The sequence below is a fragment of the Leptosomus discolor genome, chromosome 2, assembly GCF_034619465.1.
Source record: "Leptosomus discolor isolate bLepDis1 chromosome 2, bLepDis1.hap2, whole genome shotgun sequence".
In the NCBI taxonomy this organism is placed as follows: domain Eukaryota; kingdom Metazoa; phylum Chordata; class Aves; order Leptosomiformes; family Leptosomidae; genus Leptosomus; species Leptosomus discolor.
In genome coordinates, this window is record NC_141392.1 from 65,395,553 (window position 1) to 65,539,731 (window position 144,179).

The following is a 144,179-nucleotide window of genomic DNA, read 5'->3' on the forward strand; positions in this document are numbered from 1 at the left end:
TGGCGTTGAGTATGGTTATGCCCAGAAGCCTCCTGCAAAGGTAGGTAGGATGGATGATGTAATTATGTGGATTTTTTTATTTCAGTTCTTGCATTAAGAAATACTGTGTTTTATGTGCGCACGTCTGGTGTATTTGCATCTGAAGTGTGCATCAGTGAGCTCAGCCAGATGAAAATAAGCTCTAGTCTGTGAATTCTTAAATTTACTGGGAAGAACAGAAATTCCCAACTTCCCAACTGCACTTGAATGTCACTGTTCTGAAACCTGTGATTCGGTTTCTGTGAACAGATCCAAAGCTGTATGTGAGGTCTTTCATACAGCTGAGGAAAAGAAGATTACAAGTTCAATTCCAAGTTCAACAGTGGTATTTGAAATTAAGTTGAAATCGTTTGAACTGATTCAAACTGTTTAAGACGTTTGATGCTTATAGCCTTTAAAACGTCCTTTTTCTTTTTGTGCCATTTTGTACTAATATATTAAAAATGTAACAACACTTTTTTTGCCAATTAATCTATTTGCCTTTTTAATTGATCTTGGTGAACTAATCTGAAAGTGTACAGATGAAAAAGTCACTTAATCTGTATTTTATAAAGGTCTTGTACACTAGGGTGATAGAGAATGCACTGTTTACATGGTGAGCTATGAAACATTATTTGGGAACAATCTAACTGTAAGCCTAAATGGACTTCAGAATTGTAACCGTGCAACCAAAATAAAGGTCTTTTAAAGAGAACATTTTTCTAGTAGCTCCTTTTTTCAGAAACCATCTTTGCAAGCACAGCTGTCGTCTTTGCCCTTGTGGAAATGATCACAGAATCACAGAATGTTAGGGGTTGGAAGGGACCTTGAAAGATCATCTAGTCCAACCCCCCTGCCAGAGCAGGACCACCTGGAGTAGATGATTGAAACTTCTCTGAACAACTCCAAAGAATTTCGGCTCTAGTGGCTAATCAGACCTCTGTTCCTGTGCTGCACTTCACATGGTTAATGAAAATGCTCCTGGATTTTGCGTTCCCACCTTCGTGAGCCCAGCCTCAGGAGGAAAGGCAGCTTCGCTCTGTGTGGCTGCTGACGGTGGCCGAGGGCAGACTGTTACTAGCTCTCCTTCGGCGTGGCATGAAACTTTTGAGGGATGGGAATCTGTGGTGCAGGAAGGAGGCTTGTGCTGCTGTGTTTGGATTCCAAAAGAAAGGAGGAAAAGTAAGTCCCGTGAAACTGTATGATTATGGTCTATGCAACATGGAGAATCCCTCTGAGATTGGAAGGAGAATTTAATTTTCCTCTTAAGTTTCGTATAGACTCTTGTGTGTTGATGCCAGCTACTGTGTTCCTGTGGCTGCCTTTGTGCTGAATGTGAGGCTGGGACTCCATTCACCCTTACTTGTTAAGTAACTACCAGATATGCTTTGGGCCACTACCAGCCATGGTAAGGCTGGCAGTAGTGACGCTAATGCCTTTTTTGTTCCCAGACTACACTAGTCGAAACTAGAAGAGCAGTCAGCATTTTTGCTGAGTACCTTTCTCACCAGTGAATTGTCTAAATCTGTCTTGGGAAGTTTCCTGACCCTAATGTTTAACGAACTCTTTACACTATTGCAAACAGGCGCAGAGGAATGGCCTGATCTTGCCTGCTTTTCTCTGTTGCAATACCTAATACCCGCTTCTGTCAGAGACTGACTGATTCCTCTGACGTGCTGGGGAAGGAAAAGCAGCACTTCAGCAGAAGGTCTTCAGCTCTTCCTCCTAGCGGATCAGAAATTCTGTCTGTCCTTGATACTTGTCACGTTTTGTCTGCATTGCAATTTGTTTGTTTCGTTTTCTACTAGGAGGGTTCTCTACTGAAAGGCTTACCAAGTTGAAGAACATTGCTCATCTTGGGCTGAAATGGTTTGTTTACTGATTGCCTGTTTACCTTATAAAAGGGTGAATACCCTCCTTGCTGAGCTTATTCAGCAGTGACTGCAAAGCAGAGTAGCCATTATATAAAGCTTTGTCCATCAGGAGCTGGTGAGAATCAGACTGGGGCAACATTTTCCAGTGACTTAGAAATTCTGCAAGTTGCACAGCATTGCAAATTCCCTCTGCAACTTGCTGCCTGTTCTTGTTCTGTGTCTGATTTGTCTGCGTGCCTTTATTTCCACAAGCAGTCAGCTCTTTTCTTTTTGGGGTCATGTGCCTGTTCAGCTGCTCTCCAGCAGTAGTGGTTCGGGCACTGTCAGGGAGAAGGGCTCTGCTGAGAACGACGGGGTGTGCATTGCTGGCTTTCAGTCATCACCTGCTACTCAGAAAGACTGCTTATGGGTTGGGGGCGCCTCCCCCACGTACTCTCGGACAAAAGATCTCTTCCTTGCTTGAATCCCAGTGGAGGGGGGACACAGGAGCCCTTTACCTCTGGAAAAGTTGAAGAGCCAGCTGTCAGAAGGCGTGGGGGTGTTTCCACCTAGGCAGCCAGATGGAGCTTGGCTGGTTCCGGCAGGCTGGGCTGCTGCTGAGCCGTCCGTGAGGCAGGGGGTGGCAGGGAAGTCAGCACTGGAGTGTTTACACACAAGTTCCTGTACCTGTTGGAGACACCAGCCTGCAAGGCCCTAATTGCTCATTAAGAATCTTGGGGGTATTAATTTTCAAACTTGATTAGGCAGAAACAGTGTTGGGCTCTTTTGTGTTTAGGGTGTCCATGTTGGGGGGCATAAATACTCCTTTTTAAGCTGCTCTTAATGGAGCTCTTCTCCTTCTGTCACTTCCTTCCCCTGCATACGTGCACGCTTAACTGTATAAAGTGCAATTTCCAAGTATTTAAAGAAAGCTTTGATATCTATTAAGGACCCAGTAAAACATCTGGATGTAACATGTATGAGTCAATGTTTTCCGAACAAAGATTTTGGCTGTTCCAAATTATCCATCAGTATCTGTCAGATTAGCAAGACCAAAAAATGCAATCAAAGCACCCTTCACTTTACTGAAGGAACCTGGTAAGAATAGTTCCTTTGTTGTTAACCTAACCACACACCAGGGGTGCTTTTCTGTTCTTTCTTGCTTTTTGAAAGAGCTGAAAATCACAGGAGCAGACAGCATTTTAAAGGCTTTTTTTTTTTTTTTTTTTTTTTTTTTTCCCCTGCGCCTCCCCCCTTGGAAATTGTTCTTGATAATCAGCAGGGTATGCAATATCCCCGAACTAACTTCATACCTAAGAACCTTCTTAAGTCACTCACCCACACGCACACTGTGTGCATACAGGCGGCAAATACGTTTGATGTCAGAGGTATGGGCTAGATTTTGGGCATCAAAAGTAGTTAGAAACCATGAAAAGAATTTTAATCTTGGGAAGTAAGGGGTCAAAAGGTGGGGGGAGGGAGATAATGACATAATCTGTTAGTAAAGTTTGAAAGATCAAATACCCTTGTAGTTGATCACTGGTTTGGGATGTTTTAAGGACTGTGTTGCTAGGTGTCATGTTTGGAAGAGACGACTTGCTTTGCTTTTGTTTAGTTCTGGTTGAACTTATTTGATGCTTTCAGGAGGAGAAGGTTAGTGAGAGAGGAAAGAGCTGAGATCTCCTTGCTGCTGTTTATCAACATTTGATGACTTTCTGTTTCTTACGATACCTACAGTGCAAAGTGGTGCTTAAGTGCATAGCATGCAGCTTTCCTTTTCAGTTTGCAATTAAGTCCAAATCTCTCACCCAGAGCTGTTGTGGAGTGAGAAGTAATTATTCTCTGATGAGGTGCCCACCTGCAGAGCCATTCTAGATGCTGCTGTGACATAGAGTTGCAAGAATAAATATCTGAAAGTGATCAGCTTTCAGAACTTTTTGTCCATGTACATGTCTCGGATGGTGCCCCTGAAGCTGCAGAAGTTTCTGTAGCTTAAGTATGCAGCTAACAAGGCATTTGTTTAGTTCTTTGTGTGTCCTGAACATACTCAATGATAAAGAAAGTCAAGTGTTTGCACAACAGTAAGGAACTCCACATACCCAGAAATAACCAGGAAAAGTAACAAAATGTTAGTTTTCAAAAGGCATGCTCTATTCCCTCAAGTAGAACTTCATGAGAGCACCAAACGATGTCGTAATTTGCTACTTATGCAACCGATTCTCTGCTTTTCCCGTTGGCTATTTTGAATGTCTAGGCTTGAACACAGCTGCAGTGATGCTTTTTGCTCCTATTCCAAATATCAGAAACATACTCAGGGTAAGGGAATACATCACACTCATTGGTATTTGCAAGAATATTCTGAAGAAGAAATACTTGCTATAAATGTCTGCTCCTTAATAGTCATGCCTCAGTCCACAACACAGTACTTTTCTGCTACTGCTGATGAAATAGATTTTGCTGATTGAAGAAAAAAAGATACCCTAGTTTACAAGACTTCTTAGCACAAGAAAATAAATCAGATCGCAGCCTTGTTTTTATTAATGTCATGTATTTTAAAATATGTCTTGCAAAAAGGCGGGAGGGGGGGGGGAATAAAGAAATTGGAGGTCGCTAGCAGCGTTGTTCACACCCACCCACCCATGTTCTTCAAGATTTATCATGGACTGAGTTATGATCATGTTTTTCCTTTAGTTAATGATTATGCAGAAAATTTTTGGTCTTTGGCAGTGCAGATTGACGTCTGAAGAGGTAATAAGCACAGGGAGGAGAAGGCAAACTGCATAGTGCAGACAGTATAAATGATAATATACTTTCTTGCCTTTACTGAAAAGAGGAAAAGCTGCTGGAGCTATTGCTGTAACTGCCAAGCTTGCAGGTTAGGAGGGAGGACTCAACTACGCTCAAGACCCACAGCAAGTTCCTCAGCAACAGCTTCAGCTGCTCCTGAGCCGTGCCCACTGGATGGACCTTTATCTGAGGAGGTAAGCAGGGACAAGGAGGGGATCTTTTCTGCTCTAAAGTAGAACATCAGCCAGCAACTTGCAGAGAGGGTAGATAAATATATTCCCTGCCATCTGCGCTGTGCTTGCTCCTTCCCACCCACCCTCGGCCCCCTTGCGTATGCCTGGATGTTTTCCCTGCAGAGTGAAATGAAAACCCAAAACTGGGTTCCCAGCACAAGGGAAGAATTAGAGCTTCTTATCTCGTGCTCTTCAAGAACTTCTCTGCCACAGAGTGTCATTGAAATAGCAAGAAGCCTCATTGTCTGTTGTGGTGTTCCCTGACAGCTGCTCTTCAACCAGATAAAGAATAAATATAATCTTGGAGACTAGCCACTGTGTTGTCAGGGAGAATTAGGCTGAAGAAGCTTGAAGGATTAGAAATGCTTATTAAAAAGTAGATTTAAACTGTCTTTGTAAGATGACAAAAACAAGTTGAGGCTTTCTTATCCTGTGTCAGCCTTGGTTTTGATGTCTTCAGCAAATCATGATTTAAAATAATAAAAAGAGAACTTTAAATGGAAAAGAAAACCAGAATATTTGTCCCTGATCTGCATTGTTTCTGTTAGTTTATAAACAAGTTTGTAAACTCCCAAGGAGGGAATGGCAGGCCTTGAAGCTCTAGAGGGAGAGGGGCTGTCTCTGCAACAATGAGCCACTGTCCTTCTGCTGCAGACCCAAAGTGGTGTCCCTGGAAAGGGCAGCCTGGCACCTGAGTGGCCAGACAAAAGCACAAGGCATCATTAATTTTCAAGTCTTAAGGCAAAAGCAGGTTTTTCATTTAAAGGCTTAAATACTCTTAAATACCATCTGCTGCAAGGAGAATAGATGTGTGCCTCTCTGATGCCTGACTTTTGGAGTCAGGGAAAGGACTCTTCTGCAGCCTGGTCAGCCATCACATGCTGGGGTGGGATGTGGTATTTATTTAAGCTCATCTGGTTGCAAATAGGAATAGAATCTGGTCTTTGAACACCTGAAGAATCTGCAATTACAGTGAGAAAACGCAGCTGGATTATTGGAGAGATCCATTTGTGTATCTCTTAATACTTGCTTTGCAGGTGAGTGTTGAACTGGCTCCTTAAAGTCTGTGGTGCCTTGAGATGAGTGAAGAATTTCTTTCTGTGCCTTTTGTGGAAGTTTCTTTCACAGTTTTTGGTATCTGGATGTTTCAATAAGGGATAGAAATTGTCTTTTCCTATTCTGTTTTAAGGATGTTGTTAAAAATATTTGGAATATAAAATATATTTTGAAATACACAGATTTGCTTTCAGTGCTATATAAACTGAGGGTAGTGGATTAATTAAATGCTATGTGGGCTTTATTCAGGAAAAATATCAGTATGATTCTGTAAGAGGTGTAAGATATTTTCTTGGTTGCTCATAAGGTTGAACTGAACAAGCAGCTACCTGGAAAGATGGGCTCTTTCAACAGGATTTCCATAACCTTTGTTCAGGGCAGATTGTGACTGTCCATAAAGACTGAGACCACTTCAGTTGCTGCTGGGTCGTTCTGCTTAACCATGTAATGTGTCCATCACTTTGAAAATGTCTCTGTGAAGCACCACTTACAGTTTGTCCTTGCAGAAACTTAACAGGAGAAGCAAACACTGGGGTTTTTTTGCAAGGGCGTTGTATCTGATTCACATGAGTGGGAGGTCATTTAGGTTGGCTACATGATTGCTACTCACGTCAGTAATTCTAGGCTGGGAACAAGCATTTTATTCACTCGGTGTCAAAGGCATTCAGTGATGGAGTAATTTGACATCATCAATGCAGAACTTCTGAACCTGTTGTAGCCTTGCTCTCGGTGTAGCTCTTTCCAAGTATAGAGGGAAATTCATTTTGTTTCTTCCGGCAGATGCTGGAGTGAGCTTTTTTTTTAATCCCTACAGTTCTAATTTTATGATGGAACTGCACCTGAAAACAGGCAAATGCTCAGTGAGCCAAGATTCCCTTGCAAGTCAACCCTCCTGTCACCTCCTCTGCCCCACCCTGATTTACTTCTGAGCATTGCCAGGACAGTGGAAGTTTGATCTCCAAGATTCTCTTTTCCTCCAGACATAAGATATCCATAAACTCTCTAGCTAAACTGCAACTCCTCTGGATATTCAGTAGAAATGATTTCTAAAAAAAAAAAAAAAGTATGAGGTTTGTGATTCATCCATTTGCAAACACAGCTCTGCATAAAAAAGGCTAAAGGAATATTTTGTAAACCATGCACATAGACTAGAAGAGCCCTGAAACCCCAGAAATATTACATAAAGACCACAAGACTAAATGAAAGTAAAAAAATATTTGAGGGAAGAGGATGAAGTGGGGGAGACAGAAAGGATCTTTCTATAGCTTGTGCTATAGAGAAGGGCAGAAACAAATATAACAACTGTAGGTCTGAGAAACTGGACATGACTGCTGGGTTGTACTGAGTAACAGTATACAACATTGTTCTGGGCAATAAATGGTGGCTGACTGTCACCCAGTGCTGATGACTCAAATTTTGGAAATTGCTTTGCTATGAATAGCCTGATGCTGGCCTTCTCTACAGCCATAAAAACCATCTTTGCTGTTGTTGCTTTACAGCTTTGGGAGGGGAAAAAACCAGGAGCTTTTCTGCATGTTGTGTTTAATTTGTATCCTGAGGATTCAGTAGTCTGGTGGTGTCATTTTTGTTACAAATCTAGGAGTGTGCTCGGATCCCTGAACTTCTTAGTTATGCTCTTGTTTTCTGAGAGTGGTGTGTTTGGACTGAAAATGTAAGGAGGACTGGAGCAGAGACAGAATGTGTTAGGAAGGCTTGTAAAAGGATTAAGACCAAAGTAATGGCATCATAGTAATATCAAGAAATTTAGATATACAGGCATAGTTCCGTTTGGTTGTGCATGAGTTATTGTGAGATCAAATATATACCAGTCTCAAAAGACTCTTAGATGCTTAGCAAGTCAGATATTAAATCACATTCAAAATTTCAAGAAAGCATAAATATGTTCAGTTTGACAGTATCATTAACGTTGCAAAGGGTCCAAGAGTGTTGCTGTTTCGATTACTTCTGAGTCTTAATTACTTTTGTGTTTCATCTTTGCTCTTCTATCAGGGAGGTCCTGGTGAAGAAAATGGGCTGCTCTCCATGCATGTTTGTTCATTTGTGTTTTTCACCACGATTCCCCTACACCATCATATCTGCAATATTCCTCCGTTATTCTGTTGGGATGTTTCTAGCAAGAACCCCGCCCCAAGCTGTGTTCTCTGCTGGGATTCAGCAACTCCAATCCCCAAAGGAATGCAAGGGCAAGACTGATTTTTTTGAAAGGTGTATTCAAAATACCACTGCAGGTACAGAAGATGTAGTAAAATCTTATGCTTATCTGACATGCTGCTCTTTGATGCCAAGGACACCTTGAGTACTTTCATCTGGCAACTAAACCTTTTTTTTTTTTTTTTGAAGTCACAAATTTGGTCTGGCCTTCAGTAGATGTTCATAAAGGGAGAAGGGAGGAGTTTGCTCATCTTCATCCTCAGTCTTTCCTGGTTAGGCTTTGCCATGTAGATTTATTATTGAGATCCTTAACAAATTCAGCCCAGAAGTGTTTAAGTCAGGCAAAAAGTGCAACGTTATCAAATGCTTTATCAGGAAACCATTTGTTTGATTAAAAATTCCTGAGCACTTAAAAAACCCCAACCATATGGGGTTTGTAAATCAAAATGAGAAAGGAGAATGCAAATTTAACAAGGTCTAACCCAGCCTCTAACAGGAGCCCTTTTAGGATCTGTTTGTTGGTTTTGGTTTGTTTTTTTTTTCTACTTATCCGGGGTTGTAAAATTTTCCATGGATATGCATTACAGAATACTACCAACTGTGCTGAGTAGTGCTTAATGACTGTTAGTCATTACGATGCTAATAGTACTGATTTGCTCTTAATGGGTGCCAAAGTATCTTGAATGTTTACTTGTTAAAGATGCTGTGGGCAAGGGGATGAAGTAAACTTAACAGGGTGGCACATGACTGGGGCTGGTGCGTGGGTGTCATCTCAGAAGAGAAGTAGGTGACAACTGCGCCTCAGAACCATGCTGCTTCTGAGATAGTGATGGGAAAATCGTTTATTAAAAACAAACAAACAACAAAATCAAAACCAAAAAAAACCCCAACAACAACAAAAAAACCTCACCCAAGCCAAACCAACAAACCCTAACTGTCCACTTGAAGCTCAGCGAACAGCCTAGTAGTAGAGTCTGAGGCCTGAGATGCTGTGGCATGCCTACCTAGGCTGCCCTTTCCCTCAAAGTGGGTCAGAGCAACCTGGACAACCTGCACACCAGCCACCCTATGGATGACTCCACCATCTGTAAGAGCACAGTTTGCTGATACGCAAGGGGGAAAAATGTCCGAGGTCTGTAGCCCAAGATCTGCAGATGCTGTCTGGAAAACCCTTGAGAGTGTTTTCAGATCATTAGTCCAAATGAAGATTTGCTGGAAGAATAAACAGGTGACCGTGGATGTCTTTTGAACTAGCAGTGATGTACTTCACAGAGAAATCTCTGACAAGGGGCTGCGAGCATGTAAACTAGCAATTTTGCAGGGAAGTTTGGTTTTGGACTGTAACCTCTTATCCTACTGGGGTTTACAAGAGTCTGGTGTTAAAATAATAGAGAAGCTCCTGAAAAATGCTGAGGAGTCAGACTCTGATCTATACTTAGTACTGAGAAATTACAGTACAGCACCAACAAACCAAAGTTCGTTACTTGTAGATCGTCTATTTAGTGGAAAACTGAGAGTTTGGCTGTTGCAATGTCAGGCTTGTAGGAATACAGAGGGATGAATGAAGCTAAACAAAAAGACATTATGGTTTAAAGTTCATGAAATGCCATTACTTACTGAAAATGACACATTATGCAACTAGGCTGGAAAGATGCGGTCAACAACAGCGTTGGTATCACATGAGTCTTCTGAGGTTGTGACCACAGATGGATGCGTACTGTGACGGTCTTCCCCAGCTTCCACAGAGGGTTTGGAGGAAAGCACTGAATTCACTGCTTCCTCGAGGAGCTGTGCTTCAAAAGCAGAACTATTATGGGCCCAGAAACGTGAGCTCCAGAGCATTATGCTGTCAGAAAAAATCATTGTCTGCAGGCAATAGTGGTATTGGTTTTTTAAAGCAGAACTGTAAAACGCTAACAGGGCAAGGGGCCATCAGGAAGCAAATGCTGTCAGTAAGTTTTGCCAGTAAGTGCTAGTATTGTGTAGGCTGAGAAGGGAAGATGTGGTGTTGGGAACTGACGTCTTTTAAAGGGCTTAGCTTCAGAGATGGGAAGACTGCAAAGCGGTGGTGGAAGTGCAAGTTCCCCAGGCAGAGGAGAGCTGCTCTGTGCCCAGAGCAATTCCCTGACACTGCTGTCTCAGTGCCCTGCCTTACTTTATTGTGTATCCCTTCCTAAAGCAGAAATTGAGATCCTCACTAATGGAATTGCCTCTCCCAGCAGGGATTATAATTCCCTGTAGTTTTTCCCTGCTGAGCAATTTCTGTATCCAGCTGATCTCAGTAGAGTGATTTTTCTTTTATCGGAGGAAGGAAAAGAGGGGAAGATTCTTTTTCTGCTTTGAAATAGAGTACTCCTGTTGATTTATAGCTTGTAGACTGGCCAGCTCCAACCCCCCAAGCCTGCAGGAATGGGGATGAGAGCTGTTTTCCTATCTTTATGCCTTTTTCTCATAGAAATCTTTTCTCTTTGGGAGTGGAGGAAGGACAGCCCCTGCTTTGGTGCTTCTGTGGGAGAGTAAAAGCAATCAGAGGCGGCTGTTGTCTTGTGCAACCTCTTCCCTGCTTTCCTCCACTACAACCATGAGGAAGTGACCTGAAGTAAATTTAGGATTCAAGTAATCAAGTCTTGATCTTCGTATTTAAAAGTAAATGTTTCCTAAAAATAATTTTTTTTTTTATTTTTTATTAAAACTCGTCAGCTTTTCATATTGAAGAAGCTGCAGCTCCTGGAAGTTAAAGCAAGCTCGGTTATAGGAAGAGGTAGTTTCTTTTTCCCACGGCCCAGTGGTGTTTTGTCAAAATAGCATTATCTATGTATTTTATTAATAGCAGGACTTGTGACTAATAGAAAAGGAATTAAAGCTTTGGTTAAAACAAAAGCGAGCAAATAGGCAGTCTCTTCTGCATTATCTTTGATCTCCCTCCCCTCACACCCATGCAGCTTAGCACACCTGGAGTCGTCTGATGGCTTATAAAAGCAAACAAGGACCCAATTTTCTATCACCAACAGAAAGTGTTAAACACAGCTCCGCCCAGAAGTTCCTGCAAATAGTCCATGGCTATGGAGCTCAACTGGTACAGTCACATGTAGCAAGGTTGCTTATATAAATATGGGTTTCAGGCTTCAGTCTCATGGGTATATTAACAAACCTGTCATCACCAAAAATTGAAATAACATGTATTTATGCTTTGGATTGGTATTGTGTGCTCCAAGCAATGATTTGTTTAGTTTTGTTTGGAAGAACCCAGCTTTGGTGAAGGGAGTCCTAATTTGAAAATGTTTATGCTTACAAACACTAGACAGCTGCAAATCTGTACAGTAGTGCTCATAAGGGAACATCTGACAGCTGCTTTTCTCCTGATGTTTACAAGAAACATGTGTGCTGTGCTGTAATCTTGACTTAAACTTTCTCAAAAAGTCTAGAAATGTCTCCATCATATGGATTGTTTCTCCTGCAACACTTGCATAGCGTCTTTGAAAAAATGTCATTGATTCACAAAATTATATGTACCGATGACACTGTATCCCCAATATAGTTGTGTTATAAAAAATACAAATGCAAAAGTGTAAATAATTCTATTAGATCAACATTTAAATGACCAAACTGAGCATGGGAGAGTATTTTACCAGACATGGCGTTCTCGTATGGTTATAAACCATCTGTGCAGACCTCTTTCTACACAGCCATCTACTGAGAAGGTGAATGGTGGTGGTACAAATCTTCCTCATACAAATACTAGGCAGAGCTGTATAAAAATCTGGTGGGGGAAGGTGATCTCTGTGTCAAAACTATAATAAGCTAGGCCGGTTTAAAACCTTTAAAAGCATAAATTTGGGTCCACTCATTTGGAAAGTACTGGGTTAGGGAGTGGTTAGGGCAGTAAACTGAGGAGCAAAAGCAGTGTAGGGAAAGAAGGGAGAAATGGGGGGAAAATGGTGACGGTGAATATTTGGGATTTGGCTGGGAGAGCAATCATTTTCCCCAGCTCAGATGCAGTAAGAACAGAACATGTGTGGCAGCCCAAATGCGCTTCAGATTGTATTACATCAGTTAAAATCTCCTACAATGATAACTTGTCATTAAACTTCGGAATTCAGCTTTCCCATTAAGATTTTTCATTTAAAATCTCCGTCCTGGTATCTCCTGCTGATACAAAGGCCGGAACAGTTACTGTGACTCTGATGTCTGACCACCATGAAACACTGTCCAGAAATTTCTGCACTAAATTCACAGCTCTGGGTTGAGCTGGCATGAACCTGCATATAGCACCATGGGTCCTGCCTTGAAGCTTGCAGGGCCTGAGTACCCACCACATCTTTTGGGAGGCTGGTCAAGCATTTATGGTTGCCATCTAACTTTTCCATATAGTTGTCCTACTTGTTTTGAATTTGAATGGCTTTTGCTTTCAGTGATGCAGTTGGGTAATACCTTTATTTACAGATTATAATTTTAACTGTAATTTTATCTGTAAGTATTTACAGGCCATGATCAGCTCATCTCTTACCTTTGACACAGAACTAAGAAATGGAAGAAGATTTTTGAGGCCTTCTGTGTGTCTTTCTGTTATTTTCTGTATATATGCAGTTTCTTAACTGTCTTCTCAGTGTGTGGACCCTGACACAGGGGACAGAGCACAACAATGCTTGCCTCCTTCCCTGGTGGCACAGACAGTTCTCCTCTTTCTCATTGTTTCACACTGGGGGTTCCTGCTCAGTAGATTATTCAGCAAGACGCCTCCGTCTCTTTCAGTATCTCTGCTTCCAGGGCAATTTTTCTATCACATACCTGTGCCTTTATTTTTTTTTTTTTTTCTACACTAAATTTTTATATTCCTTCTTCAGGTATACTTTCTGTCCCTTGAAGTTAGTGACCCGTTGCTGACTTCATTAATGTCAAGAGGTGATGTTATTTGTTAATTTTAAAGGATGTTAATTTCATTGCTTTTTGTCATATTCCTTTCACTTTCATAGTAACAGTGCTTGTGGTTCTAGGTTTGAAACTTGACAAAAGCATCTATGACCATGACGAGCAGCTCAACAAATCCAGGACAAAAATCCAGACACTTTAATGATGACCATGTTGAACACCATCTTCTGGAAATCTTACAGTAAACTAACCTTCAAATCAGTAGGCAAGAATCTTGTTTCTCAACCTGTGTGCACTTTAAATGCATACACTTTATTTATAATCTCCACATTTCAACAAAACTTTCTTTTTTGCTTAAATACAAGCCGTCTTGTGAGTGCATAAGTGTTTGGGGTGTGTGTTATATATACAGGAGTAAAATGTATTGCATCAGTTCTAGAGTAAAAAACCTCAGCTCAGCAGAGTGCTTGAAAGTTTGAGAGATGGGTATTTTTTTTCCACCAAGGAATGTTTTCTTTCTCAAAAGCAAGGTTACTTCTTCTGTTTGCATTGCGAATTTACCACTGACTCCAGTGGAAACAGGATTGGGTTCAATAGTTTGCTGTGTTGAAAAATTCTGGAAACTTTTATGTGAGGAAGTAACTGCAAGCTAATCTTCATAATTCGAAAACAGATGCTACTATTGTTGTCCAAAGGATGCAGTACATCTGGCACCCTCTTTCTGCTACATTTCTGTTCCTTGTGTGTATTTATATCTTTGAGTGGCTATGCAGGCTGTTTGCACAGAGGGTAGGGCACGGGGATGCTCTCCACTTCTGCAGAACAACACATTCCCCCAAAGGCACCAAGTCCCACCTCCTGCTCTCCTTCTGTTTCGTGTTTGTTCTGCTAATTTTGACATTATAAATAAGAGATGGAAATTAAACCCAGGGGTAAGTTAAGCTCTCTGAATCCATCTGTCCAATTAGGAAAACAGTAGACACTTTTTATTTGGATTTAGAAAACTGGATGCCTATCGAGCTGCACAAGAGGGTCGTTCTTCAGCTTCTTACAAAAGTCATACAGGTTGAAAACCTCTATCTACTGGTTGGTTTCTGAACCATACCAGGGCAGAGAACAAAGCAGCACGGGGTAGGAATCAGGAAGCACCTTCCTCCCCTCCTAGAGCAGCTGTGTTGGCTTCCGCACAGTCAGGTAAATACGTAAGGTGCAGGACAGCAGGGCTTAAATTGCTGCTTCCAAGATTAGCCACGTGACAGAGGTTTCTAATGGGAAGAGTAGTGATGGATCGGAGTTGATTCTATCCGAAGAGAGAAGAGAAATCCGCACTGATGGACACTGTAAAGACGGGGCTCGACAGACATCTCTCAGGTCTGGCACAGGTAAAAGGTGATCCTGCCCTGGAGTCAGAGTTTGGCTTAGGCGGTCTCAGAAAGTTAATTCTCGCCTGGGAAGTGCATTACTCTGAGAAAGACTTTCACTTTGGTTTTGCTGGTCTATCTTAAAGAAAAGGAAAAATCAACAGGTCTATTTTCAGTCTGACAATTATTTGACAACCTGCATTTTATTTTTTTTTTTTTCGTAAAAGACATGTTAATATTAAAATATTATTAACCCATTAGCATATACTCTTGTCTCTCAGAAGTTTAGTATTATGTGGAGATAGCAACAAACAATATTTAATTAACCAATAAAATCTATGCTAGTCTCTCTACAATCTTGTTATAACCAGTAAAACAATGAGTCGAATAACCTTGGTTTTCCAGATTTCTACTGATGTTTGAAATTACAAAGACACGGCAGAGAAGAAGCAGTTTGACTCCATTTTTTTCACTGGTGTCATTGTGGTGAAAGTCCACCTGGCATCAGTTGTTCTTCCTGGGGCCAGCTGGCTTCCTGCACTCTGCCTCTACTCCAAACAAATGACCTGGCAATATGAGAGGAAGAGTATAGGAGGTACTTTTTAGATTAAGAACTCTTAGAAAAGAGGAATTATTTTATGGTGTTGAATCCAGCCATATGTTTTGTGCAATCACCAAAATCTTTGGGATGGAATCTTTAATGGGACTATGAGAAACTGATTTAAGGTGTACCATAAACCACCCAAAAGCAGAAGCCTCAGATTCCCTGTTTGTTTTAAAAAAATTAATGTATGCAACTGTATTTTTTTTTTTTTTAATTTTTCAGCTATGGTTTGTGTGCATTTAAAGTTAGATTGATTTATCTCCAAAATACATGCTGTTTTCATATTCATCATATATAATGATTGCCTCACTAATTCAGGCCTACATGTTACAACCGTAACACCTGTATGTAAACTAAATGTGGCAGGTTGTAGTACTGTGTGGAACACCCAGGTTTAGGAGATGGTATCGAGTTCTCGGAAATAAGAGATGCACTTTGCCTCCTGGTGCTACCCTATGGAGGATGCTCCTAGGTGTTGATAGGAGCTGGGGAGAGAAGGGCAAAAAGATGATGCCTCTCTATTGTTCTTTAATGAGTCAATTAATTATGAAGATTTATGCTGATCGGGGTAGTGACCTAACGCCTAATTTACCCGTGGTGTGTGGTGGCATTTAAGCGTTCTTACTAGAGAGCAACCCAGAAAGAGATGTCTGTTCCGTCTATTTGCAGGCAACAGGACGTCCCAGAGACACAAAAAGGTTTGGTTTCAGCCTGTTCCTCATGTATCCTGTGCTCTGTGGCATACTTTGGGTTAGACGCCTGCTGGTTGTTCTCTTATGCAATTTAGCTTACATGCAGAAAATTAATGAATATTGAACATTGATTATACAGTACTAATCAATGCAAAGTCTTTTATAAATGTTTTATAAACTACTTGGCCAATAGCAACACCATCTTGCTAACAAAGGGCAAAAAGAAGTCTGTTCTCACCTGTGAAAATGAAATGAAGCACCTTTTACTTACCCTTTTAATCTGATGATTTCTATCCCCCATTGGAATGACATACATAAATCTAGATTTTGACACCAACGTGATGCAAGAGGGTTAGAGAAGCAGCTTGCAGATCCAGCTGGAAGCTTGTTACAGTGGGAGAATACCTACGCAGAGTAAACCCAGCTCCACTGACAATCCTGTTTGTGTTTGATGTAGATGGGGGACGCAGAGCAGGAAGGTTTGTGCGTTGAACTCGATGTTGTCTCTGAAATGCTGAGCCAGCAGGATGGGCTCCAAGGGGACATTACTACCAGCACAATTAAAAGGAGCTAGAAAACTCTTCTGTCTTGATCCAAGGCCCAGATTGCTTCAAGAAGAGGAAGGTGGAAATGTTCCACCTGTGCCTCTGCCAGTGCCAAACATTTCCTCGGGCACACATGATAATCTGGCTGCTCTTAAACATTTGTTTAAAGTATTTAACTTCAAGAAAAAAAACTTCCAAGTTGGGAACAACTGTTTTGTCTTAACTCACTCGATTAAGATGTGAGAACAGAGCAGCGTGCTTTTTTTATTGATGTTTATTGAAGCTGCACTTAGGAGAACAGCAATGTGGCCATGTAAATACACCAGAAGGTGTGCATTTACTGTTCTTGTGCACTCCCGTTTTTTTCTGAAAAGGTATCAAAGGCATTGGTTAGCTCTGAGAGGGAAAGTATATGGCTCCATTGTGTCTTCTGAAAATGGAAGCCTTCTGAAAGGTATCAGTCAAAGTGGGGATACAAGCTTGCCAGCCTTCAGTATACATTTTTTTTTCCTGGAATTTGCTCTATTACTTCATCATTTGGTCTTTAAAGTTTTATTTTTCCCCTTGTCCTTTTCCCACCTCATTTCCTAAGTACTTGAAAATTATTTTTACATTGTAAAGTGGAAAATGCCTACAATTTAATTGATCACTGTAAACAGAGTAGAAAGTAAAACACAGTAAAAAGCCTACATGAAGGCTTTTATAAGTCTTTTTAATTCTCTTTCTATGCATTTTATGTACTTGTTTTGCATTTTTCTTTTCTTTTGCTGGGGATAGTAGAGAAGAAGACACAGTTGGTTTTGCTTTCAGGTTGGCATTCTGAGGAGATACAAATTCTCCTCATGAATCTTATTAATCACTGGAGCTGGAAGCAATGTTTGGGACTCGTGAGTACAGAAGTGGACCATTTCTACCTTTCCGTTCTTGAAGGAGGCTGACCTTGGCTCCAGTTAGCATAGTTTTGGAGCTCTCCTGTCCTACCTACAACCTATGTTTGAAATGTGCTGTTAATCTCAAACTAGTCTAAATAAAGACTAGTATGCTTTCAGCTATTCTTATGATGAGTTTGGACTCACGTCAGTTGATGTTTTAAATTACTTGCCTGGGGACAGAAAAATAAAATCAAGATTAGAAAAAAAATATTTTCCTGATCCTGTGCTCAGGGCACTAGCAAAATGATTTTGCTTTCTTTTCCGCACTGGCAGGCTGGTTTCTGCAGGCATTGCCAAATTTCCAAATACCTTGACTCAAGTTCATAAAAACTTCTTACTTCTCTTGGGAGAGAAAATTGGAGGGCAAGAGTTTTATTAGACCAGTCGGAAAAGCCGAAAGGCTTTGCAGCAAAGTGTCTCTCGCTTCTCTTGGTTGTGGTTGTTGTCTTTTCCCTTCTTTTACGAGTACCTCTGCAAAAGGAGGCACTTAGCTGCAGTCACTCATGTAGTGTAACGCTGGGAGCTGATTCACAGCAAGTGCCACAAGGGGATACCTCAGCAATGGCATTTCTACACGGTCATATCTCCTCAGGTGTGGGGAAGAATTCATTCCCTTTCATTTTAATTTAACCCAATCTTAATTTTTTGACTTTCCTGAGTGTATCTGTTCTGGCACTGATGTTGCCTGAAGAGGAATACCTTTTAACATATGTACCTTTAAGTATAAGTACCATTTTAAAATGGTTACTTATGCTTCATATATATCTTTACAAAGTTAATACATATGTAATTACAATTCTACCTGTCTGTCCATCTATCTGTTGCACAGGGCATACACAGTTTAAACCCTTTCTTGCATAGGTTTCACAGCAGACTTTTTTTACAGTGGTTGCTATGTACTGTTCTTCACAGCATTACTCAGAGGTACTGCAATTCTTGCAGGACCTGAGAAGGTCCTTACGCAGATGGTTTCAAATATTTCTATACTAATCAGACAAGGGGTGTCTGGTGCAGGACTGTTTTTTAGGTAAGCGGTGTGTCCAAGGGAGACAATCATGTTAGTGCTCTGGATGCAACCCAGTGTCACTGTTGGCTCCAAGTGATTTGTTTCTTAATTAGCTCACTGGCTGAGGGCCAGCTTTCTTCTGGATAGTTACAGGTTGTTTCAGCTGTGCCATGTTCTTTCTGTCCTTACAGTTTTGTGAATTGGTGGGTGGAGTGTTTCCTACAACAAAGTGCACTGGTTTTGTCAAAAGATGTCTATGTTTTTACTAAGTTCTTAATGCTTTATAAACCTTGTGCCTTTTCTCTCAAATATTTGTGATCTGAGCAAGAAGGTGCCATTTTTTAGTCAGTACTTTAGTATATGAACCATGATGTGCAATAATGTGAGGGAGTGATTGGCAAGATCATATTCAGTAACAGTAGTAAGAGATTTTGAAAAGAAAAACAGTTGCTGAATCTTTTTGTGCTTGGTCAGGTGACTGCCTTCCTCGAGAAGAGAAGCAGTGGGATTGAGTTCAGCCAGGAGAAGGTGGTAATCTGATGTCACCCTGTGCTCCTGCCAGCAGCATTACTTTTAGGCCAAGGCTCAGATTTAGACTTTGTTTCCATCATATGTTTGGTCTCCTAACGATGCAAAAAAATTTTGGTGAAGTCACTAAAGTATCTTAATGTGAGTTTTGGGAATTGTACTACTGTGCCCACAAAGTGCCTCTTTAACTCCACTAGGAAAGTTTTATTACATGAGTATTGTTCTTGGGATTATAAATAGCAGCAAGTTGAAAAAGGTTTGTTTTGTCACAGTATTTGTAGATCGAGTGTTCAGCTCTGCAAAACCATTTGGATGGTTTGCTTTAATGGAAAAATATCTGCTGGAGGCTGGAAAGCAATAGGGCTGCTATTCCTGCGCATCTACTAGTCTAAATGTGGCCAGCATGATGGGATAAGCAGTGCTGCTGAGTGTGGTTGCATTACTGGAAGACAGGTAACCAGCATCTCCTGGTTTTGGTAAAGAGTCACAAGGGCTTTGGGACTAGGGGCTTCAGAGCTGCTGAGGAGCAGCAGACTGACCCTGGAGCTGTGCAAAGAGATCATTCAGTCCCACAAGAGATTTCAAGAACTCAAGTATTGTTTCCATTCCAGCTCTCAGCATCCAAAATGTCATTTTTCTCCACAAAAGAAAATAAAGCCTGGGAGTAATCTGGGGTTAGCTCCAGGGCTGGGGAATAGGGATGCCCTGCCCATAGGCTCTGCCAGAACACAACACTTCCATGCCGGCCTGTGTGGGGGCTGTCCACCCTTCAAGGCCCTGCAGCTCGCCAGAAACACCAGGCTGTTTCCCATGAGTTTTCTTACTTTTGCCAGACCCACCATAACAAACCTCTGGCCTTTCTGAGATACCGAAGTTTGTTCAAGTGACTAGATGATCCTGCTGTCTTGGCTTTTGGCTGAGTTACTGGAATGATCTTACATGACCCCAAGTCTGAGTTCATTAGAGCCTGTTCTTCAGTTTTCTGTCTGTGCCTGTTTGCTGTCAGAGGTGGAGCAGGGAGCTGGACAGAAGTGCAGGGGGCAGAAGGGGGGTTTTCATATGGGGAGATGCGCAGCTCTTAGGGTGCACAGCCTCTATGGTGCACACTTACCTGCAGCTCTGCTTCCCTCATGGCACCCACATCCAGTCTGACTGGGGAACCGTACTTCTGCTTGCTGTGCTGTACAGCATAGTGTGGTATACGGGATATTCCATCATCCTTCTCTGTGTAACAATATCCCACGTTGTGATAGGCTTCTAAAATGTCCTCAGTACCATCCTTGCCAAACTGAGACATGATGGAATACTTTTAAGTGAGTATTTTCCATTATTTTGTACAAATGCTTATGCAATGCATGCTATAGGAAGCACTAGTTAGACTTCAGTGACGACTGTTACAGTTGAAAGGCAGCAGTTCTCCTACCAGATGCGTAATTCAATCGTTCTTTCTAAGAATGAAGTTGTTGTATGAGCTTGTCATGTCCACATGATTGAAACTTTGTCTTAGGGTTTCTGGTAGGTAAGAACATTGTATACAGTCTTATAAGAAAATTAAGAAAAAAGCTTATTTTAAAAAACATCCTTCATTCGTTCTTCGTCCCTGCCACTAGAAAACATAAACATACTTTTTTGTTACTGTCCTAAGGAGCCCTTCTTTAACACGCAGTTTTACAAAAGGGTGCATCCCCCCAGCTGAGTGCTGAGGTCACACCTTTGAGAGGTATTGCGCGATTTCTCCTTAAATTAATTCACATCAGCTTGTAGGTGTTGGCAATTTTTAAGAAGAGTGTCTAAACACTCCACATCTCACTGTTTTCTGTGTTGTCAGTCATCTGAGTTTGTACCTTTGAAGTTACTGCTATAATTGGAAGGTCACACTAATCTATTCCCTTTAAAAAGTATTTTCATTTCACCAGTATCTAATTATTGTTTTTCTCTCATTTCTGATGATGTCTTAGGTGAAAGTAATTTTTAGTGCTTATCCTTTTTTAAGCATTTTCTTTTCTAGAAGTTGTTTTGTAGTTTGATGTGTTCCTCACATCACAGTAGGCAGTGATATTCCGGAAGCCCCAGCGATATTTGTGAAATATTTTCATGCAAAAGCCTGAAAAAGAAGCATTTCTAACTTCCCTTGTGTACTAGTTTTATTGGTTTTCATAGAACTAATGTTTCATTTCAGTTGAGTGCCAGGCTCTTCCTCTTTCGTTTAAACATGAACAAAACACAATTCAAACAGCATTAACTTCATTTTAAAACTGATTTTTTTTCTGCTTGGAGCTACAAAGGGCCGAGACGACTACTTGTGGACCATGGCTTTCCCCATGTGGGTGCTATGCTTTTCTGTCTTTCCATCCAGATGTGCAGGGGAACATTCCTCCAAAAACATATTTCCGAGCTTTGCTTTGCTATGGCCAGGGCAGCGGAGCGGGGAGCGGAGGAGGGGGCAGCAGCCGCTGTCGCTGGTGGACTTCGGACCGCACGGCCCGGCTGGCCGGGAGATGGTGGCACTGGGGACGGGCGCGGGGCTGTCAAGGGACGCGGGTGCGGGGGATTGAGCTGTGCTTTTAGAGCCGCGTCAGCGCAAACGACGCTGAGGGTCCTCGTTTTGCACTTAGGGGGCAGAACCAGCTCTCCCGACGGGGGATCGCTTAACCGTTCGCGGCACCGCGCTCTCACGCTAAGGGAAGAAGCTGCTGAGAGCCGGAGAGCGCTCGTTTGCCTCCGGGCTTCCCCTCGCGGACTTCTTCCACCGGAGTTAAAGCTCCCGAGGGGGTCCCCAGCGAGCAGAGGGGGAGCCCCATCCGCCGCCTCCCCTCCCCTTCCTCCGTGAGGAGGAGGATTTTCCCTCGTTAACGCCAACTCCCAGCGCCTCCCCGGGAACCCCCCACGGCAGCCCGGCAGCCTCGGCAGGTGCTGCCGGCGCGGCGGGGGCCCGGCCCGGCCCCGGCGGGCGGTGCGGGAGGGGAACCGGGGCGGGGGGGGGGGGGGGGGGGGGGGAGGCGGCCGCCAGCGCCGGGGCGGGGAGCGAACAAAGCGGCTGCCGAGGGCGCGCTGCCCCGGCGGGGCCGGCCGGCACGGTGCCGCCCGCAGCGGGGGCGGGGTGACCGGGGCACCCGGCCCCCCTTCTCGGCGCAACACACACGGGCAGAGGCAGAGGCGCGGGCGGCCGCCGGTGAGCGGCGGGAGGATGCGGCGGCTGCGCCCCTGGGCGCTGGTGCTGGGCGGGCTGCTGTGGGCCGCCGCCGCTGCCGCCGCCGTCGGGCCGCCGTCGCCGCCGCGGAGCTACCCGCACAGCGCGGTGCTGGACGGGGCGGCCGCCTACCGCCTGCGCTGGGGCCGCCGCGGCAGCGCCCTCGCCTTCCTCCTGGAGGTGCGCACCCGCGGCTACGTGGGCTTCGGGCTCTCGGCCAGCGGCGGCATGGCCTCGGCCGACATCGTGGTGGGGGGCGTGGAGAGGGGCCAGCCCTACCTGCAGGTAAGGCCCGGCTCCTTCCCCTCGCCCGCTCCCGGCACCCTGGGTCCTCTTTGTCCGCCCGTCTTCCCCCTGCTGCTCCTTTCTCGGGGAGCCCCTCTTTCCCTGCCCCTCTTTCTGGTGCAGCTTCCTGGCCCCTCGTCTCCGTACCTCTTTGCCTCTTCCTTCCAGCTTTTTGCTTATTCCCATTGTTCTGCCTTCCTCTCCCCCCGGAGGAGCTACTCCTTTTCGGTCCGCTCCCTGCCAGCCTTCCCTCTAAACTTCTGCAGGGGTTTCGTCAAAGGTGTCAGGTTTCCTTCCTCCTTATCCAGAAAATGCAGCAGCCCTTTTTCTCTCTCCTTGGTCACTCTCGCCCTGAGCCCAGACCCGAGGAGGAGAGGGGAGGGATGGCAGAGTCTCTCCCAGCGACGTGCGGCACCTTTCCCCTCACCCTGCCAACAAGTGACGGAGCTCTCACGTCCTGGTGCCGCCTGAGCTGCCTCTTTGTAATCCCGCTGGCAGGAGGGCACGGTCCCACCAGCTTCCCAGCCTGCTGGTGTCCTCCTCTGCTGGGGCACAGCCGGTGCGGGTCCCGTCCTTGGTGTCTCCTCACCTGGAGGTGTTTTGACCCAGGTATCGAAAAAGACTTATACAGTAACCACTGGGGCTCCTGGTACTTGTCCTTGGTCTGGTAAAGCAACCTCAGAGGAGCCCAGCTGTATTGGCATATTTCCCTAGGTATCTTTCTCCAGCTGTTTAGATGTTGGCAGGGCTATGGCTGAGAACAGGAGCATGGGACACAGGCTCCGCTGGTGCTTCCAGCAAAGCATCTCCTCCAAGAAGCACCTATGACTGGTGGGGTAGGAGCTGGGAGAGGGGAAGGGACCCACATCTTCCAGCCCCTCTCAGCGACCTGAGATCCAGCCTGGAGGAGTTGCTCTGGGGCTGGGGGAGGCAGGGACAGCTTGTCCCACAGGTGAGTGAAAGGGGAATCAGGCCCGGCAGGACATCTTGTCACCCCCAGTTGCCTGAATAATAATAACTTTTAGAGAGGCAATTTAAGAGCAGACTAACCCAATTTTTAGAGCATAGTCTAGGAGAAGTCTGTCTTTTCTTCATTGTGTTAGAGCTGGTTGATCTTTGAAGCTGCTACTTAAATTGTGAGAGCTTTTGCTTTAAGAATATGGATTTTTGTTAACATTTCACCATAAGATAACTACATGCTTAATATGATTTTATAAAATCAAAACTTTTCCAGAAAAAAGGAGCTTTTAGAATAAATATTTCCTTTTTTCCTATTCATTTTATATATGACATTTAGGCAAATATTTACCTTGTCTAAATTCAGGCTGGTGATTTTCAGAATTTTTTTTTCTGCATATTTCAAAAGTAAGATAATTTTTCTGAAAACATCAGTCTGAATAAAACATTACTAATAAAATCCCTGTGTTGTTCTGCTCATTGAGCAAAGAGCTCTTAGCTCACCAAATGTAAGGCTTTCTGGAGCCTTACACTTCAGAAGACATACCAATTAACCATTAAAAGGAACCCAAACTTTGTGCTTGGCTAGTTCATAGGTCCTGTTAGGGTAAAGCAAGCCTTTCAGAAAGGCAGCCAAACCTAGTGTAAAGACATCCAGTGATGGAGGATCCATCACTTCCCTTAATAGTTTGTGGTGATGGTGGGTCTATGCTATTCCTAATTTCCAGTGTTAGTTTGTCTGCGTTCAGGTTCCAGCCAGGTATTTTCTCTACTATATTAAAAACTCTACTCCCCCCTGCATCACACCTCCATGAAGTTATTTATGTGCTGTAATCAAGTCAATCTTCAATTTTATTTTGCACAAAATAAATAGATCGAGCTCTTTAAGCATCCTACTGCAGGACATTTTCCCCAGTGCTCAAAGCACTTTCGTGGCTGTTTTCATCAACTCTCGCAGGTTTTCAGCATCCTTTAAAAATGACCCCATAAAAATTCCATTCTTCTTCCAAAGATTTTATTCAGTGGCATCCCCTGGCAAATACAAGTGAGATAGAAGAGGGAAGGACTATAGCAAGTGCCTCGTGTTACGGAACACCAAACACTGATTTTAGCACATAAACATGTGCTGTGCTAAGTGCAATGAGTTGTTTTGTTGCACTTTTAAGTAGGTAAGGCACAGAAGAAACACTTCTGTTAAGCTTGCTTGCAACGTGGGGTTTTCTCCATCCCCATTCCTTCTTCAGTTCTAGGCAGCAAGGTTTGTTTTTAAACTGGATTGAGGTCTTCTAGAAAGTTGCTCAGTTAAAATATTTCCGGACTTGCATCAACAAGGAAAGGCCAGAAACAAAGCTGATGAAGAAACAAAATTTGTCCAAAGGCTTTTTCTGGCCAGTCAACAGGGATTTCTATAAAGTGAGTAACATTTTCTAGAATGCTGTTTCAATAACATCTAATTCTTTCCTTTACTGGACACACAAATACAGTTAATATTTTAAAAACACTTTCTGTGTTAGGTGTATATCATCATCACTTACATTATTTACTACTGAAAAAGCATTTTTCATAGATAGTACCCTTGAAAGTATGTGGTTTTATGCCTAGCTGCACTCTATAAAATATGTACACCCTATAATGAAAGAACTTACTTTTCTTTTTGGTTTTAGAAACATGTTTATATTCCATGATCATCAGTCGGAAAATGTGTGTCGTGGTCTAAACTCTTAGAAGGGTCATTTTTTGGTTTCTTTGAAAGTTTTGAGGTGCTTGGTAGTGGCCTGATTTTCAGAAGATGTTCTGAAACACCTTTATAACCTTTCAAGTGGGCATTGAACTTGCTAGTCTCTTGGGAGAGTTTCGCCTTTTCCCCCGCCCCTTAAATTCTCTCTCTTCCTTTAAAAATAGAAAGTTTTCTCAGAGGGAAGGGTCCTCTTCCGGGAGCAAACATGTAACTGTAGTTAGACTACAGCTGTCAGTAAAGGTAAAAGCAGCTACTCTCTAGTCTGTGGAAGGTAGAGGAAAACTTCCAGGTACTTTTCAGAGAATAGGGAAGACGTTTCCTCTGCCATTTATTCTTCGTCCTCTCAGAGCGAGTAGGTGCTCTTTCCACCATCAGCAGGCAGTGTTTGCCTTGAAAAAATCTGGTGACTTGAAATTCAGGGTCACAGAGCACTGGAACAGGCTGCCCAGGGAGGCTGTGGAGTCTCCTTCCCTGGAGATATTCAGAACCCGCCTGGGTGCAGTCCCTTGTGACCTGCTGTGGGTGAACCTTCTTGAGCACGGGGCTTGGACTAAATGGTCTCCAGAGGTCCCTTCCAACCCCAACAATTCTGTGACTCTGTGATATATCTGAGATATCTGAGATTTCTCAGTTTTCATGTATAACCTGAACTGAGTTATAATGAGTTATTTGTTTGGGTTTGCTTTTCCATGTTTGAGCTGTATTTAAGCTAAAAGGGTGTCTGACATAAGTGAAGGCTGAAATGATTTGAAAATCTGAGGTTTAGTTCTCTCTAAATATATCAAGGTGAAAAGTATTACGATGTTGTGAGAGAAGAGCAAACCATGGTATATCAGAGTAGTTTTTTGGAAAGCATTTGAATGATTGGAGACTTACACATTTACTATCCTAAAGTTTCAGAAGTTTGGTATTTGGAGTGGGAACCTAAACCTATTTTGGGAGAATGTAGAGGACATAGCGCAAATACTTATATACATGCATGCATAGCTTTGTATTGTCGTGAGGGAGGCACCTCTACCAAGCAGCAGGAGAAAAAGAGGGACATCAGTGAATTATTCTCACACGATACTGAGAGCCCTGTGGTGACAGAGTGGCAGACTATATGGGGTTTGGGTGAGCATGTTTGAGAATAAATAGAAGATACCAATGGGAGCTGGTGTTGGAAAGCTGGAAGCTACCTTTGTCTCTACAGGGAGGGGGTGGACTTGGAAGGACAGCTCATTCTTAGCAAAATGTTATGTTGAAAGATTGCCGTGATCACTTGCAGCATGTGTTACCCTTCATTAATTTCTTGGGGCAGCCTTAGCTTTTGCATCTAGCTTTCTTCTCCCCCCTTTTTTTTTCTTCTTTCTTTCTTTTTTTTTTTTTTTTTTTTTTTTTAAATACATGTCTTTTGTGCTTATGAATTGACACAGCATGCATTTTCATGCTAGACCCATGCCTTTTCCTTGGTCTCCACCCCTGTCTGGAATTGTGCATCCCCACCCACAGCACGTAGCTGCTGAGAGCCCCATTTTGGGGAGAGTAATCCTCCTTGATGAATGCCTATTTTGTGCAAGTTGTACAAGAGGGTTGCATTGTTAGAATCTTCTGTTGAACTTGCACAAAAATAGTCCCTACTCAGGGTGAATAGGGACTGTGTGTCACTAAAAAGTACTTTATTATTCATTACAGCCTTGCTTGTTAACTGTCACCCAAACTAAAGAATATCTGTTATCAAATGTATCCCATAGAGTTAGCTTAATTGCTCATAGGGAAGTGCTTGGAAGAGATTTTAAAGGACAGAAAACAGTGAGCATTCTCTGTACTTAACGATATGCTGCTTTTAAGTGCACTCATGCCAACAGCAACAAAAGAAGTGTTTAGAAAACAACTTGAAAGGCACCAAGAGAGAGATGCAAAGTGAGTGCCACACTGACATATCTCAGTTGGTGCTTTGTTGGAGGTATTTCATGCCTTTGGGCATTGGGGCAGAATCTCCAGATGACTAATGAGTCCCTCTTGGCTTCGATGTGGGGTGTAAAGAGACACTCCAGTGTGCATCTCCGCTGGTTGGGTGCTTTGTAGTTCCCTTTCAGAAGTACAATAGTTAGGACAAGGAAGCAACAGTTGGTGAACAAAAGATGAGAAGAATTCTGTAGCTCTTGTATTTTGCAGGATTTTGGGAGGGGGGCTGTTTTGCAGGGTTTTTTTTTTGTTCTTTATGGTATTTTTTCTTGTCCGTTGGATTTTGGAAACACCAAGATAATGGAAGTTTCTTACAGCTCCCCAAAAATATGGAAATGTAGCCACCGTGGGTGATACAAAGGCTTAAAAAATGGGGGAATTAGTTCTCAGTATAAACAAGTATCTTAAAAGTAGGAGAGGGAAGAGGGGAGATTTTCTAAGGCGCATACAGAAATTTTGGGAACACATATCGCTAATAGTTGTGTTTAAAATCCCTTAAGTGTTTCTAAAACTTCCTCATAATTGAAGCAATTAAAGTAATTAAAACAAGAAAACTTGTACTGGTTAAATGTGGCTCCTGTGTAAGGAATGTTACTTGTGATAAAGTACAGTTGTGAGATTGGATCACACAGTGTCTCCTACTTACGGGTTTTCTTTCCCTTAAAACACATTGCTACATGTTTTGTCTAGTCTGTTTCTGTTAGGACAGCCTTTAATCTAGATTTATAGCTTCTGATATAACTGGAATATAATCTCTTAAATCACATTTATTCTTGATGCAAAGACTTGGATAGGTCCTTGGGACTCTGCTGCAAAGTCAAATTATTCACGCCGATAAGCGATGTTGTATTTCAACTTCCAACCACTTGTGCTTCTTACACCTTTGTGTGGTAGGTGAGAGACCTCTCCACATTCCAGTCTTTTTCATTTGTGTGTGGAGAAAGTGATATTTTTATATCTCCCAAGAATGCCGCAGAAACCAAGGGCTGTCAATGCTGGCTATAGGCTACCGGGAAGCTGCCCTGGGCAGCATTTAACTAGATATAAGAAATACACTGAAGTGTATTCAGATGACACAGTTTGAATGAGGAAAGATATGTCTCTAAGTAAATAATCATGATTCATGTGTAAGAAATACACACCCTCTTTTTGCAAAGAAAATATATGTACATGTACACACACATACATGCATTATCTGTTTCTGTAAACACACACGTGGAAAATGTGTGTCTTTGTGTATGTGTGTATGCCTGCATTTAAAATGCAGACACACCCACAATTATTTGTTACAGATAAAACTTTTCTGTCCTTGTCAAAGTTAGTAGTACACCCGAAGGAAATAATCCACATTTACTCCAGTGTAATTCAGCCAGTTTAGTTGGAACTGAACCAGGAATTGTGCGCAGCTTCTTGGAACTGCCTGCGTGAGTGAGATCCAGGCTTCCGAGCAAGGATTGAATCACTTCATGCTAATCTGCTGTGTAGGTGAAAAAAAAAACCAAATCAGTAAATTAATTACAAATGGACTGCTTATAGGGCAGCAGCTGAACTTAATGGTCCCAGTTGCTTTAGGAACTTCTTGCAACTACTTGATATCAGTTGCTGTACTCTTTCTTGGGGTATTTTTTCATTTGAGGCCAATCCCAAGATTGGATCGGTCAACTGGAATGCACTCAAGGTGTTCTTATACAGAGTGGTGATGCTTTCAAACTCCTGCTTTGTGTTAGTTTTCTGCGGGTGGGCTCTGCTTTTCCCTAACATAAGAGCATAGTAAAATCCCTGCCTGAAACTGAAGCTGAAATTTATTTGAGGTTGCAAAAAAGTTTGGTTTGCTTATTTGTAAACTCATAGTTTGTTTGCTTCTTGCCAAATACAATGTAAAACCCGCTTCTTTTTCGTGGTAACATCCAGAGTGTGCTGGATCCTTGAGCAGCAGGATTCTGTCTAAATTGAACACAACAATAAAAAAGAGAAATGTTAACCACAGTTATTTTTTTGGAAACCCAGCAAGGCATAGCTTGGTGCTTATTTCAAACAAATGTTTTGGTCAGTTCTTTTGCGTACTGTAGCAATTTGTCCATCCTATTTATACTCAGATAGATCATCTCCTGTGCCAAGTTTCATCTTGGTTACAGCTTCCCGATTCCTTTGCCAAACTTGTCTTCAGCCTCGGTCTTAGCTGTCAGTTTGGGTATGTTCAAAACTCCATGGGCTGGCTACAGACCACAGTTGAAGACTAGTTGCAACACAGCCTATTTTTCCCTCGTTTTCCATTCCTGGCTTGTCCCTTTACTCACTTGTAAGTGTTACATCACTGCTTAAGTGGCAGCGATCTCCTGGTTAGAGAAGGGCAGTGGTTAGAAAAGGGCAGTGTGTGTAAATCCTGGTGGCCGAGCTGCTTGCAAGCTGAGCCTGCAAGGTGATTGCTGGATAGGGCCACAGTCTGAGAGTTATTTTATGCTGCTTGAGGTTGAAAGGTGCTGTATATAATTTAGGATGGGAAATGGATATCATAAACAAAACAATCTTGTCATTGTAAAGATCTGGGGAGGGAGTCCCATAAACACCTGCTCAGGTCTGCGATGACAGCTGGTGGTGCTTTCGGGGTCAGGCTTACCTCTGCAGCTGTGCTTGCATTCTCAAAGGAGAAACCAGCCTCTTTTCACATCCTTAAGAAATTATTCTGGCTGTTTGTAGAGCAGCAATCAGAAACCGTATATGCTGCAAAATATTTTTTTTAAGAAAGAGGTTAATGTGGTCTGAAAAACAGTGTAACGTGATCGGCTTCACATCTGGGAAAGAACATAAAATAACTTGCACTGTCAGGAAGATTTTTTGTTTTCCATATGTTGTTTCAACTTCTAGGTAAATGTGAAGAAAGAGATACCTAGTTATTTGACTGATTGCACGACGTCCAGAGTTTGAAACGCCATTTTACACAATATTATCAAAGGGAGTACGAAGACTTTAAACATTTCACGTGTAAACAGTGTGCATAAGCAAATTCTGAAATAAAAATAACATCTTTGTTATTACGTAGCATGACCTATAATGCTTCTGAAACATTGTTTTAAACACTATTTAAATAAACAAAATAAGATATTCATACTAGAAAAACATAGTTGTTTCACCCCTCTCTTTCTGTAATGCTTACACTTCTGTAAAGTTGATGTGAAACTTGAAAACTTTATGCTCATTTAACATGTGATAGATACTTTTGAGTGTATAAGAAACTGAAGAATCTGGATGCAAGTGCTGAATCAGTACGTAAGTCCATGTTGTCAGGTTTGTGCTGTGAGTGCTTCAGAAATTCAATTTTAAGGACTTGATAGTTATTGTAGGTCTTTACTGGGACTCCGTGAAATTCAGGGGAACTTGTCTCAGTATAATCTATCCTGGTTTTCTAGCTAACTGTATGGGGTGGCAAAACCAAATCTGTGTGAAAGAGGTTGTCGCATTAGAACATTTTCCTGCCTGGTAGGAAGAGTAAGCTGTTCCAGTACAAGGCACATTTCAGACCATCTGTGATAGGTATCAAAACACTGTAATTCTGTTGATGAAAGTGTCACGCTCCTTTTTCTACAGAATTAAATGAGTGAAACTTGTGGATTTAGATGAGTTCTGTGTTATAGTAGTGTGGCCCTGAGAGAGTTTTGAACTGTATTTAGACATCCTCAGTTCAGCTGAAGCCCAGATGTGTAATGTCCCCTCTCTGGCCTCTAATGGATCCTTCCTCTGTGCTGTCACTTTTCAAAGGCCTTCAGAGGTACCCAGCTTTCTCCTTTGACCAGACACACAGACTTAAATGGAGTGCAGGCTGTCCAAATGTAGTGGTTTTGATGGCATTTGCACCATAGGAGCACAGCTTTCGTTTATTCTTACTTTTCTACTCTGAAAGGAAGTATAGGAGATGTATAAAGATATAGACATATATCTGTATAGATACATCTACAACTAATGTTTTCTCACTTTTCCAAGATGCTGCTGAAAAGGATGTGGCATCAGTTTGTCAGGGCGTCTTCATTTTTGATAACCTGCTTTCGTTCATTAAGCTTTGAACACAAATGCATCTCTTAAGGGCTTTTAAGCTCTGATGAGTAAATTGAGCAAAGTCTGTGTAGTTCGACTTAAAATCTTTGTAAACAGAAAGAGATCAGCATGTTTGGTTGGCAGTGTGGCCTTATTTTGTTTCAAAACTGGTGAACAAACTGTTTTCATGTAAGAGGTTGAGCAACCAAATTCTGAGCTGTTCAGAAATTCTTTTGTTACATTATTTGATTTTATTTTTGTGTTGAACATCTGGATAATTTTCAACAAAGGAAATAACAGAGGCAATTCCTTAACTCCTCAATAGTTCCTGGCAAGCGTACTCACACTTGATTTCTTTAGAGCAGTCCCACTGCACTCAGTGGAGTTGTAGGATTTGCGGAATAAATGGACATATCTGTCTTCATGGGCACTACATAAATTTGCTTCTCAGCTATTCTCGGCACCCTGACATTCAAGGGCTATTTCAGGGTGGTGTGTAACAGGCAGAGAAGTAAGTAGAGATGAGGAATTCATTACTTCACAGAAATTTTCACATGGGAAAGATTAAAGTTAGTTGGTCAGATTAGCATCTACCCACAAAAAAATTTAAGGTGAGTCACGGAGAGAGGTGCCGTGCAGCGTCAACAGCAGGGGTAGGCAGTGAGCACCTGGGCAGGCAGCGCTGCGATTGCCCGATGCAGCTCTCCCAACGCAGCTCTCCTCCCCTGGGGAGCAGCATGGTCCTCTCCTGGGCCCTGGACTTTGGGACCACCTTCCCCAAAGCATTTGCTGGCAGCCAGTTGGCCTCTCACAGTGAGCCAGAGCTGTGACCTGTCTTTGACTGTCATCCAGGCAAGTGAAATAATTACGCTGACAATCACGTTATCAAGGCACATCTGAGCTAATACCTTAATTACACAACTTCTTCGAGTTCTTTTTGCATTCTCCTGGCAGGCTGAGGGAAGTCAGGGCTGTATCACAAGAGGTTTTTTTGAGTACAGCTGTGTTCTCTAGGCTTCTTAAGAAATGGTGAAGTTCAGCAGCAAAATATTTGAGTGTGCACACCTAACTTTGCTTCACATTTCCAAGCTTTCCTTTGCAGTGGTTTCAGGCAAAGACTTTCAACCTGTTCACATGAGGAAAAGCTGTTTTTGAATATGTATTCCTCAATAATTCACTGTGTGGGTGCTTATTCTAATGCAAGGGTGCCTTTGTCCATTTTAATGTAACATTTCAGTAAAGATATGACACTTTAATAAAAGCTGATGTTCACAAGGTTCTATTTCTCGTCCAGACAAGCCCTTACTAATTTTAAGATGGAAGTGGAGATTCCATAGAGGATTGTTTTCAGAGCAGGGATTGTATTGTGTATAGACGTACACTGCCTCTTTCCAAGCTCTGATGCAGGACTGAAGTGCAGGGAGCGTTTTGATCCTGTAAAGTACCCATCTTCAAGTACCACCCCAGAACAGGCCCATGATTTCCCTCTGGAAAAGCAAATCCAAAATTATTTCTCTAAACAAACATAACTCATCAGTTCCCTTTCTTTCAGCATACAACTTCAGGTCCCAGACCCTTCTTTTGCTCTTTTTGGTGATTACTTTTCCATGTGTGTATTTTTTCACATATGTACTCATTCATTTATACTCGTGAGAAGTGCTGACAGGAAAACAAGGACTATTTTTGGTACTTTTCAACGTTTTTGAAATTTAGATTTTTTCCAGAACTGAAAAAATCCAAACTGTTTTGGTAGTTTTGGCAAGACAGAATTAAAGCTGATTATTTTCAATCTGATAAAAAATTGGACACCTTTCTACCCTTTTCTTCCTTGAACCTGCATCATGACTGAGTTACTTTTATCCAAATTAATATACCTTAATGAAATGTTTGGGCATGCAGTTATTTGTACATCTGTAAAAGGCAGACCAGCTTGTGAACTATGAGCGGTGTACATGTGGTCTCTTGCACACACACAGATTTCTAGGATAGGGTTAAACTTAAGTTTACAGCCCTAAATGATCCTTTAGTGAATTAATAAGGTATCAGCTACTTTTACTGGTATCAAAATACTTGGACATAATATTTTACAATTTTTCAGCTTGGTTACCTCCACTTTAACAAAAGGGGAAAGCTAGAAATCTCTCTTAAAAGTGAATGGAGGTCCAAATAGCTACAGAAGAAAATGCCTCGCAGGAACAGCTGGTGCTGCATTATTTTGCAAAGGACGCCACACAATTAATGGTGTCTGCCTGTAGCCTGTTCGGCATGAAAAGTAGGTCTGTTAGTTAAAAGCCCCCCTCCCCATCCCAAACAAGGCCTAAAACTCAAAGGAGGGAGACCAGAGGAGGTGCATCTGAGGTGGTGGCCAGCCCGTTCCAGGTGACCGGGATGGGAGGAGAAGGAGGGCTGGGTCCCAGCTGCACAGGGCTGCAGGAATTTGGGGTGAGGAGGTCAATGACCCAGCATTGCTGCAGTTGCTCCTCCATTGTACCGTGCCTCTGCTGAACCCCAGATGGGGAGCGTCGTTCTTACAAACAGCTGCCCCCGCCCCCCATAGAACCCCAACCTAACCCCAACCCAGCACCTTTTGTATGAACTGAGCACTTTTTGTGCTAGTTAAGCTGTAGGGTTTCTGGTTCCAGCCGATGTTCATTCAAGAAGTTTGCTTTTTGTGGGGAAGAAAAAACAAAGAAAAAGTTGGGAATAGAGGGAACGACAATACTGTTGATGTGAACGTTAAGTGAAATTCATTCTCTCTGTAATTTCTTCCGAAGATCACGACATCCCAGCTACAATGAAATAGACTTCTTGGTTGTTGGGTACAGCCTTTATTTCTGCAGTTGCGTACAGGCGGTGTGTTGTTAAAGTTGCTCAAGATTTTCTTTAAGCTGCTTATCAAGGAGACTTGCATTCTTGGAGATTTTTAATAAAAAAAAGTTTAGTGGTGCCTTAAGTTTATAATTTGATACAAAACTCTTGATACTTCAGCATTTTACAAAAAGACGTGTTTTAAGGGGCTTCAGTATTGGACATAAAGTTTAATTTATAATTTAGTATTATATTTTAATAATGGGCCATTGTTTCTTTTCAACAGGATTATTTTACAGATGAAAACAGAGTACTAAAAAAGGACCCTCAACAAGATTACCATCTGGAATATGCCATGGAAAACAATACACATACAATATTGGCTTTTAGCAGAGAACTGCACACTTGTGACACGAATGACAAGACCATAACGGTAAGAGGATCTGTCTATATGTAGGGACATGAAGTAATTAATACAGGCTAAATGTATACATGGTTATGAAACTGGTTATTAAGATCTCATCTTACTAGAAGGACAGAATTAGAGAAATTCACTTTCCAAAACATCTGTTTGGTCAAATTAACCTGGTAAAATACTTATGCTAGTTTTAATAAGCTTTTATATTTTAATTTCAGCTTTCTTTGTCCTTCTGCTTTAATGCATTATATTCTCTAACTTCTAACACACCAGGTGAACACAGGATTGAAACAAGTACCTCTGGGCCATCAAGTCCCATATCCCACAGTTATAATCATTCAAGAGATGCCAACTCGGGAAACACTTTTTAGCTCTTACACTACCTTGTAATTTGATCTTAAAGATAGACTTTTAAAAAAGTTTGGAGCAGATATATTTAAAGTACTTATTCATTTTATTTCTTTATTCAAAATTAAGAAGTTGAAGTTTTATGATAAAACTCTTTTCGTGGTAAAATACTTTTTATGGTAAATTCCTCCGTTGCCCTAGGGACAGCCGTACTGTTCCCTAAGCATAATTTTAAATTATATGAAGTTGATGACTTGTGTATTGGAAATGACATATAGGTTGGAGAGTTCTGCAAGGCTTTCTATCCTTTGGCTTGTTTACTACTCATTTTGGAAGCATTGCTAAAGTAATTCAACGCTATTTTCATTATCTGTGTTTTCACAATATATGCAATAATAAAAACATGAGGAGCTGAAAGATGCAGGAAGCAAACCACAGCTGTATAAACCACCAGATTCCCAGGCAGTCAATGGATCTATGGTTTTCACACCTGCTCCAAATTCTCAGTATAATTTAACATTCTATGACACTTCAGGATTTATTAGAGTACTTTGTCTCAAGGGTGGTTATTGCAATCTGAGAATGGTTTACAGAGAATTGATCTGTGCTGTAGCTGTAGATTGATTTTTAAGATGTAAATCTGTTCTGGAGTTGAATATCTATCTTCCCTAGCATGTAAGGACAGCAGTTCACAGAAGGTATTTACATCTTTACAGAGCTGAGCCTAGAAAATGTTTTGACAGAAGCCTTCTGATTGCTGGCCAAGTAACAGACAACTCTAGAAAAAAATTTCCGTGCATTCAGTAGGTTACTTCTTGATGAGTCTGTTCTGCTATTTGCAGATATGATTTAAATTCATTAATGAATTACATCAATGAAGGAATCTATCAGAGAGAGATTCAACTTCTGCATATCTCCGATGAACCCTATGAGTGTAAAACATTGTTAATTTTAAAGGCAAAATTGTTTCAGTAGATGACTGCTCCTCTGGTGTACATTGTCATTGTTCAAATACATCAATACCTACATCACACCTTTCATAGGAATTACATGAATTACGTAAGGAAGAGATTGGTCTTATTCCTTATGGACTTTTTGGTTTAAGGTTGTTTGCTTTTTTTTTTTCAGGAGAGCACAGTGCGGGTAATATGGGCCTACCACCACAAAGACATGGGAGAAGCAGGTCAAAATTACCATGGGTCTAATCGTGGCACAAAGAGTCTACGTTTACTGAATCCTGAGAAAGAAGAAGTCTTATCTGCCTCCTTGCCATACTTTGACTTGACAAACAAAGACGTAAGTTACTCTGGGTTTTGGGTTTGTGTGGAGAGGGGGATAAGGTGGTAGCCAAAGCTTTGGGCTTACGCAATAGTGTAATATGACTCTTATAATATTGTGTTCTTGCCCTTTTTATTAAGACAGGTGCCTGTACCAGACAAGGATACAACATATTGGTGCCAAATGTTTAAGATTCCTGTACAAAATGAAAAGCATCATGTGACAAAGGTGAGTGATTCAGACTGAGCAAATTTAGAGGAGCTCAGGTAACTATTGCACTTCAAATCCATTCTTGCACTTTCAAAATTTGTTTCATTAATTACTGGAGTGAGAACAAGACCTCTTGTCTGTCTTCACAAACATGGGTCAAGTGTATGTGCATCTGTGCCCAGGACCTGATTCTGGTGTGCCCTGACAACTGGCACGCACAGTGACAGAGCCCCTTTCTTTCTTTTCCTATGTCCTCTCTCCCTTAAGAAAATGAGGGTGAAAATTATTTCTGTCTGTAAACATTTCTGGCAAAGACTAAGTAAAATTGTGTAAAAGCACATTCCATCAAGTTTCTACTTTTGTAAAGGAATTGAATTAATTTCTTTTAACAGAGAGTAATTTTAGATTAAAAAATAATTAAATGGTGAAGTTCATTCAAATAAAGGTCCAGGTTCTTACTTGATTCCAATCAGCTCTCTTGCGATGACCACAGTGGAGTTATGCTACATTACATCATGTAAGCACAGACTCCATTATCTTTGTCTGTGTAAAAGCCAAATACTATGAAAAAAGAGGTGGATGTTGTAGTTTATTTTAAAATTAATGAAAATGTGTAAATGTCCATACAAAGTTCAGCAGGATCCAAGGTGTTTTCAAAATCCACATGCATAACAGATTTTCTAACTTTTCTTTCAGTTTGGACCTGAAAACTTAAGAGTGCTGGGGGAAAGATGGTTCTCACATTCCTTCCCACGAACAATATATTGAAGATCTAAAAGAACAACTTATCATTGTTCTAAACTGCTTAAGATAGCATAGTGGGATAGCTCTGGCCCACATCTTTCTTTGAACTCGTGAATGCTTTTAAGTATACAATTCTATTCCATTTTTTGGATTATTGTCAGTCATATTTCTCCAATGCATTCAGTAAGACTGAAATTTTAAATTAACTCAGAGAACTTAACGTGATCTCCAGTGTATGTCTGAGAAATATCTATAGTTATTCTGAAATACTGTGGTTTTCCACACTTTATCAGAAAGAAGAATTGCAAGGTGCAAATTTCTGCCTTCAGATATTTGATCTTTAATCGCATTTGAAATCTGTGACAGCTACTTTCACAGATCTGTATGAAAAGAAGAATTTGCTTGTAATACAGTATATATGTGAGGATTCCTAGCTTTCCGCTTTCAAGTGAGAGAGCTTCAATGGTAGTATGAGAATCAAGCTTTGCATGTGAAGTTTGGTGGAAGTTGTAGTTACATGCTGTTCTGCTAAAAAGTTCTCTGGAACTATTTATTATTTATATATTCTGAATTTATTTTTTAAATGTTTGCCTGACTGCACATAGAGTTGCTTATTTTAAAAATGTTGTGGTCGGTTGAAGCTAAAACGTGATTTTAGCTCAGAAATACACTGTCTAATTTTTCAGAATAGTTTTATATTCTTTATTTTTATGATGATGTATTAGAATATTCTAATTTTATAAATCATATTTTAAAATCAGTGATTTAGTTTTTTTCGCAGTGTTAAAAATTAGAATAGAAACCTCTGCGATTTTCCACCTTCAGAAAAGCAAACAAATTTCATCTTGCTCCTTAAAAATTGTTTAGAGAGAGAAAAATTATTATGGAAAGAGAGAGGAATTATGTAGGAACACTTCCTCAACATATCTTTTCAGATGACACATAAAGGATTGTTGTGGAATTGTATCTATGCACTCTTGCAAACTGATTAAACATTTCCTAAAGCCTACTGATGCACAAAGGATGGGGCTTATGGCTACTCAGGAAGATATTAGCTATGCAAACAAAGATTGAATTTCACAAAGGGGAGGACAGATGAATTGGCCTGACCAAACTGTGTATGTTAGTTAAATACTTACATAGATGTTGATTCTGGATTCCTTCTGTAGCACCATTTTCATACAAACCTACACATCTCATTTTTAGAGGCAGAAAAAAATAAGTTTAGAAAATGGTACAAATTCGCTTCTGGTATAATTCAGTCTACTTAAGTACTGTACACGTGAGCTGGCTTTGGCCGTGTTTGTCCTTCTGTATGATTTTCTGGAGCACTGAAGTGCAGTTCAGCTCTTGTTGGACAATGTGTGCCAACAACACCATGGAAGTGTGTGCTGATCTGTGCGTATGTGTAAATCTGCTGGTGGTCTGGAGTCTCAAGTAGGTGCAAGAGTCACAAAGAATTTTTAAGAATTTTCAAGAATTTCAAGAATTTTTTTCATACTGTTCAGCTGTTCTCTGACATTCCTTCTAGAAAATTGCTCTGGGCATTTTGTAATAATATATTTTTTAAAATATCAGTTTCATCAGGAAAGCATAATATTTTAATGAAGGAAACTGTCTGCAAAAAATTTAGACCTGTCATCAAAGGTAGAGACCAAGATTTTTAATCATCTCTGGTCAATGAATGCCAGATTCTTGATCCAGACTCTGAATTAAAAAGGGATTTTTAACTTCCATCAACCGTGCATTATTTTAAAAAAGAATAACTATATGCTGTCAGGCAGAACATATTCAAAGTATTTAGAAATTTTGTAAATACAGTCTAGTGGTCCAACAGCTGGGTAAGTGATAATACTTGGTCTTAGGGTGCACCTACAGTAGTGTTTTAGTTTGGATGAGAAGCACGCTTCTGATGTGAATCTTCAAGATATTCTTGCTTACTTCGGTGTGGTTATTGCCATGGAGCAGTCGTGGAGCTCATGAACTGAATCTCTTTGGGTGAAACTCAACAGAAGGATGTGTGCCAGGAGCACAACAGAAGTCCCCCAGGTGGAAATGGGCCGTCAGTCCATGGGACTGGTGTAGCGCTTGTGCAAATAAAACATTTCTGATGCTGGACAGTGAGGATATCCAGAACACTTTTCCTTTTCTGTGCTTTTTCTTCTCATAGAAAAACAAGTCCCCTAAACTGAATGGCTCTCTGGGCAATGGGAAACTTTTTTTTTGCAGATGTCCCAATATGCTGCCTTTGCCTTCTGGGTAGCTCAGGCACAGTCCTCCACATGATGGCTTGCATGAGCAAGCTTTTGATGTGAAGTGAATCAATGGGCTTCTTTGGGTAGCGATTGCAAGGCCTGTGTTCTTTTAGCAAAAGATAAAGAAATAACTAGCATAAGAGATCTCAAAATCAGTCAAAGGTAAATTATGTAAAACCTTATGTCTTTTCTTTCTTTTTACATAATATTCATGCTACTTTCCAAGAACCGCAGGTAATGAGAAACAGTATATTTTCATTGACTGTGCTTGATCAAGCTGCACTAAATGACATGTAAATTGTGCAAGAGATAAGATTGTAATCTTGTGTTCATCTCATAGGTAGAATAAGGACATGGATAAGTAGTTTCTTCATATGCTGCATTTACCAATAGAGAACAGAGCTTCACTGCGATAATGGGGCATCCAGCCAGGGTTAGGACTTCTCTGTTTAATATTCCTTTGTTTCATATCTCTTGCAACTTCTTCCCTAGGGAAGAGGTTGTGACTTTCTACATGCCCCTACAATGCCTTCTGTTACGAGCTCTTTCATTAACTTTAGGAACTTCTGGAGAAATAACTCATAATAGCATTAAACCTTCTAAGAAATAAAACAAAATAAGAGAATTTCTCAATAGCTGGGCATAATAGTAATAAGAGTTACCCAGATTACAACCATAGCTGGCTGAATGATGTCTGCTTGAAAATTTACTAAAATTCTACAGGTTTTCCCTCCTCTGTATTTTTTGTTAGCAGAACCAATTATCAGGGTAATAGGTTTTGAATAATTTTGAAAATAACGATATGCAGAACAACAGATGAAAGTGATTGCATGGAGGTGATGGCAGGCAACCATCTTTCTTCAAACCAGCTGTTTGTAGGATGGCTCCGTGGTGGTCCTGGCGTGGTGGACCCTGGCTGCTCTTTGTGTGGGAGAGCACACGTCTCTGCCTGGCTGCAGACTCCTCCTGCAGCTACGTGTGCATTGGCCTGTTCTGCTGCTTTGAGCTTCAGGCTGTGGTATATGCCTCGGGCTTACTACCCTAGGGATTTTTACTTTTCTCACATGCAGGAATTAGCCGGGAGCTTTCTCACCAGTAGCTTTCTTAGAGAAAAGGCATTCCATTTATTAGCCCAGATGTTCTGTAGATGGATTTAAGGTTATTTCTTGCTAGGATTTTTGCAATTCTCTGTAAATATCATTATTCTGACTGGTCCTGAATGTGCCTTTCAATCTCATCCCTAAAGAAAGTTGTCTGGTTTCACCGACTGCAGCTGGGGAGGGACCTCTTCTCCGTCAGGACCTCTCAGAGGGAGGGACCCACTGCTAGAGCAGATACACAGGCATGTCCATGCACTGACCTCTGCATGAAAAGGTTTCTGTCTCCCTGCTGCAGGCACACTGAGCGCAGCTCCTTGGGTGTGGAGAGCCCTTGCAGGCAGAGTCATGGCTGGGAGCTGGGGCTTGCAGAGCGAGAGATGCTCACCCAGAGAAGCACCCACCGAGAAGAGGTGTCTCTGTCTCCCTCTTGTAAATTACCTGTTTTAAAAGTCTCTTTCTTATTGCTCTTTCAGTTTTTTAAAAAAGCTATTAAGTGGCAGCACACTGGAGCTTCTGAAATCCTTTAATTTTTGTATTGTTGAGATGTCTGATTTTCATGATTTTCAATGTGCATGGATATGTGTGTGCTGACATGTGTCTCTGCTTCAACAGTTTGTAGGACTATTTGTTGATAATTGTTTTTTTTCAGCCTATTTTCTGAATTTATTTTTTGCTTACTGTGAGCTGGCATCAGGCGAATGTTTACCGGCGGCATGAAAGTGAAAATTTGTTTCACATTCATGAGAAATACTTCCTAGTATTTCAGTAAATACAGCTTTTGCTTTATGGTCAAAGCCTGTTTTTACTGCTCTTTCTACTTGTGGTTCTACAGATACAGCTTTTTTTTGTTACTGTCTTTAGCTTAGGTTTCAAAACTCCAAGTCTTCTGTTAGTTTAATTTAATTCTATTGCTTATTAATATAATTCTATTGCTTATTAATATACTGCATCTGCTAAAGGTTCATTGCTTTGGCTTTACATTAACCCCAGGTCTTCCATGTGCTCCACTGTCTTTTCTGCTCAATTAAAAATCCCTAAGATCACAGAATCACAGAATGGCAGGGGTTGGAAGGGACCTCTGGAGATCATCTAGTCCAGCCCCCTGCTCAAGCAGATTCACCCACAGCAGGTCGCACAGGGCTGCATCTAGACGGGTTTTGAATGTCTCCAGGGAAGGAGACTGCACAACCTCCCTGGGCAGCCTGTTCCAGTGCTCTCTCACCCTTAATGTAAAGAAGTTTTTCTTCTACTGGAGGATTTTCTAGATTTTCTGTGAATCCTGTATACCTGTGGTCTCCCACTACACCTGACAAATTGTTTAATGCTGTGTGTAAACTTCTGAAAACTTAGTGTATACTGGTGAAGGAACGGTATGTGTATTCTACATGCCAGACACGCCATAATCGATTTGTGTGAAGCTTTTCAGCTTCAGTGTATGGCATGTCTGTGCTAGTTCCAACACTGTAAATTTTCCCTCTATATTTTCTTAATTTCTTTGAAATATATTGTATTTTCCTCAGGGAAAATATTCACTGGGCTTCAGTAGTAATAATCCCATAGGGAAAAACATGTCAGACATTGAATTTCACTATTAAGAGTATGAAAAACAGTTTATGTAAAATAACAAATACAGTTGGGTAGTAGGGTCGTTTAGCTGTATCTGCATGTCTTTTCTCTAAGAATCACTCATTTTCCTATAGTTCCAAACTCACTGAGTTTTTTTGAAACTAGTATGGTTAGAGAAATACTGGCAGAAAGTCTGTGATGCAGCTGTGCTCAAGAGCATAAAATACTTCAGATTCTGTAAGGGAACTTTTTTAATATGTGATGCCCAGTTTTAGAAGGCATTTAGCATTGGAAAGGAGGACAGTAGGTTGCATTTAGTAAGCTCTTAAATGTTTGGATTCCTGTATAAGCACTCCTTTCATGTGCATTAGTTGAACCTCCTTATGAGAATGTAGTGAGCAGGTTTAGTGCTGCTGAAATGGGGAAGAAGCCCCATGCTGGGGATTAGGCTATGTGGTCAAAATTCAGTATCTCTTAAGTACACCTCGTGAATACTAAATTAAACTCAGGCAACATATTAAAGATGGTAAATTTCTGACCACGAGGATGGGCTTCCCCTCATCTAACTTGACTTATCTACAGGTCTAAGCCAGCTGCTTAAATGACCTTACAGTGGCAAAAATAGCTATTTTTGTCGTTCTAGGGGAGGTGTCTGGAATACATGAGCTCAGCCCCTGTGTGGTTCAGTCTCTCTCTCTCTGTTGATGGATGATAGAACCCGGATAGCAAGCCTGTATTAGATATGTAGCTCTCAGATGGATGAATCAGGGGAGATGTCCCACGAAAATGGTCAGGGGAGAGAAGCGGTTGTGATAGGAGCAAAAAATTTCAAAATAATACTTTTTTTTTAACATGCCTTCATGAAAAGTGGATTTTTCTCAACCACAACGCTGTGTAAATTTTTGGCACTGAACGTAGGATGTGACTAGTGAAAACAGGCCAAATGTATCACCAGAAAAAAACCTCAATTGTTTAGCATTAGCTGAGAAGTGTTACATTTGGCATATTTTTATATAAGCACCAAAGTTTTCTATTGTTGATCTCCTTAGCAAAGGGAGCCTCTTTTCAGTTAAAGAAGGGTCTGTATTAAAGCACACCAGCAGCTGCCAGTTAATCTTGTGTTCAGTTTCAGGGCAATCTCTGATAAGGAAGTAAAAACTCCAAAAAAACTTGTTGCCAAGGGTAACTCTGCTTTTTGACAGTGGAATGCTTTAGTAATACCAAAGACCCCAGTGTGAAAATACAAAGAGACTCCAGTTTAAGAGACTGATTGATTGAAAGCCAGAAGGGCAGCTTGTAGCCTTCAGTACCTAAATGAGGGCACTGATTTTTAACTTGAGTGATACCAGACAGTAACTGCTTGTTGTTCTCTGGCTTGAACTTTCACGTTTTGCTAAATGTGATAACTCTAGCAAATTGCATCATGCAGCCTGACATAAATAACGTTCTGTATTTTCCTGTGTGTTCCCCTGCAAAGCAATTTCAGCCTTGGTAAATTAGATTGGCAACCAAACGATCATCTTACGCTGCAGAGCTTGTAAGCTATCTGCCCTTTGATCTGGAGGGCTGTCTCTTCAGTGCAAGCCTGAATTGGCCCATTAGGCTTTGCAGTGTTAAAGACTCATATAACTGAACTGGCTGGAAATTAAGTTTCCCAAGCCAGTGTTTCAGGAAATAACAGAAATACTGTCTTCTCTCATATTTGGCTGAATTATTTCATATGTAAAATTATTTCATTATTTCATTCTGTGATCAAAGATGAAACTACCTATGACCACAGATTTTACTGTCACGTCAAACTTTATATTTTTTAGTGGAACTTATTTTGCGGTAGTCTTCTTCGTTTCACTTGTGAATCTTTACAGTAAGAATACTTAAACTATGCAGCTATTGCTGCACTATTTATTCCATACTTTGTATGCAAAAAATAATGTATTTAATTTCTGTCATCAGTAAACTTGAACATCTAGTTAATTTAATCCAGTTTCTTTCTTTTTTTTTTTTTTTTTTTTTAAATTAAAACAACTTCCATCTACTATGTCAATGTATTGAGTATGCCAGCACATGGTTGGAAAAAGTGTACTTTATGTGATTTTTCTAGTTAAATGAAAGTCAGAAGTTATGTAATTTCTAGTTACATACAGGTGTTGGATGTCAGGAGCCTTAACTTAAAATATATAACCAATGGTGAGCATTGGAGAAGGGAAGGTTACAATTTTTGTGAAGCTGAGTTTCATCTCCCAATTCTGGGATGATTTGTGGAGTGAACTTCAGGAGAGAATTGCTATTGATTAACTCCATGTTGTCTTGTACCGTGTCTTTGTTTCTTCTTCCTCATCCTTAGCTTTGTGTATGGTTTTAGCCTGTGATTAAGTAGTGCGCTGAAAAGATAAGAAAATTGTGTCTAGGAATTGTCTGCAGCCAACCAATCAACACTTCTTATGACAGCAGGCAATAAAATATTTTAGAGTGGAATTGGGCCTTACATGAGCAATTATAAAGCATCTTCCTTGCAAATACCAGAACGGCAGGTTCATAACTAGTAAAATCTGACTTGATGGGGCTTGCATGCTGTGAGGTGTCTGGACGGATCACAGAACAAATCTGCCTTGGTCCTACGAGCATCTTGGCATTGCTTCTTAAGATCAACTTTCTAATTCAGACAAGTCACACAGTAGCAGCATCTTAAGCACATTTTCTGTAGGGCCTTATTTAATTGCTCCAATGTCATTTAAATGGAGAAGAAATTTCATTTCTGATCTAACTGTTTCTCTTCAGTGTCGACCTCTCACTCTGCAACCTCAGCATCAGCTATTTGGTTTATTTCTCAGAGAACGATGTTGTGACACCCTCTCCATCTCTGCTTCCATTTGCAATGCACTGTAGTCGCAGCTATGTCCAGAGCATAGATTCATTGGCTCCCAAGGTAAAATAGAAAGAAAGAACATTAATAGCAGTGGAAAACCAGGTAGACAATAGTCAGACAGTACCACACCACCACATCCATACATAGTATACGTGACATCAAAATCTACACAGATGACAACTGAACCACGGGTAGATGGTGAATAGTTTCTCTTTGCACCAACACTGAAGTGAAGTTTTACCTGGTATGAAAATAATTTACTAAAATACCCAAAAAAAACCCCAAACCCAAAACACGCTAACCTGAGAAAATATAAGTATCTAAGAAAATTATTATAAGCTGCAAACTAAGTCTCCTTTCTCCATCCCCTTATTTCAGTGACCTACCTGTTAAGTTGCTTGGACAGGAACTGTGTCTTTCTGTTTCATGAAGTGCCAGTTACAGTTTTAGTTTCTAGAGAATTAACATAGTGTAATTTTAATACAGTATTCTCAAGTGACTTCAAAAGAACCATGCCATCTGAAAATGGCCCTTGTTGTGTGATTTCGTGAGGGGTGTTGGAGCCCTACACAAGGCTATGTGTAGGGCTAACTCTGTTAGATCTCAGAATCTAACTCTGGGTGAGAAAATGTGGAAAACATAGTATTAATGTAGGCATTACGTGACTGCACTTGTTTTGTAAGCTGTCTCATGTTTGTATGATAAACCTGCAGATATAAATTTTTAGAAGATTATGAGCAATAGTTGCTGAGATTTGTTCTGCTGACTCAGGAGGCTGTGTCATGTCAAAATCATGAGCCATGTGGTTATTTTATTCCATGCTTTCCCTTCAGCAAACCTTAGATGCCAGAGCATCCAGGTTGGTGACTCCTGTAGAAGCTCAGTGTCCAAATGCCTAAGGTCTCTCTCGTGTGTGTTCCCTTTTGGTAGTCCTTCACAGAATTCAGCATTTTCTTGTCAGAAAACCTGTTTCCTAACAGTATACCCCAGTAGCTGTAAAACAAGAAATGGACATGCTGTAAATTATCACGTGCTCTGTCTTCAGGTAAAGCTGCACATTCACTACCAAGTAGGAAGAGAAAAAGTATGGTGTTGTTAAGATATACCATCACAGGGAACGTCTTGCAGTCATACAATAGAATCAAAACCTCTTCCATTGCCATCTTCAAGAAATAGATAGACATCGCTGTGCATGAATGGTGATTTAATGAACAAAAGGGAGTACCTTCATTGACTTTATTATTTATACTATTCAAATCATATGTTCCTCTTGAATAAATATAAACTCTTTATGTATATCCATTTTGGCTTTAGATCTGAAACATATTTGCTTACATATTACTTTATTATGATATTGTTTTCACAAGAAAGTAACGATGTTGCTGATTAATTGCTGATTAATTCTGCCTGGAGTGTGTCAACTGTGCTGAGAGACTACGGCTGTACTGAATACCGCAACCACTCTGCTGGTGTTTCTGCTGCTTAAGAGTGCAGTAAGTGTATTGCCAGGAAGTGTAACTAAATGAAACATGTTTTTTCTTGTCCTGAGTCTTTTATCAGATTGCTCCTCAGGGTTATACTTTTCAACTGTTACTAAATGCCTTATCTTAAATCTTCAGACATACCTCAGTCAGAAGCAACGTTTTATGAAAGTTTCTTTGAGGTATACTTCTGGATTTAGTCTAAATTACTGCGTGCCTTTAAAGTCTAAAACTGTTTATGAGTGGTGGAGTTCCAGGCGATTAATTAGAAATAAGAATTTAGGAATGGATTTGATGGCAGAGAGAACAAGAAGCCCTAAACCCATCTCTAGTTCTCAGTTTTAAATATTTGGGTTTATTTGTTGATATGGTGTTTGATTCCTCTTTCCTAATTAAAATATTTACATTATTCTACACACTGACCTATAGAAATCTGGGACAGTGTAATCAGTAGCAGTAATATGTGTGGACAGAAGGGTTTGTGTGAATTTACGTATATTGCCTCCTCTCCAAGCGAACAGCACAGCAACAGTAACTTTTACCTGAAAGTATGTATTCTTTCCCAGTAAAAATTCTTCAGCTTAAAACAGAGATATGGTAATTACATCTTAATGCGGTATACTGATAACACTTAAATAAGAACCTTCATTGAACAACACAGTCACTGAGTAAACAAATCCTTTCTTCTTTACACTAAGAACAGGAAATATCTGTGCTTTGAATAAGGTTTTCCATTGATGTGGTAAGGACTTTTTCTCCACAGTGATGTTAGAATTTTTGTTATGTGTTTTAAAATACACCCCAAACCAGTTAAACCCAAATGCCAACAATATAGCTTAAATAAATAAATAAGTCAGCACTGTTATTTCAACTTGGGATTGTGTCTTGTATTTGAATCTCTCTTTGGGAAAAAAAAAACCCTCCACGCATATTAAGGATGAATCATGCAAATTTCAATGCCTTAAGTTGCACAGAACCTCTATTTTTGGTCTGTAAAATTTCCATCCTCCAAGGAAACATTACCTAATCACATTATGAGGTTGGGGGTGGGGATGATTGCTGTTGCCTGGGCCTTTTTTTCATCTCCATCTCTTTTTTTTTTTTTTTAATTAAAATATAAGAATTAAGATATGTCACTAACTACACAGGTTATATTTTCCTCTAGCTGGAAGATGTGAAAAACGTGTATGAAAATAATTGAAGGACAATTCAGGTTAAACAGAAATGCTCGCTGTTGTACATAGATGACCATTGGTGAACTAGAAACGGTGGCTTTGCTCTGCCTTCCGCAATTCTCTCACCAAAATATACCACTTTCTAAGTAAGCAGCACAGTATAAACTCAGAAGTGCTTGGGACAGACAGCGATCTAAAGGGCTTTGTTAGTAATGATGACTGAATTTAGGGTCTGGATTGTGCAGCCGAAAACAGAAATGAGCACTTAGCTGTGTACATGCAAATGATCCCGCTGATCTCAGGAAAGATTATGGCAGCTACTCCGTGCTAGACTGCAGATGGTTGCTCATTGGAGGTATCTCTTTCAGCTCTAACTATTCTGTGGCATTAATTTAATGCTTTCTGACAGACGGGGTGGGGTGGGGGCGCTTGGAGGGTGGTCCCTGCCTGACCTCTGGATTCTTGAACTCCCGGCTGAAAGTCTGCAGCAGATTAGTGTCCCAGATGTGATGCTGGCCTAGGCAGGCTTTTCTACTGACATGAGATATCTGTTAGGTTGTTAGGGTTAAAATCCCGGTCTGCCCCGGAGCCATGGGTTTAAATCTACCCCAGCTCATAGGCATATTTCCAGCTCTTGAGTTTTTGCTCAGCACACCTCTGGGTTGTGTGCAAGAAGCAATGTTAGGTGGCAAATGACTGACATTTTTCTTTCAGAACAGTTATATGAAAATAAAACCATATTATTATTATTAAGTTTTTTCTGGAATACATGGAGCTTTTTTGCTGAAAAAGACACAACTTTATTAAGCCAAGTATTCTAAGCAGCTTTTCTGAAGAAAAATCTGAAACCTTAATAGAGATGTTTTAGACAAATATTTGTTCATTCCACAACTACACTCTTGGAAAGAAAAAAAAAAAAAACACACAGAAAAAATCTTGATGATTCCTAATAAGAAAACATCATGTCTACCTTTGAAGAACTTTTCTGTCAGACAAATGTTTGAATGTGTGTACATGGTACACATTTGTGAAAGAAGTACAAAGACCAGAGTAATCAGTAAGAAGGTAACAGTTCTTCCTGAGGGTGAATATAGAAAGCAGAGACCCTATAACTTGGTCTTCTGCTACAAAAACTCTCTCAGATAAACTCAGCCAGTACTCAGTTTCACAACTATCACTTTTTGGTCTGAGTTAATCAGAGACTTGTCAAGCTTATATAAATAAAATAAACAACCACGGGCTAGAAACTCTCTTAGATGCAGCAGTGCTAGAACAAAAATCTTGTGTCAAATTTTTGCTCTCAATTTTAAGACTGTAAAATAATGTTTTTTCCCTGTGTCACCACCGGCTACATACATGAGGTGTTGTGTAAGGCTGTGGCCTTATTCAGAGTCATTTATATGGCAATATACTACCCCATTGTGTCTTTAAAATGTAAAATTAATTTGACACTACCTTTTAAGCCGGAAAAAATAAAATCATATTTTTCATTGACATTCCAGTGTAGAAGCATCACTGCAACAAGATCAAAAACCTGTTGCCATTTTCATATATAAAAATAAAGTCGGCTTTTTGTTTTCTGACATTCAGTGGGCTATATTTTCTAGCAGGGACACTATGGGGAGACTATGGGTATAGTTTACTAACTTTCATCATTTGCACAAACAGATGTGAAGAACAAACCACAGCTGCTAACATCAAAGAAAGCAAAGCAAATAAAAAGGGAAAAAACCAGGAATAAGCAAGAAAGAGATATTTTTTCCTTGTAGGGAATCTTAACTTCTTGGACCATTTGAGCTGTTTGCATTTTCTTCCTGTTTAATACATTGTACATTAGTATCTTGATCCTGCTTATCAGCAGCTTGAGATGTAAGGCTCTATTATGTTACAATGCTGGCTTGTTTTTTTTTAAGAAATGACATGTGGTATGTTCAATTTGTGCAGCAGGTAAAGGAATAATAGGAAATAGAGAAGAGAGGAAGGAAAATTAAAGCTGAGTAACCCATCACTGGCAGATATAAGCATTTTGTTTGTTCATGTGATGTCAGCTTGTTGACTGGAATAGGGCTTCTGTTAATTTAAGAGGTGGAAAGCACACATCTTATCTGTTTCATCTTGATAATAAATTGAAAATTTGTTATTTTATATTCTTTAAAAGTCAGTATTTTCAGAAGTGCTAAGGTATTCAGTATGATGAAAGGAGCTCTGTAAAGCCTCTCAACCTGCCCAACAAGTATAGGTCATGCTATCCAAACACCATAACCGTAACCCATACTTTTGGTTGCAGAAGGCAGTGTCTTAATTTCGCATTTGAATGTGGTTTATTTAAAATGCTTCTTTCTTTGGAAACCTGATTGATGTGGTAGGGGATTATAGTACATCTGTTATTTTTTACCTCTGCTAGTGGGAGTCAGATAGGTTCATGTATGTCAGTGTACTTGTTTAGAAAGGTCTTTCACCCAGGCTTTCAAGGAAGGTAGAGAGGATGCAGAAAGCAAATCATCATGAATAATAAACCAGGAGCTTCTTTCTGAAGGTTTCATGAAAAGCAGGAAAGATTGTGTCTTGCTGCATGCACTTACTTTTTGCAGGCCCAAACGCTTTGGGCATTTTGATGTAGGGTGAATATAGGGCTTTTGTTCTCTGAGCCTCTGGCAGTTAGGAAATGTCAAGCAGAAAATGCACTTTGCCTGCAGGGGAAGAAGTCACCGAGGTGCGCCGGTGGTGCAGTATCTCTGCAGGCTTATTCACAACATGGCAAAGAGATGAATCCTGACAGCTGGGTCTTCCTTGCATGTCAGCAATAGTGAAAGCACCACAGATGAGCCTCAAAAAATGAGGTAAAATAGGGAAAACAGGTAGTTATGTTCATGTTCCCTTTCAGCCTCTTTTTTGACTCCATTGGCTAACAAGAGGTAGGTAGGAATTAGCATGGAAAGGGGAAGGAACTATGTTTCAAAATCACAGATTTCCTCACAAATATTGAAAGTGAAAGGCGGATTCCCATTTTCGCTGCAACCCATCTAAATTACTCAGTTATTGGTGGCTGAAAGTGTCATTTGAGGGTCCCCTTACACTATGAGAACACAGTAAACAAGGCTGTGTGTAAATAAGAATCCAAATAAAAATGAATTGTTCACTTAAATCTGCAGTTTATTGACTAATACGTATTGTGCCTATTTTCATCACTTTTTTTTTCTGTATTTCACTCCTTTGCACCAATTTACTGCAGTAAATTATTATCTTTTCGTAAGTATTCTAAGAGTTGCACTGTTTCCTGATACAAATTAACAAGACAGTCATGGTGACTTTTTAGGGTTGGTCCACTGTTATTGTGACTGGAATCCTGCAAAAGTAGACCTTAGCTTAGCTTGGCTTTCCGTTGTGTAATTTGGGGATTAAAGACTATTGAAGAACCAAAAACTTTATGCTTAAAAAATTAAAAAACTTGGAAACTTTGAATGTGTGCATTAAATTGTCCATGTTTTAAAAATGAATGCCTATAGTTAGGGATCAAGACTGATAAAGATCTGTTAAAATAGGAATAACCTTGTAGGAGATGGGCCCTGCAAATTGTATTATCGTTCATTGAGGCTGCAAGTACTCTGGAAACCACCCTGATCTAGATATTTAATTGTAGATACCTGCTCTAGCAACTTATTTTACACCTGGGACTACTTATGCATTAAGTGATTTGCTGAATTTGGCCCCATATTAGAGAAACTCAGTCATTGTTCATCATTGTGTATAAGGCTGGCCAGAAAACAAGAATTTTGTTTATTTGAAAAAAAAAAAACCAAGGTTTTGGAATTTCTTTTCAGCTTGGAGCAAACTAAGCTGTACAGATGCTCTTTGTGGAAAGTGAAAGAGGAAGAGAGAGGAAGCCTAAACTGACTTACTCTGTAAGCTAAAATAGTAAATGGCTGAATAAATAGAGCAGCATTCACCTGGGATGAGAATCCCTGCAAATAATCACTACAATAGAGAATGAGATTGTATTTTTTAATTTTCTTTTTGCTGAAGTTATTGTAGTAAGTAAATACAGTTAGCTATTCATTGGATCAGAGAAAGGAAACACAACACGTCTAGGGGGTCTGCTCCTCTTCCTTCTCTCATTACAATCAGAAATAATGCTGTGAGCCTTAGGGAGCTGGCCATTAAAATATTTCCATACATTTCTGGGAAATGAACAATTTGTGATTAATGAGATTTTGCAAGTTTTTTTTGTTGATAGTTTTTTGACCACTCCTAATAGTTTCTTTTTTTCTCTATTTGTTTAAAAGGGGAGAGAGAAAGGTGGCACCTCTTTAACCAAGTTGTAATAAAAATGTGTAAAATGTGTAACTTTGCTGCTGCTTTTCATTATTTATTTGTGCAACTGAAGAATGTGAGTTTTCCTACAAGATGCATCAGAAAGATGCTTAAGGATTTATTCTACTTTTTTTTCTTCACTAAAGAAAGCTGAACAAAACTACTTTTTGAAGTGCTGTTGTTGTTTAGGTAACTGACACTAAAACCCGATGACAGGATGTGAGTTTCTAATTTTGGTGATGTCCCATTGTTTTGAGGGGAAGTTGGTTTTGAAGTAGTGATTGTAAGCACAGCAGGTGCTGGGATCTTGTAGCAGCAGGCAGAACTATCACATGTTGGGACAAAGATACTCTTTTTTCTTGATAGATACAGGGATAATATTCCTATAACCATTTCCCTGACTAACCTACACGTTATGTGCAGCTCTATACTGCTATTTAATGTATAGACTGCCATGATATGAATGTGGTTTTGGTTCTGCAGTATTTGGATAATATGCAAGTATATGACGGAGCAGAGGGAAGAAGCAACATCGGGCTGAAATGGATTTCTGAATCCTTGTCAGTCAGTCTGATATATTTGGGAATAAATTCTTATCTGATGAGAAAACTCTATCTATCTCCTTCAAAAATAACGCTTTATTTCTATAGTACAGTAACTCATGATAATGGTAACGCTAACTGAAATAAGGATTATCCGAGAACAGTACAGAGGATCTCTAATGAAGTATTTCAGTCTTGCCTTCAGAACAAAACTTTGGTGCATCCATGCAAATTGGCATCCTTCCATTGACTTCTAAGTGCAGTGAAGTGGGTGGTTTAGGGTTGTGCACTTCTTGGACAGACATGCAGGTACTCGGCAGCAGCTGGACTCCCCAAGAGCCCAACTTCAATGGTATTTTGCAAATTCATATCAACAAGGGTGGTCTTGATATGCACAGGCTCTTGTTGCTTCTTCCTGCCCTTCCTCTTTTGTAATTGGTTTAGTGGTTTGAACGAAGTGCAGAGAGATAAATTCCTGGTAACAATATTGTGCTGACTATATTTTAGTAATCTAATAAACTCTTCTTGCTTACCCTGTTCTGGTCCTCTGGTATCTGGGGTTCATGTGCTTGCAAAACAAATGGATGCAAAGTTAGGATGTATATACATTTTTTGGCTGTTTAAAATAACTTCTCTTTCCTAATATTAAAAGGCAATGCTGCATGGCACCCTCCATCTTAAGAGTCATATTGCCAAAGCTTTACTTTTCTTGTGAAAACATTGATGTTTGTCTTATTCAACTTGAAGGTAGATATGATAGAACGGGATGCAGTCTTTGAAAGCAAAAGCAAGGGGAAAACTCCTTTCATTTTAGTTTTAATACTGTTTTCCATATGGTGATATTTTGTAGAACATGATCTTTCTGAAAAGCAAAATAATTTTTTTCAGAGGTACTGATGTTTGCCTCAGGGATGTCATCTCTGACAGAGATGATTTAACACCATCCATCCAAATAGAAAGTGAACACTGGTATATGGGAATGAAATCGTTTCAGCCTACCCTGAAGACTGGTGGTCAAATTATACTGGGGGCACCCGAGCACCCCTGAGAGCCCTCCAGCTGATCACTACCATAAACGGGCTGGAGCGCCCGACCTCTCAGGAATGACTTCATGTTAATAAAGTCTTTACAACTGAACAGATTGTAAAATAATTCTAGTTTCTTGTAGATGTCAAGAAAATGTGAAAGTCTATCTTGAGTTGGTGAGGAATGTGGGGTATACCTCCAGGCTCACCCTAGATGTACAGAAACTATGGGCAACTCTAGTTTGAACTAGTTACAGAAAAGGCAGAAACAGGGATGAAAAGTTCTGAGCAGTTCAGATACCAGCTGGTTTATATCATCTTCATGCTGGAATGTGGATAAACAAGATTGAACAGGGAGAAAGACAAGTGACAGTGCAAGACTGGGGTGGGAGAAGAGAGAACAAGACAGATGGCAACAGAGGTTTCAGTAAGACACAGAATTTTCTTCCTATCCCCCGTAGATGCACCTGGGCAATGAAGTTTTCAATGCTTGGGGTGGCAGAGTGCTGAAGTAACATCTCAACCTAACTACAATCTAATGTCAAGTCTCCTCTACTAAAATAAATGCACCATGTAATTTTTAGTTCTGTCTGCATACCTGCATTGAAATAGTCACATTTGAGATGTCTTTTCTTTCTTTTTCATTTTAACATTGACAGGTTGAACCATTGATCCAGAAAGGCCATGAGAATCTGGTGCACCATATTCTGCTCTACCAGTGCAGCAGCAATTTGAACGACAGTGTGCTGGACTATGGCCACGAGTGTTACCACCCCAACATGCCAGACTCCTTTCTCACATGTGAGACGGTCATTTTTGCTTGGGCCATTGGAGGAGAGGTAGGATGAATGACTGTCTAGCATGGTTCATCAATGGGGGTTTAGGAGAGTCTGTATCATAATGAAGCTTCTTCCTGATAGATTAAGAATAATCTAATAATAAATTAATAATCCTAATGATTACTTATCTGTCTGTTTTTGAGGGTACACAGTCACAATCCCTAAATACCTCACCAGTAAGTTCTCAACTTCTCATTGGCCTTTTAAGTACGAAATGCAATGATCAACCTGAGGGACAAGCTAAAAGTAATGAAAATAGTATAGAGAGAGTTGATGCCTTAAGGGAAGAAAGATGGCTTGGGAGCATGGAAGTCTGTCGCTGTATCAACTTGTCCCATCTGATATGGAAATATACTGCCTCCAGCAATGACCAGTGTCTGCTACTTGTGGAGAATGACAGAAAAGCAGTCTCTCTAGGTGACTACATAAAAGACATGTAGGCAAGACTTTCCAAATGAAGTTAGAGATTTAATTCATTTTGTACCTCACCCGGACCTAGTTACAGCATTGCCCCATTCAGGCATGTCATTCATGTTTCCTACCCAGCCCAAAGGGGCTTCATTTCAGTGTAGGAGTGATCCTGTGTGAGTGTAGAGCCAGCACAAGGACCACTTTGCTCATGGCAATGGGGCGTATCTACAGAAAACACAGTCTCTGATGCCATGTTGACCCCAGGCTGTGTTTTTGGCTTATTTCATATGTTAATTTAGGCTGTGGTTAATTCTTTCAGCTGACATAAGGCAGCTTTACTGTCAAAAGAATCCCACCCCTTCTTTACCCCTTAATTCACTGTGGGCCCACACAAACGATGGTGTGGGCACAGAGAGGGAGTAGGGTGATGATAGTTTCTGGAGCCTTCGTTTGCCAGCCTGCAGTCCAAAATTGTCTTGGAGTGCTGCAGTGTGAGGAAGCCAGAGCTGCTACATGGAGCCATCAAAAGAAGTTTAATCCACTATAAACATTATCCCTGATGTGTGTTTTGTGCATTTTTGCCATCAGCTATGCTCTGACCTAGTATTTGTACTTTCAACTGTCTTAATCTAAGTGAAATAAAAAACTCATATAAATAAGTTATCATTTGACAAGAACTATGGAGGCTTTTGCAAGGATGATCCTGTTGTTAAAGATCTGTAGAGAGGAATCTGACAGATCTGGGTTACATTCAGGTTTACTGGAGTACTCACTTCACTCTTTACTCTTATGTAGAATGGAGGTGATAATATTTATTACTATATACCACAGTTAATTCATTAATGTCCATCAAGTGTCAGAAATTTGGTGTCTCAAATTGCAAATTTCAGAAAGTCAGAATCTCAACATATTAAAATATTAGCTATATACTATAAAATGTTGCAGATTAATTCCCATAAATGTGAATTTGGTAAATGAGTTCACTTAGAAGATACTGGCATTTCAGTTTGAATCAGGAGTGAGCTTTTGAAGTAAATCTCCCAGTTACTTACCAAACTCTGTTTATTATTACAAGTGGCTTGAGAACTTGCACAGCCTCTTTTGGGATGAAGTTAAACTGAATGTGCAGGGGTGAACCCAGCACCTACCAACAATAAATGGAGTTCAGTGCATGGGGTCTGACCAGAGCTTGTCCAAAGGAGCAACATTTGGGGGCGGTGGGTCCAGCATAAGCCATTGCACTGTACAGAGCTATTTCTTTTGCACTGCGTGGCTTGCCAATGTAACTGTAGCCATGAAGATCACCTTTGTTGTTCAAATAATTTTACTTAGAATGCAGTGATTTGTACAGGAAAAACAATCTAATTACATACAACCTCAGTATTCCCTGGAAATTACTGCTTTTAGAAGTTGGGGACATTTAAAATGTAGATTCACTTTTTTCTAAGGGTTTTATTACTAGACTAACTGCTTGATGTTGCAATGTTTATACATTTGAAATAGTATTTTTCTTTTCCGTTTAAGCACTAAATACGGGAGAAATAATCATAAGATCATAAGATAATGCAGGCTGGAAGGGACCTCGGGAATTCTCTAGTCCAGCCTCCCACTCAAAGCAGGGTCAGTGGTGAGGTCAGACCAGTTTGCTCAGGGCTTTATCCTCTAGCATGCATAGGATCTAGTATTGTATATTGATATAGTTATTTAGAGCATTGAATATATAATAAATGTATTGTACCAAAACACCATGTTCAGAAGTTAATGTTGTAAATTTTAGCATTAATTTGATTGTATCATTGCAAAAAAAAAGTTCGTGTATTTATAAAAAGAAATTAACTCTTAACCACGACAAAAATACCTTAACTCTGTATGTATGTGTTGATTTCCAGGGCTTCACTTACCCTCCTCACGTTGGCTTATCCATTGGCACAGCAGCTGACCCACAGTTCGTTCTTATGGAGGTGCATTATGACAATCCATCATACACAGAAGGTTTGTACCCTCACACTCTTTAAAACATGCAAGGTTAGAAAATGCACTAGACACAAGTGCTTGTTATTGCATTGCACAGCAAATATAGCAAATACAAAGCTGAGGTTTATTTTTGCCTCCTCAATAGTTCCAGGTTCACAGTGTTTTTCTTGCTGCACTCAAAAGTTTAACCTAAAGTCAGCAGGAGATTTAGATATACAAAGAACTGTGGACCAGGTGAATACATCTCTTTTTATCACTACATACTTCGTATTAGCTCTCTCTCCTTTCCTTTCTCTGTGAAATTCAATCAGACTGAGAGAGAGCAGCACAGCACCCAGACTGTGAGACAGAAACACAGGGAATGAGCCATTTATTTTTTTTTTTTTAGTTTTTATTTTTTTTTAAGACATCTACCTGAACCTTGGGCAGTTTCTGAAGGTGAAGTATAGACTCAAGTTGCTAGATCATTCACTGGGTGAAAGCAGTTTATCTCAAAAGATAAGGTTTTCATTTATAATGGTGGTGTTTTAATCTTCTTTCTAAAATTCACTTACATTTAGAAGAAGCAAAAGAAAGAAACCAGGGAGCCCCAGAAAATCTAGGGAACTTTGAAGCTGGCTTTTGGAAAGATACTTTTTTGTTCTGAAACAATAGTTTATTGGACTAGTGTATCTGAGAATATTCTAGTGATTGCTGTATATGAACTGAGTAAAATCCAGTACAGCACAGTGTTCCAGCCTTTCTTTACACCCCTATGTGTTAAAATAAAATCCTTTGTGTGGGTTACAATGTTCTGCCTTACTGTTATTCCCCCTCTTTCTGTTGTACTAGATGAACTATCTCAAAATAATTTTATTTAATGACAGACTCTCTCCCTTTAACATGCATATTTGCATGGCATACAGTAAACTTCATTTGCATTCTTGATGTTGCGTGTTTTTACATCAAATGTTACCTGAAAGCCTGAGAAGTTGCATGCAGAAAAGCTCTTTCCGAATTGGTTCTGTCCCCAGATTCACTATTTTATTTTAATCGACTGTGCTGTATGATACCGTTGTTTTAGTTCAAGTGGCACATGCAAAATACTTTGTTTCCTTTTTAAGCAATGGGGACAATTTTGCCTCGCTGGGTCAGTCCGAGGTGAACACAGGGTCTCACGAAAGACCTGGGAAAATTCAGGCAGTGTAGGCAGAGCAAGGTGTCTGTAATCCAGGTCATGTTTCTTTCCTCCTTGACAAAATACATGGTATAAGATCGTGCCAGAAGTGTGAGGGGGTAGACCTGAGTGCTCCCACTGCTTTGGGTGGGGGCACCCAACCTGCCACTGGATCACATTTGTTTTCCCATTTGGGGATCTGCATTTTCCCAGCTTGGGTCTTGCAGTTAAAGGCCGCATTGTTAGCCCCACGTTGTGATCTGGGGTAATGTTTTCCTAACATTAGTGACTCAGATTGGTAGTCAGAGTTGGCTCCCAGTTAGACTCAAAAATGCTTGAGTGACTCAGATTGGTAGTCAGAGTTGGCTCCCAGTTAGACTCAAAAATGCTTGAGCTCTCCTAGCTTGGCTGGTTTTGAATGTTTCTGTTTCTGAAATCCTTAACATTCACTTTTAATTAGAAAGGTGACCTTTTTTGAGGTTGTTTATCAAAATCTCTTACATATTATAAAAATTTCTGGCATTTAGGTGTTAGCAACAAGCTTGAAGGGGAAATACCACAAAGGAAAAATTCAAGTTGATGAAATTGTACAAAGAGTTTCAGAAAAGGAATGAGTATGGATTCCCAAACACTTTAAAGTTGGGATGTTTTGGGACAGTATATATCACCTGAAACATCATGATTTGTATATTGCAGAATGTCTCATAGTTGATCACCACTCTTAATTGGCTATGCATAGTTCATATCCTTTGTTCCCTAATAATTATATACTACTCCATCTTAGGTATTTTAGAGACTGGGTAACTTAGTCCCTTCTCTGTCCCCCTGTTATTTGCTTATCTTAAAATAGCCTGCTGATTTCATATTGATGTAAAATTTGGGTTCAGGCGCTGTCTGTTATGTTTTTTACAAGACTAACATAGGTCACTAGGAAGCCTCTTACCTTCTATGAGATACTTGGTATGTTTTCTGCATTTTTAATTTTCAAAATTGAAATTCAAAAAGGGACCGTAAAGAAGGTAACAGACAAACTAACAGAATGTAGGGCATGTGCAACACAAATTAATCTTTTTTTTTTTTTTGCTTATATCTTGCCTAATAAAAATAGCTAATAGAAGAGGAATAATTATAAGCATTTAGATGATGGAGGCAACATAAATTATGAATAGATACACAAACAAGTACATATGGCTAAACACGTATGTGAACAAAATAAATTCGTATAATTTTGACTCTTAAAAGCTCAACCTTTTCACAACAGGCTTTTGTTCTTTTAACTGCTTTTTGAACTCAAAAGAAGTCCTTGAGTGAGCGCAGCATTAAAATCCTCTACAGTTCTCTTGTCTACTTTACTAAACGTGATGGTATTTTCATCAAGTTTGGGATTTAGGAAGCCAATTTTCATGTTTAGTTCATGCTCTCTTAATTGAGGAGATCGTAAAAGGGATGTATTTGGTCGTCTGAGGCATGCTGCAATGTGACAGGGAATCCAAAACAAAGGATTAATATAGTTAATGGTAGGGCTCAAGGTGAAGGAATAGATAAATTCACAAGTAGAAGGCAACACATGGCTTGAAAATTTTAAAGAAAAAGGAACAAAACAACTTTAAGCTGTACTTTAAATATTTCATTTGAAAATCATACATGGAACCTTTTGAGGTCTTATTATTTCCTTGTACTCTTTGCTCTGCATGTAATCTAACTACTTTTCTCTGAGGTCCATATTGGATAACTTAGCGGAAGGGACACGAGGGCTACGGACAGCACATATTTTTCATTCCCATCTGAACACCACAGATATCAAGATACCATGTTTAACAACCCTCCTGTGGGCTGCCCCTATTTATTACTTCCTGCATATGGTTTGACTCATTTCCAGGTTATTGAGGTTGATTCCTCAATTTTCATGTAGAAAACTTAGGAAAAGCCTTGAAAAACATGAAATAATTGGATTTTTTTTTTTCTTTAAAATACTGATTTACAGCCACAGCTGTCTGTGTTCTTTTGTTGCAGGCTTGATAGATAACTCTGGTCTGAGGCTAATTTATACTCCGGTTTTAAGGAAATACGATGCTGGGGTTATTGAAGCCGGTCTTTGGGTCAGCCTCTTTCACAATATCCCACCGGGCATGCCTGAATTTGTGTCAGAGGGTCACTGCACGCTGGAATGTCTGGAAGAGGTATGTCTCCTGCCTGAATCCATTGGTTTTCATTCTTAGAAATATTTTTGGACAGCCACTTTAATTTCTTGGGAAGATTGATAGTTGGCAGTTAAAGACATGCGAGCAAAGGCATCTGCTACATGTTGCCCTCCAGAACGTTGAGTCTTTTTGATCTAGATATTTGGGGTGCTCAGTATTCAGGCTGCTTTACTGGCATGAGTAATACTGGTTGACACGGTGCTTGTGATGTTTTAATTGTGTGTTCAATGTATAAGCATACATTGCTTTCCATGGCAAAGCTATTAATAGCCTGGAACAGCTAGCTCAGAAAAAATGTTGAGAGAGACTAATTAAGATCTGTGCATGTGCAGAAGGCTTCTAATGGTGAAGTAAAAGCCTGAAAGGTATTCTTAGACCAACCACAGAAACTAAAGACCTGAAAGTTTTGTTGTATGGTCCAAAGTACAAAATTATGCGTTCATTAAACACTTGGTTTCATTAGGATGATTTAAATATCTCTACAGATAATTGAAGCATTGTCTAAAACCTGTGATTAATGTATCATGGGAGATACCCATATACTTTTTCATTTATAGAGAAAGGTTGAATCAATGTTTATTATGATGTGGTTTAGAGTGAAGGGAAAATCAGATATGGACTTTAGATTTATTCTTGGAGTTGTTAAATGTTGCATATTGTCATAGCATTTTGCAGCCCAAAACTACTTGAGTAATCTATTATCATAAGGTTTCTGACCTTAAGGCTGCACTTGAAACATATTGCGATAACAGATTATTTCTAGTTTGCGCTCTAAGAAAGACTTGAAGTTTAGCATATCGGAAGTTTGGATCTGTAGATCTCAGCTAGAATGGGAGTGATGTCAGATATGTATCAATTTGGAAAAGGTAATTTTAAAATGTTTTCGGCTTGGAGAAAAGTTTCTTATGTAAATTTACAGTATTTCACTACCAGTTGACTTGAAGATGGAAAGTAAAGCATAGTATAACCACAGCCTCTTAATTTAAGTGCTTCTTTTAGCATGATATTGATGATAACATCATTCATAACTGCATAGACATCCTTTTTCACAATAAACATCCACATTCATCAGTACTGACCGTTAGCACTAAAATAATGTCCAGATTTTACTATCATTCCCTTGGAAGTCTTAATCTATTGAGAATTTGGCAGTCTGGTTTATTTTCATAAAAACTGTCTGCATTAGGAGTAAACCCACATTTTTATTTAAAAAAAAGTCACAGAAAAAAACTAGCCTTTTTTGTATATAAAGCTTTAATTTCACAGACAGATTTGGTTTTGCTCCAGACTGCATTTTGCTGTAAACTGAGGGAATGTAAAATGCATTTTAAAATGTATTTTCACTCTGTTTGTACATTGCATTTCATTTAATTACGTTGTATCTGGGCACACTGATGGTGTTGGTTTTCCCTGGCCAGGCTCTAGGTGCTGAGAGACCTACTGGGATTCATGTGTTTGCGGTACTTCTTCATGCTCATCTTGCTGGCAGAGCTATCAGGATGCGCCACTTCCACAATGGCGAGGAGCAGAAGCTGCTTGCTTATGACGATGAGTTTGACTTCAACTTCCAGGAGTTTCAGTATCTGAAAGAAGAAAGAACCATCTTACCAGTACGACACTCTTCATTCTTTCTCTGAGAATGTTTAAGAGATTTTGTGCCTAACATTTACTCACGTTTAGGATTAATTTTGCTACAGAATTTCTTATCATAGAATCAGAATTCTTCAATGTTTTGTTAATTTTTCCACTTATCACAGGGTGACCAATGCATTAAAGTTGCAGTGTCTCAGGAGTGTCCACCCAATTCACTACAGAACTGGCTTGGGTAGTTTTGCATAAGAAGAAAACAATAAAAGGCATGAAGACATACTACCCAATTCAAGCTAATCTTTGGGTGTGTTTGGTGTCCACAATCACTTGATTCGAACTTTACTATCACGAATGTTTGAACAAAGCAGGTTATAAAATCACACATGTGCCTGGTTGTGCCATTTTTGTGCATCCAGCCAGCTGGAGAATGGAAATGCCACTACGTGGCTTTACAGAGCCATTGGAACCAAGTAGCACATCCTGAGTATTTGCACACGGCAAGTATCCAGCCTTGCAAACATGTCTACAAAAAAGCTAAGTCTTCTGTTTCACGTTTTTATTTGTTGTTGGAAGTATAACTCCATGCTCATGTTCCACCTGAAGTTTCACTAGTAAACAAACCCCACTGGAAGAAGAAATAATGCAATTATATCTGCTGTTCTTGTGAGAATAATGTGATATAACTTCCATAAAAATCCCAACTACTATTAAATTATAAAGCAGCAGCTATCCATAGGTATTGCATGAGAAGAGTATATTTTTTTGGATGAGTCACTCATTTAAAAATTATTCACTCATCTTTTGTTCGTTACAGCTGGCATCCATTGTTGAAGCTTTGGGCTGAGGACAGAAAGTTTAGCACTGCAAAGGCTGGATGCTCCAGATCTGGCCAGCAGAGCAGCTGGAGATGGGCCTCTCCTGGTGTATGTGAACTGGCCTGTTAGTTGACGGAATTGGTCATCAGAGGCAAAATATCAAACAACTGGATCTTGTTTATGATTGGAGGCAGTAAGAGAAAGGGAGGTGAAGAGACCATTGCAATGACTGAGCTTCAAGTATGGTCAGGAGCCTCATGGTTTGAACTTCCAGGCTTCTCTTCAAGTCCCATTCTCTCTTATGTCTCTTCTCCCACACTGGCAGACTTTGATATTTGTCCTTTAAAGGCAAGAAGCTAAAATGCTAACTTTCTAATTTAATTTCTGCAGCAAAACCTGGATGTTCAGGTGCAGCATTTACTCTTTGAAGTCCAACTGCTTGTACTCCACAGGGACTTCAAAGATAAACTGGTGTTACCTCCTCCAGGAAAGAAGAGTTGAAGGGTTTAGGAAGAGGGCTGGCAGAAGATGACAGGTTTGCAGAGAAAGCCTGTAATATTTTTAGGAAAGTCCGTGCAGATTATAGAGAAAGGCCTCTTAAAATTCAAGAACAAAAGCAAGTAGACAGCCGAAAGACTAAAAGGGGTATTTGATAGTATCAGCAACTTAAAAAAGACAGCTTGAGTAGAAGCTGGAATTCCTTCTCTGAAGCAAGCCTTTTTCATGCCTTTTATTGTTTTCTTCTTACGTAAAACTACCCATACAGCTTTACATACATCATCTGGTGTAATTTGGACCAGTCTAATCAATTTACAAATAACATTAAAGATTCTCATCTCAGTTCTTGTTATTCTCTCCTTCTGCAAGCTCTTCCAAGGGTGTATCCTTCTTTCAGCTTGCGGAGTCCAGGTTGTTTCCTTTGCGTACTAGCACTTTCTTCTAAATTTGGAAGCAAAGGATCTAATCTCACAGAATGAACACTTTTAGTGAATGTTATCCAGTCTGTAAGCCAGAAGAGCCAGTGAGAACCAGCATATGCCCGCTGGGAGCAGTGAAGCTGTGCCAGTTTGCACTGCTTCAGAAACCTCTGTCTCCATTTGGCCGACACGAGGCTGACGCACCTTCTTCCAGCAGCCCTGAGTGCAGTTGGTGCTAGCATTCATCTGGCAACGAGACAGCTGTAGGGAAGGAGAAATTCTCAACCTTTGAAGGCTGATCTGATTTTTTCAGGGAAGATTAATACAATGGGTGATAAGGAAAGATGATGATACAAAAAAACGAACCAAAGCAAATAAACCTCTGGCATCCTTGTGATATGAAGTTGACCAAAAATATCAGATTTTTGACATCTAGCTGTGTTCTTCAATATTTTAATTTCCACTTGATTATCATGGTGATTTTGAGATTTGTATTTGATTAGTACAACGTACTACCAAACTGTAGATCAGTTTGTCAAGACAGCAAAAATTTAATTGTATCCACCTGAGAAGGTAAATGTTCAAGCTTTCCCATACATATCTGTCAATGTAGTTAAGTCTTTGCTTGCCACTCCTCTACTCCCAGGCTTGGCAGATAAATAATTGTTATTGTGATGTGGAAAACCTTCTTTTCCTCATTTGGCAAGTATTTCTATTGAAGTTGGCAAGATAAATTAGCCTGGGGAAAGCTATCCAAAGTAGCACTGGATGAATTCTGGAGCAAGAATAGCATGTGTATGTCATCTACATATATAATTTTCCTGAAAATAGGATTATAACTGGGCATCTCCATTGCTATTTAAAAAAAAAAAAAACAAACAGACAAGACTTTTAATAAGACTCTGTTTAAATCTATGGGGGATCCCTGAGGATCTGAATGCTAAGTGCCAAGGCCTTAGCATACACCAATTACCTAATCCTTTGCTTTTTCAAAAAGTTGTATCCACTGCTCTGATCTTTGTTTCTTAAGTGTTTGCTGTCATCTGTGGTTACCCAAAGCTGGTGTTGATAAACTTCAGAACTGTGACCTTCCTAAATCTTGTGTTTCAGGGGGATAATTTAATCACAGAATGTCACTATAGTACTGTGGACCGAATTCGCATGACGTGGGTAAGAAAAGTTTTAATGGATCAAAATAAGTACACAGATAATATTGGTGACTAAAATATCTTTCATAAAATGCTATTAAAAGGTGTGAACTTACTTGCTAATGCCTCTGTGGGCTTAATTATGTATTACCTTTCCTTTCATAGGTTCTTAGGTTTTAAAGCCATTGGGACTATTATGATCCTACTCTGATCTCTTGCATAAGGCATTCATATGACTAGTTTATAAATTAATCAAGCCAGCTCATAAAAGATCTTTAAAAATCAGACTTTTCTATTATAAGGAGCTCTTTCTTCATAACTTGTAAATTCTGCATATTCTAATGAATTATTTTAATGAACTTGTTACGCACTTTTCCCCGAAGTTGTAATTGCCAGTTCTCATCTATTGATTTTTATTTATGCCATGACCGAGATGGGACCACTTGCTTTTGTGCCTAACGTAGAATCCAGGCAGAATGCAGGTCCTTCAGGCTGGGAGGAGAAGGGTGGACGCAGTGAGCCGAGGCAAGGACCCTCCTGGACAGCTGCTGCCCCTGAGGTGGTGCAGGAGGAGCCCACACTGAACCTCTGCACCCTTGCAGCGAAGGAACCACTGCAACCTTGCAGCCAAGGGACAAGGAGCAACTGTGCTGCAGCCCCGGGTGTATTTCTGTGGCAGTAAACAAGGCAGGGCCGTGGCCAGGGAGTGAGCATCCCCTTCGGGTTCGAGGAGGTCTGGCTCAGGTTTGGCAAATGGCAGCTTATGGTCCCCCAGATGCACCTTTTTAGGTTGTCAGAGGCCAGGTGCTGGCCGTTGCAATGTGGCCACTTGGTTTTGGAGGTGAAGAAAATTTGGTTGTGGGGACACGAGCTGGACGGTGCCAGCTGACTACAAAACCAGAGAGTGATGCCAGACCAACTATGTTTAGGAGAGGGATGTAGCTGCTGGCAATCATCCTTCACCAGGGGCTGATCCCCCTTCCTTGGGAGGGGCTGGGTTCAGATCTCCGGCAGGTGAGACCTGAGTGGTTTCTGTTTGGCAAGAAAGACCTGGTCCTGGCATCCAGAGAGCACAGGGATACCTCTCCCTGAGTTATGTCTTGCATGTAGGTCCATGCAATAAGTATATAAACAAAAGCAAAATCATGAGAACGAAGGCTTTTGTGGTTTTGTCCTGTTTTCCTGCATAGCGACCACACTAGCCCTTGGCCCTTGGTTTGTGTGTTTTGTCTTCTCCATTCCTATTCCTGTGGTTCTGTGAGATTTGTGGAATTATTCCCACACGGGATTTAGGAATGTGCAGCTCATAATCTTGTCCATATTTACCAAGATTAATTTTAAATTAGTTGTTTGCCCCATGTCTCTCAAATGGAAGACTGTTTAAGAATCTGTTTCTTCTGCTAGTTAAAAATCTTACTCTAATTAATTATTTTCTAGTTCATGCCCCTTTGTTCTTGAGTCAACATTATCTATTAACTTAAATAACTCTTTTCTTTCTTAGTCTTTAGCTGCGTATGTACTTACAAGGAGAGTCTGTATAGATACATATTTCGTCCTGGCCTTCATTTTACTAGGCAAAGCTCATTTAATTTTACTGAACAGGCTAATTACCCTACCAGATTTTTTTTTACATCTGCTCCACTTTGAAGCCCTTTTTCTGAAACATGGTAGATACAAGTATCTTGCAGACAGCTGAAAATAAACCTGGACTTCTCGATAGTACTCTTCAACATAATGGAAGTCTAATTTTATTGATAGTTGTTCTTTCTGACATCTTTTAAGCTTGGGAGCTATTGCTTGAGCTTGCAGACTATTTTGTACTTAATGATGTAATAAATTCTTGCTGCTTGATAACCTAATGTGCAAGATAAGCCTGTTGACTTGGGCCTCCTGATTCACGTTTCATTAGCATATAAATGCTAATCAGAGTTTTTATCTGTGGGATTCCAATGCTATCTTGATTAAAAGAAAAATCCCTTTTTCAGGGTGGTCTGAGCACCAGGAATGAAATGTGCCTGTCATATCTGCTCTATTACCCGAGAATCAACCTCACCCGATGTGCAAGTATTCCAGATATAATGGAACAGCTCCAGTTCATTGGTGTTAAGGAAATCTATAGACCAGTCAGGCAAGTAAAAAATTTATGGATATGTGTGGCGCATCTATTTCTGTCTGTGGGTTTAAAGGGTCATTTTTATATGACCTTTATTTCTTTCTGGCAGTGCAACATATTGCAGGATCACTCATGCCACTTCTTTTTTGGTGACCACACTGTGCTGCTGCTTATTTCTCCTGCCAAATTATTTTGCATCTTTTTTTTTTTTTTTTTTTTTTTTTTAATGAAAATTAGTTTCTTCTGTTAAATAATAGTTCTCACAGCAGGTTTTGGTGTTTTTTTTCACCACAACCATCTGTAAAACAACTATGTATCCATGTCATAGCAATGTTTCAAATCTATCAATTTATTAAAACATATCCGCATTTCACGTATACAGAGATGATTTTTAAAAAGGAGTTTGGGAGCATGGGTGTCGAATTACCCCAGGTAGATTTGTTGTTACTAATTCTGCTGAAGTCAATTGGTGTAACTAGATCCTAGAACTGTTGCTCACATATAGAGATTAACACTGTCTAGGTGACACTGACAAAAATGCACAAAAGCAGAGGAACTTGTAAGTTAGAAAGGAAATGGAGGTTCTGAGAGAATATTAAAGTGTTCATAGCAAAAGGTAAATGGTAAATAAGCACAATGATGGAGGGGACTGAGAGACTGGAGGCTTTGGAAGAATAACAAGACAGGATGATATGCAAGGTAAGTAGAGAGAAAAACATGGAACCAGTGGTAGGAATCTAGCCAAGAGGAAGAAAAGAGCTTTTTAGGCGAACTGTTGGCTGCAGGGGCTTGCAATTCTGTGCAAAGACACTGTCTCCTGAGTCTTGTATTCCTGCTGTTCAGGGAAGAAGGACACTGCACATTTTTGAGATGTAAATCCATGTAAGAAGGAAAAACCCGTAGCTTATTCATCAATTTTTCTTCCTAATAAAAATAACCCTCAGAATCTGAATATTGTCAGGCTGCTTATCTCAAAAGGAGTAATATAATTTTGTTGTAAGATCTGTCTATTTCAGTGCTCCACAAATATTAAATATCCCCTCTGTGAATGGGGGTGGGGGCTATTACCATTTAGGCAACTCAGGATGTATAATCTATAACCACCATGAAGGTCCATGTAATTCAGCTGGCATCTGACTGCTCAACTAGACCACATGCTGGTGAATTTTAAACAAGGTGTTACAGTTTCTCTGGTAAGTCAGCAGAAGTCTTGCTGTCCTTCATCATGAGAGGCCTCAGCAAGAACAAAATACTTCCTAGTGTGTTGTTGCATCTGGCTTTTCTGCCCTTTAATGTCAGTGGGATGACCTGCATTACAACATCACTCACTAAGAGCAAGAGTGATTTCTAGAATCTAACATAAAATTTACATTTTGGTAGGAGGTGGGAATAAGGCCATTACTGACAGGATATTGACACACTATTGACAGTGTGTGAATATATAAAAATCAATAAATAGTGTATTTCAGTTATTAAGTGATTCTTATAGTGCTTAAAATTAAAGCATCTCAATAGCAGATCAGCAATGATTGTAAACACAGTAAGAATAGTCTAAAGAGTTTCCAAATAATCAAACAATAGAAAGTAGAATGCACTATTAGTGGTGAAAGGTGAATTACATTTGTATTTTTAGTTGAAATAGTAATAAAGTAATAGAAAGATTTTAAAATGAAATTGATAGAATGATAATACGTACATTTAAATTTTAAAAGTTGGCTTTCTTGTACAGTTTATCGTAACAAAACCATATAAAACTACCATTGCAAAGTAATTTGGTGTACAGGCTTGCTGGTTCTAGTTCTGAAATTTATATCCAAGACAGAAGAGTTTGAAGAATGTCACAATGCAATCAATGTCTGCTTCATTTTCCACACTATTTCTATTTACATTCTCTTTAAAGACAGAGAGAATACAGTTTCTAAATTAGTCCTAGCTAAAAAAGTCTTTCTGAGCTTAGAAAGAATATATTCTAACAAATATATGCTCTCTTTAGTGTTCATTCATGATAACTGTACTTAAGGAAAAAATGCACATTTGGCCTGGGGAAATAAAGATGTTTTGAATAGACTAAGTATGCAGACTGTCTGCCATAAATGGAATAGTAATTAGAAGAAGAGATTATTAATGCCACTAGTATTTATGACCTAATCCACAATTCTTGTTTCATTAAGCTCTGTCAGCCTAAGGATATGTGACCTGATACTCATCTCTCTTGTGTCAGTCTTACACTGGAGTTGCTTCACTGACTCCTCTAAAGTCGCTCTTGACTTACACATGAAGGCAAACTGGAAGCAGGATCAAGGCACTCTGCTCAATTTAAAACTCCTTTTTTCCTCAGCCTGGTGGCACAGACAGTGCTATAAATCATGAGGAGCTGAGATGAAAGCAATTGGGCAACAATAGTGTGAAATACGCACTTGATTAAAATTATGTCCTCTGTGCCTAGACGTTGAGTAGGGCAGAACTTCGGCATAGGCAGCACTTTACCCAAAGCAAGTGGGAGACAGCCTACTCAAGGTAACACAGTTCTGTCTAAAGTGGTTTGAAAACATAATTCATGCTCCAACCAAAGTATTAATTATGTTGCTTAATAAAGTTTCAGCTACTTTCATGCTTCCACTAGCTGTATTGGACTTTCTGTTTTAAAAACTTGACCTGTCTGCCACGTTGTTTCCATTTATCCCAGCAGAGTCAAACAAGGAGAACGCCAGAATAATGAAAAAGGTTTTATTTAGCTGTTTTTTTTCTCATTATTTTTCTTCATTATTATTTTTGAGTTTTCTTTACTAAAATGAAAGACAAGAAATCTCTTTCCCTCCCTTTCCTCATCTTTGGCTGGTGAGGAATGGGATTGTTCATGAGGAGGATTCCCACACATGGGCAAATAGTCAGATCTCTCACAGCAGGGCAGCAGGTTGCTATCCCACCCCTGGCCAAAAGTCCCCACAGCCAGCATGTTAGGGACATGCTAAAAGGCAATGTCTACAACACCAGTTATTCTCACTTGATCTTTCGGCACTGCTGCCAACATGCAACTCCTGTGCTAGGCTGAGTTTTGATATGTTACCTGAGTTATGACCAGACCTTGGCAGAGCCATCCGGAAGCAGCTTTCTAATGGCAAACATTTCTTTGCAACACTGTCTGCCAAGCCTAGTAGAGGGTGTGTTTTTAATGTTTTGGTTTGGTTTTTTTGAGAAGTTAAAACAGAAGTTCCATTTTTCATTGCCTGTGTATTCAGTTTGTAGACAGAGAACGGCAACGTGAGTATTTTTCTTAACTTAAAGTCCTTAATTTCTAAAAACATCTGGCAGCAAGTCCTAAACTGATGACAAAATTTTCGTCAATCTGTTAAAATCAATGAAAATGCATCAGTTTTCAGAAGCGGAAAACTTAGCTGAGAATATGAGTTAGGTATAATATACATATTAATAGTGAGTAGATTCTCCAAAAGGTTTTCCTCATCAGTTCCAACTTGAGGGTTTTTATATATTTTTTAAAATCTATTTATCTATTTTTCTTTAGGACTTGGCCTTTCATTATCAAGAGTCCTAAGCAATACAAAAACCTGTCTTTTATGGATGCAATGAACAAATTCAAATGGTCCAGATCGGAGGGTGTCTCCTATAATGAACTTGTGCTTAAACTACCAGTGAACGTGAGATGTTCAAAAACAGATAATGCAGAATGGTCGGTAAGTCTAAGTGTTGAAAAGGAGCCAACAATGCCATGGAACAAATGAGATTTACTGTGCTTCATTGCATATGAATAAGTACCTGGTTATACGTCTTCAGAATGTTTACATGGCCATGTTACATTTACATACAGTAACAAATGATGAGAATGTTTTATCAATGCTTTCACCTAACTCGAGTTCTAGAAGTGTTTAAAAAGTATAGAAAAGTTGGAGCTTTGATCAGCACTTGGGATCAGTAATAGGAGTATGGAGTCTTTCAGTGTGCCTGGGACTGATCAGAGAGTAACCATATGTGTCCAGATTAGGTGACCAAGTTAGAAAGCTGTTTTCCCTTGGCTGCCTCTGTTGTCGTGGACTTTCATTAGGGTCTTAGAATCATAGAATCATGAAGGTTGGAAAAGACCTCTAAGACCACCAAGTCCAACCATCAGCCCAACACCACCATGCCCACTAAACCATGTCCCGAAGTGCCCTATCTACAAGTTTTTTGAACACCTCCAGGGATGGTGACTCCACCACTTCCCTGGGCAGCCTGTTACAATGTTTGACCACTCTTTCAGTAAAGAATTTTTTCCTAATATCCAATCGAAACCTCCACTAGTGCATCTTGAGACCCTTTCCTCTCATTCTGTCGTCTTGTGATGGATGATTCAAAATCCCTAAATCAGGTTTCTTCTCTGAGTCACTCTGCAGGGTGAAGCTTATTGACTGCATAAGGAAGCTACAAGAATCTATCTTCTTAACTCAGGCATCTAGACTACCTGAAGTTATACGAGTACTCGTGCAAAGTCTCTTGCTTTTTTGTTGGTCTTGTGTCTTAGAGATGTCTATAGTATTAGGCCAAAAAAAGTACATTTGGACTGTCTGTTTCCTTTGTACACCTTTGGAAGATTTTGTCTTCTATAGTTTTCCTTTCTCAACTCTCTTCATGAAAAAAACCGTAAGATAAAAATAATCCCCCAGTAAGTTATTATTTATTCTAAATGTCTACTGGTATTTTAACAGGACTGCTGGGAAAAGCTGTCATGTTTAGTGTTGATGTGTGTTTATGAAGAGCTACTAGTGCATGTAGTATCATTCCTGAAGGACATGCTGAAGAATATGTATTGCTCCTTGAACTCCTTTACAGAGTCCAACTTCAAGACTCCTTTTTTGAGCTTTTCTGCTCAGAAGGGGAGATTGTCTTATTGTACTTACTGGCTTATCTTCTACCATGATTTTAGGCCAGCCTAACAGAGCTGATAAGAAATACTACTGAATAAATACTTCCTAGGAAAAGCCTTTTGCCTCATTCTCCTCACTCTGCAAAACAGCCGACACTGCCTCATAGCAGGTCACAGTTCTTTCAGGTGGTGGAGAAATTGCCCTTCCTGAAGTGGTGTTCTTAGGTCTTTACGACATTGATCAGACTTTTCTGCCCATGGGATGTCAATGAAATAGTGTGCTATAACTAATCAAAGATATTCTGTTATTTATTTGTCCCACTGCAGACCTGCGAAAAGTAGTTATTGACAGTACATGTGACACTATTCACCAGTTTTGGTTAACCTTCTCGACCTTTGCAACTGCTGGCCACTGTCTCACTGATTGTTTGTCAGAGGACAAATTAAGATGATGAAAAGCACACAGAAATTTTATCAAGAGGGGACAGGCTTTTTTTTTTTTTTAAATGCTATGCTTTCTGGAAAATGCTGTTTCCCTTTACCTTACAGGATGAAGGAACAATACTTATGACTTAAAGAACATAGTCTTTAAGAGTGAGCTCACTGGAACTGAGAGTGCTTAGTTCTTCCTATTAATCAGTTTCCTATTTCAAATGAGTAGGGCTTATTCATCAAAGCTAAGATTAAGACTCTTTCCTTTCCCTTCCCTTATTAGTGATGTTACGTTAAATTTGCCATCCTCATCAAAATCAAGAACAGATTTAACCTGAATGGCTGAACAATAACTGAGTTGTTACAAGAAGGAAAAACTTGAAACAGAGGAAGTGAGTGGAAAATACCTTCATCCTTCTGTAGGGATGGTCCTTCGATCAGTTTTAGCTTTGTGTTGTGTTTGCTAAGATTAAGTCAATATTTAGATTTTTTTTTTTCTGCAGTGCAGGGTAATTGCAACATGGAAAAAACCTAAAGCAAGCACATGCTGTGCAGGTGGGCATTCAAACTTTCAAAAATGTTTGGGCCCAAGAGCTTGCTTTTTGCAGACCTTCATTTCTTTAACATGTAGGGAATACATTTAGGAAAAGCATAGCCAAGCAGTGTATGCAAATCTCTCTAGTTTCATGTCAAAACCGTGACAGGCAGGTAGTTATGTCCTACTCCATAAAAATGCACTGAGTTCTAAGGGAAGAGTAAAAAATGCTCAATATGTAGAGATATGATACTGCTGTAGGTGACCTTGCTTGAGCAGGGATTTTGGACCAGAAGACCTCCAGAGATCCTTTCCAATCTCAACCATTCTTAGATTCCATGAAATATGTACACTATTATCTGCCTTGTACATGCAAGTGTAAGCCTTTTATGTACAAATGAATGTGTTCAAACATCATCCAATATCCCTATAGCACTGTAACACTGTAAAATTCTATTTTTATCTGCCAGAAAGATGAAAACAGAAGCCAAACCAACCGAACAATCCCGCAAAGTAAAATAGCGTCAAACAAATCAACCAACAAAAGCCTAACCTTGATTTACTGGAGAGGATGCCAGTGGTACAGCTGGTCCTGAGCTGAGCACAATGGATGTGCACATTGGCTGTTCATTTGGTGTGCAATATATTAATATTTTTACTGAGCTTGATATCTCCATAGTGAGATTCACAACCCCAGTACAAAACTAACAATAGATTTTCATGCAAGCTGCCAACTAGTTAGAGAGCAAGATACAGATTTCTAACCTTATGTGACCAAACCCTGATCATTTTTTATTATTTTAATTGCAGATCCAAGGGATGACAGCTTTACCCCCTGAAATAGAGAGACCATACAAGACAGAACCAGTAATATGCAGCTCATCTTCCTGTTTACGTTGCAGTTTATTTCTCACCCTGTTGTTTGTTGTACATGTCACAGCCAGTACCATAGCAAACATTGGGCCCTTTGGACAATAATTTTTATTCATTTGTGTTCTATATGCCATGCAAGTTCTGATGTATTTGCACTGTTGCTATTGTAGATTTATTTTTTTACATGTTAATAAACTAAATTTGCCAGTTCAAAATAAAATGTGTACTTTCTCTGAAGACTGTGGCTTTTTTGGTTTTCAATGTAAAGTATGTATAAAACACAGTAGGTACACTGGCACGTTGCGTATTGAAATCTTTTCCTGTACCGTTTTGTCACACTTTGTCCTGGCTCTTTCACATGGTGTTTTCGAAATCAACTATGTATATGGGTAAAATTAATAAACTAAAAGCAGCTTAGTTAACCACATTCAACCTGGTGTGTGCTGTATTATTTTGTCTTGGTTCTTGACATCTGCAGGTTACGCAATTGTTGCTGTGTGGACAGGTCTTGCAAGGATGTATTTGGGCACTGACATGTCTCACTGACACATGCTGTAAAGCCAGAGGAAGGATTCATTCAGGGAGGATATTTCTGGGTGCAGCACACTGCAAACTGACTCAACTCCTGAGAGAAGTGGGCAGTATGGGTGTGAAAGGGATGAAACCGCAGGCAGAACCCCAAATCTCCCCATAGTGATTCCTGCACGAGTCCTCCAATTTGGCAGGGATTTATTTTCCCCAGTCCCTGGCAATTCATTGTGTTTCATTTATCTTAAGGTATTTGTGCAGCGAGTAAAGCTTTGGCAAGGAGTAGATTTGATATGGACAGCAGTAGCAATAAAGGTCTGTCTCGCAGCCAGGGACCCAGAGCACAAGGAGCTATTAGCACATGCTGAGCATCAAAATAGATCAAACTGTTGATTTAGATGTTATTTTTGTCTCCTGTGTACAATTTTATATTTATTTGGAAATCTGCAACTTTTCAATTCAGATGGTGTTGGGCAGGGAAGATTCCCAAAAGATGCCTAAGTTATTACTCCCCAATGAAATTAAGTAATGCAGTAGAAAAGGGCTTTGAGCATTCAAAACCCCCCTTTTTTTTCATAGCCACACTGCTGTTACAGTAAGCTATAATTTTGGTTGCACAAACTTTGCTGGGGTACAGCTATAAAAGTAAGTTGTTTTGGATGTTGAGTGCTTCCCTGACCACTGACACCTGTGCTACAACTAATCTCTGTAGACTTAGTTACATACAGACTTTGTTGTACACATTTTATGTCATTGAGCACTCTTGTGCAATGTAGTGAGTCCAGAGCAGATCAAGAACCTGACTGAGCTGAGATAAACTGGGTTTCTGAACATTTTTGTTCATTGATTGTTAATGACTGATACCTGTCCATGCACCTCTTAATGAGGGCAGGCTGCAAAGAAATATCACATTAGAAGGAAAATAAGGAGAGGATTTGGGAATTGTCTTCTCTGTATTTAAGAAGTGAGAAGGAAAGCATCACAAAGGTGGTAAGGCTCAAAATGACAATGTGTGTGACAATCAACACGGAAGAGAGGCACTGAAGCAGCTAATGCCTCAAGTAGAGATGAAAGAATTAATCAAGTATAGATTAATTTTCTAGGAGCTATAACAATCTCATTACAAAATTTATGCATAAAGGGAGTTTAAAATGAGCCGTGAAGACAGAGGTTCACAGGGCCTACTAAATCCTCCTGATGCTGCAGTCTGCACTTGGCATAAAAGCAACTTCCACCAAATCCTGGGAAATTTCTTTGCCATTGTTTGGCAGCTGCTTGCTCTAGATATACCTGGACAGTGGTATGTTCTGCCATTCTTCCCACTGGTGCTGGATAAGGTAAGGAAAAGGTGCATGCCAAATAGTGTGTGGATGTTTTTGGTCAAACCCTGAAGTTTCAATAAAGAATGTAATTATTTATTAGGTGTCTCCTTCCTACCAGCAGAAGAACTATGCTTTTCTGTTTCATGTTCCTGAATAGAACTGGTTGAAAAATTAAAAACAAGTAATGATTACGGTGAATTATAAGCAGAAAAGTCTTCCAAGTGATTATTTGTACAGATCTGTTCTGAATGTGAAAAGCTGGGGCATCCTCCAGATACCAGAGAGTCCAGGTTGCATCTTATTGTAAAAGCAGTCAGAAGGAGCCTTGCCCTTTCTTACACTTAAACCCATCCCTAAAGTGTGCATGTTTGACATTTTTTTGTCAAGGAGCAGCAGGAAAAATAAAAGGGAATTAAATGAAAGAAGAGCGTTTGTGTTGGACAGGGAAGCCCTTTCAGATGCAATGCTGTCTCTCATTTACTAACAGGCATGGGCTACTGGCATCAGTCCTATGTTGACTTGGTTTGCAACAAAGATAAAGCAGATCTAGGGTTATTTTCCATTCACTCGGCTGTTTTCTGATTTGATGCAGTTTCTTATCTACGGGGATTTCCTTTCCATGAGCGCCTGTCCTAAGAACATGGGAACAGACGGATGTTTGTTATTATCATCCAGTATGCCACGAGATGGTCTAAAGCAAAACCAGCTCAGAAAGAATGTCTATGTGAGATAACTGCCAGTATATCAGGAAGACCTGACACGTACACTAAAAGTTCATTTTTGTTTAACCTCTAACTGTTTTATGACTTCTGGAGAAATGGAAAAAAACCTTTTGCTTCACAGGTAAATTAAAAGAGACACTAGTGATACAGTTCTGGGATACTTCCAACTAAAAGGATCCAAAACATTTGTGAGTATGTTACATTATTAAAGAAACATGAATAAGAAACCAAATAAAAGATGGAAGTCTGAAATTGTTGAAAATTCAAAACAAGAGTAAAAGTGAGAAATGCTACTAGCTAACTCTATGCCACAGGCAGGGCTAACAGATACTTCGTCACACCACACATGAAAAAGCTCTCAAGCAAAGATTTCTGTGGTTTCCTTTCAATATTGTGCTATACATTGCATTACAACACAAAGCTTTCATAATAGTTATAGTTAAAAGTATATACAGTAAATACTATTTTCAGGCAAACTGTGGTAGAGGAGATATTGAATATATGCTGGAAAACCAATGAGTTAGGGACAATGAGCGCAAAATGACTAAACGTAATACCTGCTTTTAACAATTTTGCCATTTAAAGTTTTTCTATGTGAAGAAATGTGTTAAGAGTTTCTAGTAAGAAGCTAAATATATAAATATTTTAGTGGAATAAGGAGTTGCATTCTGGAATAGCAGTAGAAAATCCCATTCTCCTTAAATCAGATTCCCCACACAATGGTCCAGCTGCCTGTCACCTGTAACTAGATATATAGATATATTAATAATGCTATTTAATCCCTTTGGGTTTTGTAATTTATTGATTATGAAGCTTCCATTTAATGAACGTATAGCTCTCCTCAAATATTGGCATTGTCTGAATCAGCAACCATTTGGGATTTTGCCTCTGTGTTGTAAAACCAGGACGCAGGAAGACTCAGAAGGGAGCACTGGAGTTTATGTAGCTCTTTGATTTGCCCCTGTAGAAAAGGGTGTCATTCTCTGTTTGCATATCCCATCCACGAGGCCCACCATATGACCCCATGTCAGCCCATCTGTGCCTGCATTGCCGTGACACCTAGGCTGGGTGCAAGTGTGGACCAAAGCAAGGGTGAGAAACAGAGCTGCAGACAGTGGGAGTGCAACCGTGCTGGGCTTAAACCCTTTCACTGAGGAGGTCTGGCTTGGTAACTGGACTAGCTGGTTAAAAAGAGGGACTGTATGGCCATATTATCCCATATGCTGAAGAGGCACAAATTTGATAAAAAAAACCTAGCAGAAACACTGGCCTCATTCTCCTCTTTCCTCCCTTCATACAGAAAGTGACTATTTTTAGATCAATTATTACTTCTGGAATGTTTGGGAATTTCACTTCTTCCGCTTTCTGCCTGTTATTTCTGATTTTTGGTACATCCCTGTCTTTGCATGAGAGAATGAGAGATAGCAAACTTCTCCCAATCCTTTTAGCAGAGGGAAAAGCTGTGAGAAGAAAATGACAGCTGTGACTCTTCTGGGCTGCTACCTCCATTCCCATGGAGGTTTACGTGGGCCATGGGTACCCCCGGGAGCATTGCACCGCCAGAGACCAGTGTCCTGCGGGTGCACTGAGTCTGGCACAAGCTGACTCAAAGGGGTGGGAGCAGCTGGGTGCTTTCCCTTCTTCAGGCCCTAAAAGTGCTTGAGTGCCCACCCCTGGCTACCAAAACCTAAAGCCTGGTACTTAGTGCACCTAGGATAAAGGTGTGAACATAATTGATGTTCGTACATCAAAATTAGCAAAGTAGAATATTTTCCCAGACTGACTTTTTAGTTTTATGGTAACTCAGATTTGCTAGAAAGCGAACACAAGATGATCTAAGATGTCTAAAAACATCACTTGAGAGCTGACCCTTTTAGGATGAGTTATTGCAGCCTGCTCAAAAGAAGACATGCTAAAATTCAGTACAAGTGCTTCCAAACCACTGAGCAAGAATCACACCTATCACCACTTGAACAATCCCACATAATCAGATGTGGCTCTTCCTATTACCCACTTGGTTTGCATTCTATCCACAGACCTCAATGTTGAAAAGCAATTTCAACAGGTACAGTTACATTGCAAATTTTTTACAGGTATAAAGGTGTTTTTCTGCTAAATTTGTGGTTATTTCTCCTACTCATAATTCCCTTCTTCAAGGCAAGATAGTATAAGTATTACCTACATGAGGTAATGCTCATGAAGGACCATTTTCTTCTGCATAGTGAGTGAGTGCCAACATTAAATGGTGCAAAATGTTTTTTAAATGCTGTCATTAACATAATTGCTCTAAAATCTACTTTGCCCTGGTTTATGTAAATGCGGAAGGCAGAGGAGACTAGTAACTCTTGCTTCCAGTACCTATGCTAAATCTGACTACCTTCAAGACAACCTGTAAAAACTTTCAAGACTACATTTACCACAGCTGCACAAATATGCAGAGAACAGGGAGCTTTTCCCAGACAACTGTGGTGAGTGCGCCATTGACTCCAGCAACGTTCGCTTGTTCTGTGCCCTGCCTTTCCAGTCTTTGTAGCCCTGGTGGTGACCTGTCATTTATGACTTCAGGGATGACTTCTGGGCTGGCTGTGCATGGGGAAGTTTGGAGGCTCTGCTGCTCTTTGCCCCTTGGCCACGGTGAGGAGGGCTGGAACTGACTGTGGCCACCGGCTTTTTCATGGCTGCCTTGCAAATTGCCTTGGATCTCAGTGAAACCGATAAGGAGTAGGTGAAAAATTCCTCCTTGTTTTTAAAATACACTTGCCATATTGGGTAAAACTATATTTTAATGTAAGACAGGAACTCTGAACAGAAGAAACTGCATAGCTGATTTGTGTATATACTGCATGGATTATAAATATGCATGGCTGCTGAACGTAAAGCTATAAAGAAAGTGGGACCTTTTAACAGTGCAAAGGAAGATCATTGCGTTGATACACAGGAAAAATGTTCAGTACCCTGTGAATGCCTGCTTTAGAAGCAAAATCTTCATTACAGCTTGTAACCATTGTGCACGATTAGGAAGGTTGATGAATAGTGTAGATGTGGCTGATTAAATACTTGTTAGAGTGTCCTTTTAAAATTACTGAATTTAAAGTGTATTGTTAAGATTTTTAAGAAGGTCTTTTGAAAGAAATATCCACCTTTTTAGTTAAACACAAACAAATCCTAAAATTGTAAATAAAGGACTTCAGAAAGAGGAAGGGTGGTATGCATATAGGTGATAACGTTACAGGGTCAGAAGGCAGCAACTCTCTTACCACCACTTGCTCAGAATAAAATCATTGTGTGATTCTTTCCTTGCTTTCTTGGCTGGAAGAGTAAAGGATGGATAAAGTAGGGCTTGTGTTGCCTTGGACAGGCAACAGCTTTCATCTCCAGACTTACTAGGATTTAACTGTTTCTATTTAATTTTATTTTAGTTAAACTCTTTCTATTATGTTTTTAATTATTAAGATCATGTGCAGATCATAATGCAGGAATCAACTTTTATTATATATTAGCCAGCATATAGATAATTAAATGGATATATACTGCGGCAGTTCTTAGCTTTCAGAGCATGCTTTTTGGGAGAGGGTTCGCTGTCTGTCTTGAAATATCACAACCTTTTAATCATCGAAAAGATGAGGAATATGCAGTGGGACATATTTTTCATTCAACTTAGACCTTTTTCTTGTATTTTAAGCTTCAGATGCGAAAAGCATATGTAGGTTGGACTTTTTTTGTACTTACTGTACAAAAGGCAGACCTTTTCCCCTAGCTGCCATGCATCCCTACATAATGTTGACTTTACCTGGGATATGCCCCAGCTCCTTAAATGACACCGAGTGTTATTCCCTCTACCTAGGTTCAAGCCAGCTGAGGCCTCTAGTTGCCCTTTGGAGTGGAGGAAGTCAGTGAGGAACACAGGTCCTCCTGGAGGGACAGCTACCTTCTGACAGTATTTTGTGTGAAGGAACAGTTTACACAAGACCATACTTTAAGCAAGTATCTTCTTGCACTTGCCACCTACTCTGTATGCAGCAGACTCATGTAACAACGAACCTAGGACACCATATTGCAGTTTCACTACCGATGACAACTCATGCTGTGGTGCTGAGGTGAGCCCTGAGAGACAGAAACCTCTTGTTGTAAAACGCAAACAGATTGTATAAATACTCCTGGAGATTCAGAGTTACTGGCAAAGTAAATTGCCTTTCGTAAGACTGTTCTCTCGTTTCCTATTTATGTCTCCCATGGGTTACATATATATCGCCTTGTAAAGGCTTCCAGCTTCTTCCATCCTGGTGAGCAAGAAACCAGCCGGGAGCTGAATGTGGTTCTTTTACTAATTAATCACGAGCCAGCCTCATTACAAATTGTTTACAACTCCCTTATGAAATAGTGGCAAAGCAAAAAAAATTACTCTGTCTTTTAGTTTCATAGGCCTGAGCAACCATTTCCTCAGCATGTTGTCATCATAATTTAACTTCCCTGTTCGCAGTGATTTTTAAGAATGATAACCTCATTTTTTTCACTGGAATTTTCTAATCTCTTGAAAGGAAAATCCAAGCTGCTGGCTCCTTCCCCTGCTCTAACCTAGGGACTAGAGAATAAAAGATTCTTACAGCTTGAGACAATTCGATGAAGAGCCTTGCTTTATGAAGGACCAAAAAATAATGCGACAATCTCAAATCACTTTCAGGTTTGCTTAAGCATAGACTATCAATCAGTACCATAGAAAATACATTGAAAATACTTACCTCATCAAGGCAAATAACATTTATGTGTGTCTCATGTTGGTTTTACCAAAAATTTCTGCTCTTGGGACTAAAAGAGGATATTGTGTCTTATATTTTTCTTTTTCACTGTTTACAGATGGTATGACTGGCTTGTCATCAGAGAATGTCTTAAGATATTTAAGGGGATAAGGTTTGAAAACTTCTTCATAACTTGTGCAAAAACTTGCAAGGCATTTCTGGGGAATACAGCACACTTCTATAAATATCTATGTCTTTTAGGCATCAAGTTACAAGTCTGCACAATGCTGTGAAACCCATAAAAGTGCTCAAGTGTTGGCCGTTATTTGTGGCATCATGTAATAAATCTGGCAGAAGCTATTCCCAGATTGTATCTCTCTGGGGAGACTGTAATTGAAATGCTGAACCTGGACACATTTTTAGACTTAACATGTTAGATTCACTGCTGATGGAAGGTGACACAAATCCATTATAGGGCTATATGAGTCTACCTCATCCTTCAGAAGTAGAGGATTTGGTCCTTCAAGGCTGGCAAGATTTAGAAAAGCAGGTCACAATGTTGAGAAAGGCACTGCAGGAACCAGACAACAGGAAAAAAAAATTAAAGATAAATATGTCCAGCTGAACACACCCTCAGAGGTTAGTGCTTTTTTACTTAGGGTGGTGAAGAACTGAGCTGTAGAGAGGAGAGATCCCTATACATGAAATCTGTGGAAATTTTTGAAAGGCATGCTGGAAAGAGCAACTGGCTTCATACCTAGTGCACTGAACCAAGCCTAGGAGTCCCAGGTTCAGCAGCCTATCCATGCCATCACCAGAAATATGTGTGCAGTTAAACTAATACACACTGCAAACCACTTCAAACAGGGTGATGGTGGATAAAAATCTGAAAATTGTGCATGTGGGAGCTGGATACCACAGAGATAAGAGGACTGCCAGAACCATACAGGGAATGTATTGGTACAGAAAAGAAGGAATTATTAAAGAGAAATTGGGACTATTACGCAAACTAAAATTGTAGAAGGCTGGAAAAGACTATTAGCCAAGACTTCCTGATTATGAAATCTGTCACATTGCTAGTTCATCTCCTATGTTAAGTCCCGGGGCTTTATTACCTGGGAAAGGTAATCCTAGACTTGACAAAAGCTGTTTACTTTACTGAACATTCCTGTAGTGCCAGTAGATAGTATGCTACCCAGATAAGAACCTTCCCTTGTAAACAGAAAGATAAAATATGCTTTTTTCCAAGAACCTCTTTTTTTTTTTTTTCTGTAGATATATTTTTGGACGCGCTATGTTCATAACCAAAGCTGTGTTAAAGGACTACTATCTGTTTGCTAAAATTGTTACTCAGAAATGGCTGGTTTTGTTTGTGTGGGTTTGTTTTTGGCTTTTTAATATGGGTTCACAGAGTGTGTCTTTATACATTTGTTTTTAAAAAGTGTTTGTATGACATTGGAACAGGTTAGAAATTTTGGAAACTGCAAGTTGGGCAAAAGATTTTATATTGGAAAAATGTATATATTAAATTCACTAGTCAACCTCAACCCAAGCACAAGCAGTAAAATAGATCCCCCTATACAGTATCCTCTTCAAAGTTTAATTTTCATTGAAAACTCTCAGTTCCATTTTGCATTAAAACTTGAAAAAACAAGAACCAGACTGAAAAATTAACTGCTATTGAACAGCACTCTCTGCTGCCTCCTGAGAGATTTGCATGTGATAACTGCTCTAAGCTTGCCAAGGCTAAACCGAACACTTCATGGGATGGGAGAAATGCCCTCTTCTGACAAGGAGCTAGAGGGGATGGTGATAAACAGTGTTTGATGCCTGTTTGCCAGTTGCCAAGCTCTGCCGTTTGCCCTCCTAGGCAAGGGGGTGAGCTCAGTAATGAAGGAAAGGAAGGCTCAGTGTACATGCATGCAATAAAAACCCGTCCTCAGTCCTCACCTGGATAATCTCCTACTGATGTAGCATCCTGTGCAGGTGTAGGAGGGGAGGAGCTGCCATCAGGCAACACCAGCGATGGGCTCTGTCAGTGCACTGGAGAAAATTCCATTACAACAGCAAAAAAACCCCAACTCAAACATCTGCCTTCTTCAAATAAAAATCTTTTTAGTAAGCTCTTGTCCAGGGACAAAAGCTGAGGCATTTTATGTGTAAACTATTACATCTTCTGTAATTTATACCATTATAAAAATATATGCAGTGGCTGGCCTACTCCCAGAAGGAAAAGGAAATAAATAATACCAAAAAGGAGCCAAAAAGGTGCACCTGCACCAAGTTGTACCAGTAAAGCAGTGTTACTTTTCAAAATGTTTAACCCACGCCAGAGCTAAAGCAAAACACTATGTAGACAAAACCTCATCACTAAAAAAGCATCTTTTAAACTCGTTTATGCTTAATAACATTAAATAACAGTAGCTGAGAGTGTCAGACAGCCCCCAAATGAAAGGAAATTGAAAAAAACAAAACAAAACAAAACACCCAAAATAAATAGAATAGAAATATGAAACAGAGATTTCAAATTAAGGCCCTGCCATCTTGTGGTACCACGGGAGAATAACTCCAGCGCTGCAGCAGCCACTGTCAGCCCTGGCAACCAGGGTGATCTTTCAGCTCCGGCTCTTGAGCAGAGCGTCGTTGAGACGCTGGGTACCCACATCACACCTGCCTGGAACAGCCCAGCAGAGAGGGACGCTTTCCTGGGCTGCTTCTCCTGCTACGGCAAGAACCCTGTCAATCCTGACTGCTATGTTTGAACATGTCAACAACCGGTGGTGTTTAAAGAAATGACAGTCCATGGGATAGGCAGGGGTTTAAATACTGTAGCATTTCAGTACTCACCTAATGGGAGCTATTAAAAGACTTTTATCAGCTTTATCTGCCTATTTAATTTGTCCATTTCATCTTCATTTTTCCATTAGCACACAGGGTGCTTACTCTACCTTTAGAGATACTATATCTATGTGGGTTTGCTAAATCCAGCATCCCAACAGAGGTGAGGCTGCTGCCACTACCTGTCCCTGGGTCCAGCCAGTAACAAGGCTGAGTGTGTATCCCCTACAGGCACACAGGGACATATGTGATGTACGTGTACATGCAAATATACATATATACGTGGCTGGCCCCACAAAGAAACCCCAACAGTGACACTTACGCATGCACAGACAGCACAAACAGCCTAATCCTGTTCCCTTCTCTGGCAGTTCATGATGAAGGTCCATAGGTGGGAAATACATCTGTATATATAATGTGAATCCCTCTGGTAGCTAGCCCCTGAACTTATGAGCCCCCAAAGTCCAATGCCTTGCTCCATTTTCTGGTGCTCAGATGCACACACACAGACAGACACCCCCTCACTCAACTCCCAAGCCCTTGCCCCACTCAACAGCCAGTCCAGTGAGATGCTGGCTGATGGTCAGATACTCACACTCATACCCTCATTCACTCCAGGTGCTGGCACCTGGACATGTGGGCCTGTGACCCATGGTCCTGCTCTAGCTGCTGGCACTTAAGCCCATATGTGCATGTACGCAGAGGAAAATTAGAAATTGAGTTGAGTGAGAAGCCAGGACAGGCTTCACTAATGCTGTGCAGGGTGCTGCCAGACAAATGTACCGACCAGCAGCCTGCTTGTGTGTGACCAATCCTTTTATCCCCCTAGCCGTGTGTTTTTCTACCCTTGTTTTTGCCCAACCACCTCGATCGCTCCATCTCTCTGCCTTGGTTCTTCCACTAAGCATCCTATAATAAATCCCAAAATGCTCTTCTGCATCTCATAATGAGTCCCAGACTCCTAGGCACAGCCCCCCTCAGTCTGTGGGGTGCTCTGGAGAGCCTCTCCCCTTGACCTTTGTGGTAGGTGTCACCCCCAGTCACTCCCAATGGGGCTTATCACTCCCCTTGTGATGTGCTGGGAGAGTCCAGGCAGTGTCCCTTTCCTCTGATGGATTATTGGTGTTCCCCCCTGCCCCCAGCACAGTGCCTCTGTGCTCCCCCTGTGTACAGAGATGAGCCACATAACAATGAACTTTTTCCTAGGCTGAATAAGCAGCTGCTGTATTACTTAAATCTTTCCAGCCAGTTCTTAACAATATTCACTATTTCCCACCGTTAACTTTCTACAACTGAAGAGGCAGAAATCTTCAGAGAAACACAGAATCACAGAATGTCATGGACTGGAAGGGACCTCAAAAGATCATCTAGTCCAATCCTCCTGCTGCCAGAGCAGGACCACCTAGAGTAGGTCACACAGGAACTCGTCCAGGTGGGTTTTGAATGTCTCCTGAGAAGGAGACTCCACAACCTCTCTGGGCAGCCTGTTCCAGGGCTCTGTCACCCTCACAGTGAAAAAGTTTTTCCTTATGTTCATGTGGAACCTCCTATGCTCCAGCTTGCACCCGTTGCCCCTTGTCCTGTCATTGGCCATCACTGAGAAGAGCCCGGCTCCATCCTCCTGACACTTGGCCTTTACGTATTTATAAACATTGATGAGGTCACCCCTCAGTCTCCTCTTCTCCAAGCTAAAGAGACAGAGCTCTCTCAGCCTTTCATCATAAGGGAGATGTTCCACCCCCTTAACCATCTTTGTGGCTCTGCATTGGACTCTTTCAAGCAGTTCCTTGTTCTTCTTGAACTGAGGGGCCCAGAACTGAACACAATATTCCAGATGGGGTCTCACCAGGGCAGAGGAGAGGGGGAGGAGAACCTCTCTTGACCTACTGACCACACCCCTTCTAATACACCCCAGGCTGCCATTGGCCTTCTTGGCCACAAGGGCACATTGCTGGCTCGTGGTCATCCTGCTGTCCACCAGGACCCCCAGGTCCCCTTCCCCTATGCTACTCTCTAACAGCTCAGTCCCCAACCTATACTGGTCCATGGGGTTGTTCTTTCCCAGATGCAAGACTCTACACTTGCCCTTGTTGTGTTTCATTAAATTTCTCCCTGCCCAGCTCTCCAGCCTGTCCAGGTCTCACTGAATGGCAGCACAGCCTTCTGGTGTGTCAACCACTCCTCCCAGTTTTGTACACTCTGTTCCCTCATCCAGGTCATTGATGAATACATTGAATAGTACTGGTCCCAGTACTGACCCCTGAGGGACTTCACTAGATACAGGCCTCCAACTAGACTCTGTCCCATTGATCATAACTCTCTGATTTCTTTCCTTCAATCAATTCACAATCCACCTCACTACATGATCATCCAGACCACACTTCCTCAGTTTAGCTGTGAGGATGCTGTGGGAGATGGCGTCAAATGCTTTACTGAAATCAAGATAAACCACATCCACTGCACTACCATCATCTATCCACCTGGTTATGTCTTCACAAAAGGCTATCAGGTTGGTCAGACATGACTTCCCTTTGGTAAAGCCATGTTGACTGCTTCTAATGACCCTCTTATCCTTGATATGCCTAAGAACAGTGCTGAGGATAAGTTGTTCCATCACCTTTCCAGGGATGGAGGTGAGGCTGACCAGTCTGTAGTTACTTGGGTCCACCTTCTTGCTGTTTTTGAAGACTGGAGTGACATTTCTTTTCTCCAGTCCCCAGGTACCTCTCCTGTTCCCCACGACTTACCAAACATGATGGAGAATGGTCTAGCAATGACTTCTGCCAGCTCCCTCAGCACCCATGGGTGCACCCCATCAGGGCCCATGGATTTATGTATGTCCAGATTGCTTCCAGATCTTGTACAAACCACAGCAGATGATGAAAAGGCATACACGGGGGAAAGCCAATCTGTCGGTGCCTGACTTTGCAACCTGGGAGATGTTCTTCAAAAACATTTTTTTCCTGCAATTTCATCTTTAAGAACAACAAGAAAAGAAAATCAGAGATACCACTAGATGTTACCCATGGAAATGCCAACTGCTCTTCCCAGATGTCAACAATTCAGCAGCCAAATGCCTACAATTCAGTTCCTCCTGGACAAGAAGAGAGAAGCATCTGCAATTTTTGGCCATGATGGTTTGCACCAGCTGAGGAGCAGTCCAGACAGACAGCCTGAAGCTCCCTGGTCCGTGCAGACTGCTGCACAGGATTTGCACAGGAGTGGCAGATAGAGAAGTGGGGAAAAAGATGCATGACCTAACAGTAGATTTGACAGACATTTGCTGGCAACAGCCCAGTGAAGAGACACTACTGGACTTGCTGGTTTGCTACCTATACATCAGAGTGTGCTTTAAGCCCACTCATACTACCTGAGCACCCCCCTCCTCTCAGCCTTTGCGCCAAGACAAATTTCTACACCAGGTTTCAAATGAGAGGGATGCTTCAATGCCTCCAGGGAAAAGCGACCAGAACATTTTTACTGTGTGAAAAACAATGTATTTTTAACTAACCTCTTACTTGGAAACCAGTGAATCATTTTGGCTGAATTTTTCCACAAATAAAGCAGCCTAAAGCAGACACTAGACATGGAAAATTTTGTCCAAATGAAGAGTTCAGAAACAATACACAACTGAGAATAGGACCTGCAAATGGGAAATGGTGGAGTAACCTTAATAGTAACTGATTCTGTTAAGCAGTTTTACAATAATCCTACTGGAAAGCTGAATAATTCAACAAAGACATTTTTTATCCTTTTTCACCTTTTTCCTTTAATGATGATGCTGATTTTTACCTCCCTTCTATCTCATCTCCTATGAAGATATGTAGCAGTACCTGAGACAGATTAGTGCACTTTTACATCTCCCTTCAGAAGCTAATATAAAATATTACCACTCACTATGATCATCCTTTTCTTCAGCATTTTTATCACAATTAGCAAGAAGAATTAGCAAGATTTTTCTGAATTGTGATTATTAGAAGTGAGAAGTGCTAAAAACTTGAAATTCAATATTTTTCTTGGTTTCTTAAGGGCTTAGCCAGACAGTACTACACATGTTAATTCTTAATTCTGCTCTGGGTTTTATAGTCAAGAAGTCCCTTGCTGGTTTTGTGTTATGAAAAAGCAGACTCTGAAATATAAATCACCTGGAAAATCTATATCACTAGCAGTTATAGTTTACCTCCCTTTCTTTTCTGCTCTGTTCTCAAGTAATTTTATTGTAGAACAGGGTAAATGCCAATAATAGATTATCAACTTATTTTTTAAGATAGTAGGTGAGGGAAAAGTTACCTGGAAAATATCGCATATTGTTTCTACTGTATCATCACTTCCTTGGAAAGATTCATGCCTGCCCAAATGCCATCAAAGTAGTGGAAAATGAAGACTTTGTGACATGTGCACAATATGTCTAAATCCACCTCCCCACTGCCTGTCCTGGACAGAGCATCTCACAGCTCCCCTGCCAGCACAGGGCAAGGGCAGCTGGCTTCCAGCCTTCTTCCACAAACCAGAGGCTGGAGCACAAAAACAAAGCCAGCTTGTTATTGCCTCTAGAGCTGAGACAGCAGGTCTGAAGGTAAGAGGGACTATTTTATCCAGTTCTGTATCTTTATTGAGCTTGTTCGCACTGGGATTTGGACTGCTTCCCAGTCATCTTCCTTTTCTGTTCTCAGTCCATGCCCCAGTGGGTAGATGACTGCACACATGGGCTCTCTCATCTCCCCATGCCTGTTACCGTGTGGCTGGCAGTCAGGGAAGAAGTGCGAGTGGGCATTGCATCAAGGGCAAAATTGAGCTCATGACATCAGAGGATCATAGGAACAAAATCCCTATTCAGGGTGAAAAACAGGGGCAATGTGTAGCGTTGATTTCCACGCAGAGCCCAGCTGAGAACTATTTTAATCAAATACAATAAAACTGATAAAAATTTATGCTACAGCTGTCAGTAGTGAAAAGACTCTATTCTCCTTCCTCCCACAATGGATCCCTGGTAGTAACTGGAGCTCAGCGACCAGCACCCATCAAACTAATTCTCCTCTTCCAGGGCTTGTTTAGCAGAACTTTAATACTCCCACACAGAGAATTTCAGAAAGCATCTAGCCAGCTGTATTGTTTAAAAGAAGAATGTTAAGCAGAAAATGCAAGGCAGAGTAATTCAGTGCAGCGACAGAAGGTTAAACAGCAGACAGACCAGATGACAGCACGTAATCATTTTGCTCACTGTTTTGACCCTCTGATTCTCAATATTTTCTTTTGGTAAATGTGAGCTTAATGTACCTCTGCCCACCTCGGAGTCGCTGCAGATGAGAAGCATCACAGTGGTAAGGGGCTGCCGGGACGCTCTTTTCCCTGCAGCAGCTCCCCCAAATACCCTTATCAGTCACTGGCACTCATCCTTTCTGTAACCGTGGCCTCAGTGCAAGACATCCTTACATCTTTAAGCTGAAATCAAAACTGACAAGTGTGGCAAAAGCTATGTTTGTTATGAACCGGACTTAGGTGCTTACTAAACATTTATACATCAGCTTTCAGACCGTGTAATTCTCAGGCAGTTTGCCACCCTTCCTGAAGATAATGATGCCCTTTTGGTTGTAATATTTTCCCCTCTTTAAACTCAGATTATTTCCTTTCTTTGGGCAGGCCAAGAAATATCATTTTCCATTTGAACCAGTGAATTAATTAAGCTTGTGTCTGTTAATTCATGCTTTCTTTGGTCGACTTGGAAAAGGTTGTTTCCTAGGAGTTGTAGAGGCTCACAGGACTTGTTTTGGAGCCTTGTGTTTTCACACTTCTCACTTACTGACGCTGCATCCTTCTCCAGAGCTCTGTGGAGATAGTCACCCTTCAAGTCAGTAACACAGTTGTGCACCGTGACTATAGATTTTGTCAGGAAAAATATCCGAGTAAGCTACGCTGGCTGCTGCTGATCAGCTGTGTTTACGTAGACTGAGTTAATAAATATGACCGAGTCAAGATGGTGAGTCTACTGTCTGTGGCAGCTGGCCAGGACTCCTGGGCAAAGAGAGAACCTCAGTGACACAGGAAGGCAAAAGGCGAATGTTTGCTGTTGGTACACAACTGCTAAAACAACTTACGCAGATCACAGTGGGCTGAACAATCAGCAAGGTTGATGTGATGACCTAGGAAAAGGTTGGTGTCCTCGTATGATATCTGGAAAAATAGGGGGATTTTTTTCTTCCTCTTTTCTTCAAGCTGTAGTTTGGAAAAAAACTGCAAAAACAGTCTAATGGGGAAAATATTTTCTCTGTGCAGGGGCTGTCCTGACAGTAAATATTAAACAATAGCAAATGCTATCTTTCCTCTCTGTCTCTCTCTTTACCCCTCTCTTCATAACACCCACAGTGTACTTTTCCCTGTGTACATGCACACTGTTGAGGAACCGAGAGTCTTCATTATTTGCAGGATGCTGTTTCTCTTGCCACATATCACAGCGTAGTACCAACTGACTGGCTTACTGTAAGCAAGACAGCAACACAAAGGTAGCGTTGCTGGCTAAGGTCCTGGGCTGGAAGCTAGAGTTTTTCTGAGAGATGGAGAAAAGAGAACAGGATATCTAACAGTCTCTGACTAGCAGTCAGCCTGAATCACTCATTGCTTCCTTGAAGTTTCTTGGACTTTTCTTGTGCACCTGGATGCAGAGTCAAGATGTTCTGTTTGCATCTGGTCTTATCCAGATGGTCTATGATCTTCAAATTGATTTAAACCAATTTTAAACTAGAACTTTAGCCACCCTCTTCTCTTTGTCTCTTTTATTTTCTCTTTTAATCACAAGAGTTGCAGAACGATTCATTTTAAAGCATGTGAAGATGCACTTCATTTCATAGAATCATAGAATGCATTGGGCTGGAAGGGACCCTCAAAGGTCATCTAGTCCAACCCCCCTGCAGTGAGCAGGGACCTCTCTTTAGCTAAATCTGGTTGCCCAGAACGCCATCAAGCCTGATCTTGAATGTCTCCAGGAATGAGGCCTCCACCACCTCTCTGGGCAAAATATTCCAGTGCTTTACCACCCTTATGTTAAAGAGCTTCTTCCTGATATCCAATCTAAATCTACCCATTTCTAGTTTAAAACCATTGCCCCTTGACCTATGGCTGTGTGCCCTTGTAAACAGTCCCTTCCCAGCTTTCCTGTAGGCCCCCCTCAGGTACTGACACTCTGCTATAAGGTCTCCCCGGAGCCTTCACTTCTCCAGGCTGAACAACCCCAATTCTCTCAGCCTGTCCTCATAGGGGAGGTGCTCCAGCCCCCTGGTCATTTTTGCGGCCCTCCTCTGGACCCGTTCCAACAGGTCCATGTCCTTCTTGTATTGAGGGCTCCAGAGCTGGACACAGTACTCCAGGTGGGGTCTCACCAGACCTTACTAAAGTTAATTTATGATCACATCTGTAGTAAGACACAGAAGTTCTGCAAAGAGCAATCTTAAAACAATGCAAGAAACATTTATAGTGTCTTACACTATGTCTCAGGAGTGTATTTAAAAGGTAAATTCTGATCCTCTTCCAGATAGATAATCTGAGGCATCCACAATTAAAAAAAACCCCTAAAAACAGCAACAAAGACATCTCAAGAATTTGGCTTCTTGAAATTTCACATAACAATTTCAGGTGATCTTCCTACTGATTGTCTAATGAAATGAATAATTGATCACTTAATCACTCCATTTCCTGCAAGGGAATTTTGATGCCCTGGACTTCTGACAGGCACATGTGACTTGTTCTAAACTGGGTGCTCAAAGCACTGGCAAGGAGAAACAGTAATAATTTTTGAAAAATTTCTCATACCTTCATATATATTCAGAAACAACAATACTGATTCAGTCTCATGACGACGACTGACACATATAACCTTTAAAAAACAGCCTACAAGCTCTAAATACAATTTATTATTCATACTTATTGCGCCATTCATGACTTTGTAAATCCCTATCATGCTCTCACTCCACCTATCTAGCTGGTCTACTCACTCACTACTCATTTGGAATCCTCTGAGTGTCTCTGATCACCTATATTGGCTTGGCGATGCTCAGTTCTCCAGAAGAGTCTCATTTATCCTGAATCATGTCGTCTCCTGCCATTGTATCACATTCACGCACAAGTTTACTAAATCTATACTCTTGCTACAGTTCCTTCCAATTCATGGCAACCGGACATGTTGTCAAGTACCTCACTGGCTTGCTTATGGGAACTTAAAAAATTTCTGATTTTAAAGATTCAGAGAAACCTATTTTAAAACCTTCTTTATACGCTTCTGGTTGTGAGGTTTTTTTAAAATGATACATCATATACTATAGGCATAATAATAACACTTCAGTAAGTCCACAGTTGAATTCCCTTTGACTAATATTTGATCCTGACCTTGTAGTGAAGGGAGTAGTAGTATCTCTGAAACCTAAAACAAAATGCAGACTGCAGAGTGTAAATATTTGGAGCAATCACCAGAAAAATGACTTTGCATAGGTTTATCTAGAATTTAGATACAACTGTACCCTTTCGGTAGTTAGAGTTTTAATAGAAAAGTTTGCATTTTAAGAACACAAAATCCCCTTGTCTTCTATTCCATTGCCCAGGTGGTAGACCTTGCAAAGTGCCTGAGCAGGTCTGTAGGAAGTGATGGCAACGACTACAACTGTGGTCTTTTGTGTACGATTCCTATGGCAAAGGGTGAGAGAGAAGTTACAGACCCAAAGGTTTAGGCTGTTGAAAGCAAGGACTTCTACAGTAGCATCCATTGAACTAGCCTCTGGAGGAAGAAAAGAGTTGTAAAACAGGAGGCAGGAGGATTACTGAAAGCAAGATGGTTTCCAGTTCATCAGGTTTTTGATACAGCCAAAGTATAAGGGGAACCTGTACAGAAGGAATGAACTTCATCTGAACCAAGCTGCTGGCCCCAAAAAGGAAGGTTGTAGATATGCTTTTAAAGTGATGAGCATGGGAAAGCCACTGGGTATGGGAGAGCATGTGGTTTGGGATGGTGTTTCCCCTGCCATGGACACGTGCATTCCCTGTCCTCAATGAAGGATCTGTAAGAGGATGAAACCCATCAAACATGAAGTGGAAAACACAGTGCTGTTGAAATAAAGCACAAAAAAGACAACCAGAGCAATGATACTCATACTTCTACACAAGTGTAAGAAGACTAAGAAATGGGATGGAGAATTTGCTATGTTTAGCCACCAATGAAGACACTGTTTCAGTGGGAACTCTGTGGTAGGAAGACGATTGATTAGGCACTGTAATACAAACACAGAACATATAGAAAATATAGAACAAAACATGCTGGTAGTAGAGTAGCACTGTTTTTTTCAAGACAACCCAGAGTCAGCTCAAATGAACAAACTAACCCCATACCAAATAACTCATTTGATCTGTGTGAAATGAAATTCAGGCCCAAAAGGAGGGATATAGTCTGAGGCCTATATTACTACCCCCTTGACCTGGGAGGTAGTGGGAAATCAGAGACACAGTGAGGGTGCAGCACACAATTGTAGTGGGTAGTTACCATGAAAATCAGTCAAATGTTACACTGTGACATGAAGCAGGACACACATTTTTAGGTATTGTTGGTGATTATTTCATGGCAGAGTGGTATAACTGCTGGTACAAACCACAACTCTGTACTTAGCTTCAGCAACTTTACAGATCAAAAAAGATTATGATACCCAGAGAGCTGTGCTAACTTTTCACAACAGAAGATGTCATCAAAGGAGCAAGCATCTATGCTTGGCTCTGTGCTCGGCATATCCAGAAATGCTCTGGAAAAGGGCTGGAAAGTGAAATGCCGAAATTTGCTGAAAATACCAAGTAGTTTAAGGTGGTAAAGATGAGTATGGACAGTGAAGAGCTGCAGAAGTCTATCAGATTTCCTCTATAGTCAAAAAGAAGAGTGTATCTGAAAGGTTACTCAGATGTCAGATATGCTGGATAGTCTTCTGAGTTTACTAGCTTCCTTTATCACTGTGAGCCTAAGAGAGCCAGCTCGTGACTCATCCTTATATTAATGGCCATTAATCAAAATGATTAAACAAATTAATCAAACAAACCTCAACATGCCTGCATAAACACCAACAGTCTTCTATTTCTCCCAAGTATTCTCTCTGGGGATTTCCCACATACATTATAAAGTGAGTACAACTGGTCTTCTAGCACATTACCTCTTCTGAGATTCACAACACACAGGTAAGAAAGGGTGGCTTGTTCCTGGCCAATTCTAGGTAATAGAAAAGTTTAGTATCACGAATGGGAAACTGCAAGTTAGAGCAGCTCATAAATTCGCCTTAATTTGTGCTGTGGGTACCACCACTGCAGCCAAGAATGAAAATGGCTAACAAATTGGTTTGATCCAGAGACAGTGGTCTGGTGAGCTACAGCAGACCATGAAAAACTTCAAAATTTGTACATGGCTGGTTCAGAAGAGGTGAGGGGAACTTGATCTGTGGAAAACAAAGTCACAAACAGTTCCTCCATTATGTTGTATCATAGCACAAAGTGCGATTTGTAACTATTCCTGTGCAATAATTTAAGAACAAACATTGTTATTTTTTTTTAGGCAGTTTATGCAATTCATGCCATTTTTAGAGTCCAATGCACACTTGGCTTTAAAGAGGATTGAATAACATTTTTCTAAGACTAAGGGATATTTTTTTTCAGCTTATAAAATAGATACTTCTTGTGGTCACAGAGTGAATGTTTTTCAGTTACCTGATACTGCAAAGAGATAGTTCAAAGTGGTGTGCTGTGGGTAGAGAAGCTTTGCTTCTAATTACCAGAAAAAAAAAGAGTAAATTAATTAGGGTTAGTATGGTGTTAGATGTGGTGCGCTCCTGTGCATCTCAAATTTTTTTAGAGATCACACTTAATGTTCTCCCCCAGCATGGAAATCTCTGGAGACATGCAAGACTACAAATCCCTCATGCCTGTCAGTTGAGACCTCCAGGTGGCGTCTCAAATATCAGACTTTTCAGTGGAGAAATGAGTGTGGTCCCTACCAAGATTTCTGTCTTTTCTTCCCTGAAAGACTTGCATAGCTCTTCCTCCACTGACAGCTCATCACTGACCAGGAGTTACCTCCTCCCAGCAGCAGAAACCTGTCCAGTTCTCCTCCCATTCACGAGTACCCACTTGAGTCCTTCCTGTCCCAGCTGTGGAAAAACACCCGCTCCTTGGCCAAGAACACCCAGCTCTCTTGTACTGTCCAGGCAGAGACGACTCAAGGGCTGGCTGTGAATGTGAGGAACGGACCGTAAACAGCACAATACTGATGGGATTGGCGTGTGGTCAAGGTACTCGGGGCTTTCTAGCAGGCTGTTGGGAGATACACCTATACTTACATCTGGATTATCGTCGAAATACAAAGCCTTGTTGTTCCTTGCCTACCACAGATCTCAGTACAAAGTGCACCCTAGGTGATTGATTTCTGAGAAATGTAACATTGGATCTGTGATAATGAGCTACAGGCAACACACAAAATGTTTATGTTCCACCGTAAGGTCCAAATTTCTGAAATAAATATTTGTTCTCTTGTATGTCTGTGGGATCCTGCCATAAAGAACACGATGTGTTATAATGTGTTTCAGAGCTGCCCGTGGCAGGACTCGAACAGACTGCCTGTTTAGCATGGCATTTTCTCTAGATTCTCTTCCCATTTTCTCTGCTTTTTTTGAAAAGCACTTTATAATGTATTTCTATTAATGTATCGTGTACTGTATGAACTATACATTGTATATTGAATAGGGTATAATGTTTTTCTTTTCAAGGTTGGAATGTTATTGTGTTGAAATGTACTCAGACACATCAGACAGGATCTCAGCCCAAAGCTAGTAAAATTCAAGTAATATTTAGCAACTCAAGTGAAGGAGAAAAGAGAGATTGGAGTACAGATACGAATGTACCACATCAACAGACCACGCACCCATTTAGAAAGTTTTACAACACTGAAAAAATATATCGTTAATGGTTTTGGTTAGATATATAATCCTTAGTGTTTGTCATTAAAAGATATCAAAGTAGTACATGTCTCCAGATTACCTCATATCAAATGATCAGCCTGTGTTCACTAATAGCATTTTAGAAGTTAGCGATGGAGTGTCTTTGGCAAGAATCCATTGTGTTCTTATTTAAGCATCACCATATTTTTTACTTTTATGAAATTTAGGTTACTGAGTGTGAAAATTTGCTAGGGGAAGTTATTAAGAAGCAATCCAGACTATGGAAAATGTGCAGAGGGGAAAACCATAGCACTAGGAAATATTTGTCCCAGCTTGAATTTTGAATGTACATCCTCACTTGAAAACGTCGTCTTCCTGTTTGCCCTTTGGACAGCTATACCTTTTCTTTCTGCAATGTACGAAATCACCCATCCTACCAAAAGGTTTCTACCCACGATAAAGTTTCTACCCACTTTCTCACACAGTTCCTCAGATTGCTGACATAAAACTGGAGTTTTATATTATTATTTGTTTAAAATTTACCATTTACCACTTACAATGGTAAGTAGTAATGGTAAAAATAATCTTTTATTAAGGGTGAATATTACATGAGAGTTTGCTGCTTAATTAATATTTAATCCTTTCAATATTTTTTCTTTTTTCATTTTAATATACCAACTTGTTCCTGAATTCAGTCTATGTATCTGTATCTGTAAAATAATGTAATTTTGGTATGTTGAGGATTTTGAACAACAATAGTCTACAGTGAAATACTAGGAGATAGATCTCCATACCACAAAAATTTTAAAAAGGCATCCTTTAGATTTGGCTTTTTTCTCTAAGATTTTGACTTAGCACAGAAAGAGGCAGGAGGAAATGTGAGTCAATAACATAAACAGACTAAAGACATTAAAAAGAGATAGTAAGAACACCAGCATGTAATTCACTACATGCTTAGTGTTGATCCCAGAGCGATGTACCTGCAAGAAGTAGATACAGGGCTCTTTCTTACCCATTATTTATTGACCTGACAGGTGAACAGTGTAGTGTGGTGTCCTCAGAGGCATCATCTTGGATCATCTGACACAAGATCACAGTACAGAGCAATCAGAAGACAGATCTGCTCCTTTGCCAGGAGGAAATAAACATCTTAGGGAGGCAAAGGAAGAGGAACTATCTCCCAGGCTTGCGTACTAGAGTAGGGTAGACCTTGTGTTGAGTATTGGGGAAAGCCCAAATACTAGCCCAGCTCAAGCACTTCTCGCCAGTCATGGCTGAGTCACTGACAGCCCTCACAAGGATCTTAACCTCCACAAGTTACAGGTGCTAAGGAACAGGGAATGAAGTTTTAGCCATCTTCTGACAAAGAGAAAGCTGCAAAGTTTGATCTCCCATGTATTTCAGATAGTCAGATGCCCTCTGCAAAATAACCTGATTCTTCAGTTGTATTGATGCTTCCTTGAGTGTGCTGCTTGCTGCCTGCTGAGGATTGGGGGAGGAGGAAAAGCTCATTTATATTCTACCATGGGCACGAAAATGCTGTGCTTTGGCTCTGCTTGTAATGTTTTTTCTTTTCTTTCTCTGCTTCTACTCATTTAAATTTTAAGATTTGATGATGTTCAAGTGTCTCATAGATGATGGCTGTTTGCTAGAGACAGCTGGAGTGTCGCTTCAGTTGCATTGACTATGACCAATTGTAATTCTCAGAGGTGCTTCTGAAAATTTCTTTTGTCAAATTAGATCTTGTGAATAAATTATCCCTCAAATTTTATTCCATGTCTTATGTTAGGCATACATACACATAAGCCAAACACACCATTTTAATCCCTGAAATAAGCTGCACACTCTATGTGAGCATAGTCTTTGAATATGTTTGCAAAAACTGCATACATTTGAACTTTTAATTTTTTTTTTTAGCAAGTATTTTACCATTTGAAATGTGTTATTTTTGGTGGTTTTTTTATTTACTAGAGTACCATGTTACTGACTAAATTGCAGCAAGACGTGAGGAGAATAGGGTATCAGTAGTGAGAACAAACTTTATATCTAGTAAATAAGGATGTTTTGGAGTCCAATAGCACAGCTTTTGCTACCTCATGCAGGCCTTCCAGTGCCACGCACTGAATTGTCACAAGCGATACCTCTGCCACATTAAGCTGTTTGACAGCTATGCTGTCAAACCTGTTCTCTTTCAGCATCTCTTGAGTGAACTACGATGACTTTACTATTTGTGAAAATTCTGGAAAATGCCCATCTTCCTCAGCATGAGTTTCTGACTAAGCCGGTACAAGTAATGAAAATAGCCATTTACATACTTTCCAAATGAAATTCAGATCAGAAAAGCATGGAAACTCTTGCAGCTGCTACCGGGAAACAGTGAAACCACAGCAAGACCTGACCTTGACTTGTGCGATTTGTGTTCTCAGCTGAGCTATATTCATATTTTCCACGTTTTCAGTAAAAGATACATGCTCTGAGTGAAAGTTTCTGCCCTGGCCCAGCCCCTCTTCACACCTTGAATGGAAAGGTCCTGTAAGGGACCAGGGCTGCCATGCAAGTACATCTCACTGGGGCAGAGCTGGGGAGAGGCAATTCTCCTTTGCCCTCTGGCCATCAGCGAGGCCCTGTTGCCAGTGTTTCCTTCCAGATGTTGGAAGGAGACAGTTGTCAAGCCACTCATGTTAGCACGGAAGAAACACGATAAGGACCTCCCAGACTTCATGTTTTATTATATTAATAGGAACACCAACACTAGATTATGTGATCTCTCAGCTCAGCGCTTGTCAGACCGCTCGTAGGTGCTACCTTCAGCTGGAACTGCTGCCTGGGAAAGACATGGACAAACCGGAGTGAGTTCAGTGGGGGACTCTGAAGTAGTTAAGCCAGAGCACTCCTTCTGTGTGGGGACAGGGCTGGTTCAGCCTGGGGAAGAGATCACACTACGGGGCTAACAGTAGCCCCCCAGCACCCATGGGGAGGTGGTCAAGAAGCCAAGGTCCTCACTGTGCAGCACGGTGGGAGGCTGAGGGACAACAGGCATGAGTTGAAACGAGAGGTTCAGGCTGGGTGTAAGGAAAAGCTTTTTCATGCTGGGGACAATTGGACCCCTCAGGCATTTTCCACACCCGAATGGACACAGCCCTCAGGAGCCTGGTCTGACCATGCAGCTGGCCCTGCTGGGAGTGGGAGGTTGGAACAGAGATCTCCTGAGCTCCTGCTCAGACTGCATGACCCTCTGGCTCAATCCTGTGATTCTATTCTATATAAATAAATACATAATGAATGAGAATTGTTCTCTAGAAGTGACTGCATGTTCTAATGAGTATTTGACTTTTGAAATTGTTAATCTCTCACTCTATTCGTCAGACTGAAAAAAACTCTGCAAATAGTGGGTGCTGTAATATCTTTGAATTTTTTTTTTTATTTCTGCAAAAGAAATTACCGAAGTTTACCATTGGGGGGAGATAGCGATGAATCTTTTGCTCTTAGACAAAGCATAACAGTACATATAGAGAGGAAAGATAGCAGAAACAAACGGTTCTAGGCCAGGTGGTAAACTTCATATTTAAATTGATAGTAAACTGCTGAATCCCACTGCATTCTCTGTTACTGTAAACTCTAGGAACAGATACTATTCTGCAGTCAGATGAAAGAGCTGGTCCCCACCTGGAGAGACTGTGAGCTAAGGCTGCAGGGTTAAACTTTTAAAAAGCACCTAGACTGATGTGAATCAATGGGAATTAGACTCCTAGAAGAGTGATGCTCAGGATGGGATTTTCGGTGGTTTACTGCAGCTTTACTCTTTTAGATGTCTTAATCAGCTCCACTGCTTGAAAGATAAGAATCCTACCCTCCTTTCAAAATATGCAGAGTTCTAAATCCTTATCAGCTGGATCCACAAATGCCACTGTGGTTATAAACAAACCAGAGGAAATGTTATCTGAAATTCCACTTCTTCCCAGTCTCCAAATTGCAGGCAATTGGTGATTTTTTTTATCAGAATTCACTACCCTGAACTCTCTTCCATCTCCAGCTGCCTGTGCTGTGTTAAATACACACAAATTACAGCCATGCTGACCTTTCTGCAGCAATATGGGGGCTAGCTGTGGAGAAGGGAAGAATGTGAGTTTTAATTCCTTTCCTTTACTTGTAAGAACTGGAAGCAGTATTTCTTGTCTCCTGGATAACCATTGAACTACACAAGTATTAGATGTTCTGAGACAGCCTACGGCAAAAAGCAGTATTTTACAGGGCACAGCCTGGAAGAGGTACGAGCCAAAGAAGAGGAGTTCCTCTCCCAGAGGTAAACCCTCCATGAGACATAGTCAAGCAGTCAAGAACAATGGCAGGTGAGATGCTTCCCTGGCTGTGGGAACAGCCAGCCCAAGAGTATCTAAAATAATACATTCTCTCTCTCTGACCTAACGAACATGCGGTTATTCACTGCAGTTTATTATTCACATCATCAAAGAAGATATCAGAGTAGTCTATTGCCTGGAATTTATGGTGTTCACCTCTAAACGCTTGTGATATGCAAAGGCCTTTCAGAAGAAGATGGAATTGAGCCTGATCCTCTCACATTGCGGTTCAGAGCTTTTCTTGCAGTTCAGTGGGAAGAGGAGGGTGGAGCTGAATATGATCTGAGGCAAAAAGGCTTCTGCTATGGTGGTACTTCTTTAGTAGAATTGTTCCAAAAAGATCTACCAGATCAGATGGAAGGTGCAGACTGGTACTAGATTGAGAAAGGTTGTGTTAAGGTTGAGGAATCTGACAGACAGAAAACTGAAGTGCTTGCAGGGCCTGAAAGCAACTGAGTAAAGGTCAAGAGGGATCACATTTGGAAATTATGTGCTTTCAAAGCAATTAGGCTGGAGTTATGTGCTTAAATCCACTTGTGAACCCAGCCTAAATGCTCACACAGTCAGAAATTAAATGATAATTTTTATCAAGATGCCAAGAGTCAGCTGAGATATAATCACTAGCCAGATATGCATGCCCAGTGCATTGCAAATATGAAGCAAATTTAGATGTTTTGTCTCACCCTCCAGACAGCATCTATTTGGCACATTAGGTTGGCACACTAAAGACCAATGATTCTGTCTCAGCTGAGGAAGAGTTTGCTGACTGAATCAAGGTCCTAGACTTCAGCGCAGCAAGTGCTAATATATGTGTTTTACTTAATTCATACTAACCCCACTGGTTGCTTGAATCAGGCAACTTCCAGTTCAAACATGGACATAAACATTTGCAGCATAGGGTTAAGGTATAATATATTTTGATTCAAATTTATCCATAACTGACTTTCCATTCAGGGCCTTAATTCTGAGATTCACTGCTGCTGAATTGATTTGAGCCAGTTTACTGAAAAGGAAAACACTTAAAAGTGGGAAGGCTTTCCATTCCAGCTGCTCTCTCTCCCTCTGAACTTCATTGATCCAGCACAACATGGGTGTTCATTTTTCAAACACAGACACTGGCAGGTGGGAGTTCAGGCCACTGTCCTCCTATTCATGTAACAACACCTGCTTTTCTAGCAAGGGAGAACACTACCATGTACGTGGTCAAGTTCCTCAGCTAGGAAGAGCTCACTTAATGCTGGTCCAAAAGTGTCCGCTTTAAACATGGTCTACATGGACCTCTGTGATATCCCAGCACAGCATTAGTGCACTGAGATAACAATGATGAGTGAAAGCATGAGGGAGCGATGAGGGGGAAGGCTGGCAAGAACATCGTATTTTTTCAGATGCAAGTATTCCCTGATATGACATTTCCCTGGTAATAGACATAGCTTTGATTGATCTATAACGCTAGTAACGGGTTGTTACATCTATATATGTGTGCATGCAGATGCACATATGTATATACATACATACATACAATGCAAGTGTATATGCACATGTATATATATAAAAATTTGGTGGAGGGAGATGTAATGAAATGCAAATTTCAAACAAATGATTAGGTTAAATTCTGGATTGAATAGAAGTATATTGGGTTGAACAGACTTTGATGTGGGATTTGACTGCCTGATGATGTCATATGGCAAGTGGAGAGAGAGCAACAGGTTTGGGCATAGGGTGCAGGACAACCTGGCCAACATCAGGGCACAATTTGTCTGGGCAAGGCACACATCATCTTAGCTCCTTCCAGATTTCAGCCAGCACAGCTTTCCCCATGACACCTCCGCAGGCAGCATAAATGAAGAAAGACAGATTACTGTTCCCTCATCTCTCCAGACACTATGAGGCACTGGCTGATCTGAGTCTGGGGAAGTGATAAAAGCAGTTCACAGCTGCCTTTCCCTCCTACCACACTCATGTGCTTGACATATGAACTTCGTGCACAGAAGATCTGTTTCTGCACCACTAGCTTCCCTAGCAAATGGAAAAGAGATCAGGGAAGGAGGACTGGAAAGAGAGATACTGTAATATCTACAACTATGTAAAAATGAGTATGCTACGGTATATTGTACATAGTTTTGATGTCATGGAAAACACTAAGTACATGCAGGTACAGGAAGAGAGTTATTTTTTTGTATGTTTTCTACTATTTGGAGCTTCACCTTCCCCATTCTCTGTTCCTTGCAAGGTCAGGAGCCTCCACTACACTGAAGCATGCACTAGTTGCATTGTACTCACTGCACCGTGCTCTACAGCATTTTACAGCTGCCACACCAACCGCAAGTGATTGGTATGGCTAAATACAGCTGGGTGACCATTACCAAGCACATTCAGATCTAGAAACCAGCAAGTTGTAAGAGTAATTACTTTGCCTCACTCTCATGAAAATTCTGAGTAGAAAGCCCATCCTTGACAGGGGGCAGCTCCACCTCTAAATACACTGTGAAAGATATGGTAAAAATCAATGAAGAGGCAAAATGTCATTGCATTATTCAGGGATCGCTGTTGGCTCTTTAAGTAGTTTCTAAATAAACATGAAAGCTGAAAGATCTTCTTACACATATCTGAAAGATAACAGCTGCTGAAGTGACTGTTACACCTTTTAGATTTAGAAATTAGAGACTGACTTGCATTTGACAGGAATAACAGTTTTCTGTTCCAAAGAAAAAAAATTGTATACCGAGAAGAAATTTAACCATGACTACACTAGGCTAAGATCTTACCACAGTCATCCAAAACACTATAATTGTGCTGCTGTAAAATCCAGCCTGTTTGAGTATTCTTACAGTTTTTGTAGGATTTTAAAATAAGTGAGGCAATATTTAAAGTTTGCCTTTCCAAACGGGCTTTATTTCCTTGCATTCAGTTGCACAGAATGAAATATTAACACAAATGTACTTAAAAGTAGGTTCCTTGGCCCTCATGCAAGGATATAAATGGTTTTATTTTCCCAAAATTTGAGTACTTTACAGTTGCCTTTGGAATGACTAAGTCAACAGGAGATGCCTGGATTCCCAGTGCTTATGTAATTCAATCTATTTCTTTAGGTGCATAAGTAAGAATTTAGGGCTCAGACACATGATCTAGTTATGTGGTTTAGCAAGTTGACACTCATCTTATGATGTGTGATAAACTGTCCTTTCATTTAATGCAGTTCAAGTCTGAGAACCCAGAATTATTTCTGTCACAGACGTAAATGGCAAAGGACCCACCATCTTGAGTGAAATAAGTTCACTGTAAGCCCAAGACCTTTTGCTTCAAACTACATCCACACTGACATGTCTATATGGCATTTCTGCTGGGATTCTCATCTACTCTCTTGCAGCTGACATTTGTGCAAGTCCATGGATGCATGTTCCTTTCCAGACACAGCTGTGCCAACAAAAAGGTGAGTACCTCAGCCTCCTCCCCACTCTGCTACTGGAAGTAATCATCCCCTCTGATCTGCTGGCCAGGCTCCTCATGTGACTTCCCATAACTTGTTTCAGTCAAAATAAGCTGCTGTAACAGTGGCCCCTTCTTTAAGTTCTCAAAACTGACTCATCTTTTTTTTTTTTGATATATATTCGTTGGGGGCCACAGAGAGAAGGTGACGAGTGCATGGAGACGAGGTGCTGCTTCAGTAACCTCTTTAGTTGGTGCAGCTGCAGCCCAAGAGGATGTGTGTCCACAGCTTACGTGCAACTGTTAATTGAGTTCTCTGTGGTTGAGAAGCCCTATATTCTGCGAACAATTTATCTGAAACAAAACTGTTTATATGGTCCAAGGAAGTCCTGCAGGCAAAATGAATGATCAGACTGATGGATACACTAATGTTGGTCCATCTAGATTTCTAAAAATTAAGTAAAAGAAAGCCATTAAATAAATGGTTTATGTTAAGTAAAATTGAATGAAAGGAAGCCAGGATGCTGTTTGGGATGGTGAAGTAGAACAGAACAGGAACAGAAAAAGAATGGGTTTCTGTAGACTGAGAGGTGGCTACTGGACAAAAAAATCTTTGAGGTATTTTTAATTTTTTTGTGTTGTTCCATTTACGCTTATATGAAGTCAGGATCAGTCATGTTTATTTTGGTTTTTGATGACTATTATTTTAAACTGACTGTGTACATTGTTGGAACATACAGAGAGGACTTAGTACAGACAGCTTTACCAGGCTGATGACTAATTTTACTTCTGGTTCCTTTCTGGATGACTTTTTGAGATTAGTTTCCATAAAAATTCAGTTTATGCCTACAGTATTCAAGAGAATGTTTTTCATTTCATGCACTGTTTCTTCCTTCACTTCCTGTTAGCCTGTGAGATGGACTTGGAATTGTAAACTTGGTGAAATTTGTTGTACCAATAAATCCTAGCACTAGCAGTAACCGGTGCTACTCCTGGATTCACAGCAAGGCATGAAGCAGAAAGTAAAGATGATACTTTGCACACCACAGCTTGGTGAGAATAAGATTGAAGTAAAGCCAGAAAGCATCCTTCCACGTGAAAAATCTTACCTAGGAAGGGAGGGAGGCCCCAAACACCTGGTTCTGAAGAGGGAGAGGGTGAAGATTTTGCCTCTCTCAGGACCAGTAGACAGAACAGTGTCCCATCAGCAAAACTGTTTTCTATCTCTCTTTTCTACCTAATAGTAATCATCAATGGGGTGGATAAAAGGTGGAAAAGGGAGGTTACTGCCATAGATCACTGTTATACATTATTATATTATTGGTACATATTATTATTATATATCAACATATTATATTATAGGTGTGTATTTTAGACATGTACCATTTCCACTCTTTGCAGCCAGTTATAGTTTGAGGCTAGGATTCCTCTCTAGGTGATAAAATTATGCTAATTAGAGGTCAGCAAAAGCATAGAGACCCAAAAGGTAGAGCAAAAGCAGAAGAATGACAATTTTACAGTTCTGATGCAAAGAATGGCACAAAGAAATTGAAACGAGGCAGTCTGTGTTTTTGTCCTGGATTATCAAGACTGATTAACATTGCACAGTGGAGCAGATGTTAGTCACAACACGGAGGCAGTTTTTGTTGTTTTTCAGACTGAGTCATAATTATGTATGGTACACTTTCCAGTAAGAGTTTATCTTTCTTCTTCACAGAGAGTTTACACATAGATTTCCATTCAACAAGGAATTTGGGTTTACTGTGAACAAAGATAAACTGAAAGGCAGTATACCAAAATAATTTGCAGCATGGGTTTAGTGGGTAAAACAATAACTGACTGCTGAAGCAGTTAGCCCTGATAAATTCAAAGAAATGAATCAAAATGAATATTGGAAGTAATTTCCAAGCCAAAGGCTATAATCTCATTCCTGAAACTGATATAAAAAATATGATCCACTTAGTTCTCATTCACCAGATGAAGCGAGAATAGTAGTGATGTTTCCCAGCAATCAAAAGTACACAGAACTTGGCTCGTGATACTGGCCATTTTTGCTGAAGTCGTGCAATTTTCTCAAATCCCATTGCCACAGGAGGACAAAGATGTAGCTGAGCCAACATGGCCAAACTCTGCCTTTATGTCAGCGGATGGTTGACATTGTGGGAGAAAAATTTGACACTGATTCTTTTGGGTTTTGCACATTTATTTTGCTCTAAAACCAGCTCAAAGGGTTGTGGGTTTTTTTGTTTCTACTACACGACATTTTTACTCACATCATGGGCTCATTAAATTAAATTTCTTTATCCAGGAAGCTGTTTTAAGTTGAAGCTAACTTCAGCCTGAATGAGCCAGCCTCCTTGATCTCACTAGTGAGACACTCAGGAGAGACAGGATGCTCCCAACTTGCTCTGTAGAAGGCATCCTAGGGAGATTAGTTTTTCTAGATTAATATTAACAACTGCGTAAAAATATCTGTTGGATTGGGGATGCTAGGGGGAACATCCCTTCCCATTCCCAATGGTGTCTTTTTTGGACCCATTTTGTTTTATTTTAACTAATCCTGTTTTGAACCTGGAGGTTTGCTCTGACCCCTCACCATGGCTCCTGTGGCAGCACGTTTCAGAAGTGCACTGCCTGCTCTGTAAACTGACTTTCACTTGTTTTAAACTGAGCTCTGTTCTACTAGTGGAAAATTTGGGCGAACACCTTCTCCCTCGCCTTCTCCACTGCCTGCCTTGTTGCACAAACCTTGGTCATACCCCCTCTCATCTCCCACCTGAGCCATCCCAGTCTTTGGCACCTCATAGCCACCTCATCCCCTAAAATGACCTGCAATTATACTCAGCCCATCCCTCAGGGTTTTAATGCACAAAGTACAGAACTCCTACGCAGTGCAAAGCAGAGTTTCTGGAGAAAAAGTTTGTGCCAGGCTAACAGCCTAGAGACCAATGGGTACCTAAGGCTACTGTGCCAGGGTTTGTAATACTGAGATGGCTGAAAGTCACCATGAAAAAACGATCCATAGCCTACCAGAGCAGTGCATAAATGCACACCTCATTGCCCACTGGATGTTTTGAGGCATTTTGTTTCGGAAAAAATTTAGATCTGGTGGTGAAATCAGGCAGCTCAAGTCCATGATTCTCCATGGTATTATTATGTTTCCCCTTTTTCAGGAAAAAATGGGTGCTCTAAACAGCCAGCTGAAAACAGCCTCCCCACACACAGCTAAGTAAACCGTCATTGTCAGGAATGTGGGCACACTCCATTTTGTGCCAGGCTGTGTGCGCGCTCCCTGCTGAAGCATTTCCTTTAGCAAAACAAATAAGCACCACAACGACAAATACTACAACAATTAGTCAATTGATGGACTGAAATGCTCCTTTGCCATCATGCAGTGAATCTCCACATGAAAAACGTAGGGCCTGGAGAATTGCTTTTCTTGCATCTTGTATCAGCACTGTATTTTTTTCCATGATCCAGACCTGACATGCATTGCTTCTTAAAAGTCAGAGAACAGAGAGATTATTATGGTAACTCAGTATAATACTATGTTAAACCTGCTCTCACTTATGCTCTTTTGCATGCCATGAATCAAACATACCATTGTTTTGTCCTGGTAGAAATGGTCCTATCTAAAGAAGGCAGCAGGGTATGTGCTCTGATGGTCCTTCTAACACTTTACAGAATAGGAGCATCTCAAACAGCCCTGTCTGTCTTGGAATAAAACAGAGATTTCAGGCCACAAACTGCTGCCACATAGTTCCTATCACTCATATTGAATTCACGCTGAAAGTGTCACAAAGCACAGTGATATTTTGGCTCTCTTAAAAATAAACCATATAGTAATAGTACTTTTCCTAAGATGGTGCACAAATGCAATTAACAGTGCATTTTTCTCTTTTTTTTTTCCCTTTAAACTAGCAGCAGTGGCTGTGTGGTCATTTGGTCTTCTTCTGTTTAAAAAATGCAGTACATTCCTTACTCCTAGCCACCTTGACCACTAGCTGTTGTGTTTCCTACGTCAGAGGAGATGAGATCATTAATACCACCAGTAATGATGTCTGCTTTTTGCCAGCTCATAAGACCAGTCTGGATGAACTATGAAAAGGATCTACGATCCATTTAAACTCCTCACTGTTTAAATTGGCTATTAGAGATGTGTCTTCACTGCCATTCCTTGGCTTCTTCCCAATAAAAGAAAAGACGACTCTGCTTAGCTATCTTGGTTGAGGAAAAGTGCATGAAAGCAGAATTTTGCAAAAAAAATATAGAAGAGGGAAGCAAGGAGAGAACTTGTAATAGAGCAATAATAAAGAAAAAGGAGGAAAATAAAATAGGAATCTGAGGGAAGAGGAAGAAAATGGTAGATCTGCAAGCATAAGGCAAATGGAACACAACTGTGGTCAAATTATATCTTGTCATGTCTTCATTACCTTCAACAGAGGTGTGACCATATATAAATAAAAGGGACTGATAAGGCCATTATGTAATTTAAGTGTTGGAAAGTGATTTTCCCATAAAGGAGTATACCAATAAATTAGGTTTGTTCATATTTTGTTGACATTTATCCATACGAAATAAAGAAACCAGAGAACACAGACAAGATCACCAACTTATAGATAGCACAAGGAGCATGCAGCTCATTCTACTGTGCTGTGCAGTTGTTTACTTTTAAATGAGTAATGATGTGGCTGTCTTTGAAAAGCAGTATTCAAGGCTGATACTTAACTCTTCTCCCCAGGAGTGTCTGAAAGAGGCAATTCAGATCTCAGCACAAGAGAACTGACTGAATCCCAAGGGCTCCTGGCCGTCTTCTTGGAGGTGCTCTACTGGAGTTGGTGGGCATGATTCTTCAGATGACCCATGGTCTCCTGAAAAGACCTGTTGCATCCTCTGTGAGCACACAGAGGATAAATTATTCTTTCACTTGCTGATGCCAGAGAGCAGACTGTCACAGCCAGCAAGTTTCTACAAAGTAGAGTGCGTAATGGCAGACTTGATGTTTTAATTATCCCTGACCTCAGTCCTCCAGCTCAAAGAAGGATGAGTGTATTTAGGAACAACTGACAAGACTTTTGCTGCTGAGCGTGTCTGCAAGGAAGCTGCCTGGCAGAAAGAGGGCTTGTTTCTGCCGGTGTCCAGCAGAAGAGGGTCTGCAAGCATTGCAGCAGTAGGCATGATGAGAAATTGTTCGAAGCAGACTGCAATATGGATTTGTTTCTGTCATTTTCTTTAATGTACTTCTTCATTTGCTGTTCAGTTAATACATGGGCTGTGACACCCCAGAGGAAATACAGTGATGCTCTGGGAGCTAATACCAGCACTATAGATACAGTGCATGGTGTTTTGGCACAATGTTCCAGAAGTACATGCAGAAAAAAGAGGGTAACAAACTAGTGTTTTCTGAATTCAGCCTTCTCACCTTCTACATTCACCAACACACAATAGACTGGTGAAAGTTAGCTGTAAATTAGCCAGGAACCAAGCACTTCAACAGATTCAGTTGCAAGACTTCACTTACCATCCAGACACATGGGTTCCTTGAAACTTTCTTTTCCTTACACACTTTCTGTAAAATAAAACCTACAGCAGTAATAGTTGGATATTCTTACTAAGCCTTTAATAGAGTGAAATTATTCTTTTGTTGATTCTGCAATGCACTGACTTCTGATACTAATGTGATTTTTTTTAAAAGGAACATAACTCGGATCATCCACATCTCTGAAGTGGTGAGTGTTTTAAGGTCCCATTGGATGAAATCTCACAAGTTTTATTTACCTAAATGTACAGCTTTGCTGCTGTGGATGTGGCCAACTGTCTTTATTTCAGGGTCCAAAATACACTCAAAATTTCATTCGTAGTGAACAGTTTGTTTTGTTGATAGCTGGATGGGCTTTTAAATGATGCTTATCAGCTACAGTCCTGTCCCTGGTACATCTTTTTAAATATCAAAGTGCATAAAAAATACAACTTGCTCACTCTTTTTGTTCTATATTTTCTAACATGGGGAGCCTAGGAACAAAGCACAAATGATAATGGAATGACATTGAGAATGATGAACAACAGTAATAGAAAAATCCTGATACTGCTCAGATGTCTATCAGTGAACAGCTAATAATCTGATGTCCGGGCACTAACTCCTCTGTGGACCACTTTGTTGTTTCCCAGTAATGACACAGTGGTTCACAGGGAACTGTACCCCTGTCATGTGCCCTTACCATTAATTTCAAAAGTACTTCAAGGGGGCCTAAAGGAAAGATGGTCAGGGACTCTTTATCAGGGAATGTAGCGATAGGACGAGGAGTAAAGGTTTCAGACTGAAAGTGGGTAGATTTAGATTAGATATAAGGAAGAAATTTTTCACAGCGGGGGTGGTGAGGCACAGGAACAAGTTGTCCAGAGAAGCTACGACTGCCCCCTCCATGGCAGTGTTCAAGGCCAGGTTGGATGGGGCTTTGAGTGACCTGCTCTAGTGGAAGATGAACCTGCCCATGGCAGAGGGGGCTGGAACCGTACGATCTTTAAGGTCCCTTCTAACTATACCATTCCATGATTCTATGAATGCAAGCAAAATATGGTCTGAAATGTATATAATAAAAGCTGAAATATAGCAAACCAAGGATGTTTCCAGGATATTTACTCCAGTAATTGCTTTTTGAATTACAGAAGTTATTGGGTGGTTTTTTTTTTGTGAGATACCTATAAAAGCAAGAGAGTTTGCTGGCTTCACAGAAAGTTATAAATCCCAATGGATTTCCAAGTGAAAGTGGTTCACAGTCTGCCACTGGGTTGATGGTGATAAACAGGACTGCATTTAATAGTAAAAGTCTGTTCCTACCCAAAGCTCAGACAAAACAGTTGTTCTTCAGACAATGGTAAACTGTAATTGATGTAACCATCACAAAAGCACATTGCACTCTTTCTGGTAACCATCAAATGCTTTGATTTCTTCACTTGGAAATAAACAAGCTTTGAGAAATTTGAGGTTTTATACATCTCACATACTGTTTAGGACTTTTTTTTCAAACCTAGAAAAATTTTTAAGTATTTTAAAACTTGTGAAGTAACTTTTGACTCTGATAAAGAAGAATAAAAAGAAAATTCTTTTTCTTTCATAGACCTTAAACAGCTCATATTATTAGCCCTTAAATACTTGGGTGCAACCAGCTGCCACTGCTGCTTTGGAGGTACTTAACATTTTTCAAAAAAGATTTGTTGCCTTCAGAATGTGACAATATAGAAAGATTTTAAGTCTTGCATAGATTATTTAAACTTCTCATTTTGCCCACCTTTAATCTCACTGAGACTGCCTGATTTGCTGCTTTGCCATTTGTAATCAGTTTTGTCACTGTTTGCCATGCAATGTTACCTAGCTTCTCTTCTGTGTCTGGAGGGATGACCCAGCCCCCTGTTAAAGACAGAGATTGTGTGACCAGCTGTTTATGCTACTGTGCTGTGATGATTTCCCCCTCTAACTGCAGACAGGCTGAGGTGTGGATTTTTTCCTGAGTGCAGGAAATGGCAGCCCCTTCACTCGGCTTCTGCCACACGGGAGTTGTATGGGGCCTGATGTGCAGTTCCAATGGGACTATATGATAATGCAGACAGGCTCTAGATGTACAAGATTATCCATGTGCTAGAGGAATATTTTAGAATGACAGGGCTCTAAATTCCACTTCTGTGGATTCAACAGCATAAGACTGATGGTGTAGTGAGAAGTACACCGAAATCTACAGGAATATGTCTGGAAATGTCCTGGTAATTTAGGAGATGTCTTTCAACATCTCCACTGAGGATATAAAACCGAGATGCAGTGATACACCACAGCCAAATTTTAAGGGATTTTTTCCATGATTTTCTGAAGCTGTTTGGTGGAGGTCTGTGGATGGATATTACAGTTCATTAGCTAAACGCAGTGGAACTTCTCCAAATGCTAGGAAATCCCATTGAAAAATTCAATTGAAATGTTAAGATGTAACGGGTCTGCGTGGCAAGGTTTTGGTAGCGGAAGGGTTACAGGGGTGGCTTCTGTATGAAGTTGCTAGAAGTTTCCCCTAGGTCGGATATAGCCAATGCCAGTCGGCTTTAAGATGGACCCACTGCTGGCCAAGGCCAAGCCCATCAGTGACAGCTTTTTTCGCCTCTGGGATAACGTATTTAAGAGAGTGAAAAAGTTGTTGCGCAGCAGTAATTGCAGCGAGTGAGAGGAGTGAGAATGTGTGAGAGAAACATCCTGCAGACACCAAGGTCAGTGAAGAAGGAGGGGGAGGAGATGCTCCAGGCGCCGGAGCAGCGATTCCCCTGTGGCCTGTGGTGAAGACCATGGTGAGGCAGGCTGTCCCCCTGCAGCCCATGGGCGATGGAGCAGATGACTGCCTACACCCCGTGGAGGGTCCCCATGCCGGAGTAGGTGGATACCTGAAGGAAGCTGTGACCCCGTGGGAAGCCTGCACCGGAGCAGGCTCCTGGCAGGACCTGTGGCCTGTGGAGAGAGAGAAGCCCACGCTGGAGCAGGTTTGCTGCGGTGACCCCGTGAGGTGGGCTCACGCTGGAGCAGTCGGTTCCTGAAAGACTGCACACCATGAAGGAGACCCATGTTGGAGCAGTTCATGAAGGACTGAACCTGTGGGAAGACTCACGCTGGAGAAGTCATGGAGGACTTTCTCTCGTGAGGGGGACCCCACATTGGAGCAAGGGAAACATGTGAGAAATCCTCCCCCTGAGGAGGAAGAAGCAACAGAAAACAAGGGTGATGAACTGATCCTAACCCCCATTCCTTGTTTTCCCCCTGTGCCGCTGAGGGGGAGAAGGGAGAAAAATTGGGATCAAAGCTATGCCCGGGAAAGGAGGGAGGGGTGGGGGGAAGGTGTTTTAAGATTTGGTTTTATTTCTCATTACTCCTCTCTGAGTTAATTGGTAATAAATTACATTTCCCTTTAATCGAGTCTATTTTGCCTGTGATTGTAAATGCTGAGTGATCTCCCCGTCCTTATCTCAACCCCACAAGCCTGTTGTTATTTTTTTTTTCCTCTCTCCTGTCCAGTTAAGGAGGAGGAGTGATAGAGTGGCTTTGGTGGTCACCTGGCATTTTGGCCAGGGTTAACCCACCACATAGGATGTCAATATTTTTACCTCCATCACTAGAAAATAACAAAGTTAATCTCAGCCTGCCAGCCCTGGGGACATGCTGCAAGGGTAGTCTGGGGGGCTTTGATGTAAAGGTTGGACTGGGATGCATGAGCTGTATGGAAGAGTACCAGTACAAGTTGACCTTTTTTCATCAATAGCTGTGAAAGCAAGCTAGCTACTTTTTTGATAAAGATTATATACGAGTTTACAATTCTGCAAAGCAGTTTGACTATATTGACAACCACAGATATTAACCTCTGAGGTGCTTGTCTGTATCTATATGAACAATGTACTAGCATCTTTGAAATCCCATCCAGCTTCTCAATAGGCTATTACCTAAGCTGGAAAATGTATACCCTAATGTCAAGTCAGTTTATAAAACCCTGCATGGTTTGGATCCCAAAAACCATCAGAATTCATTGTTCTCACTATATGTCACCTTATTTTCTGATCTGCTTTTGCTAACAGTGTTCAGTTGTAAGTTCTGGAAGGAGGGGGTTAGGCTATTTTCAGTAGAGACATTTCAGTTTGGTCATCTGTTTTGTCATTTAGGTGAAACCCAAGTCTGTTGACTTGAAAAATATGCTGAAAAGGCTTCATATCTCCAGGAACTTTTCATGGGGATGTTGGGTGTCACACATCAGGGTGACATTTATAAAAAGAAATGCAAATTTTGGCATTGACTTCTGCTACCTTTGATGTATATAGTTCTGTGTACTGGTTGTAGATGGTCCCTAGAGACTAAAAAAGTTGTATTGTCTGATAATCCATAACAGAATTGTTTAACAACAAGTGAGAGCTAAACTAATGTTACTGATGTTTTTTTTAAGAAGCATATGCTATTATTGTTTATTTGCTTAAAAAAAATAGTTTTAAACCGTCTTAGTAATGATGACTGCTTGGTAATAGCTGCAACTTTAAATAAGAATTATCTGTATAAAACTAGCTGTCCTCCTCAGAGTGTTTTGTCCTTACTACACTTCTCTGAAACATGTTGGTAGAGGATATATATAAATATAATTCAGCAAAGAAGTGTTCTGAGACAATACAGCTGTATTGATTGCCTAGTGAATATTATCCAACTTCCCAAGAATGGGTAGATTTTGAAATTACTGGTAAAGAAAGGATAGTTTTGTATTTAAGGCACAGGACTATTAAGTAAAATTTAGGCTTGAACAAATGTGCTTTCGGTTTGTAGTGGGAATTATGCACATTTATATTATGGTTTGGTTTGTTTCTGCTCCTGGCTTTATCTTTGACTTCCTCTGTGACATTTGGACAAGCTACTTTACATATACATGCCCCGGTTTCCACACTGTAAATTGGGGACTGTGCAGGAAATTAACCCACAGAGTTCAGATCCCAATTTAATCAAAGGTTGCAGAGGCAATTTTGTTCCTCAGAGGAGGCTGTTTTTTATTACAAACTATTATTGTGATAATTGCCATTTACTTTAGTTACTAGGGTCCATTTTCTTCCCTTAGTTTTATGCCAGTGTAAATCATGTATCATGCATGAAGCTTTCTTTCATTTAAAGCAAGGCTATTGGGTACATATCAGCTTCTAAGTGGCCTGGACAAGCTGTCACTTATGCACTTCTCAGCTTTCGAGAGGTTTTGTGAGTCTCCAGCACTACTTTTATTTCTGCTCAATTTGCTCAAGCTCCTCATGTCCATTTAGAGAGGCCTGCGAGTAGTCTTGATAGCAATCGAGAGGAACAGCAAAAAATATGGTCCTCTTATGGGAAGCACTTATGCGAAACACAAGACTTGTAACTGGGAAATGTGAGATATTTCACTGTACAGGAATGTGAGTAATGGAGGAAAAAGAGCCCCTGTGTTCTACCTTCCTCCTGGGGCTAAACAACATGTCCCCTCAGTAAAGGATATCAGAGGCAGCTGAAGGATATCTTATTAGGACTCAGTTGCCAAGGAAGGCAGACAGGAGTGACCAGAGAAATCTGTGGCTTTGGATTCCTGCAGAATAACAAACTCCTGACTTCCCATGCTGCTCTTTCTCTTGGGGATGTTTTGGTTACCTGCCAGCCCCAGCCTGGTGGCAGCTTAAAGGAGGGTGGCCAGGTGAATAGCCCTGGTGATATGCATAATGATTAAAAGGTTAAAGAAACCTCACATGACTAGCTGGAATCACAGGAGCTTGACTAGTCCTGGTACTCTAATAAGCTAACAGTGGCACACTTCAGTAATTGGATATATATACCGTGTATAGGCATTTTTCCTATTTACTGCTTCAGCGTGCTTATCCCCAGCTGCTGAAACATTCTTTCATCAACGTAAATAAAAATGTTATTTGCTTGAACTAGGTGAAATAAAATAAAACCCGATACCAGCCTAGGAAGTTTTTCTCCAGATTGTTTCCACCTTTCTTGGCACTTTTGATGTGTGACCCTTACCACCCACCACCCTCCCTTTCAGTCGGCCCTCCCTGGAATAGCCTACAAATGAAACGATGGTCCCCAAGACCAAAGAGGAGGCTGTGGTTTCCATAGATGACTGCCTTCTGCAGGCACTGCTTACTTGTGGTGTTTATTTCAGTCTCTACTAGCTACGGTGCCTGGAGTTGGAAGGGTCAATCCACAGTTTGAGTTGGCATATTTTTAAGGTCTTTTCTATTATGAAATATTTATGAGAGGAAACAAGGTTGGACATTCCTGCAGCCAGGCCAATGTAGGAACGCTATGTGCCTTCCTCCCCCGAACATGTAAATGCAGTCAGTTATTTAATGGAAGACTCACATACCTTGTTCCTTTACATTTCAAGTGAGCTGTCAGAGGAATGTAAACATTTATTTGGAGCAAGCCCTCAGGTAAAGGATTACCATATGCCGCAGAAGGAAATTCCAGCATGCCCACCAAAATTTATGCTGTGGAGAGAGCTATGAATAGAAAGTTTGTACACTGTTATGAATATGGATAAAATACATCACTCATGGCCGGGCTATGGCAGGCAAAGTTGAAAAACACATATTTTGGATCACACTGTATTTTCAAAAATATATTTAAAAGAAAATAAACATGGGATCTTGTGTGTTTGATTGCCGTTTGAAGTACCTTCGGGGAAGAGAGACATCAACAATTTTTCTTCCAGACCACTCACTTTCCTTGATAACAGGGGGTTCTTTGGGAGAAAAGCAACAGTCTGATTCCCAGAATCTCTGTGTTTCCTTAGCCAGTGCCCATTTATTGGGAGTTTATGTTGTGTTCAGAGCTAGCAAAAGCAAATGTGTTCAGTGGGCTATGTTCAGTCTTAAAGGTCATAATTCCTCATTCTCGGCCACCTCACAAGGTGACATTTTCATAAGTGTTACGTGACCGTTGTTCACCTTGCAAATGAGTGTAATTAGCGTTTTTATTATTATTATTCTGCAGCTAGCCAGTCATCATGGATGTTTTGGCACGGTCAGCATCAGTTTCTTTTGAAGTGAAAGGACTTCTGCTAAATATGTTGAAGAGATGTTAAAACTTATGTCTGCGATAAGGACAGCCCCTCCGTGCAAACCAATGCCCTCTGGACACCTCAGCAGCTCTGGGCTGTGCAGTGCAATGGTCCTGCCTGTGCTCCAGAGCTTGCTACTTGGACCCGAGGACAAGTAGAGCTTTTGCACTGCAACCCCCTACATCACCCCTCTCTAACTGTATGTACAATAGTGCTGCACAAGCTCCTTTAGGTAAATGAGGGGCGGTCTGCCCTTCCTCTGGGTTTATGTGCTTGGGCCAACTCATGAATTTGTTCTCAGGACCTTCCTTCTGCCTTTTCCTCACTGCTTTCCCCCTGCACGTCTCTTTCCATTGCGGAGTTTCTTTTTGCATATGGAGTACAATACTAGGCTTAAATGAGATCAAATAAAACATCCTTATTATTAGTGAAAGAGGAGTGTGGGACAGTGAAAGAAACCAGTATTTGGCAGCAGGAGCACTTAGAGTGACATCAGGCTCAAGCTGTCCAGAGTATGTTGATGCAGAGGAAGGGAGGAGTTTGATGTGAGATAGTGAGCTGCTTCGATTATCTTTCACTGTTATCCCAATGCCAAGTATATTTTAACTGGAAATTGCACCTGACAATCAAATGAGAAACTTATTGAAAGAAAAAGTTACTGACTTAAAGTCTTAAGATTCCTGCTACCTAAGGAATGACAGCCCAAACCTTGCTCAGGGGTAGCTCTGGCACCCATGTTCAAGCTGGATACCAATAAGCTCCCCAGGAAGACACACACCATCCCACACCCACCCCCTTCTCTCCAGGTTGTTCATATCCAGGACAATTTGAGCCACGAGCTTTCTACACCCACCTGCCCCTGTTGTTCTCCAGCCCTCCACCCAGCACAGTCCCTGGTACTGATTGCAAGTGTATGGTGCAAAACTCCCCCCATGGGAGGCTCGGAGTGCAAAGTAGTACGTGAAGTTACCCTCAGTGAGAGACAAGGAGGAGGTGTGTGTTTAGTGATGAAACAACAAGGTACAGCTAAAGAGATATAACTTCTCTCTCTCTACATGTTAAGAAAAAATTGTAGCTTATTTAGATCATGTAGAGAAAGTTAGAGAAACAACCACTGAGTAAGAGCTTTACTGAAATGTAGGTGAGTTTCTAGGTGAGGCTGAAGGGAACAATCTCAGTCTTTTTGCCTTCAATCACGTCTTTTAGAACAGGGGTAGGAATATAAATTCTGAAATTTCAGTGATTAAAAGATTATTAAGAATAAATATTTGGAAGCTGGAGAGCAAAGAGATGGCCTTTGTGATTTTTGCATTAATAGACTCTTTCCTTTGAACATCAAAAGCCTTATTTGTTAATTCTTAATCTGGTGTAGCAGCTGTGCACTCTCTGACCTTACCATAAAGCAAAAACAAAGCACCACTCACTTCAGGCTGCTAACACTGAGATTAAAAATTTTGATGCTTAGGTGAAGGTTGGTTCTTAAGGCAGCAAAGGGTGATGCTGGAATTAAATATATCATGATAGCAAGATAATGGCTTCAAACTACTCAGCATCATGATACTGTGCATGTCACATTTGATACAGCAAATGATCAAGGTGTTACTGCCATTTTCAGGCTAAGGAAACTTAGACAAGAAGCTTTCAATGGTGGCGGCACAAAACAAAATGAAACTCTCACGTGCTCACTTGCAGGCTTCTTCTTGAGGTGCAGGTCATTTGAAAGCACTTTGAACTTTTAACATCTGGTGAATTTTTAAACATGAGACGCTACATGAAATATCTCAGTCTGGCAAACAGGCTACCCAGTTTGATCCTAAAGTGGATCAATCACATCATTGTAGGTGTTGAAAAGTGCCATCAGAGTCCAGCACCCACATTTGAAAGCTGAGTGTGGGACCAGGGGAGGGCAAGGAAAAAAGAGACTTTCTATCCTTGTGCCCACTTGCACAAACATCGCAGCGGGTCTGAGCCTCTGCACTCCTACTGTGTGTCTCCGGGTGTAAATCACATCAAAGAGATTCTTGGAAACACTACCCCGAGGAAGACTGCAGCCTGCCCGTGGTTCCTGGGTGGTGGATCCTTGGGCAAGGCATGGCCCTTATAATTATGTCCCGTTAGGATCCTCAGGGTGGACCCAAAGTTAAATACCACAGTTTGCATGGAAAACACACTAAGATCTAACTGAGCCAGCACACTTGCTCTGCAGACTGAGGGCTGCAATTTGATAGGAGACTTGGTTCATGGTGTGACAACCCACGAACATCCATGTCCCACTGCAAGCAACCTGCTCAATAAGGGAGAAACAGAACCAACTGTCCCGAAGGGCTTCTGACCTGCTAAACAAATGATGACCAACAGATCTTTCAGAACAAACCTGGCCAGAATTTGCACCCAGTTTTTGTGAAAATTGTTGCTAGAAGAGATATGTGTCACACAGTAATCTTCTGGCAAACCTGAATCCCCTGGACCATGGTTGTTTCACCTGCAGGAACTTTTATTTGGCACAGTCTAAGCTTAGTGCCCACCGCTGATTTTTACAAAAAGTTCTGATGTCCTTGAAGTTGACTAAAAGTAACAGGTACTTGTGAGTTTGCCTGTGATACTCTGTCTCAGTGCTGCTCTGTTTGTGCAAGGAGTCAAGTTCCCAACACATAAGTAATGACATTAAGAGAAAGGCAGCACTGAGAAACAACCATGGTTTTAAAGGCGACTGATGTCTGGGTCATATAATTTGCTATGGAATTCTTGCAGAGACAATGCACATGCATCCTGATGATTGCTCTCTGATTGTACATCTACATGAACACTTCACCTTGAAAATTAAAGCCCTCGAAGGGGATTTTCCATCACTGCTATCCAACTTGTGACTTGAGAACAACTTGAACTCTTTTGAGGTCCATTAGAACAACTGCTGTAACAAGAAAACATGTGTTTGTTTAGCAATAAATAACTGTCAGTTCTGGTTTACAAGGTGGGGGCTGGAAGCAGACTTGCTTTCCTGCGGGGGTAGGTAAAGGCATGTGGCTGGGCAAGGAGTATGCTGGGAGGAGCTGCCACGCTAGTTGAGGTCTTATAGGGGGTACAAAACTCAGGCAAAGTACCTAAACCTCTCACAATGCAATACTTAAACTCCCTAGCGATTTTTATTATTTTTTTTTAAAGAAAACATCTAGATTCTTTAGTCAATTTTGTAATTTGGTGGCAGGAATGCGCTTTTCACTGATTAGCTGGTAATGTTCACAACATCGTATTTACTGTTATTTTACGGATTTGTTGTAATCCCCTCGTTTGACAGTTCTCAATTGTAAATTCCAGTTACACCTGTAAATCATACGGTGTGTTTCTTCTTGTTTGCATAAACATAGCTGTTCTTTCAAATTTGAAAAAAAAAAAAAAGTAGCTCAGAAGCAACTTACAAAATAAACATATGGACAAAATCTTATACATAGGAAGGAGTGTCAGATATTTCCAAGATCGTGGAAACAGATGCCAGTTAAGAGGCAGCATAAGTTTATACAGCAAAACAATGTTGAATAGGAGAGTAATAGATCAGCTCTGTTGTTCTTATTGATTGCTTTTAATTTGTCTTTGACACCAGTTTTAATTAAAACCCACTTGATTAAAGACAAGTTTAACATTAGCACATGTTCAAGGGTGAGCAGTGAGAGAAAGACATCTTGCAGTAAGTAATTTTTGAGATAACACAATCTGTTTCTTTTATGGGACTATTGGTTTGTGTAGTATTTCCAGCCCAGTTTTGTAAATGCATCAAGCTCAGATGGTTTTGTTATGAAGACAGGATAAGCATCCAGATTTTATAATTTTTCATGACATTTGACGTCTTTAAACCTTCGTGTTATTGCTGTGAATGTCCATGTTGATTATCACTGGATGTGTAAGAGTCGTATTTGGACACACAGGTCTTTCAACACTGAGTTGAAGGCTTGACTTTAATTTAGGAATAATGAGATGATAGATGCCATATGCTTTTATAAAAAAACTGAATTGCTTCCAAGTAACATCTTTATTGTGAATAGGATTCAATTATCTTATTATGGCTGCCACTTATGTAAAATACACTTCATTACTACAGGTGACATGTATTTGTTGTGTTTTGGTTTCTTTTTTCTCACAGGTGAAGGAACACTTTCTTCTTATTTCTTACTTTTGCTAGTAATAGTGGCTGTACTGATTTCAAGGATTTTGAAATGTGTAATTGTATTTGAGTTCCTATAATTAGATACATAATTTACATACACAAAAGTCAGTTAATTGCAAAGAGGACAAGGCAATTTTAAAATATAAAAAAGCTTTTGTTTGTATATTCTACTATGCTGATGACGCAGACATCTTGTGGTGCAATTCTCCAACCAGGCCTGGCATGTGAGCATGGTGTGCTGGAAGCAGAAAGGTGGCCTTTCCCTGTTGTTTGCAGTCACTGCATTTTGAACAGGGAGCCAAAGGATAGATCCTAGTTTGACATAAGATGAGGCACGGGTAGAGTCTGTATTCCTTTCACAGGTATTTTGCTCTGCTCTGAACCTGGGTGTCTTCAAAAGGAGCTAAACGTCTCAGGTAACTTTGCACCCAGTGAGTTATAGTGTCCTTCCTGGGGACTGGTCCCAGTGTTCCAAGGAGGGATTTGTTGCTGACTTTGGTTCATCAGTGTGTGCCTGCCCTCCCTGCCCCACACAGTGCAGACGGATGGCAGGACATTGGCCCACGACACACCTGTTAAAAGCAGAGCTACTAATCTCATGAGTGTGGTTTCATAAAAGAGCAGACAGTTCACAGGAAACCAGACAATCTGCTCGTTTTACTACAGAGGATAAAGCCCTAATTGTTACTTAACTCAGTGTTTTCCAGTTTGAGTTAATGAAGGAGCCAAGTTAATTGTTTGTGGATGTGTTGTTCTTTTTGATTTCCAGACTCTTCTGATTTTGAAGACTGAAGTAGACTGCTCCAAACATGAAAATATTTATTTCCTATAGGGTGCATCATAAATTTCCTGGCAGAGCTGGTCTAGAGTTGCTCAGTGTTTGTGGAATATAACTGCAGTCACAGGCTCCAGCAGAAAAGTTTTACAGAGAGTGAAGGTGTCAGGAGGGGCGTGGAATAAGCTCCCTGGATCATCACAGATCATTTACCACCTAAAACACTGAGCAGAAAATATCATCTGCCAGCAGACACCGCTGAGGAGAATTCATCTCTTTTCCTGAAGTGATTGAGGAGATGCCAGCTTTAAGGAGAAGAGAGAAAAGTATTCCTGATTTCTGTAGATGTTCCATACTTACTCAGTGGCTCAGTATACTGTGTTCATTAGCAAGGAAATTCTGACAAAGATAAAATACACTGTTTTTCCCAGATAAATTTCTACCTTTCTTTTTAGCTCAAGTTCAGTTATCTGGGAATAAAGAAGGAAATGCTTACATTTAGCTTCACAGGTCTGCATCACCTCAAAGGAAGGAACCAGTGACTGAACTGCATTTGCTCCTCTGCCATAAAGAGGGTATGACAGTGCTGGCATCCTAAAAAAAATTGTATGAAAGAGTGAACAACACAAACCAAAATTATATTCTGCAGGAAGTCTAGTGTGATCTTATTCCCAGGACAAGAAATCAGATAGTCTTTGGACAGGTAGTCTTCCAGGTTGTGGAGCATGGTTTTTGTTGTTGTTGTTGCTATTGCTGACTTTTAGTCTAATGTAGCCATCGCTGATGCCACTTGTCCCTGAAGTGCAGCAAAACTTTTAGTACATGGGAATGTCTGATAGGCCAGCCAGAAAACCATCCCTAAATAAAAAATGGCTTGATAAAATGTTGTGATAAAAAGCAGATTGAAATTTACACAGATTTGCATAAATAATAGCTTTCCCTATCCCACAGAAATAATTGCTGTTTCCTAGATGAAACCTTTGCTTCCACTTTGATACTGAGATTGCATAGAGCCTTGTGTTGAAAATATATTGTTATATTCAAAAATGTACATTGACTCAGGAAGGTGAATTACAGAAGAAAAAGACAAATATGAAGTTTTTCAACTTTTCTTAGTTTTATGAAAACTTATTTTAAGCAGAGACCTGGGTTACCTCACAAGTTCTTGTCACCTGCCTGTGGGGATTACGTCAGGAGCATGGTTACCTCGCAAGTGAATGAAGACAGATGGCCTTATCCAGAAGATTGCTCCTGAGTGGCCTGAGACACTTTCTAGAGCCACCTCCTTTCATCATATATAGATGTAAACAGTGGCAGCCATGTTCCCAGCCAGAGTTCCAGCTGGGTGCTGGAAGCCAGAGGGATGAAACTGATCCACAGGCCTGGCTCATTTGCTGGCTGGCTGGGCAGATGGAGTTTTACCTCGACGCATCAAACCAGTGAGATTAAGCTGGAAACCATTTGCAGAATGAAGTAGCACAAAGTCTAATACCTGCAAGTCCTGTATAGGTGGAAGTCCCCCTACAGCTCTATAATGTCCTTTACACCAATATACATTGCTGTGAAGTAGATGTCGGCTGTTTAAACTGAACAAGGACAGCCAGGACTCCCTCACAGACAGCTCTGAGGAGTATATGAAAGACCACAGAGCTCAGAACTGAAACTGAGTCTGCCTTCAACATTTTAGGAGTCTGGTTTACCTTGATTATCTGCCCCTGTACAATTTTTCTTTTGACTCCCAGGGTGGTAAATTTTTTATTCTTTAGATATTTGGAAGAGAAAGAGAGGCAATGAAAAGGAGAACTGAATATAAGGCAGAAAGTCTCAGCATCCTCTAGTATCCGAATATCACCAGGTGGTCTATGCTGAGGAAGATCATAATTCAGTCTACTGATCATTTTTTATGCAGCTTCCAGAGACAGAAATGATAAACTTTTGTAATTGATCTGTATTTACTTAAATTTGCTCTCGCTTTGCTTATTAGCACTGGAATGATACACTCCTTTTTCTATCAAATGCCATGCTCCTCCTTCCTTTAAAAACTATTCTTCAGCTCTGTGTGAAATTTCTCCTTGGTGGATCCACTTTTACAAGGACCAGACTAGAAGCGTACCAGCAAAGCAAATGTGGACAGCAGATAGAGATAAGCAGTGTGAAACGGCTTTTTGACATAGCCACAGATTTCCTGCAATGGTTACATTTTGAAGTTGTGAGTCTGTTGCTCTCAAATTCTTAAACTGTTCACTGAAGCACTGTGGCACACCAAAATTGTTTGTTACATAGAATAATGTGTTAGCTTAAGTATTCTGCAGTTTTGGAATTTGTTCCATTTAGTCCAAGTTAAATTATAACCTTGTCCATGCTTTCTACACATTTGCAAAATGTGTTTGCATGTACATTCCTATAACTTTATAAATAATTATGTTCCATGTGTGATAGAAAATTTCCAGGGAAAGCACCAGTATTATTATTGAAAAAATCTTGGAGAGGAATAAGAATAAATTAATTGGGTCTGATTTACAAATATTTGCTTGTATTTTTAAAAGCTCTGTGGAGGCATAGGGAGTATGCTAGGTATGTCTAGTACTGCAAATACAGAGTGCTTTTACTGTATTATTTTTGCCACTTAGTGGTGAGAGGCAACATTAAAATGATTTAGTAAAATTTAGAAACTTGCAGAAACTAAGTTAATGAGATCTCTGTTCATTATTCTTGGCCCTGACTCAGTTTATTATATGATGTGCCTTGTATCATGAGACTATGATCTAATTATTGAAGTCACTGGACATCAATTTTAATTTGACCTGATCTCTTGTTTTTTCAGGAAGATGGACTCTGAATTAACAGATCCTTGCTTAATCTGTTTGCTATCCTAACCTCTACACCTATAGCAGAAGATTGGTGCCGTACCTAACCTAATATTCTAGTGAATGTTTCCACTGCAATAAACCCCAGTCCTTTCTTATGTTTTTGTACTTGCAAATGTAAATATTAGTTAATCTTAATAATGATTAATTTTACAGATCCTGCAGTAAGCCTTACAAAAGCTCGACCAGCCTTTTCCTTTTCCCCTTGAAGTCATACCACAACTTCAAAGGGAGAAGAAAACAGGATTTTATGCATTTGGAGTAGCTAATACCAGTGGATCAGCACAGTAGCTAGTGCAGATATCCGAAAAATATGGAGGGAGCCTCTTCCTATGAATATACATTAGATCACTGATCTTCTAGCTATTCATTTCTACTTCTATCAACTGTATTACCTCTATACTTCCTTTTTCTCGCCTTTTGAAATTATTCATCCAGTAGGCTTGTGGCAAGAAGTGGGCAAGGATGAAAACAGTCAACTGGATATTAATCACTATGCTCTACTTCAAAAGATGTCAAGATGGTGCTGTAAATGGCAAAACTTGTAGGTCCAGCTGTTTTGTGAAAAACTAGATCCTCCCAAATATTATTAATTCTGTAATATTTTCACAACACTGTTTAATTTATTACTAAAGGAAGGAATGTGATATTTTACTAGCATTTGCTTAAAGCAGCATGATTTTTTTTTATGGCAACAGCTGGAATATAGTAAGTAACAGCCTTCTATCATGCTTTTCAACAACCCAGTGCTGGCTTTGCACCAAAGAGTTTTGAAAGTACACTGTGTATATCATACTTATGTGTCTAGCTTTGGCTCTTACTTCTATGTTATGCTGCACAGGTTCAAGAGGAGGTGGGGTGTGTATGAAAGCTGACACTGAGACCAAGAAAGGTGAGCCAGATCCCATGTATAAAATAAATCAGTGTCTGTGGTTTATTTATATCCAGTTTCTAAGAGGCACAATGGGCCTCTCAATTTTACCCAAACTCAGAGACACTTTTGAGCACAACACCTGTCCTGGGGAGTGGAAGGAGATAGTATATTATAGCACAGTATGGTATGGTAAGGTACAGTATGGTATGGTACGGTGCAGTAAAATGTAGTAATTCTGCCATCCTCTAGGGTTTAAATCCGCCATAGTGAATCTTCTACAGGTTAAATCCTGCTTTCTGGACACTTCATGTCAAATATAACCAGAGCTGGGTATTGAAGATAAATAAATAGTATCAACGTGCTTCAGTGAAAATCTGCTCAACTGAGCATAATGCAACAGTAGTTTTACTTTAAACCAGCACCAATTAATCTGCAGTGGTTGCACGAAGCAGATGAAAAGTCTCCAATGAGGCGGCTAAAAGGCATTGCAGGAATATTCTCCCATACCTAATGAAAACGTGTAGAAAACATAGGAATGTGATTTTTTTTTCCCCCTGTTCCTTGCTCTAGGGAATTAGAAGATGATGTAACAGAAGTTTTGACATCCCCCCCCGCCCCCCTGGCCAAAAGCAGGAATTTTTAAAATGGGAGATCAGCAATCAATTTAGCAGAGATTGAGAAAATGGGCTTCTCTGATTTTATTTTTTTTGGTTTTGTTTATGCTTCCCATGACAGGAAGATGGTGGTGCACCTGGCAAATTACCGAGACAGCTGTCTATCCTGTGGCGAGTCAGTACCATACAGATCTGTATTGCATTTAGTTGCAGGTGTCACTGTGCTTGTGTGTGGCTCCAGATCTCTTTTGAGAAAGCAGTAGCCTTTCAGATAAAATAATCTAAACATCATGTGTTTTTTCAAGGCATTCTTCAAAGACAGAATATTTTCAAAACTTGGACTTGCTCTTCTTGCTCTTCTCTCTCTTCTCAGTATCCCAGGAAACCATGGGTTGTTCCCAGCAATGATGAATATATACCCATTTGGCCAACAGGAACTCAAAACAAGTCACTCCCTGAAAAAAACCAAATGAAAACACTCATATAAATCTCAGGCAAACCGTATCACTGATACAAGAAAACACATCAAGACCTCATTTATATCATGTGAACACCAGAAAAACCACATCAGCCATGTGTACATAGCATGAGAGATGTCAGACAAGGGGCAGGGGGTTTTGAGCCACAGTTATATGGTGTCAATGTAGACATCCAGAGCTCAGTAGTGAAACAGAGAAGTTTAGTCATGCAAAGCATATACTTACTAATTCCTTTAAGGCAATTTTTTAAAACTCCTCTCAGCATTTTTATTCATCTTAATATGTGCAAAAGCTTCTATTGACTACTGACAAGAAAAGTACAGATTTCAGATCAAAACACAACAGAAATAGTGATTAATTTTTAAACACATTTACTGCTGAGAGATAATTCAGGAAAGAATTTAAATGGATTACCCACATGCATGCTTGTTATCTGTAATCTTCAGCTGCTGAAGGATGTCACAGTAAGTTAACACCATAAAACCTATGAAAAGCTTCAGACTAGAGTCCAAAGCTCATTAGTAGAGAAAAAAAAAAAAAAAAAGAGTATTAATGCAGCATTAAGTATGATTCCCACTTTAGGGCACTTTCCTCTACAACAGTGCTTTCTGTGCTTGTAACACAAATACAATTACCCATCCCTGCCCTGCTGGAATCTAATAGGGTGCCAGTTGTCCTAAAACATGCTATCCAGCAGGATTTGGCTTGGGATTTCTGCCATGACATTCAGGGAAAAGTGCAATGACAGTTGGTGTGTCAGAGACCCTGTTTCAAATATTGGCTTCTTGTTTCCTCATGCACTATTGTCTGTCCATTTCCTTAAAATATAAACAGGAGCAGAAACCCTCTTTTCACTCTCTATTTGCATTGTGCTTACCACAAGGACACAATGCTCTGGGTAGATAAACGTTTTTACTATTTTTATTCTTTTTCATTTTTCTTGTTGTTCCATAATAAAACAACTGTTATCAAATAGAAATGGTTGCATTTTCTTTTGTTCCTGTACAGAAAAAAACTAGAAGACAAATCTTCTATCTGTTCCATTGACAGAGCCCATATGTAGCTGCTGTGATAGTCCATTATCAGTTAGAGAAATGCCAACTCTATTTGTTAAAATACTGAAAGGCTTCTCTAATGCATGACTTCTCAGTTTGATTGGTGGCCTAGCAACTCTTTTTCTGCTAAATTGTTTATTTATACTCTTAGAGATGGCTGGAAAGCTCTTGCTACATGTGTGACTACATTTGCTATCCTCCTCCTCCTATTTAACAAAATTAGAAGCATTATAAATGTCATATCAAACATAAACATTGTTCTACTTCATGAGGAGTTGGTTGTTAATGTGGGGAAATGTAATCACGCAATAGAGTGGACTTGATAGGCTTAAACATGAGCTAAGACCCAGGAAACTGCTAGCCTGAGGTCGTAAGGTGAGAAGCCATGGAGGCTGCTTGCTTAACAAAATAAGACACCATAGGGATGGAATAGGGCTATTAATGTGCTCCTCTGCACATGGATAACATGACTTTGATGCAGCACCATGGGATCACATGGGCATTTTGTCAGTGCTGGGCAGGAAAATGGGAAGGTGAGAGGGCAACTGAAAAGCAGGTCATCTAATTTGCGGTGGGCGAGTGAAGACAGAATCCAGGGCAAGGGCAGCTGGGGCAGGAAGGGAAGGTATGGGTGAGGAAGAGAATCATTCCTTCTCACTGGGCTTAAAATTCCAGCTTGGTTTTAGCAAGCACAGAGATTTACTGCCTTTTCAGTTGGTGGGATGAAACCCAGTGGGTGTCCTCTGGTGACCCACTTTTGGGTCATGCCCCAATGCTTGTAAGCTGTTGGTCTGACAGATCTCAGCAATAGGAAGTTTATTCTGATGTGGTTCTTGAATGGTTTAGGAGATGTTTTGGAGGGAGGTTTGATGTAGGTCATGGAGCACTGATGTGGTCCGTCTGTGTTTTTCCATCTGTTTTTGTTCAGGGAGGGACCTAGTTTGAGTTCTTTTCACCACATGGCAAGTTCCTCATTGCACAGATTTTTGCATGATCCCCCTGCATTTTAGGAATGCCTAAAACCCAGACTTGATAAAGTGTAGGAAGTGTCTGATCCTGAAGAGCTGCTGGAAAAATCTCACCCAAGATTGCATGCCACCACCACCAGCATTGGCACACCAGTGGCTAGATTTCAGAAGGTGTTGTGTAACCAAAGTTTTCCTTGGATTTTCAGAAATACTTCAGCATTGGACCTGTTTCAGTATGTTTGAAGTTTCTTTTGGTTGCTTTTCGGGCACCACTGAAGTGGGATTCAATGCACTGAAGCTGGGACTCTGCTTCATTATCTTGGAGCAGGTGCAGCTGGGTAGATGGATACTGGGTTGTCAGAAGCATCTACTATTTTGCTTTGGAAGAGGTAGACACCCTCTGGAATCAGATTGGCTTCCTGAACAGGGAATAGTGGGGGAGCACTGAAAGGAGGCTGTGTGTGCCCTCTAAATACCTGCAAATCCATCTATCTCTTTCCAGAGACTGCATAAAGAGGATGAGCATCTCGACTCAATCTCCCCAGAGATTTTGAAAATCTGATCTTAGTTCACTAAGGGACAATCGAACTTTCTATCTATTTCCTTCAGCCTATGATCCCTTGATATCTGCAGGAGAAATATTTTTAAAGGGTTTAAATTTTTCTCCTAGTTTTCCCTCTTCAATCTGTGTTCCTGAACGAAAAAATGCAGTCCATCCTAACTTAGAAAATTTCACATTAGTGTCAAATACAGCACAAAAGCCACTTCTGGTATACTGACAGGAAACCCATTTGTCGGGTTCACTTTAGAGATGAAGTCTGAAAAATGTTGTATCCAGTAATAAGAAACAGGAGACAAAAATAAAGTTACAAAGTACAGACAGTAAGCCTTTCTTAACTTTTTGGACACAGCTGCTGTCCTTATAGCAGGGCTGTAAAAGTAGGAGAGGAAGTAGATAGGGTAGTATGTGGTAGCAAAAGAAAGGGATGAAGTAACTCAGATAATTATGATATCCCATTTCCTTGGTGGATGACTCAAGAACTCATGACTCGTGTTTTCCGTGATGAACCAAACACCATGTACTGACTTTTCCTAAAGTTAAATGTAGGCACATACAGCAAAATGATGGTATTCTTGTGTTTGTCCTTTATTTCCACATGTACCTATGTATACAATCACATAGCCCACTGTTCCATAGACCAAATAATTGACCTATGGTTAACACCAGCCATGGTAGATCTCCCATATATCAGCTGATAGCATAGTAAAGAGCTGGAGAAGAGAGACAAAAGATCTAATGATAGCTTGCCAACCAGATCAGTAGTTTGGATGGTAGTTTAGCCTCTTTGTTGTAGCACATCAGTGACATTTCAGTGGCAAAGAAAAATGATGTTACCAAGAAGAAATATTAACAGATAGGCAGGGACTTTCTTTTCCAAGGTCTGGAGATCTTAAAACCCTGTTGGAGTTTCACTACAGCTTGGCGTGTTTGTGGATGGAGGGCTGAGCAGGGTAACTGCAGAGTTCTTTGATCTATGTGGGTAAAAAACATCACATGCTGTGGCAGTGACAACTTACAGATTAGTGTAGATGGTGTAAATGTAAGACTAACATTATTATTTCTCTCCTGTGCATTTCTCTACTGAAATGACTAGGTTCATGCAGCACAAAAAATATACGAATCCCTAAATACCAAAATAATCCAAGAAAATCTTGGGCATTCTGGCATGTTTGCGCAGAAGGTTTTTGGCCCATTTGTAACGTCACCAGTCTTAAAGATCTTACAGACTTGCAGTGCAAAACAAAAAGATTTAACATGAAAGTCTTGAAGTTTTACAGATAACTGCTGTTGCAAAGCACCAAAGGGACAATAGCTGCTTGCTAAACCAGAATAAACCGTATGTATAAGATATACTTACCTTGATGTTGTTGTTGTTGTACACTGGCACAATGACAGTAAACAGAACACCGTACTCAAAAGCTATTTACCTGGCTGCAGAATGTATGACACGAAAGAATGGCTTGGCGACAAGACTCAAGCCATGTTTCAAGAGCAGAAGGGAAACTAACCATGCTTTCAAAGGATAACTGTATAGAGGCTTTTTTTGAAAACAAAGGTTATGTATTACAAATAATTTTCTGCTGATCCCTCTTCTCTTACCCAAGATGATGTTTAAAATTATATCTAAAAAAAATGATGTTCGCAAAAACAGACTGAGAAAAAAAATCTTGATTTTGTTAACCACTACTTAGAATGGTCCGTCATGACACTCAGTATACTATAGGTAGTAGTACTGAGGTCTTAATTTTACAAACTATTTTGAGAGAGGTAGGAAACTAGATTTAATAAAAATTTTCCCTTCCCAACCCAGATATTTCCTGCATTAGTCTGGGGGAAAAAACCCATCAAGGGATGATACACATACAAAGGCAGCATTTTTGATTCAAGAGGTGCCTGACCACAAACTGTCACAGGGAGGCAGAATTTTCTGAGAAAATACTTCTATTTTCTTCCTCTGCTTTTATGCTTTTCTCTATTTATCTGCATTGACCACTGCTGGAGAAGGACACTGACTATATGGACCTTTGGTTCTGACTCATATGTGTCTCCTTATGTTCTGTCCTAGTTCTGATACATGAAGTGCAGTAGTAAGAGGCATGATGCAAGACACTGCTGCTTTAGTTTTCACAAACTGAAATACTGATAGTATTCATATCTTTTCAAGCATATGGAAAAATTTGACTTTTCTGACCTCAGAGAAATACAAAATGTGTATTACAGCTGTGGAAAAGAGGGACAAAATACTGTTAATAGGCTGGAAGAAATGGTGAAGTGATAACTCCTTCACAATATCTGGCCAGAGCAATGGGTGTTACCTTTTGTAAAGTTGATCAAAATGAGAGATTGTTATCAGTTACCCAGCAGTCTTATGAAGCATGTGGTATTTCTTGCCAATATCTGACAATAGATGGGGCATGTATGGTGGCCCTATTGTTTGGATTTGGGCTAAACCATGGGAAAGCAGCATGTGGAAACAAAGTTTAGCATTCTGTACTCTGACAGTTTCACCTGTTATCATATAATCTTCTTCTAGTTTATGAACACTTCTAACCTATGAGAAAAAGGGTTTGGTAGCAAACTTTCCTCCTTAAAGGAATCCCAGCCACTGTTATGGTTCCCTAAGTGGCTAGTAAGTTCACATACACTGAATAAAGGTACTTTTTTGAGACTATGCATTGTCTTGTCTTTATTTATATTCTGTTTCTGCTCCAGCAGGATGCAGAGGTCTCAGCCATGCACACTGGTCTAAAGCCCACCTGTGGAGGAGAAGCACAAACATTGAAACTGCTCTTCCCTGAAAAACTAGCCATTTTTAGTGGGGTTCTTTTGAACAGAAGGAGGGGGAAATGCTAGTTTAACACCAAGTACAACTGAGTATGGTAAGCAGTTGTATGATCATGAACTAACACTGTGTTAAAGTGTGTAAGCCTCAAATGTTGAAAAATGTGCACTTGCAGTGATTTCAACTCCCCTACCCACACTACATTTTCAAAAAGCTTTTTGGCAATTTTTCTTCCTTCTTAAAAAAAATAGTTACCTTTTTCCCCCCCTTTATATTATTTCATAATTCCTGTTCAAGTAGCATTGATTTATAGAACATTGCGGAAGAGGTAGAAAAATGAGAATGAGGAAGAAGTGAATTACAGGACAAAACGGGGAAAGAAGTGTTGTGAACTGAGGTGAGGAGAGTAAGTAGTATCTGGGAACTTCAGTAAAAATATTTCCTAGCCACAGTGGGAGGTCTCAGAGAGGCCTGAGAGCCTTGCATGTTTGATGGAGGTTGCTGGAAAGGCGTATTTTCACTCCAAAAGAAATGCTAAATCCTGTACTTTGAAACAGTGCTGAACTGCACATGATAGCAGACTGCCTGAATCTCAGGTCAGTGGAAATCCAAGAGAAACATCAAGGAATCTGTACCTTTTTAGGGAAAAGTCTTTAGAATTTAATGAAGTACTACAAGAATGATGCAGGGATTTCTATAATCGCAATTAAGCCCTGGAAGGATAGTTTGAATATCTGGTAGAGACGGTATTCTTTTCAGTTACATTCTGAAGTCCTTAAGCTCAGAAGCAGGGAAGATCGGGCAAACTCTCTGTGAGACACAATGCAGCAAGAAATTCAACTCCTATGGACGTTTCCAAGCTGACAGTGTGTGTGCTCCATTGCTATGCATTTCCATCCATTTCATTAGGCTGCTTAAGGCAAACATACAGTATCTTGAACAAGTTTCTGCTTCCTCCATCAGCACTTAATGGGTAAATCAAATTTAGGCTAATAGGAACACAATTAACAACATCTGAGGTACTACTCCAGCTAGGATTTGATTATGACTGATTATGTTGCACACGTTGAGATCACTGCTAAGCTTTGGCATGAGGAACTGATTAAAAGGGATTTTTTTTTTTACATCAATTATATTTTTCCTTAAAAACTACCCACAAACAATCTGTTGGCATCACAATATGTTTTCTAATCATTGATGGAGGCTGGGCTGAAGCAAACATTTTGAGTGAAAAGGCGCCAGAAGTTTTCTGAAGTATGATGACATTTAGATGATTATATGCAATCTTTTCCAGTTTGTACAAAGTACAGGTAATGCCCTGTCAAAACACTCACCCATATGCTCTGTGCACTTTTCTGGAAAGATGATCATACTTGTACTTGCTCTCACAATCCCAAAGATACTGGATTTATTTTAAAGGCAACAAAAATAAGAGAAGAATTGGAAACTCCTCTGCCACTGCTTGTTTTCCAAGTGGATTCTCATAAGTCGGATCGAGACTTGTTACAAGGCAACCTTGCTTTTCCCTGTGCCTTGGTCACCCTTGGAGCTATCATTTTACAGCTCACAGATGGAGCCTGGCCCAGGAGTCAGGGATAGTTTTGCAAGCCACCATGCCACTCACCTTATGTAGATATAACACTGGTAGCTGGAAGCTCTCAGCCTTCAAGGACAGGCTTTTATACCACTTTTGCATAACAGAGAAGAGAGTATATATGGTCTGAACCTCACGGTGAGAAATGTAATGAATGAGAGCAGTGACATCTTGTTGCTGTAGGACACAGAGATATCCAGAGGGCTCAGGCACAGCTCCAGAGAGGTCTTATCATTTTTTCGGTGGAATCTTGCCACTAAAAAAGGGAGTATTCTGAAGTGAAAATTTATTGGCTTTGCTCCTATCTTTGAGGTTTTTCACCAGCTGTGTAGGCTTCCTCCCTTCTCTTTGTCTAAGCCACCTGCTGTACTCCGAAGAAATTGTTGACAAGTCTATGTCACAGACTTGCTTGGGAGACTCCTCTATTTCTTTTATGGCAAGTGTTTTTTTCACTGAACTACAGGGTTCACCTGAATGTGAGTGTGAACATTGTCATACATATATACGTTCATGTCTAATCTCATTTTTTAGGGGCAGCCATTTTACAAGTTTCTCCATCTCCAAGATGCTCGAGTTGATTGAACTTCTCTTCTTTGAAAAAAATGACGTCACAGCCTAATTTTGCACAGTTACCTTTCTTTTGTCAATTTATTCCTGCTAGGGAAGAAAAGAGGCTTCCTAAAAAAGTTGGGTTTTTTAAAAAAAAATAATTTAATTAAGAAACTAAACAAGTCTTAAAAGTGCTCGAATACTTAAACATGGAGTAGATTTTCATTTACAAAACATTTTAAATATTGTATTTGACTTAACATGAACTTCATTTATACTTTTTATTCACCAGGTGTTTGACATTGATATTTTTAATATTGCTTTTACTAAAAAAATATTTTTGTTTATATTTAATTCCAAGGCATTGACAAATCAATTATGCATGATGTATTGGAAACAATAAATCAGAAAATCTGTTTAGTGCCTTCACCGCTAAAATAAACACAGCTAATTAGATACAGATGATAACAGAAACTCTTCTAAAGCTAAATACTAGTTCATCAAAAAGGATGTTTTTGTGATATCACCACTTGGTCAGGCCTTGGAAATCTGAGTTTGATTCCTGGTTTTGTTAGGCATATCATCTCATATAAGTTACTTCATCCCACTTAAGCTCATCACCCCAGCAAAAATAGACACCTCCAAAGCTGAATCATCTTTCTTGTGCCATAAGCCTGTCTAGGATAAGACCCCAGGGAGTTGCTCTTTCTCTGTACTGATGGCAAAACTACTGAGATCAGTCCCTCTTTTTCTGGCTTAGGCAAGTCCTTTATACTTGAGAGAAGAGAGTCTTTGGACAAAGATCTATTTTTCTTCATCACCTTCCAAAGTTGGATAAGGTAGTCTGCTCCCTGTCCAAAACTATACCAGACTTTGCAAAGGGCAATGGTTTGCCTAGCAAAGTCAGAAAACACCATTCTTAATATGTTCCTTGCTCTTCCCCCTTCTATGATCAAAATAATGCGGCTGCCATGGCCAGAACCACACCTGCCTAGACTGTAGGACTCAGTTCCTTGTCCATTTTATTCAGACGTCTTGGTTAAATTCGTGTATGGCCCAGGCAGTTAGCACAAGTAATTGTAATTATTAGGAAGATCTGCACTTAAGCTATGGAAGAAGACATGGGACTTTGAGAGCTATATGCACAGTAACAATGAAATTGCACAAAAAAAAAAATAATAGTATGTAGTCATCTACAGTGTCAATGATGGGGTTTCCAGCACTGACAAGCACTGCTATTTCAGGGGGTTTGTCCCATGGGGATGTTGTGCGGGTGACTAAAGACCAGTGGTCTCTCATGAGAAGGAGGCAGGCAACATCTCATGGGACTGGAAGAGATCACAGCCTCATTTCACTAGATACAGTCTGCCTATTTACCAGATCACCTCCTTAGCCCACCCCAGGGACAAGGGCCAAATATCATCAAGAAGCAAGTCCGTACTTCTGGATCATAACCTTCAAGGCCACAGCATACAAGAGCAATTATTCTTCTATCAACCAAACCCAAAGGATTTAACTGAATAAAACTTCAGTCTATGCAGAGATTCTAGAGTGAATCCTCAGTATCCTCTCCTGGGAGGTGGAAAAGGAGAATTTAGTCAGGACACTTAAAAGATAAGTATCCTGTCTAGTCCAGTTGTCTAGGTGTTATTGAGTGGAGAATAACTGACACCTACAACGATAATGTGTAATATCCTAAAACAGGTGTAACCAAGTCTTGCATACAGGCTAGATATAGACTTGTCTCTCTCCATTGATGGTGGAGGAAATACAATTGACCAGTTTAGACTAGGTATGCTCCTTGAAAAAGGCTGAAGTCAGGTGGGATGTATCCTACTTCCAATGGTCTCAACCCATACACAAAGTCTCCACTTTATTCTCCACAGTTACAAAATGCAGTTTCAAGACATTCTTCTAAAATGTCCTCCCTCAAAAATGTTCTTGGTTTCAACATTTCACGCTGTTGCTGCCCAGGGCTCATTAGTCTGGGAAAAGCAATCCTAGCAGTTCTCATAGATCTGGGCAGAATTCCCGCAGTTCATTGTTCTTTCCGGTCATTGTTTCATGATCTGCTCTTGAGTCAGAGACTGCCTTCATATATCACACATAAGCTTATTCAGAGTCTCATGTCTGCATGATAGGGCAGAATAGTTATCATGAAAGTAGAAAAAGCTGTATGTGACATACTTGAGTACTAAACAGGTTACTGATTTGTGGCGTCACTACTTATTAAGAGAAATTTTGATTTGGGGGGAGGTTTGTAATTTGACATTTCCCTACTTAAGTCCTAAAATCCTAGCAAACCCATGGCGGTTATATGGTACCCTTGCTACTCAAGCAATTGGAAATTAATCTTATTCAAAATGGCAGCTGTCTGAAAATGATCTGCATGAATTGGCACAATGTCGAATTAGTACATTGAACGCAGGTGCAATTGAAGGGAGAGGTATTGTAAGGTTCCCAGTACCCAAACTGCTCAAAACTAACTGCTAACATTGTTACCATTTTTACTGTTATCATTGTTCACATCCAAAACCACATCAGGCACCTCTTCCTCTAGAACAACCTTCTTGGCAGTTTCAGCAAAGAAGCTGACAGATGAACTGCCACAGAGACTGGAATGTCTTCTTGTAGCTAAGGATGTTTCCACAGAATAGACTGGAGGTATCTTGGTAGTATGAGAAAGCATTGCCACTGCAAGTGCTTTTACTATTCTGGGAATTTATAAAGGACTTAATGCCCGACACTTCAGTCATTTTCCTGAGCACAACATTCATTTTAAATTATGCGTATACCCACAAGTATGTGCTTGCCTACTCAACAGAACTATTGTTATTGCTTAGAGAGGGGTAATGTAGTTCAGCAAAAATAAGAATTGCTTCAGAGCTCAACCATTTTGAAGTTTGGAAAAAGTATATAAACATACAACTAATACCAGTTGTAGTAGTTAAAATAATAATGATGATAATAATAATAAAATATATCACATGCTGCACCCATCTGTTGTCAACCAGTTACGTAAATATTTAAACACTCCAGTAACTCTTTTTGTACCATTTCTGAGCTGCCTGAAACGGAAGATCCCTGGAATATGGTCAGGAAATCCAGATCTGATGAAAATGTCTGCCTATTTCCAAACCAGGGAGCTTGTAAATGCATCCAAGCTTTTGGATGCTTAACCAAAACTGAACTTCTCTTGCAGTGTGCCCGTTAATGATTGGTACCATTTGAAACTGTCATTGTGAAATTCAGAAGTATGAAAAACTCATCCGATTTTACTATAAAGTTTAAACTCAGCCCTTGTACATTGAAAAATTTATGTTCAAATTCTTGTTTACCCTTAATATCCAGAAGAAATTATACCTCCTGACATACGTAATGCCAACTAGGAGAGTTCTTCATCAAGGTGAAAGCATTCTAGCGAAGTCTGTTTCAAAATCTAAACACAATGTCCTTTTTTGTTCAGGAGGAACAGCGAGGTAGACAGATGGGAGCAGTGGAATCCGAAAATAAGATTTATATGAAATGCCAAATGCTGAATATTGTTATCCCAGTGCCTCTCTTTCTACAGACAGCTTTAACCTATTTTCACTTACTGACATTTTCAACATCAGCAGTGCTTGCATTATTTGCATGAGTCAGATCATGTGTGGTCTTTGTCTTGTTCTCATTAACTGGAGGTCAGTAAGAACTCAGTGGTGGAGATTATAATTGAGATGAGTCCTCAGAATAAGGGAGAAGCTGTCGAGCATTAGAGAAAAGAGTATGAACAAAAGAGAGCAAGTTCTCAAATAAAACAAGGAATGTGAAAGAGTGATTTTTCCTGGAGTCTCTCATTAGTGTTGCTTCTAAGCTGGAGCTGGAGTTCCTTGCACTCCCACACCTCTTCCAAAAGCATCCTGTGCACCAATTCCCCATACTCAGGCACTTCAGGAACTTCCTGAAGGTCTAATATGTTCCCACAAGTTAGGCAATCTGTTCATCTTACCATATAAGTTGCTGCTGAGGTCCTTTCTGCTTCCTTCTTCTCTGGTCCCCAACACGAGAGGCAGCCTGGGTCCCTCACACTTTTACACCCCTCAGCATCCTCTGTGTGTCAATGGGTTAACATGTTTTGGGAAGACAGTCAGATGTGAGATGGGAAAACTGAAATGCATGAACATGTTAACAGCTGCCGTAAATCTGTTTTGCCTAGAGACAATACTAAGCCATTGGAAGCTGGTACCAGTACTAACTGCATGCTGGAGCTCCATGACTTCCTTGCTTGCCTCTCTTGGTGTTCACCACTCATTTGTGTTCATCCAACTGATGTCCAGATTGTTCTCCGAGATTTTGGAATTGGTTCCACTGACTGAAATATAGAAGTGTTAAGAAATGGGGGTTAAGGCTTAATTGCCTTCAGACAGTAATTATTTCAGCATTTATAGGACTGAGACCTCATGAAGACTAAGACCATGGGCCCCACAAAGTCTCTTAATATACTCTGCTATATATTGAGCTTGCAGGATCTTTCTTCTGCCTCTTATTTTAAAACTAAGCATTTATATTCATATCCATTCTGGATTTCTTAGGACGTTGTCTCTGTGGCTAACAGCTCAGCTTAGCCTCAGCAGTACCTCTTCAGTAGTGGCTCCAGACTGGATCCTGTTCCAGCTGGGCAGCCTGAAGGTCCCTCCAGGGCCCTAAAAATGTTTTGAAGGGACTCATTCTCTTCCCAGAAGTGCCTGTGTGGCCTACCACCCTGTTCAAGTTCTGCTTCTACCAGTGCAAAATGGTTATCCTGCATTTTATACAAAGGTTTCTCTTCTTGTAAATGATCAGGCAAGATGCGCAGAAAAAAGCTGGGCCTCTGAAGCGGAGGGTTATCTCCGTAATAGTCTGTTCCTGGTTTCACTTCAAATGCCCTCACAGCACCCAGAACGTTTCAGAGGAAAATTATCTTGGTTTCACAACAACATAGAGGGTGTGACATTTCTCTTCTTCACAGTCACGTTGTGAGGCAAGTTGAGTAACTCCTATCCAGTACTTTGGGAGTTACAGTGGAAATTATTCCTATAAATGTTTCCACGACATTTTTCCTTAGTTAAACATTTCATTTCTCATACTAAGATATTACCTCAGCATTAAACAATAAAAAGAGCCTGAATGTACCTTTGGTCATAGGCAGAAGAATACTTAAAAAAGACAAGATTTTCTAACCTTTTTTTGTCACTTCCCACTCTTTTAGCACAAGACAAAGGTGAGAGTGCTGAATGCCCCGGCAGCTCACTGGCAGGTTTAATGTCAGCTGCTACCTACAACTGGTTCAAACACGTAATTCTGTCATCTCATGGGTGAGAAGGACGATGGTTTAGTGAGGAAATGTTTCCTCTGCTTTCCCCTCTCTGTTCATGATTTCCTTGGTGGGGCAGCTGAGTACAAATGCAGATGGATGCACACTAGATGGAGACAGATGCTCCTGCCGTTGGGTGTAGAAGATTTCCTGTGGCGAGCTGACATTTCCTATCAAACAAAGCGCTAAGGTTAATGAGGTGCTGACTGTTCTGAAGCAGCAGGAGGATTTAAGCATTAGAGAGGTTTTACTCCCCCCACGTCATCTCAGACCTCAGCAAGCAGCTTTTTAAGGGCTAAATTTGAGCTTTGCTGTCATGTGAATGTCGTATTAGTTCATAGCAGAGATGCAGGGTATGCGGGACATTGCATAATCCGGGAGGTTTCAAAGGGGTGAATCCAAGGAAACGCTAACTTTCATTAACCTCTTTCTACTTTGTCTATGCCTGCGATCAGAGGTCTTTGCTAAAAACAGAATTGTATTTGTCTTTTGTGACCTACTTTTGCTTTTTCATAATATAACCTGAAGATATATACTCACTGCGGCACTGGAAACAAACCATATAGAAGAAGAGGTGGGTGAAAGAATTGGAGTTTGGATGAGATAAACATCTGGAAGTTTAGAGCTTTTTCAAACTATCTACCTACCTGAAGCTTTCAGGAGTCTTGTGGTAAAAACCCCACGTGTAAGGACAGCATGATAGATGGAGGTTAATAATTCTGGGTTAGAGATATCCTTGTCCTCCAGATGAGCATCCATGAACTTTTTGTTTTGAAATTCATAGTCAGCACTTGACTAAAAAAAAAAAAAAAAAGATAGAAACTAGTTACTCCTAGAAACTAACAACCAAACACTTCTAATCTCAAGGGGATGTTCAGTCCCAAAGGCTATGTTTGCTTTTCTTTTTTTAACACATCTCTGATTTTGATCTTTGAAAAAAAACTGTGAAAGAGAAAACGGTCTCATCTGGAATTGCACAAGAGCTGTCCTGTGGGAGGCAGCAGAGCCTGATAAGGGAAAACAGGGATGCTGCAGGACGTGAGCCCCCAGCTGAGCGTGTGTGAGTGACTCACCACCACACCCCCAGCTGCAGGCTTTCACCCTGAGGTCACTGGGAAGTAGCTGACACCTACGTGAAAAAAAGGGAGATGTATTGCCGGGCAAGGATGTAAAGTGAATGTGTCCCCTGCCAGCTGGCACCCTCTCTGACCCAACAAAGTCTGTGTGCCCATACCTGAGACAGCTCTGAGCTCTGCTCTGGCCTCGGCCAACACTATGACTTTGAAGAACTCTTCATTAAGGTGGGCCTTCACTTGCTCAGAACAAGAAAAAGGTGATTAAGAACAGTTAGTTCTGCCTGAATCAAAGTGAACTAAAAAAAATTTGGGGATTTCTCTTGAGGTAAACGAAATCTCATGAAATGTGGTAGACAATGCTTTACCTCATGATCACAGATAAGAAAAGGGCATACAACAACGGGGAAAAATTCACAAAGTTGAATCTTTATTTTGTAAATTATTTGTTTTTCCAGGCACATATTACCTGATTATTTTTTTTTTAATTTTTTTTTTTTTTCAGGAGGAAGGTAATGGCACGAGTATGTGTCCTGGTTCTTCTGGGATAGAGCCTGTCTTTATGTCACAAACAAGTGTGGACACAATAATCATCAGCTAAGAAGAAAATGATGCAATGGTGAACAGCTAGCGCTGGAACTGGTTACATCATTGAAACCAGTACATTTCATGGAAACAAGACCAATGAAGTAAAACAACGTGGTGGTAAATATATTAGCCAGATATGTCAGGGTTAAAGTCCATTCTCAGCCTGACTTGAAGGCATTTTGATGAAAAACTAAATTGAGGTCTGATTCAAGCAAAATCAAAGACTGGAACAACTCAGTTTTGTCAGAAATACGGGGGAGATTTTGCTATCTCTCCACTGCAGAATGAAAACCAGTTTCTGCTGTATAATTAGACATGATATCTTCTGAACAGCTCTGCATGTGTTTGACTCACCTACCCCTTACCTCCCCCATTCCCTGGCTTTACAAGCAAAGCAAGCATGGGGAAGCTGTCAAGAAAACACATTTATTCTTTGGAAGGAGCACTCCAGTCCAGACAAATACCTGTATCTCAGCTCTGAATTTCATTCATGCACTCAGTAAATGCCTTCTGTAGCACTTGTGTAGCGAGGTAGGTTGCTCTGACAAAGAAGCAAAATTAGGGAACCTCACTGAACGTAGAAGTAAATGTAGAATCAGAGACTCTGAGGTAAAATCCTTCCTCATTGACCAGTAGTAGCAGAAGAAAAGTAAATGGACCACTGGCATTCTCAAAAAGCTGTTATGTTTGCCTGTGTTTGGCCTTTCAGACACTGAGAAAGATGTGGTTTTCCCCCCATAAAAGGCTCCAAGAGAAAGTAGACAGAAACCATTATTTTTGCCTATGTTATATTGTTTTAGATAAGGTACAGTGAGAGTTGAGGCCTGCACTTTTGATTTCAGAAAGGACAGGTTCATGTATGGGCAGTCATCTGCTAGTCTAACACTTAACGTCATAGAATATAATGTTATGACCATAGCTTCAAAAGCAGGGACTTACTCTATTAAATAAGGGATCCTTTTTTTTTTTTTTTAAACCTAACAATTCTCTTCAATGGAAAAATTGCTTGAACCCAGCTGCACTGGCTTTAGCTCAGGGGATTAATTAGTTCCAATAGGGGCAGTTGAAATTTTTCTGAAGTTTGTCTTAGATAAGTATTCAAAAGATTGATGCTTATTCAAAAATTGTCCAAACTATGTGAACCTGTTTGGCACAGAAATACTGGAATATTAAACCTGAGAGCCTTTCACTACACCCTGGAATGACTGCCCTTCTTGTAGTGAGATGCCTGATTACTGAAAACACGGAGTTGGGGAATATTTGTTCACATTCCAGCATTCAATTTGTCTGTAATTCTCTCCCTTGATCATATTCACACAGAAAATCTTTTTTTTTCATGTCACTGTTTGAGAAATATGAGTTCTTCACTTGTATCTATAATTGAAAAAGGGTACTTAGCACAAATAATCAATTTGCTTAGAAACTTTCATCATCTCAGTCAGAGATCACAATGCAGAGAACAAATCCTAAACCCTGGACAATGAATACTGAACAGGCAAAACCAGTATTCATGAAAATCTAAATAGTACAAGCAAGACTACCAACATTTGGATTACTGTTGCTAAATACATATACAGAAACTGAGCTTGCTGCAACAGATTTTTGGCCAAAAAGTTTAAATATCCCAGATAATTTTTCTTATGTTTTTGCCATCTTTGGTAATTCAGACCTACTTTAGGTCTTCTCTGAAACTGAGAGTGTGAAGGGTTACTGATGATGGAGGTTTAAAGGGTGACTGTCACTAAACTAAGGTATAGTTTCTCTAGCTTTTAGATCATGTTGAAGAATATCATTCTTTTCTCTATTTTGGGTTTTCAAAGTAAATTTATATTTTGAAAACTGATTATCTCTGCCTGTTTTACTGTGTCAGAAAGAGACTTCTCTGGTGTTACTATATCAAATCCTTAGAGAAACACTAGGGAACGCCAGCCACAGCTCATCGACTTCAATTTCACCAGCACAGAAAAACAGGAACCAGATGTAAAGCTTATTTACAGCACCTCAAAAGCAAAATAAGACAGTGACCATGGTGAAAACACTCAAATTTCCATGAATTCAACTTATATCAGAAATTTGGACCACTTAATGGGCCAGTTGTTGGAGTCCTGAGGAAAATTTGTATGAAGTTGCTGTTGTTTAGGAAAAAATGTAGTGTTAGGGAAATACCAGCTCTCAAAAGACCAGCCCTTCCACGGGCCAGGTGTACTCTGGTGTCATGGAGGATACAGTGCTACCTGATTAAGGATTGTGCCACCACGACACTCTGCTTTATCGCAGAAGTACTAAGGAAACAACTGTCTCTCTGAATCCCAGTGCCTTTTAGGACCAGTCCTGGGGTGATACACACAGTCCCCTGGCTGGGACAGTGGCTAAACACATAAAGTGCAAGGAGGGCAGACAAAGGACAAATACACAGGCTGTGTAAGGTACGACCAGCACTTACGCATAAGTAAGTTTGTTTTTTCTTACAGATTGACCACTTTTTAAGATGCAATTATAACTCGAGTTATTTGGCAGAGAAGAGGGGGAGCATGGTTTGTAAATTGGAGAACCTGCTTCCTCTCTCAAGCATGCGTCATTGCCTTGGGGGACTGTTACCGTAACCAGGCTCCAAGCGAGGCAGTCCTACTGTCTAGCCACAAAAACTTTTTAATACAAACACTGCTGAATGCTGCTCCTGAGCACGGCAGATGTCTGCAATCAGCTATTGACTGACTACTCTGTCTCACAGGCTGGCCAGTACTTTTGGTTGACAATAGATATCTAGGCTATGAAGTAATGTTGCTGAGAAGAAGCATATAGACATGGAGACTGGTACTGTCTCACAGGAGCTTACTAATCCTCTTGCAGCACAATCAGAGGCAGCAGACATTAAATCAGCAGTAGGGGCAAGCTCTGGAATATTGGTTATGATTAATCTTTCATGAGGGATGAGTATCTTCCTGCAGCTCCTTTTCTTCTGTGTAGTTTTGATAAAACTTTCATAGACATGTTACACTGTTCCTCAACAACCTGATAGGCTATTTCCAGCTCTAATAGCTTTAAGCAAAATACCAGGCACCTTATCCACTTTCCACTCAAACTTCCTCTGGAGCCAAGAAGAGTTTGTCTGAATGAGAACAAAGAATCTGAGTATCTTGCTCTGTTTATCTGGGAGCTGTCATCACTGGCACCTGTGAGTGACTGTAATGTCACTGATGGCAGACAGCTTAAGTTCAAACCCCCTTTCCTCTGCTTTTCCCATTAGCCCCTGCTCTCATTAACATACTGAGTTTTGTATTGCAACGACGTTGTGCAAACAGTGGCAGAGCAAACACAGGTTGCTCTGGTGGCAGGTTCGGGGATTTTTCCAGCACCCAACTTACATCAGCAGCCTGGCTTGTTCAGCATCGCTTATTAGTACCAAGCCAGATTTCTCTGTGTCCTCTGTGTCTTATACGTATTTTGCTAGCTCCTGAAGGTCCCAGATGGTGTCCAGGCCCTACTGTGTTGCAGTGAGGCACATGGCCTCTCTTTACAGTGCAGAGATTACTCTAATTTGTGATTACCATCCATGTTTACTATCCACTCACCTTATTTTTCTCAGTGACTGAGTAGCTTAGTGTCTTTTCTTTGTGTTGGAGTAATTCTAGTGATACAAACATATGCCTGATGGAAACTATCGCCAATCCTCAATCACCATAACTTTTTATAGAGAATGAAAGCCTCGTGACTAAGGTATGGCTGTATTTCCATGCAAAGGCTTGTGTTCCACCTTGTGAAGAAATTAAAGCTGTCTGACTTACTCCAGTTTCATCTTGTTTCTAAAAGTAAGTTACTCACTGCAGCAGCTGAAGTAGTATCACAGGATTTATTTAACCAAGAGGAGATTTGTGAATAGCAAATGCTGAAAGCAATGTGTTTCCAGGGAATATATTGTGTAACCTATGAATGCATCTTGTAGTTTAAATAACGGGTTTGCTGATGAAATGGAAGCCTGCGTTAGGCAACTTGTGAGCACACAATAGTGTTAGATCAAATAGATTGATAATTTGCCCAGCCACCGTAGAAAATTATTAGAGACACAGGAAAGGGACAATGTTATGTTTTCAGCTGGTTGTATTTGTCTAACTTAGTTGTTAGACAATTATACTACTTATTATACTTTTTTATACTACTATTACACAATTATACTACTATACCACTGTTATACTTCAACAAGAACAGAGTGTGCTCTTCTAGCTCCAACTACCCACTGAAGCAATCGTAATCCTGAGCACTTTATGCAACCGACTGACCATGGAAGCAGAGACAGCACAGACCCTCTTGCTCCAAATACAGGCTGTCTCTTTAACACGCTTACTGATGTAAATCCACAGGTCACAGTTGACTACAATATATACAGCCCATGCGTAAGTATCCCATGAAAACTGTGAAAGTGTTGAGAGTAAGCTGTAAGGTTATTGATACAACTGCACCTATGAAGATCTTGCAGCTCTGCATTATGACACAGTTTGTTTGAAAAAAACCTGATGAAATGTGGAATCATTCATTAGAATGACTAACGCTGATATTAGGAATAAGAAGCAGAGGATACTTATTTGACCCAGTTTTTCCCAATTACCACTTTCCTCCCTTACAGTCAATCTCACCTCCCTAAAATCTACTCCTTTTTATGT

At 40.5% G+C, this 144,179-nt stretch overlaps 1 protein-coding gene across 1 annotated transcript; it reads left to right on the plus strand.

Moving 5' to 3' along the window:
- Positions 1–21,843: 21,843 nt before the first annotated feature.
- On the plus strand, positions 21,844–72,896 carry MOXD1 (monooxygenase DBH like 1). Its single transcript, XM_086461227.1, has 12 exons — positions 21,844–22,131; positions 33,897–34,043; positions 35,505–35,672; positions 35,799–35,882; positions 53,589–53,768; positions 56,069–56,171; positions 59,323–59,489; positions 60,929–61,120; positions 63,943–64,002; positions 65,966–66,108; positions 69,617–69,785; positions 72,729–72,896. Exons 1-12 carry the CDS (start codon positions 21,844–21,846, stop codon positions 72,894–72,896), a joined length of 1,869 nt encoding a protein of 622 aa, XP_086317353.1.
- Positions 72,897–144,179: the final 71,283 nt, after the last annotated feature.

Coding starts and splice junctions, on each gene's coding strand:
- MOXD1 (XM_086461227.1), top strand. CDS start 21,844: ATGCGGCGGCTGCGCCCCTGGGCGCTGGTGCTGGGCGGGCTGCTGTGG. Junction 35,673..35,798: donor TTGACTTGACAAACAAAGAC/GTAAGTTACTCT, acceptor TTATTAAGACAG/GTGCCTGTACCAGACAAGGA. Junction 64,003..65,965: donor ACCGAATTCGCATGACGTGG/GTAAGAAAAGTT, acceptor TCCCTTTTTCAG/GGTGGTCTGAGCACCAGGAA.